This window comes from Nesoenas mayeri, assembly GCF_963082525.1.
Source record: "Nesoenas mayeri genome assembly, chromosome: 18".
NCBI lineage: Eukaryota > Metazoa > Chordata > Aves > Columbiformes > Columbidae > Nesoenas > Nesoenas mayeri.
In genome coordinates this window covers 8,610,115-8,727,225 of record NC_137566.1, presented here as the reverse complement: position 1 = coordinate 8,727,225, position 117,111 = coordinate 8,610,115, and the positions used below count along the sequence as shown (strand labels likewise).

At 48.7% G+C, this 117,111-nt stretch overlaps 6 protein-coding genes and 1 long non-coding RNA gene across 22 annotated transcripts; 2 read left to right on the top strand and 5 right to left on the bottom strand.

The window, feature by feature from the left end:
• Positions 1-246: 246 nt before the first annotated feature.
• On the bottom strand, positions 247-1,913 carry PRRT1B (proline rich transmembrane protein 1B). The gene is made up of 4 exons (XM_080355918.1): positions 1,839-1,913; positions 1,334-1,665; positions 1,030-1,187; positions 247-921 (listed from the first exon to the last, which is right to left on the bottom strand). Exons 2-4 carry the CDS (start codon positions 1,650-1,652, stop codon positions 775-777), a joined length of 624 nt encoding a protein of 207 aa, XP_080212044.1. The 5' UTR covers positions 1,653-1,665; positions 1,839-1,913; the 3' UTR covers positions 247-774.
• A 626-nt stretch (positions 1,914-2,539) lies between these two features.
• Positions 2,540-9,406, top strand: UCK1 (uridine-cytidine kinase 1). Of its 3 annotated transcripts, none has more exons than XM_080356027.1 (7): positions 2,540-2,920; positions 3,050-3,202; positions 4,421-4,517; positions 4,631-4,773; positions 4,865-4,959; positions 6,054-6,102; positions 6,229-9,406. In XM_080356027.1, the coding sequence occupies exons 1-7, from the start codon at positions 2,668-2,670 to the stop codon at positions 6,414-6,416; spliced, it is 978 nt and encodes a 325-aa protein (XP_080212153.1). In that variant the 5' UTR covers positions 2,540-2,667; the 3' UTR covers positions 6,417-9,406. The 3 variants fall into 3 exon arrangements, with proteins under 3 accessions (XP_080212153.1, XP_080212154.1, XP_080212155.1); XM_080356029.1 differs by having other exon boundaries at positions 2,777-2,920; positions 3,043-3,202; positions 6,229-9,398; XM_080356028.1 differs by lacking the exon at positions 3,050-3,202.
• A 10-nt stretch (positions 9,407-9,416) lies between these two features.
• POMT1 (protein O-mannosyltransferase 1) lies at positions 9,417-22,119 on the bottom strand. Of its 2 annotated transcripts, XM_080356021.1 has the most exons (21): positions 22,008-22,119; positions 21,284-21,407; positions 20,486-20,629; positions 20,089-20,195; positions 19,557-19,607; positions 19,063-19,209; positions 17,963-18,074; positions 17,160-17,225; positions 16,501-16,594; positions 15,903-16,058; positions 15,208-15,338; positions 14,892-14,987; positions 13,522-13,614; positions 12,801-12,897; positions 12,617-12,709; positions 12,054-12,174; positions 11,823-11,920; positions 11,190-11,303; positions 10,656-10,782; positions 9,826-10,003; positions 9,417-9,617 (listed from the first exon to the last, which is right to left on the bottom strand). In XM_080356021.1, exons 3-21 carry the CDS (start codon positions 20,605-20,607, stop codon positions 9,443-9,445), a joined length of 2,178 nt encoding a protein of 725 aa, XP_080212147.1. In that variant the 5' UTR covers positions 20,608-20,629; positions 21,284-21,407; positions 22,008-22,119; the 3' UTR covers positions 9,417-9,442. The 2 variants fall into 2 exon arrangements, with proteins under 2 accessions (XP_080212147.1, XP_080212148.1); XM_080356022.1 differs by lacking the exon at positions 13,522-13,614.
• Positions 22,120-22,664: 545 nt separating this feature from the next.
• Positions 22,665-67,603, bottom strand: PRRC2B (proline rich coiled-coil 2B). 13 transcript variants are annotated; one of them, XR_013923002.1, is made up of 33 exons: positions 67,408-67,603; positions 53,944-54,111; positions 52,803-52,980; positions 52,489-52,591; positions 51,427-51,499; positions 49,517-49,660; positions 48,624-48,865; positions 48,101-48,222; positions 47,776-47,918; positions 47,076-47,166; positions 46,482-46,674; positions 45,780-46,095; positions 44,936-45,126; positions 43,241-43,448; positions 42,376-42,595; positions 39,686-41,743; positions 38,611-38,810; positions 38,167-38,312; positions 37,201-37,342; positions 36,511-36,593; positions 35,654-35,842; positions 35,320-35,535; positions 34,812-34,898; positions 33,838-33,942; positions 33,040-33,232; positions 32,193-32,290; positions 31,404-31,531; positions 30,594-30,834; positions 28,989-29,165; positions 28,230-28,321; positions 27,592-27,712; positions 24,146-27,161; positions 22,665-23,172 (listed from the first exon to the last, which is right to left on the bottom strand). XR_013923002.1 is itself a non-coding variant. In XM_080355826.1 (32 exons), exons 2-32 carry the CDS (start codon positions 54,056-54,058, stop codon positions 27,021-27,023), a joined length of 6,738 nt encoding a protein of 2,245 aa, XP_080211952.1. In that variant the 5' UTR covers positions 54,059-54,111; positions 67,408-67,603; the 3' UTR covers positions 22,665-27,020. The 13 variants fall into 13 exon arrangements, 10 of the variants coding, with proteins under 10 accessions (XP_080211952.1, XP_080211956.1, XP_080211947.1 ...); XR_013923003.1 differs by having other exon boundaries at positions 22,665-24,279; positions 24,785-27,161; XM_080355826.1 differs by having other exon boundaries at positions 22,665-27,161; positions 35,320-35,514; positions 35,654-35,845.
• Positions 67,604-74,480: 6,877 nt separating this feature from the next.
• On the bottom strand, positions 74,481-76,782 carry LOC308047554. The gene is made up of 3 exons (XR_013923034.1): positions 76,766-76,782; positions 74,703-74,744; positions 74,481-74,605 (listed from the first exon to the last, which is right to left on the bottom strand). It is a non-coding gene; the product is annotated as an uncharacterized lncRNA (long non-coding RNA).
• A 7,382-nt stretch (positions 76,783-84,164) lies between these two features.
• On the bottom strand, positions 84,165-97,025 carry PLPP7 (phospholipid phosphatase 7 (inactive); the record flags this gene model as incomplete). The annotated part of the gene is given in 5 exon segments (XM_080355956.1): positions 84,165-84,529; positions 95,522-95,993; positions 96,696-96,851; positions 96,854-96,949; positions 96,951-97,025. Coding segments are annotated over 5 exon segments (1,164 nt in total).
• Positions 97,026-102,615: 5,590 nt separating this feature from the next.
• FAM78A (family with sequence similarity 78 member A) lies at positions 102,616-111,840 on the top strand (the record flags this gene model as incomplete). Its single annotated transcript, XM_080355805.1, is given in 3 exon segments — positions 102,616-102,660; positions 102,666-102,946; positions 110,862-111,840. Coding segments are annotated over 3 exon segments (855 nt in total). The 3' UTR covers positions 111,391-111,840.
• Between the last annotated feature and the right edge of the window lie 5,271 nt (positions 111,841-117,111).

Sequence of the window (117,111 nt, the reverse complement as noted above, 5' to 3'; positions counted from 1 at the left end):
GGGGTCTCCACGGGGTGCTGCTTGGGCTGAAGCCTCAGCACCCACCTGCTTTTGGAGGAAACCAATTTGACCGATTGCAGAACTCACCCTGAGTTTCGTGGTGGACAAAAGCCGCGAGGAGGGTTTGGTGCAGGGCACGTCCGTGGTGTGCGCAACAAACAGAAGCTTTGGCTACACCTGTGTTTTATTTCAATCTGGAAGCAGCAAGAAGGTGTTGACACCGCGTGTGTGTGTGTTTGTGTGTGCAGAATTACTGTAGAAGCTAAATACACGGGTTTATATCTTCTCACGTTGTTAATTATTGGTGAGGGCTCCTCGCACACCCAGAGCAGCTGCCGGCGGAGCAGCCGTGCGCCTTGGCCTCTCCATCACATCTTGGCCATTTGCTCCATCTCCAACCCCAATTCCACAAGATGCTCTCTCTGCAGAGTCCCATTTGGCAGCTCCAAGTGACAGCTGATGGTAACAGGGTCCACCATTCCCCACCAGAGCCTGATCCCACTCTGACACAGCTCCTTGTGGGACACGGCACCAGTATCACATCAGGCTGGGTTCATCCTGCTCGCGTTGTGATTCACGGGGCTGAGGGCAGGTGAGCAAAGGTCCATACGGCTCCTCATCCCACCAGGAAGCACAGAGGCTGCGCCTTGGTCCGATAATCCTTTGTGGTCACCCATGGTGATGCCACACGGGGGCTGTGGCCGCTCCACCCAGGCCATGGGGAGCTGCAAGGAGCCCCCGGCACCCACCGTGTCCCTGGGGCTCGGGGCCCCGTCACAGGTACAGGGCCACCAGGACGTAGATGACCCAGCTGATGGAGGCGAACAAACCGAAGAGCAGGCTGAAGAGGACCAGCGACTGGGTCTTTCTGGATGCCACGTTTGCCTGGGCCATGTCCCCGCGGCCGATCGCAGCCCGGGTCTGGCGCGGGGGGAGAAGGGGAGAGGTTAGAAGAGACCCGCAGCGCCGGGACGGGGGATTTGAGGTGCCAAGCAGGTTTGGTGTAAATCAGGACTGTGCTGTCCTTACCTTGTGGGAGTAGACAAGGGCGAGGACGCCGGTGAACAGGCAGCAGAAGACGGTCACCAGCACCGACTCCACCATGTAGTCCTTGGGCGGGCGCTGCCTGTGGCCAGCGGGCGATGGGCTCGTGCTCGGCTGCCCATTGCGACACGGGGGGGTTAGAGCTGCACAGCCCCCCCTCATCCCCCCTCCCCAGGCTGTTGTGCTCGAGCATTGCTTGAGGCACTGCTGGGACCCCATGAGCCTGGGAGGGGGATAAGGGGTGACCCCGCTGTAGAACGGGGCAGAAACCTGTCAGGGTGGGGGATACGTACGGTGGGGTAGGGCAGGGGGGCCGGCGGGATGCCCTGGGGTGGGAAGGGTCCTGGTCCCGGTCCTGGCTGGTAGACGATGGGTGTTTGCTGGGAGAATCCGGCCGGGAGTGGCAGGTAGAGGAGGTGAGCGCTCTTGGGGTCCGGGGGTGAGTAGGGCGGCGGGTCCCCCTCAAAGGCCGTGTTGGTGACCGCCACCATGGGCCCGTCCCCGCAGCCCGTGGGGGGGTCCCAGTGGGGGCCAGAGCTGGGCAGCCCCCCGGCCGCCCCCTGCTCTGCTCCTCGGTCCCAGGGCCTGGCAGACGTGTCACCCTCCATCCCGCAGGGACACCTGCAGGGACAGGGAGGCCATGGGATGCCCTGCTGTCCCCCCACCCCTCAACAGGACAGGCACAGCCCCGGCCCAAACGTCCCCCGTAACTCGGGTCATTTCTGGGGTGGGCGAGTGTCAGAGGGACCCCAACCCCCCCGCCGCCCCCATGTCCCCCCCCCGTCCCCACTCACGGCGGTGCCCGCGGGTCCCCGGTGCGCACACTCGGGTCTGCGCCCGGCGGGCGGTTGCGCGGCGGGGCCGGCGGGTTAATGATCCACCGGCTGTTTGCCCAGCGCGCCGCGGGCGGGGCCGCGCCCGGCTCTGCCACCCCCGGGCGGGGGGGTCACCCGGCGGGACCCGGGGTGCGGACGGGGGTGCTGAGCACAGCCCGGTGTGCGGGTGCACGGGTATGTGTGCTGGTACGGAAACGGGACACGGCTTGGGTGCGCAGCTACATACAGTTAAACCCTTTTTTTATAGGTAAGTGTATGATTTGTCTTTATTTTAAAACGTTATGTTTGTACGTAGAAAGTGCTGCCTATATATTCTGGCCACATCTATTTATATACAAAATGTATGTTAAAATGTACATCCTTAGCTACATCTATTAGTATTTAATGTGCATGTAGATGTATGCACACACACATATATATATATATCCCCCCATACACATTGTGTGTGTGCACTGTATGGATGTATCTTTTACATATCTGCTTTTTTTGTTCTTATATGTTGTGCGTTGATATGTTTCATCACACCCCCACATCTGCGCGTGCACACCGCCCTGCGCGTGCACAAGACGCACAGATTATGTTCTCAGGATCATGTTTAGAGCTGGACTTGGCACCGTTGGGTTAATGGTTGGACTTGATGATCTTAAAGGTCTTTTCCAGCCACAATGATTCTGTGAGACACGTTCACATAAGTGACCGCGTGAGCGCTCCCGTGCCTGCGTAAGGTATAAATGTGTATGTTTGGACCCTGGGAGCAATTTATTCACGTAAAGGGCTGTTGGACTCGATGATTTTCAGGGTCTTTTCCCCCAAATGCACCCGCTCGTTGTGTCCCCGGGGCTCAGACCCCGCCCCCTCCCGAGGCCCCGCCCCCTCCCGAGGCCCCGCCCCCGCCCGTCACGTGACCCGCGGACTCCCTCTCCCGTCGCGCCCCGCGGCGCTCCCAGCCCGCCATGGCGTCCGCCGGCGGCGCGGAGCCCGAGCGGCCGCACCCGAAGCCTTTTCTCATCGGCGTCAGCGGCGGCACCGCCAGCGGCAAGGTGAGACCGGGGCTGCCGGGCGGCCCGCGGGGAGCAGCCCGCGGCGGGGCGGGCACCGAGCAAGGCCCCGCTCGGTGCCGCGGGGGGGGATCCCCGGCCCGCGCTGAGCCCTCCCCGCTCAGTCCACAGTGTGCGAGAAGATCATGGAGCTGCTGGGGCAGAACGCGGTGGAGCGGCGGCAGCGCAAGGTGCAGATCCTGAGCCAGGACAGCTTCTACCGGGTGCTGAGCGCCGAGCAGCAGGCCAAGGCGCTCAAGGGACAGTACAACTTCGACCACCCGGGTGAGGCGGCCGCGGGAGCCCCGGCCCGGAGCCCCCGGCCCGGCCCGAGGGGAGCGGCGGGAGGCTGGGGAGCGCAGGGCCTGCAGGGGCTTGTGGAAAATGGGTGTTGGGTCACAGAAACGCTCTTTCCCCCGCCAAAACATCTGTTTGTCCCGGTGCTGCTGTCAGTGCAATGGAGATGCTGGAGGGAGTGGAGCATCTCCCCAGTGAGGAAAGGCTGAGGGAGCTGGGGCTCTGGAGCTGGACAAGAGAACACTGAGGGGTGGCCTTATTAATATCTATAAATATATAAAGGATGAGTGTCAGGAGGATGGAGCCAGGCTCTTCTCGGTGACAACCAATGGTAGGACAAGGGGCAATGGGTGCAAACTGGGACACAAGAGGTTCCATTTAAATATGAGAAGAAACTTCTTCATGGTGAGGGTGGCAGAGCCTGGCCCAGGCTGCCCAGGGGGGTTGTGGAGTCTCCTTCTCTGCAGACATTCCAACCCGCCTGGACACCTTCCTGTGTAACCTCATCTGGGTGTTCCTGCTCCATGGGGGGATTGCACTGGATGAGCTTTCCAGGGCCCTTCCAACCCCTGACATTCTGGGATTCTGTGATGCTGTGGGTGGTAATGGTACATCTGTGGAGCGATGCTGGGGAGGTGGAGAGCATCCTGCCTCACACGGCGCTGTCTCCTCATCGTCACCTCTCCAGTAAACTGCATCACTCCCCAAATCCTCTCCTGATGTTTCTTGCTCAGGGCAGTGCTGTGGTTTGCAAACAGGACAAGGATCTGCCCTTGGCTGAGGTCTGGTGCCTGCTCTGGGTTCACCAGTGAGGGTAACACTCTTAAAAAGCATTCAAGGTGTCTGAGGTTTTCTAAATTACTCTCAGTTAACAGATTGAGAGTTGCATAAAATTATACAATTACCGAGTGGTTTGGTAAAATTGTACAATTACCAGCTTCACATTTGGGTTCTTAATTTGATTGTGTTGTAGTTGTTTATAAGCAGCAAATTCTCTCTTCCTTATCTCTGGAACCGAGTGTTGCATTTACAGTTTGGGTGGGGAGCGTTGGATTGCTGCTGGTAGGAAAGAATAAGCCATAAGTTCCTTTTTTTTCCTCGTGTAATACTGGACAGAAGATTTTTCTGTTTGGTCTAGAAAATCTGAGCAGAACATTTGCTATAGCAGCATCTGAACATCTTCCTCTTTCAACCTTCCTTTTGCAGATGCTTTTGATAATGATTTGATGCATACAACCCTGAAAAACATTGTTGAGGGGAAGACGGTTGAGGTACCAACGTATGACTTCGTGACCCATTCTAGGTCGGTTTTGGCTTTGTGTGGAGTCTCAGGGGGTGTGTGGATGTCCCCAGCTGTGCTTGGGACGTGTCACTTGACCCCCTTACCAACGCGCTCTGAGTGTTTTCTCCTGGCAGGCTGGCGGAGACAACCGTGGTCTATCCCGCAGACGTTGTCCTCTTTGAGGGGATCCTGGTTTTCTACAATCAAGACATCCGGGACATGTTCCACCTGCGGCTCTTTGTCGACACGGATTCCGACGTCCGGCTGTCCCGCAGAGGTGAGGCTCTGCCCTCCCCGGCAGCGTCGGCCTGTTCTTGTTCCTTATCTGCCATGTGCTAAGACTCATGGGGTTTATCTCCCTGTCCCAGTTCTGCGAGATATGAAACGCGGGAGGGACCTTGAGCAGATCCTCACCCAGTACACCACGTTCGTCAAACCTGCCTTTGAGGAGTTCTGCTTACCGGTACTAAACATTTCACTAATTTGATTTGCATGTTTTCATTTAGGGTGGCAGGGGTGAAGGAGCAGGGCTGTCTTAGGATCAGCTGCACTGTACATACAGCAGTGGTGGCTTTTCATATTTGCATTTCACAAATCCCACGCTCTCACCTCTGCCTCGTCTCTTTAACCATTCCAAGCTACTTATTTAAGGGACTTAAGTGGTTGGTTCTTTCCGCTTGTGAAGCGCCATGGAAATCCCTAGAGACTGCGCACGTTTTCTCACTGCCGTGGCTATTTTAGCACGGGTCTCTTTAACTGAAACACTCCACTCTGCATTTATTCTTAAGAAGGAAGAAAGAAGAGCTTGGTTTCCCACAGACCCTCTCTCCACAGGGAACGCAGGTGAAAACCTGGGGCGGACCATTACAGCGTCTGCTTGCTATACTGTATAATGTGGGGCCAATTTAGGTGCTCACGTAATCAATTAATTTGTAAAAACCCTTTGAGAACAAAATCCTTTATGTGGATTAAATAAGATGGAAAAGGCTAGCTCAAGCTCCTCTTGCTTTAGATCAAAGCAATTCTGGGATTGTAAAAGTACTCATTAGAAATGCTGAATTTCCCAGACTTTTTATAAGAAGGGAGGGGAAAAAAAAACGCCAAGGGCTCTCTGGTGGTAAAAAATCAATAAAATGTCATCAGAGGCAGGGAGGAGTTTCACATGCACGCTGGGTACCGCGGCTCTCTGCAGGGATTTAGCAGTGCCTTGTGAAATGCTGATTAGAAGCAGCTCTTTGCAAACAGAGCTCGGCCCCGGAGCGGGGGACCTGTTGAAGGCAGTGTGCTCTTCAGAGCGCCAAAGTGTTCCATGCTGGACCTGCTGTTCTGCCCAGTCATTCTATGCAAAGGGGCAGTAAGAACAAGCTCTGACCCTAAATCCAGTGTGACTACTCAATTAATTGAGGTGTTACCATGACAGAGAGTTTTGATTTGCAGTCCCAGAGCACATAAACCCCTCCATCTTTGCCTCCAGCTTTCTGGTGTTTGGTGGCTTCTTCCCAGAGCCAAGCCAACCTTTCCCATTAATGGTCTCCACCACTGTTCCTGTTTTTGCAGACAAAAAAGTACGCAGACGTGATCATTCCCCGAGGAGTTGACAACATGGGTAAGAGGGAGCTGGGCTCTCCATCTGATTTCTGTTGGGGTTGGGGAGAGGGCAGGTGGCACTCCGCTGCCTTTGTGCGCGTCTGAAAGCCTGTATGTGTCCTGTATCTCCCGTTCCTCTCTGCAGTTGCCATAAACCTCATAGTGCAGCACATTCAAGACATCCTGAACGGAGACATCTGCAAGTGGCAGCGAGGGGCGATGAATGGACACGGTCGGACCTACAAGCGCCCGTTCCCTGAGCAGACAGAGAGCAGCAGCGTGCTCGCCACTGGCAAACGCTCCCACCTGGAGTCCAGCAGCCGTCCCCACTAACCCAGCGGTGTCAGGAGGATTTGCCTCTGCTCCAGACCAACACTGAAGACAACTTTGGGAAAGGACTTCAACGGAATGGTTGGTGAAGTGCCCTTTGTATCATCCCAGCAGCGGATACCGGTGAGAAACTCCTCGTGAAGTGGAGAAGAAGGAGCTATTATGTTACTTGATAAACTTGATTTATTTTTTATTTTCAAAATGAGGTCTAATGCTGAGATCTCCCCTGAAAATTAAGTGCTACCAGATGATTAGTAAGATACCCCATTTCCCTGATGATCATCTTCCTTAGCAGGAAAATTATCTGCCTGTTTTTTCAAAAGAAAAACAGTTTCTGTATCTAAGACTAGCTCACACCATGTTCCTGTTAACGAGCTGGTGCAGTCCTTGCTCTTCACTTTGTTGGTACCTTGAGTTCTGGCGTTGCTCTCCCACCAGCCAGACTTTTTAGCCAGCAGTAGCATGTGGGGCAGGATTGACCTGTAGAGGAATTGCTGAGATGAAACAGCGGCTGTATGGGACAAAATGGAACTTGCAGTTCATTCTGGGGACAGGCCCAAGAAATTGTGTGATTCTGGTTCCTAATTCATTCCGTTGTAGGCTTCCGAACTGTGTGATTATTTTTGTTACCCAAGTAGTCTCCTTCTCCTGTTATTGCATGTGTGAGCTCCAACTGGATTGAGTTGCTCATGGAAATGGAAACCTGACCTTGTCAGTATTAGTGTGTTTTAGGGCATTTCTGTCCTGCTGGTTGCAGATTCTGCTGGGTGGAATCCGTCCACGTCCAGAGCTGGGTGGGAAGAGCAGCAAGGGGGAAAGCTGGAAACTGCAAGATCCCCCTGCTGATGGCACAAACAGTTCTCTGGACACGCTTCAACCCTCTGACAGGGTCAAAGCGCTTGCCTTGCATTCAGGCAGTTTAAACTCCAGAATGTCTGGTTTTCTAAGAAAAAAAGAGCAGACAAGAGGCTGGAAGTATAAACAGTGACATCTCAGTTTGTGTAGTTTACCCCAAAGTGACACTGCAGCAACATGAAGTTTTTGGGGAGAAAAAAAAGAAATCTGAATTGAAATAGCAGTTGGGCCTTTGAAAAATGTCCTTGTGATATTGAGTCTGGATTTATGGTGTAATTTTGAGAGTGAGGGTGGGGGAAAATGTTATGAAAAGTAACTTTTTCATATTTGCTAGTTTTTCAAAAGCAGGGTCTGGCTGTGTTGGTTGTGGGTGTGTTATTTGGCTAATAAGGAAATGCACAAACAGTGAGCGGAAATCACCATTTTATAGAAAAGGTATTTGTGCTGCTTGCACTACACCAGCACAAAGGTATGGGAGGGAGCCCTTCCGGAGATGCTGTTACACTCAACAGCTCTTTCTCCGTTTAACTCCAGATTGTTTAGTTCTGTAATGGCTGAAGCTTTAGAGGAGAAAAAACAGTATCTTAAGGCAATGCAGTCTGCACTTTCATCCCTTTAGTCTTTGCAACACTGGAGATTGGTAAAGGGTCGTTGTGTGTTCGTGGTCTCCACAGTTCTGTGGTACATGTCTGGAACGCCGAGGAGAAAGCAGCTCATCGCCAAGTTGCTGCTGGTGCTGTTTGGCTCAGGGTGACAGGCTTAGAGTGTGAGCTACTGCACGAAGCATTAGCTCTCGGGGCTGATGAAGCGGAGGCAAAATAGTCACTAAAACCTGCTTTGAATGACTGTGGTGGTTGATCATACCGTCCTCTTGGAGCGTGGGGAGCTCAGAGCAGCCCTGAATAGTGTTTGTTAGAGCTGCAAGGAACTCTAAGGTTAAAAATCCCCTGCTCTGTTTGGGACTGCTGTTCTTGGTCAGCTTTGAGCTGTATTGGAAGATCCCGCTGCTGGAGCCACGTGGAAAAAAGAAATCAAATGTGGCACAGGTACGATAACCTTGTTAAATACCTGTACAGAGCCATTACCAACTTGCACCTTCTCCCGCCCTGTGAATTCCTCTGCTGGTGCCAGCCAGGCATGGGCTGAGCTCCCGACAATGTTTTTACCCTGAACCCCTGTGTACAGGTTAGAACAGGTTTCCTTGGCAGCACCATCAGTTCTGCCTTGCTCAGAGTCCCTCTTCCTATGAGATCTAAGCTGTAACCTGGTGAGTACAACACTGCTCCTGCTAGTAACAGGCTGCTGGCTTTGTGTGAACACAAGGCCGAAGGATTCTGCTGGCTTGGGCTGAGTTCTTGGCCTGCCTGAAGCTTTGTTTTAGCTTGTTTAGCTGTAACAGCAATTTTTGTAATGTCTATTTGTTTTATTTTTGCTTAGCTTCATTAAAATTATGGTTATGCCAAATGATTATAAATAGATAACAGTACCAAGTCATTATTCTAAGCAGAATGAACTATTTATAAACTTAGCTTAATGCTGTAATGTAATGAAAGAGGGATGATAGCAGAGATTGCAAGTGGGGGCAAATAACGCATTGCTGAGGAATATAGTCATGGGATGATGCTGAAGACTGCAGGGCTGATTACTGATAATTAAGGACGTGTAAACTTTGGAGCTGGGAAAACCCAGTTTTTAAGGGTAAGGAAGAAAATGGAAAAGTATCTAATATGTTGGAGACTATCTATTTATAGTAACTTGTTGTAACATGGAATTGCAGACCAAGGTGCTAGGGAACATTTAAAATAGCCCCAAGTGCAACATAGTGCAAGAGGAAGAAACCACCAACATGAGATGCCCAGGGAAGAGGAAGAAGAAACTGGTTCAGTGTCCTCTTCCCAGCAAAGGACCCAGGATGCTGTTGACTGAAGGCAGCAGCCTTAGAGCCTGAGGTGCAGTGGAAGGGTGAACGTAACAGGGGTGGAGACTGGGAGTTGTGCTCGTAACAGCTGTATTACTGTTGAGACCTTTTTTTGTAACAGTATTCTTTTATTTTTCTGTAGCAGATCTGGACTACTCTTATTTGATCGGACTGTTAAGATTGCATTTCTACTAACAATAAATTCTTGGCTTTGCATAAAAGGCGTTTCCTTTTGCCTGTAACAAGATTGTAATTGTTACTGTTTTTGGAGAAGAATGTTCCAGCTGTCTTTCCAGCGCAAGTCCTTGAGTTCAGTAGCAGACAGCGAGGGCTCCCCATAGGTCACAGGACTGAATGTGCGATAGACCAAGTAAACTGAAGAGAACCAGGCTACAATCAAGGCACTGAACATGCTCTTGAGAAGCAGAGATCTGGGGTGAGAGAAGGAAAGAGCAGTCACGTTACGTCAAGGCTGGCCAAACACTTTGTGCAAAAGGAAGACCTAAATCTGGCCCGTCTTTTCTAAAGGCAAATGCCAAAGTGTCGCCACTGCTGGAAAAATCACTGCTTTTTCTGTGATAACCCTGGAGCAAAGAGCTGCACCACTTGTCTAGTTATCCATCTGTGAAAACCAAATACCTGCAGAGATGATCGCCAAGATGCTGCAATACGATGGGAATCAGGAGAATCTGGAATGTGAGGGCGGGCAGGTAGTGGTACAGGAAAAGCGTCTTCTCCATCAGGAAGAAGGGCAGGTAATTCACAGCCCAGCCTCCAACACAGATGCCCCCGGCTGATACCCAGAGCTGCCACACGTCTGCAGGAGACACAAGACACCATCTCAAAGCACTGTCTCTGGAAGCCTAAAAGCTCTAAGAGGTCACTTACTTGCATGGTTTGGTCTTTTTCTGGACCCTCTGCAACTGGTGCTAATATAAAGTTTAACTTCACCACACTCAGCTGAGGTAAATGGTTGCATTTGTCACACTTTTAGGTGCGAAGCAGCTTCACAGCAGGACAATAAAATGTACAGCCAGAAAAATCAGCAAAAAAACATCTGGCCACACAGGAGAGATGGTACCTTGGTTGGAATGAATGCATCTAACATAAACCCCTCCCTCCACAACCAGTACCCTCCTCTTTTAAATCATCACAAAAAGGCTCAGTAGAATCCAAATCTGACGCCTGGAGATTTCTCACACACAGGGAAATGAGTCAAATAAATATTATACTGGCTACTATATTGCATCATAAAGTGATGGTCACATTGCAATGACCATAACCAGTCTCTTCATGGGCTACTTGAAATGCTTGTGTCCCCCTAACAAAAATTTCAGGGTTAGCGGGTAGGAAAAAGTCCTAGTGTAGGCGAGTATATAGGTGCAAAATGTGGCTTTGGGGCCATTAAAGTGTAGCAGAACAAGTGACAACCCCCCACCTCGACACACACGCACACAAAGGAATCAGACCTTTAGGAATGTCGTATATTTTTCTTCGTCGCCGTATCAAGTACCAGAGGGACAGAAAGACATAGACCAGAGCAGCAACGTTCGCTGACGCCCAGGTGACAACATTCCCAAGGAGGTGGATCTGGGCCTGCAGAAGAGAAGATGGTCTAAGCCAGAAGCAGGAACATGCTGCAGCTCTTTTAGATAAATTTAAATATTACCTACATGGATTTGTTAAATTAAACTTTGCTGCTTCAAGACTCTCTTGTAATGTAAAGCATTTAAAAGATGCTGTTGGAGATGAATTCATCTTCTAAATGGAATCAATAATGGAAACTATTAAACTGCAGTTTTCCTTTACAAAATAAAAAGCAACTACTGTCAAAGCTGCATCACATGCCAAAAAAAAACCCCAACCCTCAGGGGAAATATATTAATACAGGAATAGTCTGTTTGGAGCAGCTCCTTGGCCTTGCTCCTGCTCACGGAGCTCACATGGGAACTGAATCTGCCTCCTCCAGCAGGTTCACATCTACTGCTACGTCCCGTACTTACACCAGAGGTCGGGTGCAGCCAGTACGCAATATTTGTGTCCATCGTGATCCAGTCGAGAGCGGAGGAGCTGTACTTATGTTCTGTGTCTTCATTTTTTAATGTGAGGATTTTCCACTAGAAAAAAGGCAAACAAAAGGCTTTCAGAATGGAAACAATGAGCTAAATAGCTCCAGATGTAAGACATTAAGTTCTTAACCTGGGAGGGAAGAAAGATTTTGCGTATCTCATACTGGATACTGATCAATACAATGGTTTTATTTTGTTCTTAGATAATGCACTTTCCTTAATGAATTTCTACAGTGTTAGTGAGGGGGTATCAACACTACCAGCTGCAGATACAACACATTCAGTTCCAAACAGCTTCTATGTGCGCACCTGATCTTTCTCCCTCTTCTTTTTTCTCATAATCACCTGGGTATTTGTTAGTGAATAGCACAGGTCTGAAATGCCCTTCTAAATACATTCAGAAATAGATCTTTTTTTTCAATGAGGACAGCAAACTATCAGCAACAAATAAACCATGAATCCTCAGGCTCAGAGTCTACAGAGTCTGAGCTGAGCTGAGCTGAGCTGAGTCTGAGTCTGCTGCAGTCCTGGTCTGCAGCAGAAATAAAGGACTAACAAGACACTCACCTGCAATTCTGTGAACTTTGCCATGAAGCTGAGGTTTTTACTTATGTCCATCTGTGTGGGAGAGTGGAGTTCTACTTCCCTCTCTTTTTGCTCTTGGCCTGGAAGAAAAAACACATAATAAGTAGAAAGCTAGAGCCTGCAGAACACACAGACACACGATACCACCCTCCCATCAACATGAAGCATTCCCCAGCCACAGAAACCTGTTTTAGGAACACAGCTGAGACGTACTTTTCCCGTATCTGTGCTCTTCTACGTTCCACACCATGCTCTGGTGGTAGCCCTTGGAGAGCTTCTCTCCAACCACCTCCAGCTGCCGGTATCCCCACTCGGGTAAAGATGCTCCACTGAGCTGAAAGAGAGAGGGGACTGTGAACTTCTGGTCCTGGCAACTGGAGTTTCGGGATGGAAGTTTCTAGGCCGTGCCTGAGCAGTGGGTGACAGCAAGGGGCTGCTAGAAAGTATGTGGGGAGTCACTACACGATACTGTCTGAACAAATGCCACAGCCATCAAGTCATTCTGGCAAACTCTGTGAAGAGATCTATAACTATTGCACATATTACAGACTCAGCACTCATTTCTGAGCAAGCTCTGCTTGCTGAAAAGGAATGAAGTATGAGTATGACTACCTGAAACACATGCCGCTCTTTTATCACACTGAGGAAGTTTATCATTTCCTTCTATTTACTTATTGGGTTATTTGTTATAGAGGTTTAGGCATTTTGGAGTAGAGAGATAAGTAGAACTGTGTGGAGCAAAAGATACAGGGGCAAGTAAACAGAAATCCACTTGCCTTTAGCACTGCAGAGGTGTTCACGTGAACAAATCTCACTTCTGACAAAATCGTCTTCCACACGTCTGTGTCAGACTCCCGATTTACAATTTCCTACAACAGAAAGATGTCTTTTGATTGTCATGTTTTCTCAGCTGTTTCCGCTGGAACACGATGAGCCGCTCCCTTCCCTTTGACCACTCACCACTCTCCAGAGGTTCTGCGCCGGCATGGAGATGTTATAATCAATATAGCAAGAAACTTCTTGGGAGTGGGGGCTAAGAGGGGCAGCAACATCATGCCTAGAAGACAAGTAAGAACCTCCAACACCATTTCCCAAATTCACATAAAAAGCAAAGCCATAAAGGTAATGAATTGGCTTAGACCAGATTCAGTAATAAAGCAAAGAGTAACTCATTTATACAGATTGCACTGTTTACTCTGAAAGAGAACACTCTCCACTATCAAGAGCTGCCAGGAACAGGCTCGGAGGAAGCCAATACTTTGCCAGGCTGAAGAACAAGCACTGATTGTAACAAACAGAGACGCTGTTCACTGGGATTTCCAATAATAAACAAATCAGGTTTGGAAGGGACATAGCAAAAACTCAAGCTCAGAACAACCCCCTTCCTAATCTGAGTGATATTCAAGCACACGCAGACGCCCTTCGGGAAGCAGTCCGGGGGCAATTTCATCTGCAGCCTTTGCAAAACAGGCAAGAATCCGTGGCAATCAGCCACAGCACACCGGATTCTCCAGCACATCTTCCCCACTCACAGAGCACATCCTTCGCGCAGGAGGATGCCATCAAAGTCAGCGGAGTTGGTTTTGGGTTAACAGGCACACAAAAGAACTGAATAGTTACTCTGAGAGACAACAAAGCAGAATAAGCCAGCGGGCTCAGCGGAGATGAAAAAAGGACTTACGTGTTGAGGTACCGAGTCGTGATGCCATGGACCAGCTGCACGATGTGTCCGTGCCGCACGGGCCGGGGCGGGTTACTCACCACCAGCTGCTGCCTGGTGGAGCAACACCCAAGAGGAAGCGCTTACATTCTTTAACAGACATTGCAACCTTGAAATGACCAAACTGTTAGGTCAAGAAGCTGCAGGTGGGGACAGACATTCAGGCAGCAAAATAAGAAAGTAAAGCAATCTATAGATTGTACGTGAACGGAAACAAAGCTTATCTAGGCAAAGGTGATTTAAGGGCAGAATGACTCAGAGGATTGGTAATAGGATACCAACACCCCAGGCATTAGGTCAGTGCTCTGAATCCAGGTCAGTCAGGAGCAAGTACAGATTATTCCCACCACGCAGCTGTTCGGTGGCTTCTGTGAAATGAGTAAGGTCTGTCATGTGTTGGTCCTGCAACTCATGTCACTTGTGGCAGAATTACAAGAGATCAATGCCTATCTGCACCACGAAAAGCAAACTCTCATCTTGCTTCTGGGCAGGGCTAAAGCATGCTTTGGCAAGGGCGAACTCTGCAGTTCACATAACTGCTGTATTTTACTCTTCTACAGAAGGACTTCACATCCTCCAGGGCTCATAGGAGTCTTAAATTTGAAGAATTTTACAGAGATCCTGGGTTTCTGTGGTTCTGGTGGAGTCCCTGCTTGAAATGTTTGTGCTATGGACAAACTTTCCCAATATGGATACAATTTATAATGGCACACAGTCCTGGTAGGACTCTACACAGAAACCTACAAAAGCAACTTTTTGATCGATCCGAAATGATATCACACAAGGGCTTTTACTGGCAAAACTACAAGAACAAAAACTCCTGCTCTCCACTGACAGCTACAATGGCAAAACACTTCAGCACAAATGAGGCCTCTCAGATACAGGCGCCCACTTGGAATCCCTTTGGGTGGGACAGATTCCACAGCTCATCCTTCACTTTAAATACAAAGAAATATTCTGCAAAAGTGATTTCCACACTCCTCTGAGACTCATTCAAGTTTGATAAAGCTCATCAAGGCACTCTAATGCCATGGCTCACACACTTCAAAAAGCAGAACTTCCCTTTCATGCAAAGCACCTGAAGAGTTGCCACCAGTCTCATGAGTGTTCGAAGATCCCCTTGTGCACAGCGCAGCCCATGTTCTGGCAGGAGCAGTTCAGACAGAATTTCCAAGTCCTCAGTAATGCTTTTACCATATTGAGGAGGATTGTGCAAAGAGTCACCCTTACCAGCTCTGCAGCTGAAATTACGCGCTGCCCTGTTTAGGTTTTGGAAGCGTCTAGAAGCTATGCTTACAGCAGCTTGGCATTTAAATCTCTGGCATACTCACATTCCAGGATCTTTGACAATCCACCAGTTGTTCACATCCTTGAAGGGATAGCAGGTCACCTGCTGTTGGTGGGAACTGCCTCGGCCATTCTCATACCTGTACAGAAGGTTAAAAAAACCCCACAGGTGTGTAACGGGGCATTTCTGTGCTCAACAAGAGTTACAGCAACATAAACCAGCTCCGTTCCTACAGAGAACCTGCACATCTGCAGTGTGCTCTGAAGGATTAATGAAGAGATAGCCAGGAACCGAACTGACAGGTGAAGAACCAGAACATACTTTCACCCTAATAATACAGACCCAGACAGACTCCTCACCTGATGGGATAAGTATTTGTGTGAGAATGGAGCCAACACTGCATGGGCTTGCCCAACACGTTCCGCAGAGTAATCTGAGAGCCGTAGGCCACCTCTAAGGGCTGACCCTGCGTGATCCGAGCCAGCCCGCCCTGAGAAGAAAAATGATAGGATAAGTGGAAAGAAAAAACAACCTAGAGGCTGTTTAAATTATTTCAAGATTCACCCGTCACTTTAAACATAGCAATAAATTAGCACAATGCCTTCTTATTTGGTTGAATCTACAAAAGTAAAATCTTGCAGCACCATACTCACCAGAAAGTAAATATATCAATGCCTGAAGGTCTTAGGCCTTAGGGAATCTCCCTAAAGCCCTGCTGTTCTAAAAGACAGACTAAGCACTCTTCTACAGAAAATCATACTATCATCCTCTAGTATACAGTGTTATCACTTAGGGGTTCAGTGGAGTTTCCTGTTGGAAGGGACAAACCTTCAGCACAAGAGTGAAGATATTGTTACTGGTTCACTGGGAAAAGCTTTTAATCCATTATCAGGATTTCAGTCATCATTACTTCATCTTAAAGCAATACTATGACAGCAGAGTAGTCAAATGACATAAAAGGAACAAACACGCAAGATCAAAGGAACAAGACCACCCACAACTCTTATAATAGTGATTTCCCCCTCTTCTCTATTAATAAATCAGTTTCCTTTACCTCTAAGCTGGCTTGAAAAGCACTTGTCATAATCTGGTCATGAGGCCCAGAGCGATACAGCAAAGTCAAGTGAACATAGAAGAAGGACAGGTACATTGCCACCGGGATGATGATGAGGGCCAGTCCTCTAGCCAGGAAATGGCACATCAAGGAAACCTAGAACACAGGGAACTCACTGGTTTCATGCTCCAGATATTAAAAATATTAAAAATGCCAATGCACTTGGCTTGGTTTGCTTGTCTTTTTAAAGTTTTCCTGAGCACCCTCATTTAGCTTTCATTTCATGAACAGCTGGATAACTTTGAAGGATTTGGACTGGAGCCAGCAGGAGGTATGTGGAACAGTAAAGGTTTTGAGCTACAAATCAGCAAGACATGGATAAGAGCAGAAAAGCCAGCCACACACACATGCTTATCTTAAATTTAACTCCATCTTCTCCAGCAACTGTGCTGAGAAACTGTTCTATGACACAGTTTGCAGACTAAGAGAAGGAATTTTAGTTCAAAAACAATCTACAGACAGCATCATAATTTATGGACCTGCTGGCTCCTGTACTGAAATGTTACACATAACGTATTCTGCATGTTGTGCTACCTACATTTGACAAGTTCTGGTCTCCTATCATGTGCCAGAAGTGGAGTCCTGCGGTGGCCAAGAGCAGCATATAGGTAAACAGGCCCATATATTTCACTCTGAGAAGAAAGTGCATAAAAATGAACATGGTTAAAAACTATGCAATTATCTAATACAAGACATAAATGTTCAAACTTTCTCTTGAGCAGGATGTGTTAAAGTCCAAGGACTTAGATCCATGACAAGTCTGGTACAACAATATAAATATGCCTCAAGACTTTGACACCAGAAGATATAATTTGTTTGCCAACTACATCAAATAACCGCAGTGACAGGGAACTTTCTTGATAACATGCTGGCAAATCACAAAGCACAGTGTCCCTAAATTCAGACTTTCTGAAGCTTGAGGCAACCAGGAGGGAAGGGTGAAATGTAGATTGTGATTTATAACATAAAGCCATCCCTGAGAAATGAATTTTGTTCTTCCCAGGAAGTTCTCTCTAATCCCTGGCATCACCTACTCTGAGTTGACATCCTCTTATAGAAACAATCTAACCCATCAAGAAATCATGGAGGCGTCTGCTCAGAACAGCACCAAGAATCAGTCTTGAAAATCCGAAGCCCCCCCAATACCTCAGACAGCAGGCGGGAAAGTCAGCTTGCTAAAAAACAGTAATCACTTACCCAACCGCACAAGAACAAGCTACTCCAGTCAGCAGGAGCCAAAACCACCAGCTTCCAGAGAAGGACCTTAAAGAAAATTATAAAGGAAAGAATGCTATGGTGAGATCTGGGCACCTTCTTAGGATCCTGAATTCATGTAATTTAACTTGAAAAAAAACTTGCAGGACTCCACTATTCCTTATTCTACTCAGCGGTATCCCATTCTGAACCTCCCATGCCACCGACTCTGAGCCCTGATCCACAGAGTGTTGTTGAATGTACTTCTCTGCATCCTGAAAAGCAAAACTGAACACTACGTGCCTCCTGATACTACAGATGAAAGAAATGCATTAAATCACTTGCTGGGCTCAGTTTAAAGATAATTTTGCTTTACTAAAGATAACTTTATCCTCTGCAAGGAGCAGAGAACATGTGAAGCCACAAGATGAGAGACAAAGCTCTCTAAATTCAATGCCTCTAAACACTAACAAAGGAACATTAAGTGACCTGTTATGATCAGCGTTTATGTGCACAGAAGGAAACCTTTCAATAAGAATCTGGATGGACAAAGGAGTGCTCCCAAGGGATTTTATTTTTATTGTAAAATAAAAAAGACAACCTTACTACCAGCTAAAACGGTCTTTAACACTGCTCAGAAGAGAAAACTTCTGGGCCAGCCATATGAGAGGTCAAAGCATTGGATTTTACAGATGAAGTGAGATGCAAAACAGTAAAGTGACTTACATAAAAAACCCACATAGCCTGTGACCTAAACAAAGTCACCACAAGAATATCCAAAAGGTTGGGAGACAATCCAGCTTTACCTGTGCCTTTGCAAATTGTAGAACTTCAAGTAGGACAAAACTGCAAGTAGGATAAAAAAAATCAATATTGATTCCAGAAGCATGAACCTTGACTGAGTGATCAAAGAGTTCTCTGTGGGAAAAGAGACAGACATCAAATTAGGGAAACTTATCTACAGGCAAGTTGTACCTCAAACAATCACATCTTTATCCAACAGAAGGACCTGCCCCTTTAAGAACAGCCAATTTGTTTTCAATCTTACTGGCTGTAACAGGGAGGTGTTGGGTTTAAAGGGACAAAAACTTTCCATCAGAGCAAAGTACGTTGCCATAACTGTCTCCAAGGACAAAGAGGTGAGCAAGTCGTAAAGGAGGCAGATAAAGGTGCTGTGCTTCCCTGCAAAGGCAAAGAAAATCACTGCTGGGAAATCCAAAGGTGCTTCTCGAGGCAAAGAGAGTCCAGGCAGTGACCCCAACAGGCAGTCGGCATGATGACAAATCTTCAAGAAAGGGAGCTGCTTCGTGCAGGATTCTCTGAGCCACAATCAGAGCAGCCGATAGCTAGGAGAGGTTTAGCTTTCCCTTATCAGACTACGAAAGGGCTGTTGAGAGGCTCTTTCCCTTTCAGGCAACCGCCAGCAGACCTTCAGAGAATAAAATCAACTAACTTATACACACCAGAGCCACGTCAAATCATGGTGCTAAGGACACAGACTGGTTTGCTGCAGTTTGGAGATGAAGAAGTTTCGTGAGCTGACTGTAAGTAGGGTCACCCTGCTGTTAAAAACGAGTATGTGCTAAATCATGCTGTAAACTTCCGAGGAAGAGAGTACAGGCTTCCCTGGATGCAAGAAAAGTGGTTTTCTGTGAGGTTATTATGGCTTAATAATAAAATGAACTTGTGTAAAGCCTCAGCCTGCTGCAGAGCTGTGAGGAGCAAGGGGAGCAGAGGGGCTCAGCAGAGACTGACACAGGCCAGGGCTGAAAATGGGCTCCAACGTGTTGTGAGAATTCTGTGGGGAGATGCTGCTCCAGCCATTTATGCATCCTGAAAATTTGCAAGGAGGAAAGGGACCACTCTCCCCCTGTATGAACAATGGGGCCCAGGGGAATAATCTTACCTAAGAGAATCAGAAGAGCAGCTCCAAGTGCAGCACAGTGGGAGAACTGCAGCTCTACCAAAATCTGGTATGCTAAAGGCACACAGAGCGCACCAGCCAGGGCTGGCAGGAGCCGCAAGGACCAAACAGGAACATTCATCCCATATTCTGAAACAAGAGACAACAGTGACAGACAAATTTGGAAACTATTAATTGCAAAGATGGATCAATACAGAACTCCTTATGACTACAACAAGTTGTTGAATCTAACTCCTAGTCTTAGTAATTTATTGTCTGTCTTGTACTTCTCCAGCTGCTTTAAGCAATTAAAAAATGGGTGCTGTGGAATCCTTAATGCCTTAAACTTCGGTTAGAGATCTGCAGATTTATTTAAGAGGAGAAATGAAGGTTTCAGACAAAGCGATATTTCCACTAGTCAGGCAAAAGGAACCTGTCAGGCGCTGAAATACTGCTTATTTTCTCAGAAGAATGAGACAGTTAAAATCAGCTCTTACCAGCTCCAATCCTGTTCCATAAGAAGTTTCCATCAAATCCTCCTAAATAACCTACAACAGAAGCAGCAATTCATAATTTAAAATCTAAAGCAAGTATAAAAACTGGTGCTAAAGTGGTCCCAGAACTATTTTCCAAACACATAGATTTTCCACACATGAAAGGTCTCTTTCCCAAAAGGGTTCTCTTTTGTACTGTTTTGCCTGCAGCCACGCTTGATAACGTGCAGAGGCACAAAGAATATAAATTGGGAACCACAGATTCTCAGTAACAAAGTTACACATATATTTAACCTCTCCTTCCCATACAGACACTTCTATGTTGTGCATATCTCAGGCCTGAAAATCTGCTTGTTGCCAACTATTTCTAGTCACCCGCACTTCTCATCCCACCTTTCTCTTTATCTAAAGGACTGGACAACAATGAGGCAATGGATACACAGCTCTATCACCCCCAGTACTCAAGCAACAGCTCCCTAATAATACTAAATAAGGGAGATTCTAATTCTCTTTACATCAGTTCAGGAGACACTACCTCCCAAAGCGAGCAGCATGTGGCCAAGAGGCGGGCCGCTGTCATCCACGAAGAAGATCCTCTTCATGTAGAGAGAAACGAATTGGCCATAATAAACTTCATCGAAACTGAAACACAAGAGGCAGATATGTGTCAAACCTCACTGGAATGATCCTGCAGGCTACAGGGACACAGGGAAGGAAACACGGATCTACTGGCAAAAGGCTCAGAGTACAATGAACTGCAGGGGCTTTGCCCTTGTCCCCCCAGGAGTGTCTCTGAGGGAAACAATATCATCGTATTTACGGAGACTGACATCAGGCAAGCACTGATCTTCTGCTCCTGCGTTCTTACTCACAAATGTTTAGAAAACCAAAAGTCTCTGTCATTCAAGTGGAAAATAAACCATTCTACTCACACGACAGCCCGTGGATAGGAAAGCCCCCACAGACGGCTTATTAATCCCATCACAGTCAACGCCACGAGGTTCATATTTATCTCCACAGTAACCACAACCGGCTTCTTCAGAAATCCCAGCATCCTGTCAAAGGTCTGTCCAAACCTCCAAGAGCCAACAGAGAAGAGCAGCAGTCACCCTTTCACCCCGAGCCAGCTGAAGATCATTTGCAGAGAGCACACACCACTACTTGCTGCTACTAGCAGCTCACAGTAAATGATATAACAAAGTACTCTCACTTCCCTCATTTATGTGTTTTCTGTTGTATGTACAAGAGTAACGCTAAATATGAAGTTACTGAACACACTTGATTTTTATCTGTCTTCCTTCTACATGTGTCTCGTTCTCTCTCATCAATAGTAAGCTAGAAACTCTGCTTATTCTTACACTGGTTCTGCAGAAATGCAATAGCTTTATCCAAGCCTATATTCCACTTTGCACTAAGCAAACTTCCCAGCCCAGAATCCGACGCTAGTGACAGGCAAACCACATGCTCAGGCACTACATTGCTCAGGCAGCATTTTTTTTCTTTTTTAAAAAGTTATTTCCTTTATTTCCTTCTAAACTGATCATATTTTTTTTTGTGGGGGGGAGGGGGGCAGAACCTGCAAACATCCTCTGTCTTAAAACATTGGCTATAGGAGCAGAGTTGTAGGTGCTGTAGGGCTCTAGTGCAGCAAGTGGGACTGAACTCTTTCCTCCTGTGGGCAGAACTGCTAGGTAAGAAAATAGCAAGGAATTGGTGTTGTATCTCCTCACCTCAACACAACAGAAAGTTACCGGAATAAACCCATCTGCACGGCTTTGATCAAGGGGGAACAAAGGGTGATGTGAGCACATCCCCACCAGCAAGTGCGGTGCCACCGTTCTTGTTTCTTGCTACCTACAAAACACAAGCACTGAGTGGAACAGACTGTTTAAGAAGCCCCTTGCAAAGCTGCGGTCTCTACCAGCACTATTGCACCACACCACACCACAGGCCATCACCCGTGCTCTGCCATCTCCTCGCAGGCTCTGGGACCCCCAAGAACCCCCTGATGCAGAGGACCCTGCTCCTCCCTGCAGCGCAGACAGGCCTGGAACTCGGGGCTGGGCTGCAGCACTACCTGTGCCCCAGACCTCACACGCCTCCTCAAGGAACCATTAAGCCCTCTGCCAGGTTTGCATCCCCTTCTTTAGCCTCATGAGGGGGTAGCAGGACCACTAATCCCCCTCCCGGAATTTGTTCCCCCTGCTGAGCTCTATGGGGGCAGCAGGAGCACCGACCCCACAACCAGCCCTCACCCTCGAGCATTACAGGGTCAACAGGACCCATTATCCAGCCTTGAGTGGTTTTTGGGGCAGCACAGGACCCGCCTCCCACCCTCCCCTCAAGGCCTATGGGAGCAGCGGGGCCACCAGCCACCCCCCGCCCGGCCTGGAATCTCTCCCTTGAGCCTCAGGGGTACACAGCGGCGCCACTGCCCCCGCCATGAGGCCTCACCCCCGCCGCCCAGAGCCTTCCGGAGGTGAGGGAGGGAGGGGACCGGACCAGCAGCCCCGCCGAGCCCGGGGGAGGCGGCGGGACTGGGACCCCCGGCCCTGAGGAGATGGCGGCCCCCTCCCGCGTACCCGGGGAGGGGGCGGGACCGCCCAGCTCCAGCCAATGACTCGCGGCGCCGGATGTGGCGTCAAACGCACGCACCGCCATGAGGGCGGGGGCAAGGAAGAAACCCGTTGCGTTGCCATGGCACCGCCAGCGTGGGGCGGCTGGGCCCCGTGAAGGCCCCGCTGTGAGCCCCCCAAAAACCCCAAAAACAAACCAAAACAAACCACTCCTCCCCCCCCCAACAAACTCCAAACCACCCACAAAAAAAACCCCAAACCCAAATAAAACCCTCCCATAACAAGAACAAGAAACCAAGCACTAAAACACAACACCACCCAAACCCACCCCCAAAACAAAAACCTAAAAATAAAAAACCAAACAAATAACCCTCCCTTCCTCCCCTCAAAAAGCATACCCCACCCCCCCCAACAATCAACAGAAACCAAAAACCCCCAAACAAACCAACTCTGCAAAAACCAAAGCAAATTAACAAAGCAAACCACCAAAATACACAAGCCTATAACCAACAAAACCAGAGCAGCGACTCGGGAACTTGAGAAAAGCATAATCTGCTTTATTTTTTTTAATTTTTTTTTTATTTAAATAAGGAGAATTCTTTCATATGGAAAGAGCTAATACAATCACATATTTGAAAGGAGAAACAATAGGTACTGAAACGAGGAAAAAAGGGCGATAAAGAGTGTGCCGCAACTGGCCTGGTGATTCCGTGATTCGAGTTCCGGTCCGAGTAAAAGTTTCCAAAAAATATAAACAGGTTGCACGTTACACAATTATCCATCGTCTGCCCTTTCAAATATCTGGTCTACATGAAAAGACGAAGAGAGGAAAGGCCAAAAAAAAAAAATACAATGTACTATACAGGTGATGAGGGCAAAAGCTTGGAGGAGCATGGTATCCCCTTGAGAAACAAATGCGGTTTATACAGAACGGAGGGAGGATTCCAGGCGAGGACGGCGCCTCGAGACATGCGAAAGGGCGAGCGTCTCCCTGCTGCTTCAATTCCTGGGGACAGGCATCTACGGCCACTGGGAAAATCAGGCTGTTTGGGGATTAAAATAAAGAACAACAACAACAAAAGTAGCTGGACTGTTGTCTCTGCTTCAGCAAAACACACCTTTTTATGTCGATGGGCCACAACTAAGGATCCTGACGCCTGTTAGTTAATTTTTACTCATAAATGCATCTTTCTTTACAAGGAGACTGGGCTGCTGTATGTCAAGAATAACGGGCGTTGCAAGGAATTAATCTGGTGTGTAACCAGCCTGAAGCAAAACAGGTTAACAATGCAACAGAACAAGGTCTCGACATGCAGCGGTGCTTGCTCGAAAGGGAGTATCATAGCTTGGTCAAAAGGTGAGATGTAGCCAAAATGCTAGGCTCATTTTCTAATATATAGGCTCATTTTTTAATATATATCCATAAATACACAGGAACCACAGGGCAGCTTTGCAGCATTCTCTCAAGGAAACAGTTAGAGAGTCTCTGCATGAGCACAACCACGCAGGGGAGTCCAATGGACTGCGAACACATTTTGGAGTTGCTGATGACTGTAGAGCTGCCACAGGCAGAGCCAAGAGCAAAACACGGAAGCTCAACAATAATACTCGTCTGACTGGTGACTGTGCTGCTTCCGCTTATTTAAAAATATACTGGACAGCCTTTTTTTTCCCTTACTTGCACCTTTCCTAGTGGAAGGAACCTGCAATTGGGCAGCTGATTTCCAGTCAAAGCAAAAGCAACTCGCAAAGGAATAAATCATGAGGGCCTGACCCTTCAGCAGGGGAGATAGGAAGCAGAATTATCTCCCTATAAACCACATACACGTTCTATACATCTTCATTCTGCTTTTCCCCAAGCTGAATTCATGTCAGCATCCCAGCACCCTTGGTGTTTCTGCACCTTGAGGATCAGGGGCTTTCCTTTTGACTCAAGAAGGGCACCATGAACTGCACTAACCTTGTACTAGCTTTAAACAAACAAACATAAATATATGCCAGAGAAGGATATTGCACCTTAGAAATTTGGGCTCTAAAACTGCTTTCCATCACACAAAACTCCATTAAGTGAAAGAGTCTTGCCAACTGCAGCTGACGGTCACGCAAAGGTGAGGAATGGAATGAAGCTCACATGCATTTCTTGGCCTTTCCTGCACAGAATAATTCAGACATAATATATAAATAGAGCAGTGAAACAATTACTTTTTCACCTAGACCTACAACATCAAATACGTATAAATAAATTCTAGTGTTTTATTCTGTTGGGGGAAGGAACGGAGGGGTTAAAAGAGAAAGAAGGGTGACCTTTTTCAACTGGAAATATTGTAGTTCTGATGGCATTTACACCAGAGGGACTGCAATAACTTGTATCTAGCAATAACCCAGTTTCTCCAACGCATTTGACCGTTTTAAAGTCATACAGGTGGGAGGAAAGAGGTTAGTGTCATTGTAAAGCTTAAGTAGTGTGTCTAGGGTAGGAAGAAGATAAGAAGGGGGGCTCAGATAAGTCTCTTTAGCCATGACAGTTGGATCCTGGGCTGATATTAGCTAGGGCCAGCTGGGCAGAAGGATAATTAAACAAAAATCAAACCCAGACAATTCTGTTGTTCATGATATTCCAAGGAAAAAAACAGAAAGGGGACTGGGATGACTTACTGCTGGAGCAATCTTTGGAACGTGTTGGGAGCGGGACTAGCAGATGCAGGTCTGGGAGATGTCTGAAGGCTGGGGAAATATTTTTCGCTGAATCTCAAACCCTGTACTTAAGGAGGATGCTAGAGAGATGCTGGCACACTCTGCTCTGAAGTTAAAAATCCATAAAACAAGAGAGAAAAGAAGAGCTTTTAATTTTTCAAAAGTACCATCCTATCCCTTTCCCTTCGGGTTCTCTGCCATTGTCAACGGGGACCAGTGGAGAGGGGACATTACTACATCTAAGTTAGTTTAGGTTTCTAAGCTCTTTAAAGCTACTGTATAAAATTCTTATTTATACCTAGCTTAAAACTTCAAATGCATCCCTAGAAAGTTATGAAGGATCTTTCCTAGAAAGGGGAGAAAAAAAGCAAATGAATAATCAAGAACACCTTTCAGATCCTTTCCCAAATACATTCTTTGTTCAAAATATCTTCTTTGGAACCACCAACGCGTGACTTGCTGCCACCCAGCAGGGGCGGGCGGCACAGCCAGCGAGCAAGCTATCACCTCCTGCAGAAATGAAGTTGTCCTTCCCTCCCTTCAGAGTGACCAGCCTACTTGACACTTTGAAAGAGCTAAACAACACAAACCAAGTTGAAAGTAGTTGAGTTTACTTAAGACTACTGTCAACTGAAGGACTCCAAGCACTTTCTGAAACTTGGAAGTCCATCCTAAAATCTACACACACACGCACACAAACCAAAACCAAAGAATAAAACCCCAACCCCTTCCCAATGGGATCTTCCTTTCATAGATCAAATATTGGTAAGAAAGTGTAAGGTGATGACACTGTATACATACTATATGCAACCGTATTCAAAGTAAAGAACTTTTTGCTGTTCATCTGGGGAAGGAGATTAAAAGGATGATTCCAAACTGCCTCTGTAACCAAGCACTTCCAACGCAAAAAAGAAGGTTCCAAGTGTGCTAAAAAGGCTGCTTTGCAGAGGGGCTCCCTTACAGATACATTTCTATGCACATTTTACAAAAGGCCATGAGTTAAGAGAAAGCAAGACCTGGGGAAAAGGCAGAAGAGCAAAGCTTAGGAGAGCAGCCCCAAGAGATGAACACAATACAGAACAAGTCTCAGGAGACATGAAGAATTAGAGCGGCCAAGGTAGGGAGCGTAAGAGAGCATCACAACTACAAAAAGTAGTCCATACAGACCCGTTGGCTCTAGCCAACTCTTCTGACCCATGTGGATTTTTTCTTAACAGATATTACATTTTGTAAACCTGCTGTTTGCATTTTGTCATGTGTTTGACAGTCACTACAAAAATCCCAAACCCACAAAAACCTAAATCCAGATGAGCTTGCAACAGAAATCCGGTGGTTTTTTTTTTCTTTAAAATGAAATCACATTTTTTTAATGCACAAGGCACCCCAAAGCTGCGATTAAAGTGGTGCAAGTTTCAAGATTAATGCACTGATCTACTATATGCCTTTAGTACACATTTAGTTCTAACGCAAGCACTGCTTCTAGCTTAAAATGAAAACACTGAAAAATTAATGAATGCCATAACTGACCTGTTTGTTTTCCTTTTTTTTTAGGAAAAAAAAAAAACAACAAATAATCCGAAAGGCTAAATTATCTGGGGAAAATCTACCCAAACCAATTCAATTTCGAAGAATCATGATTCTCAACATAGCACAGAACCGTATATAAAACTAAGCAGAGCTTTGTCAGAACATAATTTTAGCTGAAGGGAATTCTCTTCTGGAAGGAATGAGGAAAGCAGAAAGATGGGGGCCGGGAATGAGAGAACATATAAAAGTTCTGCTATAAACAAAGGTATAGCTTTTTTGTAAAAACCTCAGCTGCCTTTAAAATGAAAAACCTCAAACTAACTCCTCTCCCCTAGTTGCCACTCTGCTGAGACAGAAGCAGGGAAGGAGAAGGATGGGCTTTGCCAAGTGAGCGCTCACAGCTGTGGATGGAGCACGGGGGGAAAACATAAAATAAAAAATGGCTCGAGCCACTTAAAAGTCACAAGGTTGGTTTGTTTTAAAGCAAGCAGGTCAATGTCATATCCACTGTTTCAAACTGCTTTGTTGGGAGAGGGGCTTGGGTGATGTCGCTGTAGTCAGTCCATGTGGGGCGGGGAGTCGATCTGGTGAGATTTTCAGGAGATCCAGTGGGGTCCAGTCTAAGCTGCGGTGCCTCTCAGGCAGCAGGACCAGCTGGGCAGAGGTGCTCCTAGGCCTTGCTTTCCTCCACTTTCACTGCCTGAGGTTTGATCGCTCCCGTGCGCACCGGCTTCATCTGGTTTGTGGAGGCCGTTTCTTGCAGCTTTACCGCTCCCAGGTTGGCTTTATTTTCGTCCACCCGTTGCTTTGCCTTTTGATGTACAAAAAAACCAAAGCATTAGCTAGCATAGAGACCTCTATGTAGATATTTAAAAAACCCACGACCATCATTCATGCAAGACATCAAATTTGCTCCAAAAAATCAGATATTCTATTCTGTCGCAGTTTGCTGTCCTGAAACACCTCGCATGTAGGATATCAAAGTGTCTCACCTGTCTGGCAATGCAAATAACCCATAAAAACTCAACATGGACACTGTCAAACAGGCAACCCTCTGATCTCTCCTGACTTTCAAATCACACAGCATTACTCTTGGACTCAAACACCCACCCACTCTCCCTGCAGGGAAAAATAACAGCTCCCACATACAGTTTCAGCTCACAGGCCTTTCCAAGGCACAGGCACAACCGTACAGAAAGAGCAGACGCTTTTGGGTTAAACAAAGCACTGATCTACACTACCTGTTGCACATAGTGTCCTTGCACAGAGCCCATACTAACTGCTGGTCCAGATGGCTTCCCGCTTGGGCTGGCAGAGCTAGGCCTGGAAATCGAAGAGTCGACAATATTCATGGAGTAAATTCTACAATGGAATGAGAACCTTATTCACGTGTGAAAGGAAAAAAAAAAAACCCAAAACCACAGCAGAAAGCAGCAGTAGCCGAGGCACAGGTGTGTGCTGTGCAGACCAGTGAGCTCCCCAGCCCAAAAGACAACACATGGATCCCAAAAGGCTCAATGAGCTAAAGGTTTGGTATATCCAGACATTAGCACCTCTAGCACTGAAAGGACCATGCTGAAAATTAAAATGTTTATTGAGTGACCCCTAAACTTTCCACCTTAACAAGGAACACACAAAAGCACACTCTGTAAACAAATAACTTTATGCATCTCCAACAAGCACAAATGGCCAAGTCAGATACACACCGGCTTACACCCAAACATGATCATGGATTTTGATACAAGTATTTGGACTACAGTAAGCACATTCTACATGCAAATCTAGTACAGGGATGAGGCATGCACCACGTCACAGCAAATGGGGAACACTATTTCTTCCCCATTCTGACTACAGAGGCTAAGTTCTGTAAACATTTTACCTGTACGTATGCGGTGATGGTACAGACCCTCCAGAGGACATATTCTGTTTACCATCGGAGAAATGAAACCCTTTCATTTCCATTTGGGAGGACTACAGAGGAAAAATGAGAGAGAGTATCACCTTTGCATTCACAAATCACCCATTACTTCATATTAACACTTAAGCCAAATCTTTGCCCTTCTACCCGCTGTGCCCATTAAAAGAAGAAACATTTCTCAGGTGAAGAAACCAAGGCTTGTAAGTCAAGTAATCAATCAACAAGCCAGCAGCACAAGCAAATACAGAACCTGGAAGTTAACTGCTGTGCTCTCTCTCCCCTATAATAGACAAACGTATGATACGAATCCATCAAACCAGACATGACATTAATATACCTACTCAAATGGACAAGCTTCACAAGAGTGTGAAATATCTGGGCAGTATTCCAGCTGTGTCTGGAGCTCACCACCCCTCAAGCATTCTGGGGAAACCTGTGTAAACATGTGATAAAACTGGAGTCTCCAAACTGGATCAAGGCGGGATGTGGCTCCCTGGAAACAGAATGATGACCAGCAGCAAAACCTGAAAACTTCCGGCCTGCACTTTGGAGATGGGTGGGGAAAAGGGCCTCTTCAATTTAACACCAACTCCTTGGCTTTGATATTTAAGGATCCCAAACAAGCCAGTCTCCCCTTTGACGAGCAAGATCAAGGAGCAAAACTTCAGTGCAGGAGGGTTTAACGAATGCCAAGGTGAGCACGCAGGAGTTAATCCTTACCTCCCTGCTGGTAGCAAGGACAGAGGGCTGGGATCCAGGAGGGAGGATTCTCCGGGGAGCTCCTACAGGCAGGTTTTGCCCCTGAGGGAGCTGGATGGACTGTGGTAGAATCAGGGGCTGCTGGCCAGAGCCGTAGCGGGGCAGAGGAAGCTGGGAGCCAGGCACAGGCATCGTTAGCTGTGTGATAAGGACACGTAATTACTTAACGGTGGTAACAGTCTTGTATTTGACATGCCGTCACCTGAAAACACAGCACTGCTAAAAGGAAGCTCACAAACAGTGCATTCTGGCACAGAATAAATGCAAAACAGTGGAACAGAGGGACTTACACACTGAAATACAACTTCTGGTAGTGTGGCCAACTCTGGGCTTGTAACATGGCATCGGTTTAACATAACTGCACTCAGACACGGGGCTTTCGTCCTTGCCTAGAACCTTCATCCAGTTCTTCAGTCTTCCTCACGGTTGCTGCATGGGTGTGTTTTCTCCTGATAGGACAGCACTGGCAGCTCAGTGTAAGGTGTTTTGTTTGCAGCTTTGATGCCCAAAACAGAAAGCTGGCTACACTTCCATGCCAAAGCATTTTGGGGACTGGACCTCTAGATGGTGACCTCAGCTCTGTATTCTGCAATGAGCTTCAAAGTGGTGATGGTAATAGTTAAGAGTAATTTAAAAAAATGCAGCTCAGGACTCAAGAGCTTCCTGTTCCCTCTGATTCATCTGGCAGTTCTCACAATTGCTGGTTTGGTAGGTTCTGTGACACTTTGCAATAAATAAAAAAGGTAAATCTAAAGCTGGCAAAAGAGACCAGGTTACTAGCCTATGATGGATAAAGCATTTCTTCAAATATTTAGTTTGCTAGTATACTCTGTATTTTCCCCATCTAAGTTACTTTCAGGATTAACTCTTTACGTTAGAACATAAAAAACCCTCTTTAAACAAAAAAGAAACCTTAACATGTTGCATGAAATAAATGTAAGATGAGTTTAATAAAATTATCAAACTTCTCCAGAGAATCAGAACATATGTCTACAAACATGCTGACAGGAGGATTCAGTGTCTTCATCTGAACCATGCTTGACAAAAACTTTTTCACACAATGAAATTCTTGATAAGATGCCACCAAACAGATCAGCAGAAGTTGTAAATAAGATACGGATAACAAATGCATTGATAAGATAGATAAGCTTTTAATAAAAGGTACTAGTTACTCTGGAATCCGAGCTAAATCTGGAAACAACTGGGGTTTGGCTCTCTGAAGAGGTACTTTTAAGACAATTATTGCATTATGGCCCCCTATGCATGAAGCACTGCAAGGTCTGGTCTGCGTGAAACGTCTATATTGCGGGTGAGGACTTCCAAGTTACAAAATGACATTTCAGCAGGGACAGGCAAGTAATCAGCAAGAATCTCATTAAATGAGGTGCTGTATGTCTGAAACAATGGTTCACAGAACAGAGTCTCTTGGGGAAACCTTTTGCCTCTTTACAAAGAGCTTAGTTCACACAAGTACATGACTCAGCACAAATATTAGTTTTAACTCAGCCTCAGAAACAAGTGGCTGTGAAAAAGCCTGTACAAGGGCTGGCAAGCGCTGCTCCTGACCTGCGTAAGCTGAGAGTCCATCATCTGGGACGCTCCCATACCAGCCGCCTGGTTTATCTGGCCTTCATAAACCAGTGTCTGGCTGCCATTCATGGGCTGGTAGGGGGACCCAGACTGGGTTTTCACCACCTCCAAGGGCTGCATGCCTGGGAAGGCGGAATATGGAGGCTTCAGAGCAGTGCCTCCCGTCAGGACCATGGTGCTGGGCTGAGACAGACTGGGGTGCATATACACCTGAGACCTGGAAAGAAAAACAGGCTCAAGTCATTATGCAGAAAACCTTTGGAGCATATACACACAGCCCCTGCCAAACTCTATCAGGCCTGCAAACAGCAAGTGGTTCTCTCAGACTCTGCTAAACTGACAGCTTAGAAAGGAGCTGTGATACCACTTTCCATTTTAGTTACAGGTTGGCTTTTTTTTTTTTGCTTCCACTTTTAAGCCTTTACAACCGTGACCTTGTGTTGCAGGAATATTCAACAGAACGATATCGTGTCCTATCCAAAGTTTATGTTTCAATATCGTGCACAATAAGCTCTGGAATAGTGGTAAGGGAGGAGTCAGGTTACCAAAAACCTGCAGCAGTTTTGCAAAGCATAAAAGAATCAGCAGTTAAAGATTCAAACAGCTCTAGCAAAAAAAAAAGGGGTTTAAGCCTCAGTGCCCAGGGTTTTTGAGGCCCTTGGGAAGGAAACAACATGTCAGCAAAGGGGAAAGAGAAGACAAGTGTGGAGTATCTGATCAATGTACATAACCATCAGGAACATAAGACATCAAGCCACAAGGAAAACAAAAACTGGAAGCAGTTACCTGAAGGGCTGTATGGAGCTGTACATCTCCTGGGACTGGGAAACAGGCAGACCACCCCTAAGCCCAAGCTGAGCTTGGGCCTGTAAGGATGTGTGGAGGGAAATGGGAATCTGTTGAGCAGCAGCAGCCTGCAGAAGAAATTAAGATGACTGAGAGGTAACAAAAACAGCCAGAAACTCTCCCAGGCTGTTAGAAATCCACCAGTTGCCTCCGTCAGTCAATGTGCCATGACAATGACCTACATTGCACCTTCACCCAGCCCTTGCATCGTTTCACAGAACAGCAGCACACTGGTAGGGGAAGACACTGCACAGGTACCCAAGAGACTGATGCCTGCAAGAGGTATTTGTGGACACGAGGGAACCAATGTGCTCCAGACATGGAACAGGCACTGACAGTCCCAGCTCTCACTTGCCTGCACTCTTACCTCTAAGGGGCTCTCCCCAGCCCTATCAACACCCTGTTTACTAAGGCTAGTGACACTGCTCATCAGTATTGACTGGGGGTGGAATTTACTGAAAGTCACTTTACTTTACACAGACTCCTTTGCATCTGCTTCAGTTAAACCTGGTTCAAACGCACTGGTACAAAACAGGGAAAAACCCCTCAATTCTCTCCCTTCTATTTCACTAACTTGTGACACTCACTGGGAAGCAGCATTCAAGGAACTGAACTGGAGCCACATCTAAGCTCCTTCGGGCTATCAGAGAGATAAATGACTCCCTGACTCTTAAATACCACCCTGAAGACTCATTGGGAAACCACTAGCTAGTTGTATTTCTCCTTTACCTGTTGGTAGCTTTGCTGCTGAGGTATCGTCTGAGGGACCAGGCGGGGCTGACTTGCAAACACATGGCCATCCAGATAGAGGGGTGGAATATGGTTACCTAAACATCAGAGAAGGCAGGCTATAAATTCAAGGTACAAGGGACATACAGGCACAGTACACTGCAAAGATCTGCATCTCTCTTCCAACATCTCAGCAAGTTAACACCAGAGTAACCACGCAGAAGAACCTATAAAGCCCCTAAGTGCACATATCAAAGCCAGCAGCCCACTTAGAGCAGCAGGCTTGCTGAGAATTAATCACACCTTTCTGTAAGAGGCTAAATGTAAACCCAGGTTTCCCACCTCCACAAAAAAAAGCCAGAGACACTAAAAGACCTTCCAGCCTCCTGGAGTTTAGTGAACCATAAGCAAATTGTTATTATGTACAAAGAGCAGAAGCTGCTCAGAACCTGTGACTTCCAACAGCAAAATCAGCAGAAGAACAGTTGATACTGGGACTGTTCAAGTCTCTCAGCCAAGGGTTTCTTCACTTCCCTTCTATTCTATTGAGCACACAGTGAAGGGTAAGCAGGATCTATTGAAAGACATCACAGAGACTTGCCACTACACCAAAAAGTCGTCCTTGGTCTAAGTTTATACCAGCAACACACAGGTAACATTCTCCAGAGTGAGAAGACAGTCCCTCTTTCTGTCTTGCCTGAATCATTAAGAAACTGTTAAATACCAGCCTGCCAGTTACTTTCACATGGAAGCTGTTCTCACCATGCTCTAGTTTACTAAAAATCTGAGGATGATTTCTATATACCAACCAGACAACACAAATACTGCTGCTGCAGTGTGCAGGTACCTGGGATAGACGCAGAAGGTGCTACAGACGCCACAGGCATAGGAGGCATAGAAACTCCACCAAAAGAGCTGTAGCTGACACCATTGGAAGCTCCAACGCTGGAAGGAGGCTGGATGCCAGAGCCTGCACCTCCGGGGGAGTTCTGTTCTGGTAAACTAGGAGAGTTTTCCCAAGCTTTACGAGCAGATTCCATCTATGGAAATGAAGGACAATAACTACAGACAGTTCAAATGGGGATGACAATACTGATGCCTAAAGTTGCTCATCTGGGACCTATTAGTTCAAATTCAATCTAGTCTAGTTAGAGCAGACAGCAGCAGTTCTCAGGTCTAGGAGTTTCACACCAATTCCCCACAGGCAAGCATCCTTTACAAACACTCAGTCCCCCTTGGTATTTGCTTGGGTTTGAGATGGTGGTGTTTTCTGTTTTGGTTAATTTGGGGTTTTGTTGTCATTGCTGCTGTCTGTATATTTGGGGTTTTTTTTGTTGGTGTTTTCCTTCTTTAAACCAGAACCTAGGATCCCCAACCAACCATCTTACTCAGCTACTGAAACAGTGGGAAAGCTCTCTTGCACTTGTCCTAAACATCAGTGAAGACTTCAGCATACAGGACTGTTGAAATACATGCCTTTCCACCCATGCCAAGTAGCATATATATGCACCACTTTTACAGAAGCTAATTAAAGATTTAGCAGTACCTAACAAAACACCCTGGGAAGGATCTCTCCATCCTCATGTTCTGGCCATGGAGACACAATATCCACACCAAAGACAAATACATGTGCCAGCTTGCTTACCTTAAGAGTAAGGTCTGCAGTGGGGAAGGACATGGGGTTCAGGCCAATGCACCGCTGGAGGTGATGATCTCTTCGCAGAATGGGAATGGACTGCGTTAACCCTGCCTGAGGGGAGATTCGTAAAAGGTGAATACTTTACAAACTCTTAGGAGAATGTCATGAGCTACCAAGGCTTGACAGAGCCTCAGCTGGCAGCTCTAGTAACTGCACCTCAAAGGAATCAACCCTCAGTGGTACTAGAGACACTGAGCCATGATCCATTCTGCTGCTGAAATAAATGAAGCTTTGGGGATGTGCAATGACACCCTCTGTGTTGAATTACACCGGCTTCCACCTAAGCAGCAATTTGACCCAGTAATTTCAATTTGCAGAAGAGTTCCCCCTCCTGTCCCATATTTGGAACCTACCTAAATTTCAGACAAAACCTACTTCTGTAAGAGCTCTACTGAAAAGAAACACCCTTTAAGAAAAACCGCCAAAATCAAACAGCCTACAAACTTGAAGACATTTCAAAAGCAGCTTTGCGCATTTCTCACATTGATGTCCAGAGCTGAGCTACAAGCTGGACTTTCAGCATGCTCACTCTTTCACACATAATGATGAAATACCCAGATAGCAGGAATAAGCTAGGAAACCTCTAGAAGGGCCTGACTAACAAGTTACAGTTCTCTGCCTTACTGTGGCCGATGAGACCTTCTAAGTAGAACCATGATCTCTGAGATCTGCAATACCTCTTGCTTTACACAGGTCACTGAATGATAATGGAGCTGCTCCCTATGTCACTTCTGAGCTAGTGATGTTCATTTCATTAAGGCACCTCGAGGGCACAGATTTACATTATGTGATTTAGTCACATGTGCTGCCTATGCATAAAGAGTGAAGTCAACTGCAAATAAATATGCTTGCTTTCTTTGGAAGCATCTGAGGTTTAACTAAGGAGCACCTCAATGCCAAAAGAAGAAAGAAATACTTACATTACTGGCCAAGGCATCCTGCAGTTTGGCAACAGGGTTAGCTGCAGTGCCAGAGGCAGAACCAGGTGGCAAGCTGAAGTCAGAGTCCTGAAAAATCAAGATACACAAAATTCAAATCCAGGGCCAAGGGTCACCCATTTGCTTCCCATGGTTAATGCCTTTAGCCTGAATCATGACACTAGAAACTAAAGATTGTCCTCCAGTAAGCCTTGCTGAAGAGAACAAAAAGACACTTGTCAGCACTCAGCAGCAGGCAACCCCCAGAGGCACACAAAGGCTTAGATGGCCATAGTTTTGTCCCTCACTTCTGCTACCACCCCAGCAGGTCCTTGGGAAAATATTTCCAAAAAGCATATTAAGCATTGAGTACCTGGTTTGTGTCAGTAATGAAATCTAAGGCAAATCTACAGCTGGAAGACTCCTCTAAATAATCTTTCTGCCTCAAATCAGCTTTCATATCTCAACAAGCTCAAATCACCAAGAAGATAAAATTAAATTCAATCCTCACTTTAGGATTTACTCCAAATTCAATGGGTGGCACAGGAAGTACAGAATCCACGTGAATTTCCACCCCGTTAACAGGGGGAATATTCCCTTCCAGCCGTTCCGTTCCCTCCGAACCCTTTCTGTTTTTCAGGGAGCGTTCGTTGCCGATTGGTCCAGGCTTGTGTTCCTTGTTCTGTCCTGAGCCTTGATCTGAATCCTTAACAGGAAAGCAGAGAGGCTGAGACACAAAGACTGAATAACCCAATCTCAAGCCTTAAAAATGCTATCAAGAACAACACAACCACTTCACAAGAACTCTCACTATGTGGTCTGGCTCAGCTGCAAATCCAGATTACCTTTTTATCAGATTGCTTCTGCACTTGCTCCTTCTGGCAGTCAGGCTTTGGGTCCACCAGGCCAGCCCCATTCATCTCCTCTGGTTTGAGGGTGCCATATGGAGAACTGCGCTGAGAGGAGGTAGCGGAGGATTCCCGAGACTCCGCACTCAAGTCAATGCCACTATCCCCCTGGCTGCCTTTAAAACCCTGCTATGCAAAGCACGAAATGTGTTAAAGCCCTGGACTCCGACCCAGCTCCGCAAAGGAGTAAAAAAATCCCAGAAAATAGCAAGATCATGTCCCATTTCAAATCGTATTCTTGTTTAACTGCAAAGGAGTTTGGCCTGACCTGCAGCATCCCTTGGCTGCTGCTTCAGCTCTACACAGCCCTGAGACAATACACCAACCGGATCATGGCTTTAGAATAAGGAAAACATGTCCCACATAGCAACTAGGCTGAGATTGCCAAACGCATTTCACTTGTGACCCAAACCAGATTTAAACTCTGGTGTCCAGAGGTGAAGCATTCAGGAACCTCCCTGCGTTAAGGCTACAGCTACACACCACTCACAGCATGAGGCACACGAACATGAGCTATGGGATTCCACCATCCTCATTCTGCATCCAGTTAGGAACATAATGCTGGAATTGCTCTACCAGACAGTTACTCCAGATTTATATCCACACGTAACACCAACCTCTAGGTCAAGATTTGAGTGGCATCAAGCTCAAATCAGAACCGCAAAGAGACAGTTTAAAACTGCACAAGCAGAGGTGAGAGTTGCTAAGCACAGATGGAGTAATGAGAAGCATAAGCCACTTATGGTAATATTTTATATACGCAATACCTGGATGGCACATTAGGTGCCACTTACCTCAGTGGTGCTAGATTCTGTACCATTAAAGGTATTTACAGGCTTGCTCCAGGAATCACTACCAGGAGACTGAACAGAAAGACCTAGAAGAGAACAGAGGGCAGGTTCAGCTGCTTGCAACACAACTGGGAACACAACTTGTACATCACCCATGTTACACTATTAACTTTCCATTTCTAGACATGAGATGGGATATTTTCACCACATCAGAAAGCCAGTGTTGCCCAATCAGTTGAGACATGATGCAGCACAGAAAATACAAGGAGAATACAGGTAGCGAACAGAGAAGAGATCTCTTCGGGAACATAAAAACAACAGGAGAAAGGGCAGAGACAGAAACAAGGGAGGCACTAGTTATTCAGTGCTGGAGGATGAGAAAACAGAGGAAGGCAAAATAAGAAAACTGCTGAAGTAGATCCAGCCCAACGGACTAGAAAATGCTATATAGCAAGATCTTGACGTTACACATTGACTCAAGAAATAGATAAGGAGACTGATATGGTTAACGACAAGGAGAGTTGGAATAGTACAGCTTTGAACAGATGTTTCTCCAGATGTCCAGCTCCCCTCACAGTTCCAGCATCAGGCAAGAGAAAGCTGCTTCCTCATCAGCACGGACACCCCTCCTGCACACACCGGAGTACTCCCCAGCTCTGGGAAACACGTCGAAACAAACAGACCCAAACTCACCTGGGCTGTTGCTCTCCCAGATCTCTGTGCCCAGGCTGTTTCCAGGAACCGTTACATCACTTTGCTCCAAGCACAGGCTGTTCTGCTTCTTAGCAAACCGAGGAGGAATTCGAGACTGGAGGACACGGGCTTTAGCTGGTGCCTGAGAGAGAAAAAGCACGGGCCATAAGACCTGTCACAGCACTGGGCTAACCCAGTGCTCCTGGCAAGTTCAAACCCCAACGTGAAAAGCTTCCAACTCATGTAAGTGAACCATACAAAGTCATTTTGAACCCCTCCCTCATTATTCTCTCTGCGACTGTAAGACTTTTCCCTACTGCACATTCACATGTTCTCTTCAGCTTAAATTTTAAAAATGCCAAGCAACCAGGCTTTCATAACTTTGCTTGCAAGACTCTGAACCTACCATGAGCCCTTCTGGTCAGGAAGCACTTCCCAATTATGCTTTTTATTTGCATTTAGTCCTTCAGATTTCACTAAGTCTCCTTTAATGTCAAAATATTCTCTCATCTCCCTAGAATTTGCAGTCTTCCAGAATGTGTAGACAAATGCACCCCTCCTAAACGTCACTTAGCTAAGATATCCACACTGCTGTCTTAAATCTTCCCTTGTAAGTCAACTCCATCCTATTATGAACACAAAACTGTCAGAGTTTCTTCCAGTTAGTTTCTTTCTGGTCAGATGCCCAGACACAAACAGGACATCTCCAGCAATGAAGTTACCACATCGTGCTCCAGCAATAACACATGGTTGACACAGCAAGAGTGCAGAGATCCTCCACGGCTCACTGCTGCGCCATATCCCACCAACTCCAGCCACTTCAGAAAACCCTCCTTCACTCACAAGTAACAATTCTGCCAGATTACATGTTTTTCTGCTCATCCAAACACTTTTTGTGGCCCTGTCTTTCTGACTGTAGTCCAAACAATTTATCAGGTTAAGCTTCTTCTGCCTTCCATTCCTCACCTGAGCAGCCTGCTCCTTCTTCCTTCGCTCCTCTTCCAGCAAACGACGCTGCTTTTTAGTAAGAACCTCGATGAAGCCTTCACCTGTCATAGAACCTACTTCATTCTCTTCTGCTGTGTTTGACACTCGATTATCGATGATGGTACCTGAACAGAGCATATACAGGGAAGAAACTGTTCACGTGTGTATGCACATAAAGATTTATATTGGCAATAATTTAAAAGAGTGTCACATCTGGCTGAAAGTTTAAGTTTAAAATATAAAAACATCTTCTTTTTCTTCCATGTTTTTCCTGTTTAAATACACTGAAATTCCTTGTGTGTGTAAACAGACGGAAAGTAATCTAACCTGATATTTAGCATCACACTGGATTGAGTTAACATGGCTTGTAGTCAGCCACAATGTGTTGTGCCTTTAAAGAAACAAATCCACTAAGACACTCACTTCCATAACTCAGCTCAAACTGTGACAGGGCCTCTCCCTTCTCGTTTGCTCTTTGCACAGTGGATTTGGGCTCCTTCTCTGGCTTCTTCCCTGGCCCCTCAGCACCCTCTGAGTTGGTGTGGGAAGCCCTATCCAAGCTGTAAATGGAGTGGCTGCTCCCACCACTGGCGTTGCCCAGGCCCCCTCCTTCTTCTGGAGACCTACAAAGAAAGAAAGGAAAGGAATTAGATTTGTCACTAGAAGATGAGTGAAAGTAGCATGAAGAAAACATATGGGCTGTATTTTCTTTGCCAGGTTTCTAATTGCACCTCAGCCTCCCCCAGCCTTTACTCAACTGAAGCAGACACAAAATTCTGAGTGTACAACCCATTACAAGGATGTTATTGGAAACAGAACAGTTCTTGCACTTAGGAGTCAATCAACCTATTGCCCCTGCAACAAAGCCAATGTTCTCGCTTGTGCCCAGAAGGAGGGCTCTGTGCTTCTGCATAGCACCTCCTGCCCTCCTAGGACACTGTTCTAACAGCTCCTCTAGTCCTCTTCAAAATTACCACATTTGTTTTGGCAAGCACCAGGTGAAGGGAAGGGAGATGGGGAGAAGTTGATACCGTTGAGAAAAAAAATAAAGATAGTATTTCCATTTTGTTTCACACAGATTTTTTGGGGGGCCCTTTGACCACCACCCCACTACATCATTCCCCAGCACTCAACATGCAAAAGAGACAAGTTCAGGAGGGGGAGCTAAAAAGCTTCCCCTTTCCCTTTATTTCCCTTTCTACCTGCATGCATCTTTCCAGACATCAGCTCTCATCTCCCTTATTTCCATATAAAGTACTATTATGTTACTACATCCAGGAACTGGGGGACATGAGTCATAAGAGGAGAGAAAAAAAGAACAAGCTGCCTATTTATCAGTGCTTAAACTCAATATAATGCAGCTGCAACAGTGCTGGAAGTCACCTGCACTAGACAGAAACACAGCCAACAGCTTCTCACCCACAGTCCAGCCTTTCTCCACTCCTCCAGTATCTCCGTATCAGATGACAAATATCTGTACATCAGAACGTTACTTTACCTTTTGCTTTTTATGAGTGTCCCGTTCTGCTGGCTCTCGTATCTGGAGGCTGCTCCTACCCCGGTCCTGACAGACTGCTCTGCAAACCCTGCTGGCTCGGCCTTGCGGCTCTGCCTGTCAACAAGTGGCCTTTGGCTTGAGAAACTCCTCTTCGCCAGCTCCCTCTTCTCTCCCAAGCTCCCGAGCCCACCCTCCAGCTGCCCTTCGCTCTCAGAAACTCCGTCTCTCCTCTCCCGCCGCTCGCTGAAGTCGCTGCTCTCAGATGCCGTCTCCCACTCCTCGTTGGCATGGTCTGAGGAGTTCTGGTAGGACAGCTCAGGAGAGCGTCTGCCTGAGATGCTGCTCTTCTCTGTCGTGGTCAGCTTGGGTCTTCCAGGCCACTGGCCGGGCAGCAGGTTGGGGCCTCCTTCCTCAGGGTTCCACTGGCCAACCGATTCCCGCTCTTGTCGGAGGCGCCGGAACCGTGGAGGCTTGTCCTGGCGAGGGGGACGTCGCCTCCTGAACGGCCTGTTCTCTATGTTCTCCTGATCTGCTGAGTAATCCTCCTGGAAAAAGTGCCTTTTGTCATCCAGATGACTCTCGTCAAAAACCCGGCTGGAGAAGGAATCCATGTGTTTGTAAGAATCCTGAATGTAGTCCCTGTCAGACTGCTGCCTGCTCCCAAAGGCATCCGATGGAGAAGTGTGGTTGTACTCCTGCCACCCCGCTCCTCCGCTCCTGCCCTGCCACTGGGTGGGCTCCTTCCCCATGAAACCCCTTCGCCCGTAGCCAGAGTTGCTCAGTCTTGGCGGCAGCGATCTCCCAAAAGCTCTCGGAGCCCTCATCTTAGGATCCAGACTAGTGTGATCATCTGAATAGATTTTGTTGGACCTCCAAGACTCTTTAAAGTCTCCCTTTTTCAAATCGCTGTCCTCCCTGTCCAGCATAGAGCCTTCATTGCTGTTTTCCGAGCCCCTCTGCCGACGACGTTTGGGGAGCTCCTCGTATTCTGATCCTTCACTGTGCGTTTCGCTTGCGATCCGGCGCCTCGGCTTGCCTCTGGGGAAGTCCTCTGGCTGGTTGAACTCCCGAAGCCCTCGTCCCCGGCTGCTCCGCTGGTTGTTATAGACTCCCCGGCTGCCCACAACAGTGCCTCGGCCTCTGAAAGTGAACTCTCTGAAGCCTCTGCCTCGCCCACGCCCTTGACCTCTCCCACCAAAGGCTTGTTCCTCGTCAATGAAGATCCAGTTGTTTCTTTTCGTGGGAGGTAGATCACCGGACTCTCTGGATATCTTGTTCTCCCAGGTTCTTTCTGGCTTTTCTTCCTCCTCCTCTTCTTCCTCTTCCTCTTGAGATTTCTCAGCCTCTCGGGCAAGGCTGGCTTGGGAAGAACCTTTGTCATCCAGCAGGTAGCGCGTCGAATTCAGTAAGGCTGCAGAATCATCTGACTCATTTTCTACTTTCTGAACAGCCGCCTTCTCCTTCTGTGGGCGCGAGGTGTCCTCTCCTTCCAGTTTAACCTTTTCCATCTCCTTCTCCTTCTCTTCCACCTTCAGGGCTTTCAGGACTGGTTTTTTAATCGGGCCTGATCGCCGCGTCCTCCCCATTTGCTCCTGGTGCTGACCGCTGGTGTTTCGGTTCTCAGGAGCCCACTCTGCTGTCTCTTCAGTGGGCTGTTTGGTATTAGCTCCGTCTTTCTTCCACGGGTCAGCACTGAAGGACTGCTCAGCCCTGGGCACCTCTTCAGCAACCTCCGCTGCAGTCTCTGCAGGTTTCTGATGGTGGCTGATATCCCAACCGTTATATTCAGGCTTCTTCTCCACTTGGATAAAATCAGGCTCCAGGGGTGAACACCTCAAGTTTGCAGGGCGGTTGGCAGAAGAACAGGTTTCCTGCGCAGTCTCCTGATGCTGAAACAAGAGGTCTTGGCCTATCCTCTGAGAAGACAGGCAACTGTCAAAGTCTGCTTGGGCCTTCTTGTCAAAAGCATTCAAGTACTCCTCCCCTCTCTCCTCAAAGAGATCTCTCTGGGTGCTCAGACTCTCCGGTCTTCCAGGAGAAGCAGGGTAACCGTCATTCCTGAGAAGGAAACAAACAACAAACAAAAGAAAGTCAGCTAAGGCAGAGCACAGCACATCTCCAAGGGCCCAGGCTGGGCACAAGAGATGGAAACAAATAAATAAATTTGGGTTTGATATAAATCATGAGGCAATGAGCCTATAAATACCTGAAGCCTGCTCTGGCCCCAGGCTGTACCGCCTGGTTTCTCAAGTCAACGGATGACAAAAGAAAGGAGTTCCTATGACGGGCAGCAAACTTAAGAAACAAAAATGGATATTCAGCCTCCAACATACATGGAGATCTGAAAACAATGAAATGGTTTCAGAAAGCCCCAAATAACTAGGAGACAAACTACAAAGTCTCAGAAAACTGACTCATTGTTTTCTCTACCCACCCTTGTAGGTGACAAGTGCCTCTCTCCTACTGAACAGGCTCCAAGCTGGTCAGCCTGAACTGGCATCATATAGAAAAACCGTGAATAGCTCAGCCTATAAGCACCTCCGTGGCATGAACACTCAACAGTGTATGTGTGCTACCAGGTCAGTACCTTGCCATGTTCAGAGATAGCTTTTGGGTCAAGTTTATACTTGTTTTTCAACAGGAGATGACTTATGGTGGCACCTCCCATCACAGTGGAGCTCTGCGCTCACCTGGCATGCAGCCCCTCCGTGGTCATGTTGTCAGCCTGTTTTTGATGTGACAGGGAGTACCCTTTGCTCTGCAGAGACGTGTAGCTCTCCTGGCCCCACACCGGCATAGGATCCAAGGGAGAAGTTTTCCTTTCCGTCTGCCCTGCCTGACAGTTCTGATCTTCGGACCGACAGCTGCTCCCACCGATGGAGTCCTGCTGCATCATGGGCTTCATAATTCCTGGTCATGACAAAGTTCATACCATTAACACTAGGATCTCACAGCCAAGAAGAATTAACAATCTACAGCTAATGTGACTCCCCTTCCTTCCAGGGCAGCAGGTGACTGCAGCCACAGAAACCTTTCTGATAGATGGGAGACTGTGCTTGAGAAACACACAGCTGGGATATACACCTGGAGTGACAGAGAAGGTGACACAGCTTCAAGAGCCCAGCCTGCACAGAACACTGTGCACCATCACTGCAATCACGTGTGTGTAATAAACAAACCACAAACTCAAGGGAATGATTTCTACATCCTGATGTTTGTATTCACACCACTGAGGATCAGTAACAAGGTGTTAGGAGCATACAACTCAGGAAGAGATTAAGATTTCACGTGATTAGACTATTAAGTGTCTATTAAGATTTCACATGATTAGAGTGACTCCCAAACAGACCCTTCTCCTCCAAGGGGCACAATCTGCTTTTACACCCACTAAGGCTCTAAAACTATTAAGGAAGACCTGCCATGGGATGGATAGGCATCCTACAAATCCAGAAAAACCGCTTCCAAAGTCTTAGGTCTGAGAAACAGCTGCAGTGACTTTCCAGATACAGACCAACACAACAACCACGATAAATGGAAACAACAAAAACACCTTACCTGAAGGGTGAAGGGCTGAAGGGTAGAAATCCACAGGGGTGCGACTCTGGGCCATGCGAGGGTCCATATAGGAGGGCATCATCATCCAGCGAGGATCGAAGCCAAGCATCTGAGGATGTGGCGGGTAGAAGGTCCGTTGGGGATGGGAGTGAGATGGGGGAGGATAGACCTGCTGCTGTTGCCAGTGCTGCATCTTGTACAACTGCTCCTGCAGGGAAGAGGAGAGGCCGCTTGACAAGGATGGTCATGGTGGAGGAATCACAGGAACCAGCCAGACAAAGGGAAACACACTCCATGTATTAAAGGTTCAAAACCAAATCAGATGGGAAGGTAGAGCAGATAAGGGTATGTCACTACTAACTGGGAACATGGCGGTTGTTATTCTCAAAATACCCAGAAAAAACAGAATATGTTGCAGCTTCAAGATGAGAGTTTGCATTTTCTCAACACTTTGTTGAGCTGCAGGACAGCTTCCCATCAAACACAATTTCCTAATTGGAACCAAATACTTTAGAAGATGTTGCTCTTTGGAGGAAATGCAATTGTAAGTTCTTTAGTGTTAGCCAAACAGATTAGATAAGAACACCCTCAACTCAATTAGGAGAGCTATTAATATTTTAAATTATTTCCTGTGCATGCTCCAGAGATGGGCTGACACCTTTGGGTCATTTCCCATCTCCCACATGGCCAGTCCACCTTCCTTTAGCTGAGTACTGTCATGATGTTCATCTGATCTGACATTTAACTTTAGCAAAAGGTCCAAGAACCACCTATATTTGAAGGGAGTTTTGTGTATCAAAGCAAGCTTTCAACGTAAACAGCTCCAACTAACATGAAATAAGGCTATTTACCTGTCAAACTTTCCAGCATCTTTTCTAACTAAGCTTATAAACACAGTATCTGACATTGTTGTAAAAAAAGCGAGTCCTCTGCAGAGCAAGAGAGACACCCTTAAATCTGAACCTGACACATCACTACAGCAAGAGAGAAACTCAGATAAATGCAAAGATTATATCCAAGTTAACTAGTGCTCCACTACCTTGGAGAAAATATTCATTAATGATGTGAACACTATTTTTTATTTCGTTCTTTTCATGGAACCATTGCTACCAAAGCAGCAACACAAGCCAGCCAAAACAAACTGCCTCATACGTACCAACGAAACAGAGGATAAAAGAAAATAAAATTAAAATTTCATGTTATTTCAGTCGGAATGACCTGTGGTATCATCAGCATGACAGCAAAGACATGCAATTATTTTTAGTTTGAGAGCACCTCTTTTAAAGAGTAACATTAGCAGTGTTTGCTGCCATGCATTTGAATCATGAAAATGTCAACTGCCCAGTAACAAGCACAAGGGAACATCCATTAAAGAGCAATTACTGAGCTTCCAAGCAAAAGTCAAATGTGAGCTCTTCACTGAGGTTTGCAGCAGCGTTGATTATATTGCATTTCAAGTGGTTATTCTATGAAAAATGGCAATTAACTTTACATTATCTCAAGCCTGAATATTCTGTCCCTCGGTCTGACTGTGTTGCCCTAAGGAGGCTCACTGTGTCTGGAAGAAGAACTGAATTCCCATTTATTATCTCCCAGCTTAAAGATGTTGGTTAGTTCACACTGACGGTGTTGAGAACCAAGCAAACAGTTCGGTGGGGTCCAAAGGGAGAGGGGTGGGAGTGTCACACCTATTACCTGCTGCTGTTGCTGCTGCTGCCTCTGGAACCGTGGGGGAAGAGATTTCTGGTATTTGTTGAATTCCTGTGCTGAGGACGGAGCTTCTCTGAGCTCCTCCTCACTGCTGCTTTGGGCTGCTGCTGCTGGGGCAGGAGTCTCCTCTTCCAGATAGCCACCAGAGACATCCTGGCTGTGAAACTCAGGGGTCGCTGCAGAGAAGAAAATAGGTCTTGATGAGCCCAGCTCGTGACAGGATTTGTGTGTGCACCATCACACAACACACATGCGTGTGGGCACATCCTGACTGCGTTATGCGGGTGGGTTTTGTTATAATAATATATACCACCTCACACACAATCCCTCTGATTTGACTTGACAGCTCTAGAGAGCTTTGTCTATCTTGTTTTAGTGATAAATTCTGAGATCCTCCTCTGCCATGAGTCTTCTGCTTAAGCACCAGGGAAAAAAGTTCATTTCCCCTGTTACTCCTTAAATCTGCCAGCACTTACTGATAACCCATTTTGCTGATCCATGGCCCATGAGCACTTTCTTAATACCATCATCCAACCATGAGAAGATCAAGAAGCCCATTCAAACAAGGTCTCTACTAGCACAGCTAACTGAGCACTCAGAGGCAACCACAGAGGTTTGCATTTGGTTTAATAGGATTTTTTTTTTTTTACATGAACCTCCACGGCCAATCCAAAATACTGTAGAATACGTGAAGCAGCTGATCTCTCAAGTACAACTGAAGTACCCTCTGAACAATCCCTCCCAGGAACTCCTCCATGCTTCAGGTAAGATATTGGCACAACAATAAAAAAGCAGTTTGCACAAGGTGAGGCGAGCGATGTTTCTGTACCTTTACGGAAAGCATGACCGTTCTCTTGCACGGCATTTTTCTCTGTGCTTGGGGGTCGCAGGTCTTCATTCTCGGTGTGTTTCTGGGTCTCTCCACTCTTCTGAGCCAGTTTGCATTTCTGATCAAGTTGCTTCAGCTTTGCAGCACAGGCAGCCAGACGCTCCTCCCTGGCTCGCCGCTCTTCCTCCTCCCGCCGCTTCCTGGCTCTCTCAACAGCCTCCGAGATCTCAGAATGCACAAACTTCTGTCTCAGCGGTACCTTTTCTTCTTTATCCTCGAGGGACTGTTGTCTGAGAACATTTCCCACTGTGGGCTTCTGCCAAAGGAAAAACGTTCCTCCATAAGTATGGCCCAAACATCTCCTGTACCTTGAGCTTTGTATCCCACACTGATAAAATTTCCTCCTGACTCGTTCCCCTCTATCCTCACACACACAAATCCCCCTTTTGGCAGGGAGTTATTGCTACGTGGTTCAATAGCTTCATTTTCTCATTGCCTGACAACCCCACTGCTCTGGATCAGCTTCAATTTCTTTTCTCTAGTGGGAGTGCTATGCAGATGGATTTCCCTCCAGCTGGATATAAACAAAGAATTGAGAAATTCATCGGCACACTGTTTTCAATAAGATGTCAAACTGGCCACTTGAGGACAGCGATGCGCTGCATCCAGCAGCGCAAGCCCATTCAAGTTAGTTCGACCTACCTGGTGTTCAGACGCAGAGCTCCAGCCATTCAACTTCCTCGGAGGCTGCTGAGAATCCTGCGCTTTTCGGACTGAACGGGATGAGCCAGCTGAGTCTCCCCAGTTCTTTCCTTCCTCCAAGGTGTGTTTGACATCTGCACTGTCTGCAGAGCTCAGGGACAACTGTCGCTGCCTCCTGGGATCCCAGCTGTTCCTGTCATATAAACAGCTTTGCTATTACATTTGCTACTCGCCTCAAAAAGCACTTGCAATCTTATCAAGTATCACAGGCAACTGACTAGCAGAAAAGATAGATAAAACCCACCAAAACAAGCAATAAGCTTTTCCTCCTAAGGTGCACAAGGATTAACACCACTATTGTGCAGCAGGATAAAGGTAGCACACAGAAAGGAGGATAAAAAGCCTGGTATCCTGGCACTCAGCTTCAAGAGCCATGCACATCCTTGAGGCTCAAACTATGACCAGTGGAACCAACAAAGTCACAGTCTGAATCAGGCAGATCAAGCCTCAACATTCAGAACAAGTTTTAAAAATACCATGGTGCTGTTCCCTTTTACTGAAACAACTATAGGTGTGAATACAGCCACTTCTTACCTCTTCTGTCGCCCATCTTTAACAGTTTCTTCCTCTTCCTCATCTTCACTAAACTTTAGTTTCTCAGAGTAATCCACTTCATCATGAATGCCTACAAAAGCAGGATTGGAGAAGAGATGTATGAGAGAAAAGAAACACGTCTCTTGTCCTGATAAAGCTTATGCTCTCTCTGGCACTAAACCTAAAAACGCTCAGGCCTGGTATAAGCTACTTGGAAAGCCGAACGTCCACCACAGGTACTGAAAATGATGTGAGCAGAGTGGACCCAGAGTGCTGAACAGCCGGGCTGGTCACAGAAGAGGAGCGGCAAGCAGTCTGGGAACGGAGGCAGCAAATGAGGAGACACCCACCAAGCTAGACTGTGTTTAAGTGGACACCGAATGCCATGACTGAAAACGTGGGATTAACTCTTCTTCACAGCTATCCTCCTGCTGTTTGGTGTTATCAGCTTTTAGGAGTCTTCAGATCCGGTTCCTTGAGCAGAGTGTGATGGAAGGATCGGAAGGATCCATTGTGTCATCATTTACACCAACAGCAATTTCACAACTACACAGACCACTCTTTGCTTCCCCTTCTCCCTTCCGTGGCACTGAAACAGAGCCATCACTATATCCTGGCTACTTCATGCTTCAGGGTGGAGTAACTACTTTGATTCACCTCTTAATCTGTTGCCTGAAACCAGAGAATAGAAGCACTTTACCTGCCCATCCGTCATCCGCATCTGTGTCTAGTTCATCCAGCCCCTTTAGGTTCTCTGCATTGATAATAGTGGGCCGAGGGACTCTCTCCATTTGCTGCCGAACTGGACGTGTTGGGCGTGACAGGCCGAGCCTGTTGTCTTTGCTACAGGGAAATGCAAAGAAATTATTAGAAACAGCAAACAGCAAAGAGAAGAGTACAGAGCTGAGTTTGTAACAGTCAATGGGCGTGTTGGTCACCCACTCAACTGGATCCTTTGCCCAAATTCTTGCATAGTTTAAGGTTCATGTCACAGCTTTTAAGCAGGACAGTCATGGCAGCCTTACCCGTCCTGGTCATTCATCTGGTATTGTCTGAAGGGTACGCGGGGCTCCAGGCGAAGCTGAGGAAGGGGGAAAGACCCTCGGTCCAGCGATGCAGGGGTCTCAGATGGCTGTTGCGGACACATCTGGAACAAGGCAAAGCAGACTAGTCTTTTTTTCTCCTTGCCACAGGAAGGCTTACCCAGATTAGGTTACAACACAAGCATGGTAGTTGCATCCACACAAATGGAAAACAAACATTTCACGTCTGGCTGCCTAACAGGCCACGCGCTAATGGTTCCCCTCTTCAGCTCTAGAGGGAAAGCAGCAACTTCTCCTTGGGCGGAACAAGGCTGCGCTGCACTATTCTGGCACACAAGTGTAAATGTACAATAGGGGAAACTAAAAATAGATCAAGAGAAGGATCCCTGAGCAAGCCCTGGGAATCAACAAGTCCAGAAAACAGATATCTCAGCTGACTTCTTCAACCCACACGCACATTAAAGAGGCAAGGACATGAAAGAGCTGTGGGGAAAGGACAACTTACAAAAGCAGGCAGCATGTCATGGTATGTAGGTGGTTGGTAGACATTTCCCATGAACTGCGAAGCCCCTTTGCGGACAGGCTGAGCTGGGCGGAGAGACGGCTCCTTCGGATCGCTGGCGCTCGCTGAGGAGGGGGCTCCGTCTCCGGTGCTAGAGGTCTTGCTGCCCAGCTCAGTAGGGGAGGCGGTCAGAGATGTGGCAGAGGTTATGTTCCTCCCACCGCCCTCCCTCCAGCTCGTGACATCTGGAAAGGAGGTAATAATTATGTTAACATTTGAAAATGCAGACGGTCGCTCTGCCAGAAAGTCTCAAAACACTCTGGTCAAGCCCCAACTACACTGAGCATGTAGAAAACCACCAGGGACCAAGGAAAGTTTCCAAATGCATTTATTTTCCTAAGAGAGCAGCAGCATTAGCTATTACTAACTAACTGCCACACCAGCGGAGTCCTTATTTGTCAATAAGCCTAAATTCCAACCCATTCTGCTCCCCATCTCCACAGTCCTTACCCTGCAGAATTAAGGCCAATTGGATCATTTACAAACACTCAAAGAAAAGCCACATTACGCCACCCACTCATTTCACTTGTGACCCTCCCTTAGCCCAGGGGGAAGTGGTCTGCTTTGCAACATCACACAGCAATTTTTATTGAACGATGTAGTAGATGACAGTCCATACTTGGCTGTCTGGACCACAGAACTCAGGCAGTGAACATCAACCAGCACTACATGTGAACCTGTGGTTGTTTGCTAAGCAGTTTGACACACGTGAGCTCAAAAAAAGACAGAAGGAAATGTAGGGATGGAATATCTGATACTAGTGTGAACTGGCATTCCCCTGCCCAAAGCACAGTTATGAGCTGGGACAAGGCAGAAAGACACAATAATTCACTTACTCTGGGGGCGGAGGCTTGGTCCTGGCCCATACGACGGATCTAAGGCGCCCTTTTCTTTGCCAACCTTGTCCTGCTCGCCAGCTGCTTTCAGCGTCGGAAATTCCTCGGGAGAGAAGGATAACAGTCGGCTTGAGGCCCTTGAACCTGTCAGACAAATAAGTGTAGGACTCAGAGAAGATCTCTCCACTCTTTCAATTCCCTCACGAGATCAGCCTGGAAATGTGTTTTCTGGAAGCCTGCGCCTCCATCACATTTAAACCCAAATTACTATCATAGCAGCACCTCAGCTCACATCCAAAACACTGAGACACCGTCACCAACACCACAACACATGTCCTCATCAGCACTCCCACACTCTTAACTTGTAATCTTCATTTAAATTCTCATGTTCAAGGAAGTCAGAGTGAACTTTTTCAGCTTCCGACTATTTTTGTAAAGACTAAGGCAGAGATATAAATTCTGCAAGATCACTTATAGGTGATACCCTGTTATCAAGCATTTGACATTTCTATTCAGACTCCTTCTGCTTACATCTCACTCTCGGGAAGTCTATTGTTAAGATTTCTGACAATATACTCAATGAAAGACCACAGATAATGGCCAAACGCTATATGCTATATAAAACCCACTCTCCTCCCTGCTGCAGCGTTTTTAAGATGCAGATCACTGGCCAGATCAGGCCAGGTTCATTTCTTGTCACTGGCAAATTGTCTTGCCAAGTCATCCACCACCTTAGAATGACAGCTTTCTGTCCCTTCTAAAGATTTGCCAGTGACTAGAAAACAAAACAGCAATTCTCCTGAATGTGCTGGCAAGATAACATTGAACAAAAGGAGATTGTCAGCATTATTGCACTAGTAGACAGTAAAAAATAAATATATATATCTTTGAGAATTCTTTCTTAGTGTTACTTGGCTAATGCTCTTTTTTAAAAAGGCATTTCAGAATTATCATGTCAGAAGGATCAGCAGAGTACTGAAGACCCAACAAAAGAGTCCCATCTATCTTTATTTTTCCTTTCCTGAAGAGTGATGAAGGATTGGCTTCAAGTCATTTTCACTTTCTGGAACTTGCACACTGCACCAGACCTTCCATCAGAAGATTTTCAGGTAAGACACTGCAACCGTCTTCATTCTTTCAAATCTCTGCAATTTCACTCAACATCTGAACGGTTCCAGGTCTGTTCACATTGAAACAGTGGAACTGAGCTGTTCTCACTACAGTTTTAATGGTATTGATAGTACTCAGTGCAGCTGGAAGCCATCCCCTGTGTGGAAATGGATGCATCTGAAGACAACTAAACTCCCAATTTACGTTAACACTGCTCCAGGATCCTCAGTCAAGCAGAAGTCATTAGCAGCACAGTTACTCAGGGAGACTTAACAGAAAGGCCTCAGCCAAGGCGTAAGCAAGTTCATCCTGCAACAGCTCCAATGCCATTTCCACCCACAGCCTCACTTTTGACCACTCAATTCAGTGAAGCTCCCCATGCTACCAGCATGGAGATGCCTATATTTCCAGTCTCTGATGTCCCCTCTTTCACCCTGTTTTCTGCACCTTTATTTCATGCTGCTCTGCAAAGTTTCCTATCTCCTTCAAAACCCTGACTTCCCAGAACTCACAAGTATATGAATTATTCTGGTTTCAGATGGTGATGGGACACATTCTGTTCAAGCTGTCTCTTGCACTGGCAGATCTGAATAGATGCAGTTGCATCATTCCAGACAAAACACTACAAAGATTGAAAAAAAAGACTCATATGGCCTCAGTACACTGTAACCAAGACAGATGTGTCCCATTCCGCACCAGTCTAGACAGGGAGGGCAGGAACAAATGGAGCCCACCACATCTCATGCCTGTCTATGAAAAGCAGGCACATACCCAGCTCCATTTCTGTTCATCATACTCACCACCTTCTTGTCCTGCTGGCTTTCCATTCAGCTGTGCCCATGACTTTGGTCCACCTGGCACTGAATTTGTACTCTGAAAACACAAAAAACATACAACCCCCCGCCCAATGCCCACAGATTAGTGAGGTCTCATGACTACTTATGATTTCCTGGCTGGCACCTTCTATGGTTCAGACCTTGAGATCACCCAGACGTCGCTGGATACCACAGGTCTCCCCAGATTCTTCTTGGGGCTCAAGTCAGCTGTTCCCTACTCCTGTGTACAATAATGCTACAGCAAAAATCCTCCTCTCTGCCATGCCTCTCATCTTTTCAGCTATTTCCTCACATTTCTTGCTTTCCTCTTTCTAATCAAGCTTTCCCTTACTTCTGTTGCATTTTCCCAAATGGTCCCTCTTAATCTTCTAGACTTATTCCACGCTACATCTCAGCTTGAAGGCCACTCTGCTTTCTCATGCATTAACCACTCTTCTCCTCTTCAAAACATCTCCCATCCTGGCTTTCATGAACCTCAACGGCTGGGAATTTTATTTTAAACTAAAAGTACGAAACCTGCAGCACAGAGGGGTCAGGTCCCTGTACTGTCTGGAGAAGCTTTCTTACTTGCTGGCAGCTTTTTCAGGTCCTAACACTGGCTATTTCTCCCACAGGAGAAGATCTCTTGTTATCAAGTCTCATCAGGCTGGGAGCAAGAGCTGGATCTGTTGTCACTAAGCGACACTTGAATAGCTTACAAGTGGTAACCAGCCATCCCACATTCCAGTCATTCTTTCTGGATTGAAGCTACACTTTCTGCACACACTTAAAAGGTACAGAGGTAACACACAAAGAATTATACTCTATATATTCCTGAGACACAGTAACTTGGAGTCACAATTACTGGGGCACAGTAACTTGAAGTCAAGACAGTCAATTCTGCAAGAATTGATTATACAGGAGCTGTTCTGTAAATTGCAGTCTGCTGATACTTGTGCAAGGCAACACAGACAATTAAAGAAAACCCTCAAGCTGTCTGGGGACAGGGGAAGGAGGGTGGCAGTCACAGAGACTGCTTGCGCCTACCTCCTGACTGATTGACTGTGTCGGCTTCTGTAAATTGGAGACAGATTTCTGCAAACCCTGCTGCGGCAGCGACTCCTGCAGCTGTGCAGCCGTCGCACTGGAACTGAAAAGAGACAGCAGGGGTGAGATCAAAGGGGAAGGCAGGCAAGACGAGACAAATAACTCTGGCAATACAGCAGTTGCTAAAGGATCAGGCTAACAGTGCCTTTACAGTGGCACGGACAACAGAGATCACTGTAAGATGCAACACGCAGAGCAGTGTACAAATGCTGCTGCTTGCCCAACACAACTTAGCAAAAAGGAGTTCTGCCTACCTCTTTTGGTCTGGCTGATCCTGCTTGTTTGCCCATCCTGTACCGTCCTTGGGTACTATAATGATGTTGGGGTCGTTTCCTTTGTTCTCAGACTTCAGGCTAGGCAAGTTTGCAGGAGGTGGCATGCGCCGGGCAGCAGCAACTTTCCCGAGACTCTGTAAGCCATGTCTAGGAATAACTAGTGAGAAAGGAACGAGGGCAGGTCACAGAGGGCTGCATCTGCTCGATAAGTAACCTGAATTAGCATCCTGGGGCTGGGTGTAGTCCCAACCCAACTGTACACAAGCAGCACCACTGCAGCTGTGCCAACATACAGGTCATTTCCCAGGGGACCATGGTGAAACAGCGGTCTGTTCTAGCAGCTGACTGCCTCCTGCAACAGCCGGGAGGGAGAGAGAGAAAAGTCTCCTGAACAGAAAATGCCCACAGAGTCTTCTAGCTACCTGTGCAGATACTCCTCTTTCATTTCACCATGGAGAGCCAGCACTGATAGCCCTTTCACAGCTTGGGGAAATGGCCATCCAAGTCCAGCTCTTGGCAGACAGACTGGTAACCTAACCGAGTCCCAAGGTCTAGATTTTCCAAGTCCACCCACCAGCTCACAGTTATTAAGATGGTATTTTAGTTTCTTTGGTTTTCTACTCCCACATCAAACCCAGAAACAGCCCATGCAGTGTGTGTTGTTTTTTTTTTTTGATGCACCATCTACTTTTGGCCACATCTTTCCTGCAAAAACAACTCAGGTTATTCCCCAGAAGCCTTCAGTCCTTGACTCTCACCTCACACATCTGACCAGCTTAAGGCACTTCAAATTAATGGCCCCATATATGTATAGGCTAAGGCCCTGGTTAGGCTTTCACTCAAGTTTGCAACCTGACCACTTCGCAGCAAGGACACAGGCTGAACACAAGGGCCCAGCTGTTTTGTTATAATTCCTCCATGTCTCTACAATAATAGCAGCACACAGAACCGCAGACATTTTCCTTGAAGTCCTAATGAAACACAGGCTTAGACACCAGCACAACAGCTCGGCAACCCAGCTGCTTCCCACTGGGCAGCCTACCCCAGGGCCAACAGCCTCAGTTAGCTCTGCAACACTCATGGAAGACCCCAAAATGAGCTTTCTGAAGGCATTTCTTACCTGTAGTTCTGATAGCTTCTATTGACTTTCCTTTATACTTATCAAACAGGCTGAGAGTCGAGTACTTGCTTTTCCCATCCTTTCCCTTGGTTATTTGCCCCAAACGATCGGACATTGCGATGAAATGTCATCTAGTAAGGAAATTTCTCTGCGCCGCTCCCGATCTGCCTTTTAATGAAAGAGAACCAGGGAAATGCCATCAAATGGATTATTCGGCCACAGACAAGTAAAAAGTAAAACACGCACAACTGCTAGAACTGCAGATATTCAGTGAGCAGACACAGCAAGTTACAAGGTTTTAACTCCCTCCTCTTAAATCCCACAAGCATCTTGTGACTAAAGATTCATAAACTGAATTAAAAGAATGGCAGGAACACACTTCTCACATCAGCATTTGTTTTCTGCCACTTCAGTGCTGAAAGAGGTGAGTTTCTTCAAGTATGAGAATACAAGAGATTGGTCACCAGTCCTTGCTTTAAAAGAATAAGTCTAACAATAAGTATCTATGCACAAGGCTTCCTAAACATAAAGGACAGAAAAACACAGTATCTTACACCACACTGGAGTTTATCATTGGGTTTCCCACCGAAGCACTGGTACCTGGGTTTGTAATGTTTGGAATTGTGGTTCCACACCAGCCACAGTTAATGACTCATACCAGCAATTAATGCTTTGAAAGCATCACCTGAAGGCAACCGAGTTATTTCTTCAAATTCCCTTTTCCCATCTGCTGGCCCTGAGAGAGACTGAAGGAGGCCAAAAAATGCTCAAATGAAACAGGTTCAGAGTCTTGAGCCTGTGGGTTCAGCAGTTCTACTATGAATATTGAAAATGCTTTATCAAAAAAGATTACATTCTGTGTTGCTGGCACCTTCACCACCATTTTTAGCTATAAACATACTTTTCACAATGCATGTGGTTTGTTCATTTGTCATTCTGATCTTTGCTGGCACAATGTGCTGTGATTAACACCCTTCATGCAGGCAGTCTCTACTTTTTGGCTCTTGGAGCCTATGATAAAGCTGAAATATGGGGAACACACACATTGTAGGTCAACTTTTCTCTCAGAAAAGAAACTTTCCTTACTTTCAATAGGCATTTCTTTAATTTTTTTAAAGCATAATTCTCTGTTCTAAATTTTCTCAAATCTGGAAGCTTAACATAACCTTTTCACATGTAATTTAAATTTTCAGATTTCTTGTTGTAAAGTCTCCACTTCAAGCCTAGAACTGCTGGCAGTTTTATTACACCATCTGCTAGGTTGCATCTTCGGGTTTTAACTCTGTTGGAGTAACGAAAGGCCATATATCTCAAACCATTGCACCCTTCACCCTTTCTGAAACTCATCCAGCTGAAAAGCATGTTTCAAACAGTCAGAAATCCCTCCTTCTGAAAGAGCTGCATCTGACCAGAGGCTACAACTTCCACCAGCAACAGCTTATCAAGCATGATGTCCAGGTAAGAGGATTAGTCCATCGCGTATTAGGTATCAAATAAAGCACAGACCACAAACACATGGGACACAGCCAGTTTGAGAACGTACTGCGATCTGCAACTAGTTGAGTAAAATCCATCTAAAGGCCGCTGTCAGGGGGCGAGTTTCTGCCCAACAAACCTTGGCACCATGCAGTGCTCGTTCTTGCATCGCAAGATTTAAATCGAGCCTGGCAGGAGCAAGCAGCGGTGTGTCGGGCAGCAAGCACCGAGGTCAGCGACTGAGGAAGAAAGTATTTTCTACCACTCAGCAAAAGCATCCCCACGATGCTCAGGAAACCACCAGGCCCTGCAACAAGCCCCACGCAGCCACCTTTGCAGGACCACGACATGGGGTTTGCAGCACAAAGGTTTGCAGAGGCAACAGGGCTGGCCAGTGTTCTTGAGGCACCTTTTCCTGCAGAGCAGCAAACAGATCTTTGGCTCCGGTTTGGTTCGATCTTTGCTCAGATGGTCACGGTGCGCCAAAGAAAACAACAGCTCCTCCCTCGCTTGCCCATTTGCAATGTATTTTATTAGTAGGACAGACATTAAAAGAGAAAGGGGAAAAAAAAACCCCACTGATTAGCGCAGACTTGGCAGAAGTAGAAGCTGGATGGAGAACAATGACCTGTTTGAGCTGGCAGAGCTACAGGGAGCCCTGGACCAGAGCAAACAGCCCAGGGTGCTGTACACCAAGCTGCAGCTGTGCTGGCAAGAGCGCGGCCACCTGCTCCTACAGGTACATCGAGCCCCGTGGAGCCGGACCACGGCAATCCCATACCTACCACATGCAATCCCAAGCAATAAAACCCACTTTGAGGTTTAGAAAACTCAGACAAAATTAGTAGGCATTAAGGAAGAAAACAAACAAAAACCCCCACAACTACCACATGGGGTTGAGGAGTCAGTTGGTTAACAGAAAATCCCGAGTCCTGAAAGTCAGCATGCAAACAGCACGCAGGGTGATGCTGCCAAAGAGAAACCCTGACAACCAGTTATGTAACCGGGTCTCAGCTGCCTCTTGATTACATCTCCTATCATTAAAAGGATGCGGGAGGAATAAACAACCACTTGAGAGCAGAGGAGGAGCTGGGGACAGGCTGGGATAAAGCCCCTTGTCAAACTTTCTGGGGCAGCCACAACCACTGTGTGGAGAAGTGAGATTTACTTCGAACCCTCTCAATGCTTTGAAGTTGAAAAGGTAAAACACAGCTTTGTTTGTGCATTACGTGTGTACTCCAAAGAGGAAAACAAGCCCATGGAGAGGCAAGGCACTTTCCACATGACCTCTGTGCACAGAGGCTGCAGAGGCGCTGAGCCCCAACGGACTAATTTCCCATCACACCATCAAGCAAAGAATCCATGCAGGGATCATCAAGGCCCTCCAATCTTGCAGAGCAAAGCCATTTCTGATAAAAAATCGAGTTCACAAAGAACCGACCTGCTAGCCTGCATGCTCATTAAGAAAGCTAGAATGAGAAGGCACATACTGATGCTGACAACTGAAAACCAGCAGCCTTGGCAAAGCCTCTGACCTGTGCTCAGGGTCCCCATGTCTGACAGCTGACCCTGAAAAAAGCATCATCCCATGTTACAGAGAAATGAAAAACGTCAATCACCAGCGTTTCTGCAAGGTTTCTCTCAGGGTTTATAAAGGTCTTTGGGTGAAGGTTCACTACCAGCTTTACCACAGAGCTTACGTCTTCCCATTCCCAGCACCAGCAAGGTCTCCTGTAATATCTAAGGGCAGCACCAGAGTGAAAAATATCAGTAATCAGAAAATACCACAGTATGACCAGTTACATTACAGATTCCAGGGTACAAATAGCTGCACCAGAATTACTTCTTGGGCAGAGCTCTGCTACCCTGGAGTCTTCATGTCCACATCTTGCCACCCTGGACTTCACATGTATTGACCCCATCTAGCTGCCTTTTAGAGGGGTAGATTCCAATCCAGAGAGCAAGAGTGACACTTTGTGCCAGAGTACGCAAGTCTTGGAGATACAGGAGGGATATACCAAGCACAGGGAGTCTGTCCGGCAAAGAGAGCCATGTGAAAACCTTGAGTAACTGGCACTGGTAACAACTGGAAACCCCCGAGCTCAAAATACAGCCAAAGGGAGAGACTCCTGACAAACGGGATTGTCTGCAAAGCTCTCTGTAAATCTATGTACGAAGGAGGTTGGGCTGCTGGTATTTTATTCACAAGACTTCAATGGAGCTTGAATACCTGGAAGTTAGCCAGCCTTAACTGAGCAGGGCAAACACATTTATGAAAGGTAACACACACACACACGAAGGAATCACTTCAGCTACTCACGCCTCGAGTACAATCACTCGGACAAAGGACCCGAGACCACTGCAGACCTGCACTCCCTGCTCAAGTCACAGCAGCATCACAAGCACAAAACAAAGCATCAGGATGGAGATGAACAGTGAAAAGGCTTTTCTCCAGAGGTAGGAAGATTTTTGACCTGAAATTGTATACAAATTGCTCAGAAACTCACAGGCTGCAAAAGCTGAACTGTATTTTCAGAAAAGTATTTGGAGTTGATGTTAAACTGAAATCTATTATAGTTTCTAATGTTACTGGTAATGTGAAACCTTTAAAAAAAACAAACCAAAACAAAACATAGTATAGTTTTACACAAGATTAATGATGTTCATTCTTCCTTAAATACACACAGTCAATTTCGCTGCTACTTCTCATAGCTACATATTTATCTGTCAACAGAGAGACAGATAACATGGAACATGTTCCACCAAGAATCACCTATTTGAGAAATGTTGGCCACCTGCCTCAGTGATGAAAGACCCCACAGGCTGCCCTTGGAAGGGCTTTGGTGAAACAGCGTGACCAGCTGCCCGAGGGGCTTGGTGTCAGATGCACGTATATCATGTAGAAGCCTTGCTGGGAAGGGATCAGATGAGGATTTAGATCCTAGGAGAGACTGCTTCGTAAGGAGGGGAGCAGCAGGAGAATGCCAGTATCCACGTACAGAGTCAACAGGATCAAGGTAGAGCCACACCAAGCCTCTTGCTGTTGTTCTTTTGCATTGTTTCCAGAGGGAGTTGCTGAGATTTCTTGGTACAGCTGAAAAACGGACTGCTGAGATCCTGAATGTGGCATCAAATCCTGCCAGATGATGAGAAGCAAGTCAGCAGTCTGCAGTGCAGAGAAAAAGGCAGGCAGCCCATAGCAAAGACAGCTCTTGATTCACACCGGGGACCCACCTTGCTTAGCTAACAAGTATATTTGGCACTACCAATGCTTTAAATTCTGCATTATCCCAGCTTCTCTCTGCATTTTCCATGAATCCCATCTCCTTGTAAAAACAGGGAATGGGAGATCAGGATCACCTCTCCTGTGATTTACTGCAGAGGGACACTGCTAGCTGAGTAATGCTGCTGGAGGCCGGCTGCCAGGACCTGCCCGCTGGCCAGCCCCATCAGCAGGCCGAGTCAAGCCAAGCCAAGCCACACTGGATTTGAGACGCAGCAGGACCACAAAGAGGAGAGGCAGAGTCTTCTGGGCAGCATATCTATCACTAACTCTGTGGCATGGAGCTGTACAGGCAGAGACAAAATATGACAAGAGGGGAGCAGAAAGGGCATTTCCTAAAAGGTGACCTGACCTCTCATTTTCTCAGCTTTGTCTTCAGCAAGCTCACCTGCTGCCTCGTATTCTCATTCCAAACTTGTTGGTGTATTTGAAGTACTGTTACTGAACCAGAGTGTAGTTCTAGAGAAACAGAGATCCATAATCTCAGGTTTGGCCTGTGAAATCCAGAAGCCTCACCTCTGTGTTAAACAGCTTTCCCAGCACTGGCAGGGCAGGCAGCACAGAGAGGTGGCCAGACAGGCTGCATTTCTAACTTACTGTAAAACAGATAAAGCAGACTGGACTCTGGAGAAAAGCTCAACTGTATTTACACAAAAACATTCACGAGTTCTGTGATCCATTCTGTAAGGGCTGGACAGATGATGCAACACCCTGAAATGAGCCCTGATCTCCGGTAATTGAGGACACAGACAAAGATAAGAAATACTTCATCCTGAGGATGCAAGACTATGGCATGGAGAAAAAATATTAAAAAAGCCAATCAGAAAACTGGTCCATAGCCCAAAGAAAGTGCTTCCAAGATCCTGTGCTCATGAAACTCCCCTTCCTTTTCAAGCAGCAGAAAACCCAAGGTGTGCAGTAAAATCTTTTCTTGAAAGGAATGTCTGTCTACAACGGCTCTCCAGAGAAATGCTGTTTTCTGCCCACCTGCCCCATAAAGAAGGAACTGACCTGCTGGTCCCAGCTTGTCAGGAAGGAATAACTGTATCTCTAACCAAAAGGAAGCACTGCAGGGCTTTCCTACCTCTCAGAATCAGGAATCGATTTCTGCAGGGAGGCAGCAAGGTATCTATGAAGCACTAACTACCAACCCTCCTTGCCCTCTCATCCAGGCCATAAAGGTGTTAAATGAGACAATCCCAGAAACCAATGGACTCTGATGCCCCATCTATAAACCTGGCCAGGCTCAGAAGCAATGACCTCCTGTAGGCACTTCTGCAGCAAGACACGATAGAAATAAAGGAGCATATTCCTTTGCTGTTTCACATTCCAGAGGCAAAGCCCACAGAGGACACAGCAGTTCAATTCAACAAGAACAAGCTGTGGATTCAACAAACCCAGACCCCAACCGCTCTAGTACAAGAGGAAAGGGAAATGAGCTTGTGATGACCAAGAACTGCCCACACAAAGAAGGGCTCACATTCAAACACAAATCTTTAGCTTTAGAGTTGTACTTATGCTCTGGCTTCTCCACAACCAAGGCCCAGAGCTGACACATGCTACCTACAGCCTCCATAATGATTCTGCCTTCGATTTCTCCCTGTTCAGGTTCCTCCGAGATCTGAATGTCCAGGGAGAATATACAGATATATCTTGTTCCCTCAACACCAAAGCAAGAAGGCTGATCACGAGCAAGCAATTTAAATCCAAATACAAAAGAAATCCCTGTTGGCACAACCTGTTCAGAAAGCTCCTGGCAATGTACAGCTGAACTGTAAGGTAAATGGAGCACTCAGGTATCTGAGCAACAATAACAGACTGCAAATAGCTGGTAGGGATCTCCTGGTGGCTAACAGGGCCAGTACTATCAGTTCTATTTTACAGACTGGGTAACCAATGCGGAGAAAACAGTTCGCTCAAGTAACAGCGACAGAGGTCCCAGGGCTCAGGTTTCTGCCCCCAGTCACCCAAACCTGCACTGCCAAGACTCTCAAAAGAAATGCACCTCTTGACAGTGAAACAGTTGTAAAAAGGAGTCAGAGTGAATGCACTGCAGCAGCATCTGCCAGGCATAGAACAACCTCTTCCAGTGGAAGAGACTGTCTGTCCAGCAGTACACAAAAAAACATTGCAGTGATGATATCCATATAACTGCAGTGAGATAGAGCAAGTGTGGCAGAGGTGAAACACCTATGTTGCCAGCTCCAGAACCCAGATGCAAGCCTTCGATTCATTAGGGATAGCTCACCTTGGAGAGCCCTACACAGCCAGGGCAAGGACCTGTAGAAGGATGGAGGTCAACTACTGTCAGAGAACAGATGAGTTTTGAGGAGTGACCACAGAAATTCTTCCAATGAAGTAAAACATTTCACAAATCCTTCATCTGGTCCCAAGCTCAGCAACTTACTCCATCTCTCAGTAGTGAACATAGGTTTTATAGGAAACAAGTAGAAAGGAAATCAGAGATGTCACAGCTCTAAGAGATGAAACCAGAGCAAAGCTGGCAGTATTTAGGGTTAACAGTTATTTTTTTTCGGGAACAGACACAGCTCCTTCCACGCAAATGCCATCAGCTGTTGACTAAGCAGCTCTGCAGTCTCAGGAAGGATCACACTGGAATGGGGAGGTGGGTGTTTACCTTGTGCCAACCAGCCTCACTCTACCAGATCTGGGCTTTGGTAACACCTCTCTGCACTCTCAGGCTGTCTGCTGGCTTCAGGGCCTCAGCAACCACTCAGGTTATGCACATAAGGTTATTTTTATGAAGAGAAAGACTAGAGATAAAACCCGATGCCATCAATCGGCAGGCCATAAATGCTGATCTCTGCTTGCACACACAAGGGAGAGGCTCCTGTACCCCCTGTGGAACAGATCGCTCAGGTCCTGTTCCTCCCCAAGGCATCAACAGGATCTCCTTATGCAGACACCTTCATAGCCAGGCCAGCATCACCACACACACTGCAGGGGACAACGCTGCCCTGGCAAGAGCTGAATAGATCTTTCTCCATCATATCTCTCCAGTTTTCCCACAGCCAAAGACTGATGCAGCCGATTCAAACCATTAATAAGATTACAAGCAGTTCAGACGAGCCTGCAGTTCATAAACGCTGCAGATGCTGAAGCTTCCAAGGAAGTATTCCTCCAGGTTCCCCAATTTTAACAACACTAGAGCACTGCAGTATTTCACAGCAACCTTTCTTAGTGAAAAATCTATTCACAGGAGCCATTTGCACTGCAAATGAATGTCACGGATGCTAACAGGAATCTGATGAGAAAAGGACACAGGTACAAAGTGGTAAGAAACGACAACACTACATGTGTCACGGTTCAGCACTCTAATGAAAGGAGTTTCAGATTTCTTTAGGTAGCTTTAGCTTTTCTGGAGAGCTAAGCACGTTAGACTATGCACAAGACATCTGGACTATGCCAAGCCGGACAGAACTGAAAACATTTCACAGATGCTTTAATTTACATAGATATTTGCAGTGCATAACTGACAAGGTGTGTAAGCGCCATCGCTTCTGTTTTCCAGATAGGAAAATGACACCGCATAACTCTGCGGCTACACTGGGCTGCAGAGCAGCAAACAGCCCCTGCATCTCCTGCTTTCTGGGGCTGGAAACCACCCTCTGGATCATGGTGTTTCGCTAATGCTGTGAGGTCAGGAGCAGCATGAAGCCCTGTTCCCAAGGAGTTCTGGAGGAGTCCGTGTGCTAGGATGGGCAACGCTGCAAATGCTTCCAAAATGAACCACCCCATGCATTGCTTTCACCACAATAGGATCACAAGGCATCACTAGAGGCAACATTTTGCTCAGATGCACAACACTAACACTGTAATAATGTAAGATCCCATCAATCCGCTCTTAAATGACAGTTTGTGAAGATTCAATTGCTAGGTGGAAGCTTGATTCTTTGGTTATTAAAAAAATATATATAAAAATATAAAATCATATACTACTCCAGCCATGAAGAAGCCATTTCTTGAACATGTCCCTGCTGCCCTGCCTGCTTCACAGCCCACTCCAAACTCTGAACAAGAGCACTCGAGGCTTTTGTATGGGCTCCCAGCCCACATACAGGTAGGAACAGCTGAAGAACCTACCCCACAGCAGAACTCTTCCAAAAAAACCCCACTGTATTCCCACACAAGTAGTGCCTGGGGGTGGCAAGCTCTTCAAACCTGTCTCCATTTGCTTCTTGCAGCACCATCACTACAACTCCTGTCAATGCCTCAATGGCTACCCAGGAAGGATTCCTCCACCAAATCTCTTCCAACAGGGTGATAACTCTGCAAATACTACAGTTTACCCCTCTTAAGTGCTACTCACCTTAAATTCAAGCATTGAGGATGCTCCCAACAGCTAATCAAAGCCCTGTGGACATCTGAAGCATTACAGTCCAATTGAATAGTTCTCTTGGCCAGGTCCTAGGGTGCTGTTAGCACATCCTCACTTTCTTCCTGTGTTAAGCCTGACTCACCTCCACCTCCTCTTTCCCTTTTGCATGTTCCAAATCTGCCCATTACCTCTTCCTTTTCACTCAAGGCACGATTGTTTTCACTAGTTCTCCAAAAATCACTGCCCATAGTCTCTTAAAGATGTAAGGGTGACTTCTCTAGTCCCTTTCAGTTTACCAGCACTTTCCTGATGATTTAAGTGCTCAGAACCAAAATATAGATACTTTATTTTGTCTGTAAGTACAATGACTGCCTGCAGAACTGCACATACACCTTTTAACACCTCCAAACCACGCTCTGTCCTCATAGACCCCACAGCACTGCAAGTTAAACAGCATTATAACCAACCAACGCCACAGGTAAACATGTAACAATCCAGGGCTACTAGACCAGCTTCTAATCCACTTCAATTATGGTCCCAATGCTACCCCTCCAAAAAAAGAGATGAGGATTTACAACTATAGACATCCAAACAGCTTTCCTCCGAAATAAACAACTCAGAAGCTCAAACTTCTCAGTTATTTCTACACAGGAAGCACATGCACACACACACAGAGAACATCCTGAATACAAGTTACTTAACTAAAAATGAGCCCAAGCTACATTTCAGTGAGGCTTAACATTTAATACAATCTCCCGGTTTAGCCCCATTTTTACCTCTTCTGGGAAAGAACAACTCTAAAAAAAACATATAGCTGTGTTGTGTTTATCTGCAAAACCCCCTCCAGAAGGTGCTTTCCAGGAGCAGCTGTCATGGCCTTTGGTAACAAAGCCACTTAATTTCAGCCATTAGAAAAAGATGTTCTGCAAAGGAGAGAGCTGCACCTCCCCAGCCTTCACCTGCTCACTGTGCTTTCACCCCATTGTCTGGTACCTGACAGTTGTATTTCTTCTGTTGCAATGACAAACTGGTGATAAGGAGCTGCGAAATTATCGACCTATTAGGAGAATGAGTCAGTGCCACATGAAAAACAAAACCCACTTACAAGGCACGATCAGCTGAAGAGCAAGGCCTGATACTGAGACAACACAGGCACTGCCAAGTTGCAGAATAAATGAGGAATCTAGTAAAGAGGAGCAGGGACGACCACAGGAGAGGTTCAGTCCTCCTGTAAAGTTACTGCCCTGTATTCAGTAAGTGTGTCCTGTTCATATTGTCTCCATGCCTCATTACAAGTCGAAATGCCACTATAGCAACATCTCTTTGTACAGACTATCATCATAAACGAAAAAAAAAATCAAATGGCTTACTATTATTTTCAATGCAGCAGCACCTAAAGCTAACCTGCCTCACCCTTCAATACTTCTGATTACTCAGGTAAGTACAGCGAAGGCCTTGAGCAACCAACACTTGTGAATCTGAAACAGGCAGGTAATTCTCTAATGGACAATCTAACAGGCTCTGTACCGTAGAGCTCAGGCAGGAGGAACCATCAGACACACCAAAACCACGGTCCTGATTTTTCCCAGTTGCACTCCAAGAGGCAATACCCAGCAGGGTGAGGAGAATGTGGGGAGGGAATTGGGTGTCGTGCAAAAGCATCAGTGCCACACACACGAGAACTGAGGCTTGTCTGCCTTTACACCATCACTCAGATCCCACAACACGCTGCGTCAGGCGTAGGACAAACACACACTCTAATGCCACCCCTACCTTTAGAAGGAGGTTGCTCGAGTAAATTAGCCTTTGAAGTTAGGTTTTACCAAAGTTTTAATAAAAGGCTTTATTAAAATGTTGCTATGAAGTTAAACCATTTTAATAGAAGCTCTTTATGAACATTACTTGTACTTATTAAAGCTAACATACTTTGAAACCCTGCACCTCCTTTCCAGCATTTGTATGGACTATTTGCTCACTTTTACAGCTTCTGCCAGCTGGCTGAGTTTTATTTTTAAGCTCTCATGCATATAGACAAAAAGCAAAAAAAGCCCACAGTTCGTCAAAAAATGCACTGTAAGACCAAATATAAAAGTGCTCCTAATTTAGAAAAAACAACGTACCAAGGCACTACGTAATGACATAATGAAACCTGTATCAAACTCGTGTTTTACTACTACTTTTTTATTTTTTAAAAAAAAGGAAAGGGATCTGCCCAAGTCATGTGGAAATATATTTTCTTATCAGTGAAGACTGTTGAAGGCATCCTAAAATATGAGACATCTAGCCTACTCAAGCTGTGCAGAGAAGACCAGACCAAAAAAAGAATTAAAAAACTCAACTTATATCCAATGTACATACCATATTAAACATCAAATCAAAATGCAGACAGCAACAGATGTACTCGTGCTAGCTTGAAGAAAAACATAATTTAAAAACAAAAAACACCAGCGATCTCAAACAGTATTTGTGACTTGTCTGAGTATGATTTTTCATCTGAACTTTTCGACTGTAACAAGAAAAATAGTAGAACGTTTCAAGAAGGTCATATGGGAGAAGTCTTGTTTATCATACCCCAAAAATAGACCTGCTAACAAGGAAGAACCTCTTAGGCCACAGTCCTGAAAGAAGGAGCTTCACCCATGATGAACTCACAAAGATCTCGGATGCGCTGACAAAACCCAGGTCCATTTACAATATTGCATTTGAAGTGAAAGATGCAGGTAGATAAGTCAACTTTTCAGACAGAAATCATCCCCAAAACATAACTTTGCATCCTCTCTTTAAATTCCACTTTCACAATATGGTCTCAAGCTCCCTTCTCCCCACCTCTTCCAGGTGACTCCATTCCCTGGCCCAGAGCAGCACTTTCAGGACACTGGGGTTTAACTCCCCCAAAGCCAACTGAATGTGCAAAGGGTGTGGAAAAGGCAGGTCCACAAGCCACATCCTCGTCGGTTTATATGTGAGAAATCTACTCATGGGGAGTCGATTCTCCAAACCTGGGCTCTCCAAGGCAGGGACCAGCTATTTATCCATCGTGAAAGGGTCCATTCCAGTGAACACCCCCATGCGCATCTGCAAGACAAGACTTAACACAACCAAAACTTCCACTATAAACCTGGATTCATTCCTGGAAGGGGTGGGAAGCCTTTCTCGTGAGGAGACTATGTAGACACTGCAATGTGCTTATACTAAATACCTGCTCCTGGAATGAAACAAAATTACTAAACTCCCAAACACTTCTATTTCTTATATAAATAAACATCAAACACCAGCAACATCAATATACAAATATTCGATGAGCTGATACTCTAAACACCCTTTGCACGTTCAGAAGACAAAACCAAACCAAAACAACTTTCCTAACAAAACCCACAACTCCCAGCTCATCCAAACACCTTTCGCCAGCTTTGAATTATGGGGATCAGCAGGTTTTCAGAACCACCTTAATGAAAAAAACCCTCCTAGTTCACACCCAACACTACCAAACCGACCACCCCCCGGTGAAGATGCACAGTACAGGTCCTAGGAGCTGCATTAGGGTTTCCCCAGCTTGCAGCACATCTGCTCCCACGCAGACATGAAAATCTCCATCCTAAACAAACAAAAAATTATTTTCAGACCTACCTAACAAGCTCGCCCAGCACCAAGCGCACAAACTCCGTCCTTGTTTCCCCCCCCCCCGCATTTCATCTTTGGGCCCCAACAGCCCTTTTGCAGGTTCCACACAATAACAAACCCACCGAGCCTTCTGGATGCCACCCCCCGCCTTGTTTTGCTGAGACACACACGGCGCGACAAAAATATCTTTGTGTCACACTCCAGACGACGAAGGAAAACAAGCCGTCTTTGCAGCGGGGAGCCCCCCGCACCCCACGTTCCCTCTCCCCTGCTGCACCCCGCCGCGGAGCGGGGCGGCGGGGGGGCTCCGGACACCCGCCCCGCAAAACCACCCCCGGACCGGGGACAGGAGCCCGGACAACGGGCCCCAAACCCAGGCGGCCCCCGCCAGCTCCCCCGGGCCTCACCGCGGCCCTCAGCGGGGATGGGGCCGGCCCGGCCAGGCCCTGCGGCCGCCCCTGGCGCCTCCATCCCCGCGGCGGGGGGTCGCACAATAAACACCGGCGGCTACAACAGCCCGACATGGCGGGGTCGCCCCCAAGGCCGCTCTGGTCCCCCACAGCCAGGGCCTCGGGCCGGGAGACCCGCCAGGGCTGCGCCACCTCCTCCCCTGCGCCGGGCCGAGCCGGGAGGCCGCGGGGTGCCGCAGCCGCAAGCAGCCGCTGGCTCCGGCTCCATTTTAGGGCTGCCTCGTCCCACCTTCCCTCTCCCTCCCCTTCCTCCTCCCCCCCCCGGCCCCACTCACCGCCCCAAATATCCGCGGCCGCCGCCGGCCCCCGATACCCACCTGTGGTGGTGGCGGGGAGCCGGGACTGCCTGGGAAGCCGGGTGCGGAGGGGCGATGGGCTCAGGGAGCGGCGGATGGCGGCGGATTGCGCGGCGGCGGCGGGATGCGGGGCGATCCGGGCTCCGGCTGCCGCTCCCTCCTCCTCCTCCCCCGGCCCGGCCTGTCAATCCCGCGCGGGAGGGCGCCGCGCCGCCGCTGCCTCCACCCTCCGCACAGCACCGCCTACAGGGCTCCGCCGGCACCGCAGGGGCGGCCCAAGATGGCGGGCGCAGGCGCAGAGCGGCGGCAATGGCGGCGGCGCAGGGCCTCAGCGCCTTTCGGCGCCACACACGCCCGCGGGCTGAGCAACAGTAACTCCCAAGTGTCAGAGAATAATTAACGTTCAAACTTTTTTTCGCATGGACCAAAAGACGTGCCGTATTCAAACGCAAAGCCCCTTACTGTCAACAACTGTGACCAATTTAGAGTGAAACAGCTCATCGTGTGCTGAAGCGACATTGTTGGTCAATAAACCACTTTCTAGCACAGTGCTATTTGTAGTTACTTTTGGTTTCTCTGCGAGACTGCAAATAAAAAGATGTAGACATTGACACTTGGTGAATACATTTAACTTTCCATTTAGCTATAGCTTTATTCACCATGACTGTAGGTAAGGCAGCAGCAAACAATCATTGACGTTTAAAGAACATTTTAAAAATAAATACCAGTGAAGGCTGACTGGTGCTTCTCACTGGTTTAATGGGCAGCAGGTTCAAAGGCAACCCAGAGGAACTGCCCCTTGGAATGATTTCAGAAATAGTAATACTTTTAAATTTGTTCTCTCCTTGATGGTGATGAATGCAGTGGAGCAAGGCGAACACTCCTGTCCCAAAAAACCCTACCAAGCTGTAACATACAAGTAGCTTCATGAGGCAAACATGGTCCTTGCTTGGGTCAAAAAGAGCTTCAGGTCAGCATGAAGCAGTGTTCTTGGCCAGAACCTGGCACTGAAGATCTGGTTGTAGAGTTGCTATAACATGCAGTTCCTCTGCCCAGGGGTTTTCATAGCTAAGACGTGGTCTCCTTGCGTACAAGGACAGACCAGTCTCCCTTTAATTCTCCTTCCTGTAACAAACTCACAGGGGTGCCTGTTAGTGGTGACATATTTTGCAGTGGAAGGCCACACTGCAGGTATTTATGCATTATTTCTTAGTGACTGTCCAGCAGTTTGCAAGAATGGCATAATATATATGTGGCACAAGCACCTGGGCCAGCCATGTGCTGTCACCCTGCTTGTCCTTGCCCATGAAGGGGAGGCGGCTTTGGAGGGATTTTGCAGCACGTTTCCCTGGGGCTGGCAGTGCCTCAGTAGAAAGAGTCCTCACCTCTTCCCAGGTTACAGGAACAGTGTCAGACCTGGATCGCTGCTCAAGAGACACGTTTGATCTCAAACAGTCACCAGGAGTAATGGAGGGGGAGGAAATGCATGAACAGCTTTCTGGACCATATGTGATGTTCCTACAGTTGATCTGCGCTGCTATCGAAGTTGCCAGGCACTGAGCTACCAAGATACGCACCAGCACTGCTGACAACCGTGACCTGGTTGTCAGATCCCCTACTTTTCTGGATATCGAAGTATTACACTCTCCTCCTGCCCCTTTGGTGTTTCATCTCCTCTTTCCCACAGTGTGTTTTTTCTGCCTAGAGACATCAGGCCAATGCTGTCCATTTTTCTCCTTATGCCCACCCTCCTTCCTGACATGAGCAAACTCCCACTCACACCGATTCCCCGGGCAGCCGGGGCATCAATCAGGGGTGTTTAGTTTTTATTTCTCCATCAGTCAGACAAGTACACACATACAAATAGCTCTTCTGACTTGCTGCTTGCCTGTACAAACCTCACTATCACTGTCCTCCACAAGAGAAACTGCAGGTCACTCAGATTTGGGCTGCTGCTTTTCACATTCAGTGAATTTCACTCTGCAACACTGTGCTGTTTCACACCCTATGTCAGGTGAGGAGGAAGAGGAGAGTGAACCTTCTTGTACTCTATGCTGTTGATGCACAATAACAACAAACACCCAAAGGCATTAATATTGCCCTTCAGGAGACTGGGCGGTGTGGGATCCCCTCGCTTTCACTGACTCATGCAGCCACCAACAACCCAAACCATCCGCAGGTGACTCATGCGGGCTCGGCCAGGTCAGCGTTGTGCACAGATGCTGCTGTCGTAAGCAGTTCTCCCAAGGTCTCTTCTGCATCTCCGAGGCAACAATCCAAGGCCAAGGGAATAGATGCACCAATTAAAGAACAAACTAATGCAACCTGTTGTGGAGATCAAAAGGCCGAAGTAAGCAAACAAAAGATGATTCTACGTTCATTACCAGGTGTGTACACTGCAACCCCCACAAACTCATGGCTTTTCCACCGTGCCTAGTGGCATGCCGAGGCCAGCTCTACAGAGCTTTGCTAGTCTCGTGGCTCAGGACTGCTTTGGGGCTGGGCTGTTCTTCTCTGTTTAAAGCTGGGCATGATACAAATAGTGAAAGGACATAGTCTGCCCCCACCAAAGGGAAAAGCATGGCTCCACTTTGTCCTGGTCCATGGGGACACCATCAGACCTCAGCATAAGGTGATTAATTCCTGTACTGCTCTTCAAAAGACCTTACCACCTGAGTATAAACCAAAACAACTGGTATGAGATGAGAGCTGGTGCGATTAGACCCACAACCAACTGAGAGGGAGGAGTGTTGACGGCAAGAAGAGATTTGGGCAAGGACTGATGAACAGGTTTCACTTGGATGAAGTTCAATGCACAGAATCTGTTCTGGAAGGACTGATCACCCACTCTGCTTGTTGACCTATTCCAGAGAGCTGAGCAAATTATCCCCTGGACTAGAAAGTCAACCTCTCCTGAGCAGGAAGAGTCCTGCTTCCTCTTCCCAGGGCTAATTACAAGTGAGAGCAGAAACCTTGCTGTGTGCTTCATCCTTCCACTAATGAAGAATCCTGTCAAACAGAAAATAACCATTGCAGAGGGCTTACAGCTCTAGTATAGAATTCACATCTACAGAAATGTCTTGTGGTCTAAAGCTTCCTAGAAATAATATAATTACTATTACATTCTACAGCTTCCACAAAAATTTGCTCTGAATCTATAAATCCCTGACCATGGCTTGCACCATGCAGAGTGATTTACAGCGGAGCGAACTGAACGCTAAGTGCTCTTATGCCATTTCGGTACCACTTTGCTCAGCTGTAAATGGCAGCCTGAAGTGCAAGACAGGGCCTTACTGCCCCCACAGTCCTTCACAGAACTCCACGATCCCTTTGGAAAAAGCAAAGCGATCCTGCTCTGTTCCTCATCCAGAGGCCATTCAGCACACATAAAATATGCATTCACCTTACCAGGTCAGGTCAAGGTAGTTTCTGTCTATTTCAGACCACAGCCAAGGTCAGCTGCTGCAGAAGAAACACAGTGGACAGTGGTGGAGCAACCTGTCCACGGGATAATATGCTTTCTAGTCCCATCAGGTCTTTCTAGTCCCACATGTAGGAGCTGGTTTGTGCCCTGAAGCGTGAAAATCCATTTCAAATGCAGTTGTGTCTGAATCAAGAACGCCTCATGCCTGTGCTCACTTCATTAGCTCATCCGAGAAAGCTACAGGGAAATTCAAGCCTGCAACTAAGTGAACAGGGCCTTAGGACCCAAAACTCAGTCAGCAAGAACAGCGATAGAGTCGAGCTGTCATCTATGAGAGGTGGGAGAGGAGATTTGAGTAGCTCTGGCAGTTCTCTGTAATCCCATGTATGATGGTGTTATCCAAATAAAAGGAAATGCTTTGAAAGCTTAACCTCAAACAGAACAAAGGGACATTGGGTCTCAAATATAAAAGGTTTGTTTGTTTCCTCCTCTTATTTAACACCTAATATCAATAGAGATGTTTTTATAAAGTTGTTTTTAAGAAGAACAAAGAGACGTTCTGATGTGAGAGGAAGCTAGAGCCTCTCACCTCTCTAAGCTGAAATACTCTCTAAGTATGAAATACTGTGAATGGGAAAAGAGTATGAAAACCCAGGAATCTTGGTCTTTGCCCCAAACTGGGTTAAATGTGATCAGCAAGAGCAAAGACTGCAACACTACGCTCATGCTAACTCACACTAACTCATGGTGTGGTCCCCTCTGTGCATCTGCTTTACATGTCTGGTGTCATGCAGTGCAATTCTGCTCACTCTGCTTGCGGACTGAGGTTGCAGAGTTTCTTAGGGTATTTTTTTTTCTTCCGCTGTATTTGTGGAATATCTGGCGAGTTTACAGAGCGCCAAATCCACCTCTGGCCTTGAGATTGCTAAACTGTTATGTGTACAAAGATTTACTTTACAGGTGAATGTGAAAGAAAGTGCTTTAGTTAAGATGATCCCCTTCTAACTCTCCACCATAAATCTCACCATCGAGGCAGGACAAAGCTACCAACTCCAGTTCCTTCCTACTGCAGAGGAGCCTGGGTGCCCCAGCTGCAGTCTTATTTGCTATTTCCACCCCCACTCTTTATTTTTCCCCCTAATTTCCCAGATGAGAGCTAATTCAAGTAGTTAGTTATTGCTCCTTGTAGCTGCTGGATCAGGTAGAGGCTGTTCTTTTTCTTTATTCCTTTGTGGCCCATGGGGAGTCAGGCTCCATATAAAATTGAGATGCCATTGAAGCGTTTCTGTTTGCCAGACTATTGTTTGTCCTTTTAAAGGCTGCAGACCCATGCCATTCTTCGTGAGCAAATGCTGGCTGCCTAAAGGACAAACCAAAATGACTATTTAAGGCACTAAAAAAGGAAATAATTTAAAACAGAGCTGATTAAAAGGAAGAAGCTATTCTTCCAATGAGAAGTGAATTGCTTTCAGCTGGCTTTAGCACTGAGCTTTGCTTGCAATGAGAACCAAATACCAGTTGCCTGATACTGCAAGTATTTTGGAGGCACTTCATCAGCCGTGACTTCAGTTTTTCCCTGTAACTGCAAAACAACACTAGTTCTGCTCAGTGATTTTTCCTTTGGCCATGCTGTCCAGAAGCTAACAAGGCTGCTCTTAAAACAGCTTTTAAAGCCCAAACTCTGTCTTTGAACAGCCACTTGCAAGCCCTCGCACAGCCTTGGTTGCCTAAATAGCAAGAGGTTCAAGAAAAATTCAAGCAACGCCGCGCATCTTTTTCCCAACGTGACAGTTTGTGTTCTTCAAAACACTCCAAAGATTGTTGGTGACATGCTGGGTTTTCAGCACACTCAGAGAAGAGGAGAAAATGTGGAAATGGAGGTGCAAGTACTAAAGTTTTGCCAGGTGAAGACCTGTTTTCTCAATTCAAGGCTCACTCCCCAAACACACAGAAAAATGCTGCTAGGAGCATCTGCTTTTCTAGTAGTTTGCTCTGTCAAAGCCCTCCTTTTCAGAGGAAAAAAAATCAACAGTTATTTGACATAGGGTGCTAGACGGTGTATCTCAAAACGCAAGGAATAGTTCTGAGAAAAGGACTGTGTTAGATCAACCTATCTGACTTCAGTGACCATTCATAGGCAGATCACTGAATTACACTAATATCTTCAGTCTTATTTCACCCTGACTCTGAAGATCAGCAATTGTCCTGAACAACACTAGAGCCAAACCTCTGCAGAGCTGATCCAGATATTTTAGTAATAAACCCTACTCTCTTTTGAAAATGACATTTCGTTCACTCCGGTCTGTCCAGTCATGAAAACCTCAGCCTGCTTTGGGTTCAAACTCAGCCAAATATTTGAGGCTGTTATTAACCACAAGACCTACACTAGCAAAGAGGGGGAAACCTCCCCAACATGGAAAACAAGGATAGACGAATCCACACTTTCCCCAGATTTACTGAAGGAGTTTTAAGGTACTTTAAAGTAATTGATTTTGCAATGCCTAATATTCAGTTCAGATTTAAACTGGCCCATAATTTTGCTTCCCAACTTGAAACCCTCTTAAAAACCACAGATGTGGCAGGAATGTAAGTTCATGGACACATTTAGGCTCATGGTTCCAACCTTCAATCACAACCATCTGATTCCTCTGCTCCATGTGTTACGAGACGGCTGTTGTTTCACAGTTCAAAAATATCTCACTTCGCCTCACCAAAGGGAACTATCAGCTGCTCCTGGATGCAATGAAGCTGATAAGAATAAGTGATTCTGGTAGAACTGCAACCCCTGGTGTAAGCAAGCAGACTCTCGCTGTCCCTGACAAACATGGCTTTGATCTGCGATGGGATGATCACAGCCTGGCCAGCATGTGAACCCTGCACACATGCAGAGACAAAAATGGTAATTTGGGATAAACAGGGGCTGCGGGATTCACTCTCAGAGTCCCGAGGCAAAGGACATTTTTTGGAACATCTCCAGAGTTGCAGTATTCCCTTTTTCTTGGAGAATTTATGAAATAATGCCACACTTTAGGGAGCAGTTTTTCTCATTACTAGATTTGTCCCATCTGTCTCATGAGATCACACAAAGTCCCTTTCGAGTTCAGTCTCTTCTTTAATTATTAACATAATTCCTAAATATTTCAGTGGGCGCTAAATATCTCCGCTCAGCAAAACGCAGCCTCAGCCCTGAGAAGATCCAGCCAGGAATGGCCCTCGGTCCCCATGCGCTGCTGGGGAGTCCTGCGGGAAGAGCTCAAGGGTGTAACTTCCCACGAGGTGTAACCTCCCACGGGGCTTTCACCTGGCGTGGGGCATCACGCACAGGGCACAGCTCCCCACGGGGATAACACGGGTGTAACCAGGTCCGGACATCCCTGTTCGAAGGGCAGCGTTCCTGCGGCTCCCGGGGCCGCCCCCCCGGGGCCGGGATCCCGGGTGGCGGCGGCGACATCCTCCGGTGTCCCCACTAGAGGGAGCGACACATCCAGCCTGGGAGCCGGCGGCGGGCGGGCTCCGTTCCGTGTCCCCCCGGCCCCGGGCGGCCAGGTTGGTGGGTCCCCCCGGGAGCTGCATCCCGCGGGCAGGGGGATGCCAGCCCCATCCCCTGCATCTCTCCCCGGGAGAAAAGGGCCCGAGTTGGGGGGTGAACAGCTCAGCTTACCTGCTGCATGGTGGTCCTGAACACACCACTCAGAGAGGAGGTCAAGGCGTCGAGAAGGTGAGAAACGGTTTTTGCCTGAAACACTTCACCTGCTGCAAGGCCAAGATGTGGGGGATATGGAGAGGGAGAGGAGGTGGTGGGAAATGAGGGTGAGAATATGCCGTTCTTTCTCTTAGGTCTCACATGTACCTGGAGGGTCTTCAAGGGACCTGTGGCTTCACCCTCGCAATCCTGGGAAGAAGAGTGTGAGCAAAGGCTGTGACCAAAGAAGAGGTTCACCAGAGACAGATGGAAAGCCAGTGGCTGGCAGACCCCATCCTGGCCAAACAGATGTGGGGACCAAACACCACCAGGGGCTGCACCAGCCTGGGGACACCCAGTGTGTCCCAGCCTGGGGAAGGGGCAGGTAGCAGTCACTGATGCTACAGTCCAGAAAGCCCAACTCACCGGCCCTGCAGCCTGGACCAGGGCTGGGTTTGGGTACAAGAAAACAGGTGACCTGGGACAAGGGTGCAATGAGGCTCACATCAGCAGCATGAGGAGCCTCTCCAGTGCTGGCGAGAGGTGCAGGGGTCTTGGGGTCTCTCCAGGCCCCTCCACGAGCCTCATACCATGTCTGCTCAGCCCTGTGGGTGGGGATGGGACAAGGGGGTCAGCAGGAAGGAGCCCCTGACCTTGCCTGGGGTGTGTGTCTCGCCCGGCTGCAGAGGAGAGACCAGCGATGCCAGGGCTGGCAGGCGCTGCAGCAGGAGCGCGGCCAGGGGGTTATTAATAACCTGCTGAGTCAGGGGGGGCTCTTGGGTTTCAGGATCACAAGACACAGACGCTGAGCAGCTCAGATGGTTCCCCTCCCATTCCTACTTCTTACATTGACAGGGACAACTGCTAAATTGGAAGGGGGCTGCAGCTGGAGCTGGGCACCTTTGAGACTCGCTCTATCTGCAGGACAGCCCGGCCCCATCCTGATGGTCACAGTGCCCAGCAGGGATGCAGGGCAACGGCTGGAGCTGTGACATCCCCAAAATATGAGAGCTGCCCTAAAGGAATTGAGGAAGGAGGGCTGAGGGAGACAAACAGCATTGATCAGCTATGTCAGCATGTAGCGGCTATACCAGCCCTATTTGCAATCAGCATAATCAAATCACATCATGGGGAGAATAATGAGTGCCATGGGTTTCACTGTCAGTCCTGCTTCCCTGCAGGGTCCTCTCTGCAACCCCCAAAAAGGCTGTGACTGGGGATGGAGCCTGGTGCTACCCAACGGGATGGAGCCAAGGACCTTGTAAGATGTAAAGAGAATTTAGAGGGCCTTGCAGACATGCACATTAGACAGTGTCTAATTGTAAGAGTTTTGCAAGGAATAAAAAGCCTCAGAGGACGGGCCAGCTCAAGCTCCAGCGAGACTGGATCGCACCTCCCAGAAATCATGTTGTCCCATCCTGGCTGCCACAGGGTCACCTGCATTGCCGTTGAAGCACTTGTCATTGTCACACAGGTGAGCTGAGGTCTGCTCTGGGACAGCAATTCCTTATGCATCACCATGGAAAAGCAGTTGGTGATGTGAAACAGATTAACTCTCAGCTGCAGCAGCCCATGGTAGCAGCGTGTGCTGCCACCGTACAGTTTCTCTGGCAACTACTGTGCGAGAGCAGCTGGACCAGCAAGAGCCATCCCGAGTCTAAGCCTGGCCCTGGGTGCTGGGGTCAGGGCAAGGGGGTGCAGGGACCCCTCGTGAGCTCCCATCGCTCACTGGTCGGGGCGCTGGGATCTGGACACTCACACCTAGAGCTCACTGGTATGGGGTTGTTCCCCTGTAGTTTTGCCGGCCCTGCTCCCTTCTCCTCCATTCTACCTCCCAGGTGCACTGGGACACAGTTATTTATGGAGAGGGGGAGCACCCCTGGTTTGCTGGCAGCGTGCTCTGTCCAGGCTGGCACCCAGCACCACCGTCTATTTTTCTACCCAGGACAGGACCAAAATAAGCCTGTCTCAGCCCTCCTCAGCAGCTGTTATGGACATCACACCGGCCACGCCGGTTGTCCCTGGCCCCTCTGCTGTCCCAGTGCTCAAACCCCGGCGTCTGCAATTGCTATTGCTGTAGCTGCCACTTGCAGTGGCTGAAATAAGTGAAGTGCTGAAGCTCTGCTCAACTTCGGTGTCCCCAGAGAGGTCTCATTTCATTGTATCATGCTGTCTGAGCAGCCGAGCCCCATTCATTTCAATTAGCCCGATAGCTCTCAAATCCTATTTACCTTTATGGATGTGTTAGCATCTTACGGCTTCCTGCACCAGTACAGATTTAAGGGTGAGCGAGGAACACTTGCCATGCGATATCACATGCTGTTAACCCTCACTGCACCCCTTGCGAGGCCAACCCACAGCAGTATATTTGCTGCAAAGAGCAAACTGAGGCACAGATAAAGCCGTATCGAAGGGACATGGTTGACCTCGCAGAGGTGGGAGCAGCCTGCAGCATTAACCCACAGATTATCGAGAAACCTGACCCATGCCTTTTGGTTTTAAAACGAACATTTTACACTTTAGGCAATGCATCTTTTGGCAGATAAAAACCAGAAAATCCCGGAAAGGCTGTAGTCCCATGAGTGTCCTTTTTGACTAGGTGCTCCCTCCCAGCAGGACCTGTCCTTAGGTCCATGTACCCCACTTGGATTCTAACAATCATTTACCATCGCAACACATTCCAGCACTTAAATAAGCTCCTTGAGAGGGAGAGATAAGGTATCAGCTTTCCGGTTCATCTTGCCAGTCTGTCTGCAGCAGATAAGCATGTTGGGCAGCAGGAAAAAGGTTATCTAGAAAGGAAGCGGAGCAACGGTTGCTGTTATTGCAGGAGGCTTTGAAAAAAAGTAACCCCACCAGGAATCCCGCAACCCATAGAAGCCCTTCCTGGCAGGACATGATTGATGGTTAGTGCCCAGCTGTGCCTTCCTCCGGGGGTGGGAGGAATCTGCCTGTATGGAGAGATGTTGAGACGGTCGTGCTTTCCCAAGGAAAGTCACGATTGGAGGCAGGTGCCCAAAAACCTGTTGCTTTCCCCCTCTTGCTCATCTCTTCTGCCTGTGCTCCGAGGAGCTGCAAAGGGAAGGGTTTGGTTTAGTGTCCCTGCTGCCCCTTCAGTACATTTTGAGTGGTTTTGGGCTGAGGAGTCTGCAAGAGGGAGCTTTTCTGCCCAAAACTCAGGCCCTGCTGTTCTGAGTGGTGTGTGTGGTCCCTGGAAACCAGCACCGATCTCCCAGAGATCACCAATGAGGAGAAGGAGTTTCTGACAATCCCCAGCCTTTCTTAACCCAAGCATCACCTCGCTTTATGAGACGGGAGAGGGGAAACAAGCCACCTTGGGGGTTTCATTTATAACCTAGTGAAAAAAGCGCCTTTCATTTGGATGGCTGCTTGTTGCTTTATCTTCCAGCCTGTTGTTTGCAGGTGCAAAAGTGATGTATGTAATAAAACAAAAAACAAACAAAAACCAACAAAACCCAAAACCAAACCAAAGAACAAATAAAAAACCAACAGCCATTTCCAGTCAAATTCACAGACCCCCTTTCTGCTTTCTGGTGATCACCCAGGGGCCAAAGACGTGACATGGCAGCAATGCTGGCTCAGGAAATGTCCTGAATCGGGGACTGCAGAACAATAACGGGGGCAAATCCTGCCAGGAAGCACTCTGGATGTGCTCAGCCACCTTCCCTCCCCTCTGGAGCTGCCAGCTCCCTCCTGCCTCCCCTCCCAAGGCATCCTCACCGCATCCCTCCCCGTGCTCCTCTCTTTTGCTGATTCCCATTAATCTGTGTTTTATATAACCCCTGGCTTGGACACAAAGGCTATGCATTACCATGGTATTAATACACGACTTTAGGTTTTGGATTTAAAGCGAATGAAAAACCCCCTTGCAGCCAGGGGAAGGAAACCATGACAAACCAGCACTGCCAGCTCCGAGGTGCAAATCCCAGCGGGAAATGGGCATCAGCGCTGGGTGCATCACAGCTCCTCGCAATGGACCTGCACCCAGATGTCAGAGTCTGATTCCTTAATCACCATCACATCAAGTGTGTTTAACTATTGCATGACTCCTTGGCTGGAAGCAAATGCCACCGAATGCCCAGAGCGCTTCAGTCTCTGAGCAAGTGTTTTGTCACCATCCATCACTGTAGCTCTCAGCTTTTTTTTCCCCATTGCTCTTATTTTAATTAATTTCTGCAGGTCTGACTTTCTGTCACTGATGATCTTGCACAAGGCTGCTGGTCCTGGGAGAAGTGAGAAAGTCAGAGGGGGTCCCATGAGCAAGGGTGTATCACAGGGATGAGGACTCTGCAAGGACAGGGCAGTTTTGGGGAGAGGACACCAGCTCCACCCGTTAGAAATTAGTTCGAAATACTTAATCTGGGAGAGATCCCTGTGCAGTGCCCAGGTCCCCAGAGTAACCACACTGGAAAGGGAAGAGCGTCAGCATTTCAAGTGGCCCTGAGCCCACGATGCCAAGATGTGTCCCCCTCCCCAAGCGCCCCGGAGTCATCTGGACACTTGAGCCAATTTGTTGCAACACTGCAATTAGCAGTTCACCATGGCCAAGCTGTGAACAAAGCCGCTGTAGTATCACCGAGCCGGGAGAGGACTCCCCTGCTAAGAACCAGGGATTTTCCGAGAAAACCCCGCTTTGGGGGGACTGGGGAAACCACTGTACACCCCTCAAGCCATGCAGCATCTCCCCACTCTGCTCAGCCTCACTCGGGCTACAAGAGGTTAACGGTTTTCAAGCGACTCCTGCGATTAACTTTTCCTAAATCTCCAATTCTTCCCTGCCTTCTATTTTTATAAGAAGGGGTGGGGGGAGGTGGTATTTACAAGGGATTTCGCTCAAATAATGAAATAAATGTGATCAGTCGAGAGACCCTTAATCCGCTTTGACTCTTGTGTCCTGGGGAACGAACGCAGAGACCTTTGATGCCTCTGAGCCCCAGCGAGGTGGGGAGCGAAGCAACCCCATCCCTGCCTGCCTGGGGGGCAGAGCACTCAGCACCACCTTAAATCAGGTGCTATATTCAGATATAAGTGCCTCAGCCAGGGATTCTTGGATGACACCAGAGAAAAACTCCTCTCTGGTCACCTGTTCCCACCCTGCAGCGGAGACCGGCCACGTCGCTATTTCAGATGGCCAAACACATAAACGGCATCATCTGCGCTCACGTATCTTCCATCTGCAGCATCACCTGCTCTGACAGCACACACATCTGAAGGGGAGGAAACCATCCTATTTCTTCAGGCTTTGCCCAATACATTAAACTTTTAGCCTGCAAATGACCTGGTTAATTATTGCTTTAATACAAAAACCTAACCAAAAATCACATAGATGATTCTAACTGGGGAGAAACCTTGGAGCACCAGAAAGGAGTTTGTGGCTGCCGGGGCTGTCCTGCACGATTTGGTGCCGCGGGGAGCGGTGCCGGGAGCTGGGGCTGCTGCACCGAGCTGCTGTGAGCTGTGTAAACCCATGGGCCATCTGAAACACCCCCAGTGAATAAAGGAGTGTGTTTGCCCAAGAAAACCCAGCACGGGTTGAACTAGAGCCACACCTGTGCTACCGCAGGGAGAGCTTGTGTAACAGCCTTCCTAATTCCTCCTGAGCCCTCAGATCTGCCAGCCAGTGCCTGCGCTTCCCTCCCCATCACCTGCCTCGTCCCCAGGGTGACACGGGGCCCAAGTCACCCCTTCCTAGGGGGCAGGAGAGAGGATCCTGCTCAGCAGCCCCATGGCAGGGAGGGCCCCACAGCCCCAGTGTGGGAAGGATTTGTCCCACCTTCATTTCAGCACAGTCCCAGCCACAAACACACAAAACTGCTTGTTGGAATAGAACAACAGCTTAGGTTGGGGGGTGGGGGAACTAAACACCCCAGCTGTGATTCCCACATATGCCCAAAGGTATAATCCAGATTTGCTACTTGCAATGGCACCCTTTTTTATTTTTTTTTAATAAATTAAAATATCTTTTTTTGCTGCTGAGCATAATCAGCATTAGGGCGAGGGGAGGAGGGGCCTGTCACTGTACGCACCAGAATCACAAACGAAATCACCGCCAGCGCAGCCTGGGACTCTCCCGGTTGCACAGACCCATGCAGCAGCCCCGGAACCATGCGCTGCACTTGCCTCCTCCAGGACATTTTCTTACCTCACCTGTCGGACAAAGTGGAAATCAGAAGATGGCCAGAGCTGCCTGGCTGCAGACAGGGCTTGTTCTGGGATGGAGATGTGTCCTGGCTTGGGAAGGACCACTCCTCCCTGAGCCTCACACTGAGCCCTGCATGGCTTAATTTGTGGATCTGAAGATTCAGGGAAAGCACTCACATCCCTGGGAAATCCTGGAGGAGTTTTAACCATTTGGCTTTTTGCTGCCCCACAGCCACATGACAACATCTGAGCGGGGAGAAAACCCTCTGGTTGCAGGGCTTTGGGGACAGGCGTGCTGCACCCACGCTCCTCCCCACGAGCAGAGTCAAGGGCTGGAAGGCAGACGGCATCTGTGCAGATTGAAAGAGAGATTGTCCGTTCCCTCCTGCTGCTGTGCCCTCCTTGCTGCTGAGCCACACCACTCAGATCCAGCCCTGGAGTGCAGCATAGGGGGCTGAACCCCCCAATCTGCCTCCTGGCCCCCAGCACAGCCCGCAGTGGGACAGATGGGGCAGGGTTACTTGGGCTGAAAGCTGGGGACAGGATCAGGCAGGGACATGGGACACGGGCCAGGCACCCCCATGGTGGGTACCACCATGTCTCGCTGTTGCTATAGAGACAGAAGCTGGTTTTCATCGCAGCGGTGCTGGTTGTTTCTGAGCGGTACCTCTGGCACGGCAGCAGCCAGGAGAGAGGGACGAGGGATGCTGCACGGTGCCATGCCACAAGGGCCAGGCATGGATGAGACAAGGCTCTGCTGGGCTTTCCATGGTGCCTCTGTACCCAGATCTGCACCCACCTTGGGGATTCTCCCCAAACCTTCCCTGCAGTGAGCACGCAAGTGCTGGGGTTCCCCTGCTCTGGGGGAGCAAAGGGGTGCAGGCTTTGGGGGTGCCAAGGAGGAAGGCTCCCAGGAGAAACCCTATGTGGGAGCCCCATCCTGTGAGCCCCAATTCACCCCGGTGCGTCACCCCAACTCACCTCTCCCTGCCCTCCTGCCTCGCTTTGCAACCACGTGCTGGGATGAGACCAGCCCAGCTGAAGTCACCCATCACAGCAGCTTCTCCAGGCCATGCTCTCCTGATTACAGCAGCAAAGACCAGGAGTAACTCCTCCAAAGCCATCCTGGATACACCAGAAGACGACACATCTGCAAGGGGACCTGGACCCAGGGACATGGCTGTAGATGCATCCAGCCTATTTGCCTATTTTTATTAAAACCTCAAGCTACAGAGTGAGAGCTTCCCACAAAGCAATCAGGGCAAAGTCTTCCCCTGCTCCCTGCCGCTTCAGGCGCTGTCTCCAGGTACACGTAGGTACCATCAGAGCTGCAGTAACCTGCCTCCATCCTTCCTCAGGCTGAGGATAAACTCTGCCAAGTGTCTTAACCCCTAGAAGAAAGCACCATAGCTCACTTCTTCACATTTGCAGGAGAAGGAGGCTGGCAAAGAACCCCCCTGATGGAGGCCAGGTGCAGCAGCATCTCTCTGCTCCCCACATTTGAACAGAGAGCAGCAGGGGTGGGGGCAGCACCGACCCCCCTGCCGCTCTGCCTGCTGCTGCACCAGCCCGCAGGGACAACCGGCAAGACCCAGAGCTCTCCCCTTTCCTGAACACACACCGTGACAACCCTTCCCGGGGGACCCTTGCCCAGCACAGCCCTGGCAGCTCGGCGGGAGGCTCCTCTCCAAAGGCCATGGCAGTTCTCCTCACCACGCTGCTCCAGCCTCCCAGCTGGGAAAGTCAGTGCCTCCGAGGGCTCTGCGCTGACATCCCAGCTGGAGACGCCTGCTAGGGAGAGATTTGTCTGTTGAGCTTCTTTTCCTATTAATTATCAAAGAGCAACAAATGTTAGCAGCTTGCAACAGTCATTATCTGAATGTCTTCTCCTTCTCACCAGCAGCCCTGGAAGGAAGAGGCTCCCCAACATGCAGGGATAGATGAGAGCACAAGCCGCAGCTGATCGCTCCCTGGCCTTGCAAGCCAGGTGCATTTTGTTCACTTGGGATAGACATGAAGACAGGAATGACGGGATCCCTTCATTCTGCAGGATGCATCCAACCAGGGAAGGTGCTGGGTCTGGTAGTGTCCATCACCTGCCAAAGATCAAACTCTCTTCTAAAGACACAGAAACCACGCAGAAATAGAAGGTTCTGTGAAAAAGACAGGTTTTTCTTAGACAGTTAATGAGGGGTGACCCATTTCAGAGACACCACATTGAGCGTGGCCATCACCTGCGTAAGGATCAGCCAGGTTTCAAGGTGGCCACTTGTCAGTAGTGGAAAGGAACGGCACCATGTCTGGGCATCAAAGTCTATATTCAGTAACCTCAGACCGGTTCACAGGTATCAATTAGCTCAGCTTTGCAATCAAGGAAGGTCAGGAGTGCTCTCCTCATTTCACACAGGGTGAGACACACAAACAGTAGGTATTTCCCTCTCTAGGGAGGTTCCAACCACGCGAGCAGAGGCCGGGCATGGGCATTCCTGCCTCCTGCCCTGTGCTCATTGACATTGTGGGGTCCACCAGAAAGCAGCCAGTGCTCTAAGAGGCTTACCTGGGAAATTACCATCTGCAGCATCATTTGGCATAATTATAAAATCATGGCCAAGAAGACTCTTTGCTCTGTGTTTAGACCTTCTTTGCAAACTCACCATGACCCAGCACAATGCCTGTTACGTTACTCCCTGCTAGGATGAAAACGAGCAGCTTGTATTTGTCCTTCACCAGACCAAAACCACCACAGCACCCTCACAGACCAGATTTTTGAGCAGCAGACGAAAGGCCAGCTTCAACATGCCACCCTCAGTGTCCTGAGCACCCACCCAGGTCCACCCCATTCAAAATAAACCATTTCAGTGGTCGCTTGCATCTCCTCAGTGAGCAAAACTGCAAGACCTGCTCCAAGTCGAACACGTATCTCAAAGCCACACTGAGCTGGCTTTTGTCCCTTCCCTCATGATAAGAACCAAACAGGGCAGGATTTTTATGATTATTTATTATCTTTGAAGCGCCGGCAGTGTCCTGACCCTGTACAAGACACAACTGCTGGGCTTACAAAAAGAAAAAGCGCTGTGGCCAAAATCATTTAGCCTCAAAAAAGTTAACGAACATGTTGTTGGGAAGCTCTCAGGCGCTGCCCATCCTGAAGACATTAAAGGTGCCGATGTGAACCACCCAAACTAAGCAGACATGTAGCTCATTTCTCTCACCCGTAAAGCTTAATTAGGTTGCTGTCCAAACACAGTATGAAGATATGGCCAAAACACAGGTATGGCCATTGGCTGCTAAAACCCAATCCATTGCAAGAAATATATATATTTTTTTTTCAGGTGGGGAAGCAACATTAAAAAACGCCACTACTCATGGAAGCTACAACCGCTTCCAACAAACAACATGTAGAAAACACTGGGAGGGAGACAAAGTATCTGCTAGTTTCCAAGTGGAAAGGCGACAAGTCCCCCATGTTCACCAGATGGATATCAACATCTGACACGTGTTGGAGGACATCCATATCAACTCCACCAGCCTGAACTGCAAGTAGCCAAAAACAAAGCCAGACAGGACATCTGTGATGTGGTGCCGTCCGATCATGACGCGGGAAAAGCCCACGCAGAGGGCCCAGAGGACCAGCAGGATCCGGAGGGGGATGGCCAGGACCAGGTGGTTGAGGAAGAACTTGGAGAGCATGGCCGCTCGGCTGGCGTGCCCCGCTGGGAACGCGTAGGTGTCCATGGTCAGGTAGTCCAACAAGCCGGGGGTGATGTCATACGGGCCCTTCCGCTTGGCCAGCTTCTGCAAACCGGCCACAATCATGATGTCCAGGAGCAGGGCTACAAAAGGACAGATGAGGAGGGAAAGGTCAGAGACAGAAGCAAAGTCAAGGGCAATTTTCATGGCAGAACGTTCAATGATTGTCGGTGTCTTTAAATAAAAGTTTGGGTTCAGTTCCAGCCAGATGTTCATAGTTCACCTGCATGCAACCTCAGGTCACCACCCAAATGTTAATTAATCCTCCCAGTTCACACATAGAGAAGGCAAATGCCATTATCGCTGTCTCACAGAGGAGAAACCCAAACCACAGAGGCAAGTAACCCACCTGGGCAGGAAGAGAACAACTGGTAAAGCTAAAATTGAAACTCTTTTGGCCCTCAAACCACCAGAGAAAAGGTGTCCCACAGCACTTTCTGGTGCCATCCCTCGTCCTCTCCTAAACCCACCTTGTCCCTCCTGCCCTGAGCCAGCCAGCAGGACCACACTACATAGGCAGATTTCACTAACATGAGTGTTAAGAGACAGTGAGCCAAGGGGAAAGCCATACAATTAAGAAAAAGAGCTTTTGCTGCAGGTATCAACACCAAATCACCTTTCTTCCCTAACTGCTTTGGGAATGAAACCCATCAGCACTTGTCTTCATCATCCTCCTCTTCATCCCATCCCCTTTGCTCCAGCCATTAGGAACTGTCATTTCACTTTCCTAGCACTGATTTTGTTTTGCTTTCATCTCCTCATCTGCTTTTCCCCAGCCCTCCTAATTAGTCAGAGTGCTGATTTCAGCTCCTCGCAAGCAATGACAAGGAAACACAGACCATCACCAGCACAGGAACACGAGTTGCCTGGGCTCTGATAAAGATCTTTCCTTGAGAGCTGACGAGGTTTCAGGAGGATGGATGGGAAACGAAATGGGGTGTGATTGCAGGAACCCAGACTCACGCATTCATTTGCTACACCAGCGCTGCCAAGAGAAGACTCTGGCCCAAGCTGCTCCTGCTGAAATCAGCAGCTTATTGCATTGCCGAGGAGCCCAGCCAGGAGCCAGGAACCAGCCTGGACACCCCAAAAGATCCTCGGTGTCCCCCCACATGGTGTTCAATACACCCACCACAGATCATTGCCCACCAAATCCACCCACAGGTCAGTAGCACAAGCATCATGTGCTTTAGCAACACATGGTGTTCACCATTGCCCGTCAGTATTTTGTTCTTACAAATCTATTTCAGGGCAACTCGAGGGATGCAGGCTTGTGTGCATGGAGAACAAACCAAAGAGCTGTTTTAGTAATCCTTTCATTCAGAAGATTAATAAAATGGGCCTTCAGTACTGCTAGGTTTGATTTTTGTCAGATGATGCACAGAAAGCAGAAAGCCTCGTTTGCCCACATTTCAAGATCTGAAGGCATGACAGCATTAAAACCGCGGGTTAATTTGCCGTTAAAAGAGAAAAAAAAAACAACCCAAGATCACTTTGTCTGGTGCTTTTTTCTGACATTTCCCCCTGCACTTTCTGTTCCCTCCATGGAGCAACTTCCCTATGAAACAGCCCCCACAGCCTGCCCTGCCCTGACCCTTGAGGCACTGGGGGGTGCCCCGGCCCTTGCCCAGCTCCAGGTCTCAGCAAAGCCCCTGCAAATCCCCAGGGGGGCCGCACTGCGCCCCTGCCCTCTCCTCCTGCTGCTGCTGCCGCTGCTGCCGCCGGCGGGCAGGCGCTGCCAGAGTGAATCAGCAGGCAGCATCACTGCCGCCAGCGCTGCCGCCAGCCCAGCCTGCAGAAGCAGCTACAGACGCTGCCGTCGCCCAGCAGCCCCAGCCCTGGCCCTGTTTCTTTGCGATTCCTTGATCTACATCCCCGCTTGGACTTGGGCTCACCTGCCTTTTCCCCTCAACGCAAACCAAATCCTCCCTCCTCAGGTGGGCACATCCAGGTTGTAAGCAGGAGGTTGGAGCGTGGAGGGTCTTGGTCTCTTGCCCCAAGTAACAAGCGATAGGACAAAAGGAAACAGCCTCAAGTTGTGCCAGGAGAGGTTCGCATTGGATATTAGGAAAAATTTCTTGCCAGAAAGGGCTGTGGGGCATTGGAACAGGCTGCCCAGGGCAGTGCTGGAGTCACCATCCCTGGAGGGGTCGAACAGACGCACAGATGAGGTTCTCAGGGACATGGGGTAGTGCCAGGGGTGGGGGAACAGTTGGACTTGATGAGCTTGAGGGTCTTGTCCAACCAAAATGATTCTGTGATTGTACACCAGCATTCGGCAGCTAAGGGGTTAACTTCCTTCTAGGCACCCTTGGTGGGTCCAGCTGCAGGGGGTGTCTCTGCCTGGGAAATGCACCTGCTGGCTACCCATGCATCCCACACCCCTCAGCTCTGCACCTGCCGGCACAGCCACAGCCACCTGCAAACCAGCATCGTCACCTTCAGTCTGCCCTTCCCCTAACACAGAGATGTGCAAAACCTTTCAGACTGAAGGCTGGAGGAAATACAGCCCTGTAAAAGACCACCGAAGGGAGCCTGCAGAGATGGCAGAGAGATGCCTGACCAAGGGGTGAGATGCAAGGAGCAAGAAATGTTAATTTTAAGCATTTTTTTCACCGTGCTCTTCCCCAGATCCAGGTAACACTGGATTTAATACACAAACAGTGTTGGATTTAATATCCAGGTAGCACTGGATTTAAAAGAGTAAAGGAAGGATTAGCTCTTGCCCACTGCTCCTATCACATTTTTCTCATAAATATCCAGGATTTCCCCTTTGACCTGGCTGTTAAGGGAAACAATCCTTCAGATTTCAACTGCAAAACCATCTGATCGCAAAAAAGCTCCATTACCATTAAAACTTCCTTAAAGCGCAAACCCAAAGAGCAAGTCTTGTCTGCCTGTGACAATTTTAGCATCAGAGATCACCTTGGTATTGTAAATAGCCAACATCTGGCATCAGATGCACAGTAAATGAGCTGCAAGTGAGCCCCCTGGGCAGACATTTTATATCTATTAATACAAAAAGGAAAACAAATATCTGCCTTGCTGCTGCCACCAAATGTTAGGAGCCCATTAGGAGTGGAGGCGAGGGGAGAGGCGAGCCCTGTGTGCAAGGACGAACCCAAAGCATCGCCGCAGCAGAACCAAGCCAAACCCCAAAAGCTCTTATTTAAGGGATGTCAAAACAGTTGGACATCCTCTGTCACTGTAAGGTCCTTTCTGTCCCAGTGCCCAAGGTGCCATCTCTGCTGCCATCCCTTCTGGAGCTGGGGCTGAAAGAGGCTGAGCATCCTAGGGGGCACTGGAGCCAGGCAGCATCTCCAGGGCTGGAGGCAGATTCCCACTGAGATGTTTATATAAACATGTTATCAAAACCGCAGCTGAAAAACAACCTGGGTACAGTGCTGGGGGCAAGGGGAGGGAGGGAAAAAGGAGAAAGCCAAAAAAGCCCTTGGCCTCATCTGCTCCTGCAGCCACGATTCACATGACTTCACACTCATGGGGCTGCTGGGATGAGACACGGCCCTCCAGAGCCCAGCCTGGGAGATCGGGATCAGAAACAGAGCCATAAGCTGGACTTGGCTTCCCAGTGCCATGGAGGCAGCAAAACGGGGTGGTAAATGCCCAGGAACGAAGCGCGAGCCCATCCCGTGGGCTCAGGAGGCACCCAAGCGTGGGAGCAGATGTGCATCAAACAACCCCGCTCTGCCAAACCCCAGCACAATGTTAAAGCAGCGACAAGCTGGCAATAACTCAGTGCCTGGGTTTCAGAGCCTGCAGCCTGCTCTGACCTGGTGTCACCGTGCTGGAGGCCACACCGGCCCCGCTGAGATGGCCCATGCTCTCCATCACAGCTCCCGAGGCCACGGTTATGGCCATGGCTGGCTCTGAACGTCCTCTATGTCCCAGCTTAGCCAGCCTTGCTCAGGAGTGAACCTTGGACGAACATCACCGTTCCCAGGAAACAGTTTCTTCATAATTAGAATTCAAATTTGTTTTCTTTTTTTTTCTTCTTACTTACGTGCCCCCTCCTATTGCTTCTGAACTGCCCAAATCTCCCACAGGCATTGGGCTCCCTGACCTGCAAAATGAGCCATTTGCAGCCTCAACTAGTTGACATTAATGAAAGATGCAGGTTTCAAAAGCATCTTCACTCTCCGGTGGAGTTGGTGGCAGCTAGAAGAGCTCCATTCCTCTGGAAGCACACTCCTCTACTCCATTTTCTTCCCCAAATGTGGTACTATTAGGTGTAAGAGCTGACAAAAGGCACAGATGGCACGACACACTGAAGAACCAATTAATCAGACACTGCAGTGTTTTGGGGGGAGGTTATTTTTTGGCTGAACAAGCAGCGGAGTGGGGTAAGTGACCATGGGGAGGTGAAAAAATGGTGGAAAGCAGCATTGTGCAATTAATTAAACCAACAAAACACCCAGCTAAAAATAGACCAGCTACATCCTAGATGACTAGAAACAGCCCTGAATGCAAACACAGGCTGCCTGGAGTTCTCCCCTTGGAAATACTGTGCCCTTGGGAGCTGGGCAATTTGTATCTCAGCATCATTGACTATGTGGGGCTGTGTGGCTGGGGGACGAGATGCAGATGAGAGGGTGAGCACAGGGAGAAGAGCTTGTGCTGATGGAGGAAAGGAGCTGAGCCCCAGGATGGCTCAGCTGCCTCCCAGAAGGGCTCCAACAGGTTGCAAAGCCCCTGTCTGCTATGGCAGAGCACAGGTAACATCAGCACATCCCCGAACCATGCGCAGCAACACACACAAGGACAATGGCACCGTATGGGATGAGCTGGAGGAACAAAACTGCCTTGGGCTGATGAGCAACAGCATCTCCCAGCCCACAGACGCTGGGCTCCTCGCTCAGACTCAGGGCTGCTTAGGCTGGTGTTAACACTCTACTGCATTCAATAAGGTAAATCGGATTCTGCGGTGTTCAGAGAGCCTCCATCACAACTCATGGTGCGTTAGACCCAGCTCAGTTAGGTCTGGCAGCATCCCTGGATAGACAGAAATGGAGAGCGAGACCAGAACTGCATTCCAGGTGAAAACAAGGAGCTTTCTTCCAAGGGGAGGGAATACAGAAAGTTCATCTGATTCCCATCCCCATCCTCCACCCAGCCTGGAGGTAGCGGGACACCCCATGGGCTCTGCTCCTTCCCCTGACTCACCTCGCTGCCCGACGCTTCTCCACCTTCCTCTTCCCAACCACTGCTCCTGTCAAAGCGCATTAGCTGCAAACACGCTCATCCATTTCTCGGGATTTCCCTTCGGGCCAGAGCCTGGCTCAGCTTCCCCAGTAGCACTGGCTCTGCCCCAGTGAAACAGCCACTGTCCCCTTTGGGCTGCAGGCAGGGGCACTAGGAAGCGGTTCCTGGCGTGACAGACAGAAGGATGACTCATTTCCCATGTTTATTCCCCCCTCTTCCCATTCAACAAGCCTGGCGCTTCTTTTCTCTTTCACTCTGCATTCAGGCAGTGGAACATTTCACTCAGATTTCAGCTGACTGCAGTTCCCCCAAGGGCTGCACGCTGATGGCTGCAGGGTTTGCAGCATCCTCCGCACCAAACAGCCGGCCAGAACCTCAGCTCCTCGCTGCTGACCGGTACCAAGGGGCTGAGCAGACCATGGATCTGATATGGGTCCCTGGAAATACCCCCTGCCAGCTCCAGCCACAGCCAAATGGTCCCAGCTTATCACTGACTGTCCTTTATCTGAAGGGACACTGCAGATTTGCCAGCCTGCCCTGCAGTGAGCAGTATATATATATTTATATATATATTTGCTATAGAGGAAGCAGGCGAGGAAGGGAAGGGGGGAGGGAAGCTGGGAGAGCCAGGCATCACTGGCTGTTCAGAGATGCCCGATCTCATCAGCTGTGAGGGGATGAAGGCTGAGGACAGCACCCACCAAAGGACCAGGGACTTTAACTGCTGTATCTGGGCAGAACAAGAGGCAGATTAGCAGCCTGATATGATGAAGGGGAATATTTAATGCCAGGCTGGCCCTGTGTTGAGATGCTGGATGCAGGGAGCGGGTCTCTGTGTTGTTCCCTCTGCCTGGCACCCACCGAGGGTCAGTCATGTTGGGTTACTTGACATTTAAACATTTCCACCTCGCTGGGCAGAGGTGCTGCAAACTTGCTGGGATCCCAGTGGGCACTGGGCGGGCTGGGATGGAAGCAGGACAGGGGCTGAACCTCCTCCATGTGCCAGGTTTTACAAGGAGGGGATGGTTCTCACAGGGTGCCAGCTCCCGAGATGCTCTCCCCTCCCCTGCCAAATCATCACCTCAGAAACACCTGGCTCAGAAAACCCCTAGCCTCACAGTGAGGAAATGAAAGGGGGGAAAAAATAAGCACATCTGGCCCCAAACCATCTCTGGGGGTCTTGGCTTAGCAAGTTCTGATGCATCTGTCATGCAGCTCCCTGGCTGCTCTGCCAGGTCTGGGCTGCTGAGCCCTAGGGCTCGACAGGACCAGCTTGTCTGTGCTGCCTGGACATCTCATCTACTCACTGACCTTTACCAGCAACGGGCTGTACTATCTGGATTTGCACCACACGACTCCAAAGAAAGGCATGACAACACCTGAAACATCTCCACGGTGCAGGGTCAGCAGGTCTTGAGGGGTCTGGCAAAGGCATTTCTCACTCTCCTTCCTAACCCACCACTTCCCTGCCAATTTAGTCTTGCTTGGAAGCTGCTGGGGCAAGACTGCAGACTCCTGGCTTATAAATGTATTTATAAATACATATCTATGTATTTAAATAAATATATATATGGCTCAGGATAAAGTCACAGGTCTGCAGGGGACTATGCCTCAGAATATCATGGCTTCATTCCCAGTTAGACTAAAGTCAGGTCAGTACTCAGGGAGAAGGCTGGAGAGAGCAGGAGCCACCTTCTTGCTGACCCTCGGAGTGGAGAAGTGACCCTGGGGTCCCCTCCTTGGGTGACAAGCCACCTATCCCAAGTTCACAACACTGCTCACAACGATGCGTCCACACCCCACGGCACCATTTTACGTGATGGTAATAAATGCTTAGTGACAGCGCCAAAAAGCAAACCCAGCCCTCAGAAGCGGGATGTGGATGCAGCTGGAGATGGATGAGGGCTGGAACCTGTGTCACCAAGACAGGACTGCGGCTGCCAAAGAGAAGACCAGGGGCACCTTCTCTTCTCCTAGTCTGAACACCTATTTCAGAAAGCCATGACCAAAGCACAACCAGTTAATGGCTGGTATTCCAAACTGAGCACAAAGAGGTATTTTATGTGCAAGGGTTAACCAAGCAGACATCCTCTGACAGCAAAGGCTGGACTGCAGCAAATTAAACAAGGTTCACCGCATTGGGTAGAGATTTGGCTCTAAACACAATAGGTGGACTTCAGAGTGACCACTTTGGGTAGATGACCACGTTCCATCCCCATCTCACTGAGAAGGTGCCTGGACCTGGAAACACCATCAGCCTAATGAGATCAGTCTGTTTAGCTTAATAAATAGGAGGTGAAGAAATGGCTTGAGCGCTATCCAAAATATTGAAAGGCAGAAGAGATGTGGGCTAAAAGAGCTATTCAGCTGAAGAGACCAGGGGATGCAGACACAATGGAGGGAAGAGGAGAGTCAAACTAAAAGCAAGGTGCTTGTGAGAATACCTGCAACTGCAGTAATATAGAAATGGTTCTGACAAGTTCACCCTCACTTGTAATTGTACATCAGATTGTTTGGTTTTTTCCCCTTAACAAATTGAACAGGAATAAATTAAGGGATGTGCTACAGCCTGTATTTTGCCGTGGGTTAGATCAATGATCCAAATGTTCTTTGCTGGCTTTGCAGTCAATGAATCACTAAATTTGGATCCACATCCGCAGCAGATGGATCAGAACCAGAAACCGAGGTGCTGCTTCCCCCAGGGTTTAATGGAGTTTCTGTCTGGTTCTGGAGCAGATCTGGGAATTTTAGGAAAGGTTTTATGTCTGTGTTCCCAATGACAGCCTGACTGCAAGGTTCAAATGATTCTCTAAGCACCTCAGTTTTCATTAAATCCTTATGATTGAAAAGAAAAGCTTGAACAGTACTAAAACTTCCAACAGCAGTAGATTAATAAAATTATCTCTAAAATTTGGGGGTTTCCTGAGTTATGATTTTCTCAATTTGGCCATGGGGTGCAAACTTTCTTCCTGACTCTCCAGTAGTTGACGATGCTGCGATAGTCTTCCTGAAAGCACATTCTGGCACAGGGATTTTTCCAATGGGCACAGATTTCTGATTTCTGCCATCTTTTCAGTAACAGGCTGCGAGTGCGCTTCTCTGGCTGTTTGGCATCTGCCGGAAAAGATCACCATGAGGAGAATCGATAAATTCCATCACAGATGACAAACACGGAGGGGAAAACATTGCTTGGGGTTGCTAATCAACAACTGCAGTCAGGATGGATGGAGCATCCTAGGGTCAGACGCCCTCACCCTAAATGCTCCCGCGTGTGTTGGCCAAGAGCTCCTCGGGCACAAGGGCCCCCCCTCCATCTGCAGTGGTGCTTCTGCCAGGTTCCCGGTCCCGTTTCAGTCGTCTCCTGTCTCCTCGCCTTGAAAGCCTGATAGCAAATCCTAAACAAGCGCTCTGCGATGGGCTGGCTCCCTGCCCAGAGACTGCATCAGAAATTCTGCTTGATGTGTCAAACCCTCAGCAAGCAGAGGGGGAAGGGAGGACAGCCAGGGAAGGTAAGTTAGGGGTACCGTAGTGAACCCCAAATTCCCTGTTTCCCTCTCCAGGAGACCAGGGAAGCACCAGGAGGTTCCATTCCCTTTGACCTGGCCCTACCCAGGAGGGCTTTACACCACATCCTGAAGGATTTGAACCATGGGAAACCAGCAGTGAGAGGGACCAAGGATGCCAGGTGCAGCGGTCATGCCATACCCTTCCTACTCGCTCTTGAGACCCCACTTCTCATGGGATCTGTTGAGGTCCACCAGCCCCTGCTCCCCAGGAGTCTTTCCTCCATCAGCAATGCAGGTATTGCAGCAGCAGCTACTCAAATATTCGGAGATCCTGACTGCAATCTTAAATATCAAACCAAGGCCACGCTCACAGCAGACGTCTGCTCTTGGGCTGGCACAACTCCTCCTGAGGAAGGTCTGAACACAGAGGCTCAGGGCACCTTGGCCAGTCCCACCAGTTGTCTATTTAGGTGACAAAACTGAGCACTTAGGAGGCCACCAGACCTACAGGGCTGTCAAGTCACCTTGTGAACTACTCCTTCACAAAATTTAACTATTTGTTTGGGGTTTTTTTTGGCAGGTGGAGGAAAGGGACGTGACTAGTGTGTCTAAGTAAGGAAGCAAGACTTCGGAAACCCCCTGTGTCGTCTCCAGGCACCACATTTGAGTTCAGGAGACCTGGAGATGCAGGTAGTGGTGCATGGCTGAGCTCTCCCAGAGACCACCTGATACTCAAAGTTTCAATGCAACCCAGAGATGGCTTTGCATTTGGCCTCCTCACATGTCAACAGAAGGGTGAGAAAACCTTTCTTGTTTTTAAGCCAAAAGCGGCATTAGCTCTTTATAAGGATCTCAAGTAATTTGGAGTCAAAGAGGTCAGTTTTCAGGCTCCAAAACCATCAAAGGCTCTCGGGTCAAGAGATATCTGGAAACTGTGCTGGCTGATGTTAGTCACCTACTATTTCATCCTCGTGCCTTTTCAAATGGAAGCTGCTTTTCTCAGCGAGAGGTTGACCCCGCGCAGCGAGGAGCCCCTGGAAGAACTGCTGACGTTGGCGGGCTCTGCATCACGCCGATGCTATTCTGGCTTCCTCCCCGCAATGGCCTCCCTTCATTAGATGTCACAGCACGAGGATGGTCTCTTTCAAAGGCAGAGGGGAGAAAAGGCAGCTACCGCTGTGCTTTTCAACCCAGTTTGGTGCAATCTTCCCCCTCTCTGAAGGATGAACTTCTGGAAAAACACCTGGGACCACGACGCAGAAACCGCATCACATCACAGTCAGCCCGTGTGGACAGGACATCCCTTTCCTGAGATGCCTCTGAAATAATATGTCCCTATGTCCCCCCAAAAGTCTCCCTGAGAAGCAAAGGCCTAAAACCAATGTTTTCAGTTTATCTCACCAACCAGAAGAAGTAGCGCTGATCACTGTTTTTCTGGGGAGGGTGAAACACGAGGGTGGATGACAGCCAGATGAGACAGTAATTAGTCACAAGGAACAACATGATAACCAGGCCCCATGCCAAAGGCAGAAGAGAAAAAGCAAGGTCCTCAGGTATCAGGATCTAAGGCAAGTCACGCCTGAGGCTCAGCCTGGTCACTGGTGGAACATCAGTGCCCTTGGTTGGGATGGGACCTGCTCAACTGAGAAGGCACCTCCTTTAACACATCCCAACCTTCAGAAACAAGAACCACCGCACAGGAAAGGAGAACTAGAGAGATCCCAGATCTGCATGGACTCCAGGTCAAATTAGCACATGGAAATGGGGACAGCAGCAAGAAATGGCCTCAGGGGAAGGAGGATGCAAGATCAAACCACAGCAGGGAAGGAGACAGGACTCCATCACGCGGCAGCTGAAATGTGGAGCCAGGGTCTGCGCAAGCCGGTGGCGAAGGGATGGAAATCTTTTTTTCTCAAGGATATCCTCAGGCTCCGATCCACAGATCAAAGATTAAAATCTTTATGTTTCCCTCACCTATTAAACCACCAACGCAGGTGACCAGCGATTAAATAAAAGACATGGCTGTTGGTATCCACCTGCACATCACAGACACTTCCTTGGGCTGACTGGACAACCCTGCCCCATGCAAGACCAGGGACCTGCCCTTGCTTTGTGAGTGTCACCACCTACCAGGATCACTCCACCCCTCTTAGACAACTTCATGCTACACCCATCACCCACGGTACCCAGGACCAAGACGACCGATAAGTGCAGCATCCACCCTAAAGGTCACTCCCTGCTTCCCAACCGCGCCGGTGCCTGGGAGCGCTCAGAGGAGGAGTCCCGGTAACGCTGTCCCTTGTGACCAGGGCTGGGCTTTCTGGGCAGGGAGGGAGGTTTGCCACTCACCTAGCAGCAGGTTCATGAGGACCTCCTGGCCTGCCAGCGTGCTGCTCTTCACCAGGCAGATGAGGGTCCCCGCGATCCAGGGGATCCCGTGCCCCGTTATCCCCAGGAGGTTAATCATGGAGCGGGCACCACCCCAGGAGGAGGCTCTGTTGGCGCACACTCCCAGCCTCTTGGACATGCAGATATCGATGGCCAGCAAGGAGTTGAAGGCGATTCCCTTGAAGGAGGGGTTGAGCTGCATGCAGTCCTCTTCGGGCAGCTGCTGCGACTGCCTGCGCTCCTTGGCGTTGCTGTTCTGGGCACCGGCTGCCCCGGCTTGGCTGCTCTGCTTTCTGCCGGAGCTCCTGCTCTCCTGGTTCCCCTTCAAGGGCTGGTTCAGGGAGAGGAACTCAGCCCTGTTGAGGACATTGTTCCTGTCTCTTGCCCTGGACCGCGGCTGGGATGCTGGCATTGCAGTCTCTAACGCAACCTGCTTTGCAAATACCGGCGAAGGAGAGAAATCCTTCTTCTCCCTGCAGAAAGCTTCCCCCAACTCCCACCCTCACGAGCCGGGAATCTGGGAAGCTACAAAGGTTCCCCTCTGTTGCAGTTGCCCCCAGCACAGCCTGCTGCTGTTAAATATAGAGTAAGGAATGCACATGGCTGTTTACTTCATGGGCCTTGCAAGCTTGGAAGGAAAATTAATGCCAGGCTTGGCAGCCACTCCAGTGCCAGGGAAAAAGGTTAAACAGCCAATAGATTGGAAGAAGAGGAGGGAAAAGCTTCGTGCCAAAGGTTGGTTGCTTCTGGCCTGGTCTATTTAAATCTTCCAATTGCTTATTCCCCTGGGCTGCAAGGGAAACTGGGAAATGTAGTTTTTTGGCATTACAATTCACATTTCAATATCAGACAGTCAGAGCTGGAGGAGATCACGGCATCCCCTTCTCCCCACGGCAGCAGGTACTGCTGTGCCGCCTGGCTTTGCATGCTCCAATGCTGGGCTTTGCTCAGGGGCTTCCCCACAAGGGGCTTTCCCTGGTTATCTTCCCAATTTGTCTGTTCTGCAACATCTCACCCCTGCTAGGACACCCTAAATAGCACCCACCTATCCCTGGTGTGGGTATCTTTCAAGCATCACCAGCCCCATGCTCCCTCCTTCTCAGAGTCCATCCCTGCAGCAACTTCCATCACTCACCCCATCCCTGGACCAGAGGAGAAGCAGCACCTGCCTCCTGATTAAAAGAGACACGGCACCGCTAATGAATTCCCATCCCCCTGCACCCAGCACCGAGCGTGGCCTCAATTCCACACATTTCTGCCCTGTCATCCAGCATCGCAGATCCCGCGCTGACAGCAGGTGACAGGCGATGCCAGTGTCCCTGAGCCGCGGGGCTGATCAGCAGCACAGGTACCAGCGCTGGGGAGCGGGCATGGTGGGATAGGGGGAACAAGGCTCATGCCAGGCCCTGGGGAGTCCTCCTGCAGAGGACAGGGAAGAATTGCCCTTCCTCCTGCCATGGCACATTGTGCTCCATCGCTTCGCCTGTGCACAGCCTGCCAGTCTCCCTGCTCCCCACTGCAGCGGGGTGAACCCTCCGAGACATCTCCCACCCACCAATGAGCCCTTGAGAACATCCCATCTGTGCTCACAGCTCCGGTTTACAGGTCTGCATGATCTCTCTATAGCCCCCGAACTGCAGCCGTGTGGATCTAAGCTTCAAGCACCGCTCGGAGACACCGTTCGTCTCAGCTCCTCTGGCATGAAGGAGCATCCCGCTGCGGCAACCACCCGAGCCAGACCCACCCCGGCTGCCATCGCCGAGTTACCTTCCAAGCGCAATGGGCTGTCGCGGCTCCACACCACCCACACGCTCAAGAAACAGGATTATTCCTGTGCAAATAGGCTGGAAATCCCCTGTGGACAGAGAAGTGGAGAAGATTAATATTGCACCAAGAAGCAGAACAGGCACGTCTCTTGGTGCCAGTGACATTTGCCTGTGCAAACATAGATCAGCATTTGTACAGGTAACCCTGGGAGTCAGGCGCCCAGGTATCTTTAAAAGTCTCATCCAAAATGCACAGGAGAGCTTATGTGCTAAATGAAAGGTGGTTATTTGCTTTCTAAGATAATAAGAAAAATTCTGCACTTTCTTCACACTTTCTATCCACAGTTCTCAAAATCCTCTAGATGAACTCTGCATCCAGCCTGTGCCCATCTGACAGGCTGGCCAGGGATGAGGACAACGCTTGGTCAAGCAAGTGCCAGAAGTCCCAAGGAGCCTTTGCTCATAATCTCCCTGTTATGGATCACAGGAATATAATACATGTCAATTTATTTCTGAATCACACCCTCCAGGAACCTACCCCTCGTCTGCAACGATGCTCCTAGCTGGAAGAAGAGCTCGTCCCCTCCTCAGGCACCCTGACCCTGCCCATAAACCACAACCCCATGGCTCAGGTATCATTTGGGGCTGCAGCAGCCCGGAGAAAGTGCACAGATGTTTCCGCATCACCGACACCCACCAGCTCCCGTCCGATCGCCGGCTGCGTGGCCGCATTCTCACGCTATCACAGAACTCAGCACCCCGTCCCTATCTGCCTGCCCTCATCCCGCTGCCCGGCTCCGAGGCATGTGGAAAATCTCAGCCCACCTGCCATCAGCCGGCCAGATAACCCTTGTCACTGCTTCAGCTTGGCTATAGCCATCACCTCCCCGCTCCACAGCCTCCCCGCTTCTCCTGCTCCACGCAGGGCTGCTGAAAACATCTGTGAGCAGAGGGTTAAAGCGCTGGTGGCTGGGAGCCTGCAGAAATAGGGAGACTCAATCTCTCCCTCCTATCCAGTCCTGTGCTGGGGATGCCGAGCTATTGCTGAGCATATTCCTCAGGTGTTGTCACCTGGGAAAAAAAGAATACCTTGAAAGCCCTAGGAGGGAGTTAATTTAATCTGGTGCCTGTCTCTTCTGCTGACACTGATACGGGGGAATTTCTCTGCCTCACACACAGAGCTCCCTCAGCCTCCCTATGGGAACCCAGCCCTGCATCCCAGAGGGAAGAGGATGGAGGAGGAAGGGCGGCATGGGACAGATGTAGGGCTGGGAAGCCCCTGTCTAAACTGCAGCAGGAGAGGAAAGAGATTTGGTCTCTCCTGAAGTCAGGTGCGCTGTCACTGCTGGTCCCAGAGGTTAAACCGAGCTCGGGAGGGAAATGTCACCAATTCCTGCACTGTGACCATGCTGAGCACCGTCTCACCATGCACACAGAGCTCAGAGGAGACACGCTATGCTCTCGGAACAGCCACAAAACCAGGCGTTTATAAATATCCCTGCTAAACCTGTAGACAGACTCCCTGCTCCAGCAGGGCTATTCCAGGCCTGACACATGATCCACACGGGTCATCGAGCACTTCGGAAAACACCCAGACAGACAAATGCAGACGGACAAACCCGGCACGCTCCATGTACCATGTCCGCCCAGCCCCGGCTGCACTCCCTATGCAGTGCTGCAGCCCCTGGGGCTGGGGGCTGCTGACCACAATTCCCCTGGTAGCCACAGCCATGCACGCAGTTGGCTGCTGGCATGGCCACGCAGACCATGCTGGAGATGCGGGTGGGACCAAGGGGACAGCAATGTCCCCTTTCGCTGCAATTCACCGGCAGCTCTGGTGCACCCCAGCCCCCAGCAGCCACTAGCCAAGAAGCAGCGCTTGCAGCCAAAGTGCTTGCGAGCAAACCTGCAGCATTCCTGGGTGGGATTCTTCCAGCGGTGAAAGAAAAAGCCCGTCCAAAATAAATTATAATCTGCAGTGTTTACGGCACACACAGCAACGCCATTCAGGCCCATTAGCACAGCGTAGCCTCTGGTGGGCTGCTTTTATTTGCTACCGCTCAGATGGTAAAGGGGAGACCCTGCCTTTCGGTAGACCTGGAAAACAGGCTGGAGGCACAGTGCTGGCCATGATATGGGGGGAGCAATAGCAGGAATGGGGCAATGAGACACAGACAGGTACATCAAACGAGCAGCAGAAGGAAACACAACTCACAGCATCGCCAGACACTCCTAATTCTTACTTATCACAGCTTGGCCTCGCATCTCCAGCAATTCCATCAGCAAGCACAGGAACCGTTCTGCTCACAGCTTAATGCAGCCGCTCTGGGGTGGATTGTGCTAATGCCTTAATCACTCACAGTAGCGCAAAGGGGACGGGCATGACCAAAACCTAAAGAAAACTCCAGCTGAAGATGAAAAGCTGATTTAATTAGATGAGATAATGCAATTTCCTAGTTGACCAGAACACCAGAGAGAGCCAAGTTGAAGCAAGACCTGGCTGAAGCTTCAGTGAAATGGGAGTCGCAGAATATGCAGTTTCACCAGATTCATAAGGCTCTGAGAAACTGTGACAAGCTTGTTTGAAAAGTGTGAAAGAGCCTTGCAAATGTCAAAGTATTTCAGCACCTTCTGGAGGCTGCTGAAGCAACTGGATATTTCATTCAGAGATGCTAATTTCACTCTTTCTTCTACTACATGATAGTAAATCGCTTGTTACTTGAGTGTGTTCTTAATTTTTATATCTGTTGCAGGGCTAGTGACTATAATTGTGCCCTTCACAGAGGTTGTGAAATTTAAAAGAAATATTTAGCCAATGCTTTGAGAAATGTGCAGAAGGAACCCGTAACAATATACTGTGCTTTTTCGACCTCCTGTGGGTGGAACGGAGCAAATCCGCCTCCCCTTGTGCCATAGCATTCGCTTGTCAGGATCACCCAGTAGCTCCAGTCTCTTCTACCTGCCCGAGGGCAGACAGCAAGTGCACAGTGTCAAAAACCACCAGGAACTACATGAACTAATCAAGCCTGCTGAGAGTGCAGTGCGGGAAGGACTAAAAGACATTTACTTAGCGCTGTGCTGCTGGGCCATACCGCAAGTGGCACCGGCAAAGCAATTTTTACTTCTCAGTGCCCCTGGTTTCCATTTAGAAACAAGTCATGGAGGACACGCACACCAAGAGCCCTGCGTAACGCCTGACACACAGCCGCTATTACAGAAAACCTGGACATACACTCCTCAACTAGTGCTCAGCTCTTGAAATTCAGATCCTCAGCTGGCTGATGGTCAGCAGGACCAGCCAGCAACATTACTCCTAAAACTGCCAATAACAGAAGTTTCCAACTTTCCCACAGGCCACTGATGACTCAAACACTTCTTACTGTTCCAGCTACTGCTTGGTCCCTGTGCTGTCATGGCGAGAGCTCTGGGTTTCCAGTTGCTTGAATTGTTTCCAGTTGCCCATCCAGCCCAGGGCTATAGGTTTTGCAAATAAGAAGACTATCTATTTATCAAATATATCACCCAAGCTCCAGCTGGGAGAGGAAAATCTTAATCTGAAAAATCAAGAGAAAATACAATGCTTTTTTTTTTTTTTTTAAGGAACACAGTTTCTAAAAAAAACTACATTACCCACAATTCACGGACATGTGGGAGGAAATGCTGCATGTGCAAAGGAGGTTTAGCTTCAACAGCTGCAGTTTAAAAGCGAAATACAGGGGGAGGGATGGGACTGGGCGAAGGAGGGAGGACAGGGAGGCAGGGAGAGGGGGGGAAGCTGAGACCCGCTGCTGATCCGGCCGCCGGAGCCGCTGTCATGCGGCGGCCCCTGCCCGGGCAGCCAGCGGGAGCTGCCGGGCACGCCCGGGGCTACGGAAAGGCTACGAGCGAGTTTCTGCAAAGTTTGACCCGGTTGCCTTTTTGATGCTGCAGCAGCCACCGGAGCGGGAACCCCCCCCGGCACCCCCTTTGCTCCACCGGAGAGGCTGAGACCCGGGGGCCGGCGCCGTCCCCGTGTGCATGAATGTATTGCGAGAGAGGAAGCTTGCGGCAGCCGGGAGGCGGAGGCACCGACCCTGCTCCTCTCACCTCCTCGGGCATCTAGCAAAGAGGAGAAGGAGGAAAAAAAAAGGCGAGAGAAGGAGCCTCCCCCTCGCACCCCCCCCGCCGCACCTCGCCCCCGCGCAGCGCAGGGAGCCCGGCGCGGTGCGCGGCGGCGCGGCCGGTGCTCGGCGCTGCTCCCGCCGCCGCGGGATGCTGCTGTGACCCCCCGCGGGGCCCACGCGTGTGCGGAGCAGCCCCGCACACCGCCCATGAGCCCCGCGGGTTGAGCCACAGCCGGCTCGCCCGGGAGCGGCGGCAGCAGCGGCAGCGAGAGGAGGAGGAGGAGGAGGAGGAGGAGGAGGAAGGTCGGACACCCCTGCGGAGACCCGCTCGCCGAGGAGGAGGAAGGGGAGCCGCGGGGCCGGCGCCCCCCGGGCCGGTGCGTGGCGGCGGGATGGCACGGGCGGCGGTTCCGCGGCGCTGAGCGGGCGCGGAGCGGCGCGGCCCCGGGCGGCAGCGGGGGAGGTTCGTCGCCGCCGCCTCCTGCCCCGCTGCGCAGCCCCCGGAGCCCGCCTGCGCGAACAGGACCGCCGGGTTATTCTTTATGGTTTCGGCTATTTCTAAGGAAAAAGAAAGAAAGAAAAAAAAATCAACTCCCAAAGCTGTGACACCGCCGGCGGAGGAGCCTCTATAATCCGAGAATTGGCTACTTTTTGCATTTTCCACCCGTCGTTTCTTTCTGTTATTATTGTAATTTTTGTGCGAAAGGAAGTTATGAACAACTGCAAGTCAGGAAGTGGAAATCCACACCGGTTGTGACAAGCTGGGGCTAAAAACTATTTCATTATTTATATAGATGTGTCTATCAACATTCTGCTTTTCATCCAAAGAATAAAGGGAAATACCGGCTGGTCCTATGTTTGACGGTGAATGACAGACTGCATCTGAGGAAAGGAAGGACTAAATATATCAGCTAAGAACACCACCGTTATTTATTGAACTCAAGAGACATTTTTTTTAACCCAAAGACTGTTTGAGGGAGAGAGTTAATGGGTCATTAAAAGGGGAAAAAAAACATTTAAAGGCCCCTTTGCTTCTGAAGTGCAGCTAACCTCAAAATAGGAGCAGTACTTGTAAGACAGATACTCAAATTAAGGCTTTACGTGATAAATTTTCTATCCTATGGATATCGGTTTTGAGATTACAAACTAAGAAGATCTGTAATTGATCTAGCACTAGATAATTTCAATGCCTAATATTCCCCAGGATTGCTGGAGTACCCTCGGAGCTGCGTCGGACTGTACTCGGGTTATGCCATGGGCTGTATTCAGAGCATTAGCTGCAAATCCAAAGTTTTCCGGGAAAGTATTTCAGTGATTGAAGTCAAAGCCTCCATCGATCCCATTCCCACCAGCATCGACGAGTCCTCCAGCGTGGTCCTGCGCTACCGGACCCCTCACTTCCGAGCCTCTGCACAAGTCCTGGTGCCCCCTATTCCCAAGAAGGAGACCTGGATCGTGGGCTGGATCCAGGCTTGCAGCCACATGGAATTTTACAATCACTACGGGGAACAGGGAATGTAAGTATTTCCAAAAGCGCGTGCGGGTGCGTTTCTCCAGCGGGGAGAAACAGCGGGAGGATCACGGCCTGGCTGGGAAATACTGGATTAATCCAAAAATTAAAATCCAGTAGGTTTGATCCTAAAACCCAGCTCTTCTGAAACTTAACAGGACTTTCTGATATGTTTAAAATACAGGAGAGCTTGTCTCTGCCCCTCTAAAGGAGTGCGTGCCCTTCTCTTCTAAAGGGAATATGCCCAAGCCCCAACCAAAACCTACTTGTTCTGTTAGGAACCCAAAAGCAACACTATATTTCATAACAGCTTTTGAGGAGCACTGGAGATCCTGAAATCACTATCGTTGATGCGCCTTTTACCCGAGGGGTTCCCCTGATGGCCGGCTTCTCCCTTTGGCATTGATCCCCATCCCCGACGGGGTAAAAACGCACATTAACGAGCCCCGGGGAAACTCAAGGGCTGACACTTGTGGCTCGGTGCCGACCCCAGCGTGCGGTGCTGCTGCTGCAGTGGGCCATGGCGTGAGCTCCGCAGCCCACCAGCTCTAGGAACAGACTTTTAACGTCACAGGAGAAATCCTGCATGCTTTGCCCATGGTAGCAGGCAGCCAACAGGGAAAGAACAAGGTGGATTTAACCCACTGATAATGAAACCCTTTGCATCACCTTGGAGCAGGGTGAAAATTTCACTTTACCATCATTTTAAACAATGTAAGGGTGGGAATGTGTAGGTATCTGTAGTCAGGTAGGGGGAATTTAGGGGCTGTTTGCACACTAAAACCCCAGTGTTACAGGTCAGACAGTCATAGTGAGACAGCAGTGAGTCAAATTAAAATGTCACCTCCCTACTGTGAAAAGTCATCTCTCCCCAGTGCCCCACCAGTCACCAAACGCTGGTGCAAGCTTTGGCCTGCAATTAAACCAGCAACAGCACCTGATCTCCGGATGCCTGCACAGAGCAGCAATTCTGCAACTCACGGTGCTGGGCAGCACCGGGTGCAGCCTCCTGGTGCAGCAGAAATCTGTCTGTCCAGCCACAGGGACAAAACTCGACCGCAGAGCTGGCAGATGGTTTGGTGGCTGGAGGTGCCGACGCTGTCTTTGGGGGCAAGGGAGAAAGGACGGGTTCTCAGATGTAAAGCTAATACACGTTGTAAGATGTGGACCAGAGGGAAGGGCACGCCGAGGAGCAGCCCTAAGTGACAGACTGTCCCCTCCTTCTGTCCCCGTGTCCCCTCTCTGCTCAAGCAGAAAGTGCCTTGAGAAGCAAACTAGCACCTGGCAAACCCCAGCAGCGAGGCTCAGCAAAGGACAAGACCAGCTTATCTTGATTTTAAAAGTACTTACAACAGGCCCGAAATCTGTAGGTCTTTTGGCTCCATCACCATCTTCAGCAAGGACAATTTGTTGCTCAGATGTTCCCAATTCCAGGCCTTCGGGATTTGTATGTGTAATTCTCAGGCTCATTTAGAAATCCTGTCTTTAACAGCCAGCTGCAAAGGAAAAAAAAGAGAAGTCCACTGTGTATAAATACAGCTCACATGCACCGAATGAAGAGGACCGGGCAGAAAGCTATTCTGCTAGTGCTGCAAACCTCAACACATCCTTTTAATTCTCTGCACCTGAGTTCCCCTGTGTTTAAAAGGATGATTTGGTACAGTCTTCCCTTGCTGGAATGCTTTGAGGCAAAAAAAGTTGTCTCTACAAGCTAAGTGCTGTAAACAGGTAGTCAGATTTAAATATTGCAGCTGTGTAGAAGAGATATTAGCCAGAAAATCATGGAAACAAAGATTTATTATTTTTCCCTATGAGGTTCACTGACATTTAATTGATATAAAAAAGAGTTACCCAAACATAAGGAGGAATCGGTCTGTGCCGCCACTCTCTTTCTGTAGACCATCGCCATCTCAAAGCTATAAATAAAGGTGTTTGGGGGCAAAGGCTTCTTTTTAATGCCATTGAAACATGCTCTTGGAAGACCTTTAAGTAGAGAGAGACCTGTCTGAAAGGATGGGCCAAGCCTTTAGCTGGTGTAACTCGACATAATCCCACTGACCTCCATAGAGCTACGCTGATTTATGCCAACAGAGTGTTTGTCCCAACTTTCCATGATGAAGAGACTACTGCAACACACATATTTTTAATTACTGGCGTGACAGGCAAACAGAAAACTCCAAATAATAATAATAATAAAAAAAACCCAGTCGGTCAACCAGAGCATTAATAGTTACAGCAGGCTTTGGATTAATTTTTCACTTTTATGCTCGAAGTTGTTAGCTGTGCATAAGCTGGCCATTATGTTGAGGACAGAAACAGCTGAGAAATACTGGAGCAGATGGAGCTGTGCATAACGCTCCTATAGGGATGTTAGCTACAGAAGGGATAATTTAGACACACACGTTTAAAGTGGCACTGACAATTTTGGGGGCTAAATGCAGTATTTTTAAAGGAAAATAAAGCTCGGATAACATGTCAATGCTGGAATAATTTTACATGCAAGTCAGTGGGTGCTGCTGGGAACATGAAACCCCCAGTGTGAGGATGCAGACGTGCTCTCTGACCCCCCGCTCTGTGCAGAACTGGGGCAAACTCCCCTTTATCCCCATGGCTGGTGTCACTGCTCCCCCCGAGCAGGGTTTCACCCCAAACCCTCAAGGGAAGGATGCTGCTGTGCAGCGGGAGGCAGCAGGATCAGGCCTCAGAGCTCTGACCTGTGCGGTGGGACCAGTTCCCCACTGGGATTTCCTGGGCTGGGTGCTGGTTTCTGCCCCGGGTTGTGCAGCAGCTGCTGGGACCCGTGTCAGCAGCCAGGCGATGTGGGAATGGCATCACCCAGCCTTGTTTCTGCATCTCCATGGAGATGTGCGAGAAGTGATGCAGATGGAGATATGCAAAACGGAGAGATAAATAAATCAGAGTTTGAATATGATCAGCCAAGGATTTGGAGAAGTTTCAGGTATATATTTCTGCCCAGAAGGACCCGATGGGGCAGCTGGGCAGCATTACATCATCGCTTTACCTTACCAGGCATCTCGCTCTGGTGAGATTAAATCTTCCATGCCCTGCAGCAGAGACACAATGAACTCGAGAAATCGACTTGTCAAGAGAATAAACCCCGGTCCTCGGGAGGGAAAACACGATCAAAACCAGATTCACCAAAGGAAAAAAGGTTTTGCTTTCGATGGGAAGCGAAGGGAGATCAGTTTGCCATGGGAATTCACTGAGATACCCCACAGGGGTTTAGAGGAAAAGGCTTTGCTGCCCTTGTATGTCCCCTGGCCCTTACCTGCACTGTGAGCTCTCATCTTAGCCCAGTTAAATGGGATCTCCAGTCTGACTTGAGCCTGCTCAGCTAAACCAGCAGAAAATCATCACTTTTCCTTAGTTGCAGTTTTCTCCTAGTTTTACCCCCTGAACCAACATGCACCAAACATCACTGCCGGTTTGAGAACAGAGGCAGGAATGTGCAGCTGGAGGATGGGGGAAGAGGGACCACAGCAGCGCGGCTGCGACAGCGGGGGAACAACAGCTTAAATTTCCTTCCTGTTCTTCGCCGTGACCCTGGCTTGAATTGCTTGATGTGCCGGAGTAGGTGAGAGGGGCGCTGTGAAGGACAATTTAAAATTAAACAGCTTTGAATATCAGGTTTTCTTTCTTTCAGCCGGTCGCAGGCACAGGGGGGCAGGTAGGAGCAGGGATGTGAAATACCTGGAACAGCTTTTCACTGCGCCCACACATCGCGCTGGTACCTGCACAGAGTCTGCGTGGGGCTTCTCTGAATCAGGGAGCTGGTGGAAAGGTTGGGTGTTGGGAAGCACAAGGTTACGCAAATCCAGCTGGCCTGTGACTGGCTTTAAGGAGCTGGGGCTGAGGATGCACTAGTGCCCATGCCTGTCTGAAGAGGTTAAATGAATATACACGCGTCTGCGCTGGATGCAGCGGGTTGGATTTGCTGTCGCTGCCCAGGCTGCTGCAGCCATTGCTTTGGCTTTTGTGGTGGGGCAGCACCTGGAGGGCTGGGGAGAAGCTGGAGACTTCATTTTGAGTGGCAGAATAGGAAGAAATGCATCCAAATGAGAATTAGGAGGATAAAACTAAAGCTGCTTGGCTGTCAGCAGCAGGGCTACGGTTGTGCCACAAGGAATAGTTCAAAGTTCCTTCTCCTGGTAGCAAGGAGACATTTGTTAAGAGAGGTTTGTTGGCAACTCCAGTCTCTGGTGGTGCCAATACAGACTCTGAAGGTTTCTGAAGCAGCAGAAGCAGGCTTGTCAGTATTACAAGCCAGAATCTACTGATTTTGGAGCCGATCAGCTCTAGTGAATCCATGAAACCAGATAGGTTGGTTTCTATTCACGCCTCTTCCCTGCTATTGTCAGCAAAGTGTTTACTGGGCACTTTCTGATCTTTCCTTGGCTCGACACCACCGCAGAAAGATGCTGATGCAGCCAAAGATCATTCCACAGCATTCTTTCCAAAAATCATCCAGAAGAGCAGTTGTTGGCCTGTTATTTAACATGGACAGGCTGTGCAAACAAGGGCTGCTCACCTGGCTGGCATGCAGGTGTTGCTGTAGCAGCGGGCGAAGAGCAACCACAGCAGCACCAACCGTCGGGCAGCCTGTGCTTTTGCTCCAGTCATGGGACCATCATAAGGCCTCATTTTTCTTCTCATTTCTAAGCTGCACAGACACAGCGTGACGGTTTTGAAACCCCGGGGTTAACCACACTCGCTAGAATGAGGCACCACAGAGAAACACAGGCCAGTTTCTTCTTCCCCATTGCTGCCCACGCCTTCCCTGCAGCAGGATGCTCTGCTGAGCCGCCCCGGTGCAGCCGCGCTCAGCTTCGTGGTGGGGTTTCCCAGGCTCTGCAGACAGCACCCTGCCTTCAGCAACCATTATAACTCCACCATTTTGCTCTCGTTTAAACCCTGGGCAAATCCTGAGGAAGTCCTGTAATTCTGTACTGGTCTGGGGTCAGATACATCTACTGGGAATGAAGATGGGGACAAGCCGCTCTGAGTTGCCCTGCAGTTTCTGAGCAGCCTGTACCTGATTCTTCTGCCATTCACCCACCTGAATAGGCTGGAGGAGCCTTGGGGGGGTTATCAGCCTCTTGTAGCATCTCAGGTCCCGGTTTGGCGCCTCCACACGCGCAGAGATGCTGTGGCTGCACCTTAGCACCATGCATGTCACAGAGCAAACCTCCAGCAAACTGTCACATCTCATCCCGGGGTGACAGCCAAGCTGAGTAGCAGCCACTGTCTGAATGGAAAGTAATCCTGAACCATCTGCTGAAAGGGAGAGAAAGAGCCCCCAGATGGTGTTTCAGATGCAGGGAGGTGGGGGCTGCAGAGCACGACCTCCGCTCATCTGCCCACCGAGGGCTGAGCTCATCCAGCATCCCCGGAGCTTTTCCTTTCTCAGCTCGTGCTGAAGAGCTTGGGGGACCATGAGCCAGGATGACACTGATTTAGAGAGCAGAGCATATAAACATCTCTCCGTGGCCGGGGGTCCTGGCAGGACTGCTCAGGGATCTCCTTTTGGCTGCCTTTGCTAAAAATTTTTCTTCCAGGGAAAGGACTCCCTCTGCCTGCTGGCTATGAGCTCAAGGAGAGGATTGCTGCAGCTGCGGTGCCGTAGCTGACAGCAGCCCATAAATCTGCGCAGGGAGATGTCACGCTTGCATAACCCCCGGCTGCTGCTAACCCCTGGTCCTACTGTTCAGAGCATCCCTGCATCCTGCAGAGCATCCCTGCATCCCACAGAGCATCCCTGCCTCCCCTGGAGCATCCCTGCATCCCGCAGAGCATCCCCGCATCCCTGTCACACTTAACCTCCCAGGTTCTTCCCAGGATGCCCAACCTGCAAACCAGCTGCCTCCTGCCCTTCACCCAACGCCTTTGTGGCACAGGGGAGATTTTTGCGAGGAGCCCTGCTCGCATGAAAAAAGATAAATGAGATCTTTAACCCCCCCACGGTATCTTCTAGCGACAGCCAGACATTTACAGCCAACTGCTGAACAATCCAGTGGTTACAAACATGGAGGCACTTCACGGTCATTAACTAATTAACAATCAGAACAGCCTTGTGAGACGATCACATTAGTCCTGGCCAGCAGAGAGAAGCAGCTTGTCCCAAACCTATGTCAGAGCCAGCTGGGCCTGATTCGTGCCCCCCCCCTTCACCCAGCTGCAGCCCCCACTTCAGCCAAGGGGCTATTTTAAGCCACAGCACAGACTTATTAAAAGCTTGGACTGTTCCCCTGACGAGCCCAAGCGCGTCCCCTCTGTCTCCCTCCCAAGATAACCCGTGTCGCAGCAGGAGCCGCGGCGCTGGGGGGGCTGGTGCTCAGCCCCACGGTGGGGTCAAGTGCAAATGCCAGGCTGGGAGCCGCCACACAGCCTCTCCTGCCACCTCGGTGTCAGGGACACCCTCTCCGAGCAGCAGGGAGGGCTGGTTGGTAAGCAAGAGGCAGAAGGTACATTAGAGCCACCTCTGCCAGCCTGTTTTTTAAAAGAATGTCCTTAAAATACCTGCCGTGCGCTGAGCACATGGTGTGTGGTTATGCCATCCTGGCGCCTTTGCTCTGCAAATATCTAACCTTTTTTTCTGAGACGTTTGCAGCAGTCTGCTTCTATTGGCACATCTAATCTTAAGAATTAAATTGGAAGTTAATAAAAATATATATATATATATATCCCAGTTGTGCATCAAGCATTACAAGGTGCCAGAGGACCATTTCCACTTGTTTTCTTGCTAGAAAGACTGACCTTTCTGTCAGTCCCGCAAGCGCAGCGCGCAGACGCCCGGCTCAGGCAGTTTTACAGGCTGGCTGACCTCGGTTCCTCTGATCACTGTAACACCATCCGCAGCCCCGAGCCGCGTGTGCAGCCTTTGAACAGGGTCCCTGCTCGGGCTGCAGGAGGATGAGTTACACGGCACACAGGGGGAGGGAAAGGGGCTTATCCAGAGAGCAAATGAGTGTTTGCAGGTAGGGAGTGAAAAGAAAGAACGGAGTGGGGCAGTGGGAAGCTTTATGGTCTGGTTGAGTTACAGAATCGTAGAATAATTTTGGTAGGAAGAGACCCTCAAGATCATTGAGTCCAACCGTTCCCCCAGCCCTGGTACTGCCCAATGTCCTGAGAACCTCATCTCTGTCTGTCCAGCCCTCCAGGGATGGTGACTCCAGCACTGCCCTGGGCATCCTGTTCCAATGCCCGACAGCCCTTTGGGGAAGAAATTATTCCCAAGATCCAATCTAAATCTCCTCTGGTGCAACTTGAGTCTGTTTCCTCTCATCCTATCACTTGTTACTTGGGAGAAGTCCTTGATTTTACTTCCACCCCTGAGGTCTTCTGCCACCTCACCCCCAGGGCCAGCTCTGAGCTTGTCCATTTTTCTGCTGACACGGGTGATTTTGGGCTTTTGAGAGGGAGAAACTGAGCCCTGAGCCCCATTCTCACCAGCACAAGAGTCAGGGGATCCTGACCACAGCGCTGGAGCGAGTCCCTCTGCTCAGACAGCAAGAAGGTCCCTGCAGCGCTGGATTTGCTCCAACGCCGGAGCTGTCCTGAGCACCCACCCTTTGCAGCCTCATGTAAACACCGACATATTTTAAACCACTCCAGGTGGCCACCGATCCCCGCAAGGACAAGTCTGGTGGTGGTTCTTTGGTGGTGTTTAACAGCAGGACAGATTTTCCTGATCAGTCCTGGAAGTTTGCAGACACAGATTTAAAGGCAGGGATGAGCTCCTTCAGCAGGATGGCACGAAAGGCACAAATTCCAGTAAAAGCAAAAGGGGGAATGCACTAAAAACTCCTTCCTGTCTTTCCATCATCTGTCTTTCCTTGAAGTCCAGCATTTTTCTAAACAAATTAATTAATGCATTATCCATAATTTGTTGTCGATTGTGGCAGGTCAAGTTGGGAGCTTCCAGATCTACTGGACGGTAAAATCCAGGCCATCAGTGACTCAGACGGAGTGAACTACCCCTGGTATGGAAACACGACAGAAACCTACACCATCGTGGGGCCCACCAAGAAGGAGTCCAAGTTCAACATCAGCATGAACGACAACTTCTACCCCAGCGTGACGTGGGCGGTGCCCGTCAGCGAGAGCAACGTGGCCAAACTGACGAGCATCCACCGGGATCAAAGCTTCACCACCTGGCTGGTGGCCACCAACACGGCCACCAACGAAATGGTGACCTTGCAGACTATCAAATGGCGCATGAGGCTGGGCATCGAGGTGAATCCCAGCAGACCCTTGGGGCAGCGTGCCAAGCTGCAGGAACCCTCTGCTCAAGAGCAGCCCCAGGTCCTTAGCAAGAATGAGCCAATACCACCTAGTGCCCTTGTCAAACCCAATGCCAATGATGCTCAGGTACTCATGTGGAGGCCAAAGGATGGACCACCACTTGTGGTGATACCTCCGAAACACCGATAATACAAACCTGACGTCCCGGCACCAAAACGGAGGGGAAAAAAGAAAAAAAAAAAGGCAAAACAATCACTTAAGTATTAGAACACACATGTATAATGAGCAAAATAAAAATGCACTTTTTATTCATTCAACAAATGCAACCATTCTACCTTCTCCCATTGGGACGGATTTCACTGTGCTAAAGCTAAAGAGGAGACCTGTGACGGGGTCTGTCTCATCACTGGATTCCTAAGGGAAGAATCTGACACTGATGTCTACCCGTATAGCTTTTTATTTTTCTTCCCTATCTTAGTTACTGTTTGAACTCAGTCTCATTAGCTTGTCCAGACTGCCCAGAACAATAAGAACATTTTATTTGGGATTTTAAGGTTATTTTTTTTTTCTTTTCGATTGAGAACAAAAGTTCCCGGAGCAAGAAGTTGACTATTTAAGATAAGGATTTTTTTTTTTAAGCTGTAAGGTTCTGAGTTGCAAATCCAAGTCATGCGGCCTTATGTAGACTTTGCTTTGCATTGCCAAACTTTTGCCTTAAAGCTATGTTTGAAAAACAACAAAACCACCACCAGGCAGAATGGCCTTTCTACAGAATTTTTTGGGAGAAAGTTTTGGAACAAGGAGTAGATTTCCGATGTGCCACAGGCTGATGGATGGAAAGGGCATGAGATTGGAAGAAGCGTGATAAAAAGAGAAAGCAAATCTTCCCAGTTTTAAAACCTGGAACAAGGAAGCATGGAAATAATCTGAGTTTCAAAGCAATGCAAATAACCAACCTGCTGTGGGGTGTCTCTGGAGTGGGAGCTACGAGGCTTCTCCCCACTTTGCAGAAGGGGCAGCAGGGACGTGGGTATCCGCCTCCTGATAGCATCACAATTTGGGATCATCTCACAGCTGGAATTGTGGCCCCGGGAGTCAACATAAATCGAGAAGGGGGGATGTCCCACTGTGTTTGTCTTTAGGACGCAGATGTTTTTGCCCAGCTAGTTCACGGTCTCACCTTCTCATGGCGTAAAAGCCAACGGCTCATGTATCAGCTGTTGTTGGGTGAAGACCTGTTGTCCTGTTTTCCCATAATATCCAAATGACGGTGCTGTAAGAAAAGAGCAGGATATAAAAAAGGATCCTTCTGAAGTCATTGGAGATGCATGGGTGTAAGCAAGGGCAGATCTTATCTACCAAGTCTACCCAGCAATATCCATAATTCAGGAACAGCCACGTCTGGAAATAACAGGCAGCCCTTCCTAGCAAACGGCGGGAGCAAAAGCTACGGAAAACTCTTCTTCCCATGATAACAAATCACATTGGGGTTAGTCAATAACTTTCTTCCAAATGACCTCACGATCTACACGACTGTCAGGAGCGGGGCACACACAGGACCTCGCATTGCCATGCACAGGGAAGGCACGAGCAGGGAGCACCCGAGCCGGGGTGTAGATCCTTGGGTAAATAAGGTGCATTTGGAGCAGGAGGTGGAACCTGTACGTTTTCATAAAGACCAGACGGCTTCAGAGACAAGCAGATGCACTTCTGCAGGGGAAGGGGGCTTGAAGGAGCCGGGTTTGCAGGCAGAGGAGGTTCTGCAGAGGTGGCATCTGGAGCACAGGGTACTGGACAGAGGATCTGCTCTCTTGCTCCAGCACACGGCCTGGGGCAGATCGCTTCCCTCTCTCCTTCCCCTAGAAAATATTTCTTCCTCTTATTAACAATTTGCCTCGAGAGCTGGGACTGAGGAGAGCTCAGCGTGCCAGATACAAGCCTGGCCCTGCTGAGCTGGTCTGAACAGGTCTCACAACCCCACACACGCTGCTCTAAAGGCTCTCCCCTCGGAGAGGCACCACTTCGCTGCTATTGTCACCTTCAACTTCCACACAGGACGTTACCAGCGAGAAATTCTCCCTCCTCCTCTCTCCAAAGCCACACGCACCATCTACTTCGGCAACAGGTTGAACATCACCACCTGGCTGGGGAAAGCACGCCCAGAAGATATGTCCCCCACCGTGATGATCTCAAACCAGCAAAAGAGGATCCTGTGTCCCTGCAGACCCCGTGTCAGGGGAGCTGCCCTCCTCACGCACCGGTTTTCGGAGATGCTCGGCCACAGAGCTGCTCTCTCCAGCGGGCAGGTGTCCGAGGTAGGAAGCCCAGCATTACAAGCAGCTTGCAAACAAATGGACTGGATCAAACCCAAATCCACAAGCCAAAGGTTGCCTAAATCTAGGCTTTGGGACTACAAAGGATGAAGCTAGGGAGACTTTGACTTACACAGTCACTCTGTATTACACTCCATTTTCTTACATGGATTCAAATCCTAACTATAGCTCTACTGGCACAGCCATTTGGGACTTGTCTGTATTTTCTCCTAGGCAATACATGCAAAAGAGGACAAAATGTGAGCTGTGGGTGAATAGCTGATAACGTTTGGATGCATCTTGGCTGCCGCTTAGATGCACTTCTGAGTGGTGCTGTGGATGGGAGCAGAAGGGGTGTGTATGTCTGGTATTCACTTTGTCTCCAGGTGCTGAGTACTTACAGTTCTCACTGATGTCAGCATGGGTCGAAGAAATCGGACCCAGTTGTCTTAATTAGCTGCACGAAGGAATTCCAAGGCAAGATTTCTTCTCAGTCACCAAAAACCACATTCAGGGAACACCTACGTCCTTTTCCACTTAGCTTTGTGTTGGACTTAGTCTCCCCGTACATTAAGTAAATCTGGTTCCTCCTACTCCCTCTACCTGGTGGACTGGATGCATCCATGCAATTTGATAGTAACCTCCTGGCTAATTTGTCCTGTTGCACTGAATAGACCCAGCTGAGCAGTAAATTCAAATTTCACATTGGGGTCGGCTTTGCATGGACTTCTCCCTTCCCAAAGAATGCCTTTCTCCCGTGCCTAGGTTGAAACGTGTCCCTCCACCTCCATTCGCATCACCAGACACAGCATAGGAAAGTGATGCTGCCTCTTTGGAGATCTCATGCGTTGTGATTAAAAGTGATGTTTGTTTTTCTTTCCAATGCTGCTTTGCTACAAAACTGACGGGGACAGATTGAATATAAAAGGGACAGGTGCTATAGACATTGCTGGTTAAGAGCCATGTGGTTAGAATGGGGATTGACAGGGTCCCAAACGGGGCTTAAATGTCTGGGGCCCTGGGGCATCCTGCACTGAGTAAGGTGGTCAATGAGCAGAGGTAAATAAAAAGCATTTTGCAGAACCAGGAGTGCACAAAGGATACGCTGGGAAGGTGATGGGGCACCAACACAGGATCCTGTGAGCTTGTCTCTGCCTCACCTCTCCCGTCAGTGATGCTTTATGGCCCCAAATCACCCCAGGAGCTGAGAGCGTAGCCTGAGCATCCCTGTCCAAATCCCGTAGTGGTCCAGGGCTCATTTCCTACCCTTGACACCGGGATGAGTGTGGCAGGAGAGTGATGGTCCCGCATAGAGTCAACGGAGATCTCGAGCAGCGTTGGGAGGGGTGGACCCGTGGAGAACAAGGCTGGGTTTGGGCAGGGGGGTCGGGCAGGGGCTGCCGAGCCTCGGTGCTGCTGTCCGTCCTGCCCCGGCTCCTGGTGCAGCAATAAGAATTGTCCTTGCAGAGATACTGTGAAAACAAACCCAAGATGTATTGAGTCTGGACACTTACAGAGATGTAAAAAACCCAAACCCCTGCTTTTATAACAGACAGAGAAATAAAGTGAAGTTTTCAAACAGGTCTGCCTGGAGTCGTTTGGGCGGTGGCTGTTTTTAAACAAACGGTTCCACCACCTCTGCACTCACGTTTCAAGGTGACGATAAACACTCTGTTTACCATGAGTGCCTTTTCTCCCCATTTCAGCTCTTATGCCGCATCCAAGCGTGGAGGTTTCTGGTTAAAAATACCAGCCGGCATCCTGCATTTTTCACTGCCAGGCTGCTGTGCATCTTGTGAGTGCAGGATGGAGCTGAGCCGGTTGGCGCGGGCAGCAGCCGAACTTCTGCAAGTTCAGTCTCCTTCTGTTTGCTTATTTAGCACAAGCCTGGTCAGATGTGAGCTGTAAATGCTGCATCTGGAGAGACACAGCAGTTTGGCCAGGCTGCGGTACTCCGGGCAGCAGAGAGCGGCTCTGCCCTTTCCAGCCTGGGCAAACAAGAGGTTAAAAGCTGCAGCAGCATACAACTGGTTTGCAAATACCACGCTGTATTAATTTCGTTATTTCCCCCCTCATTTTTCATATTTAGGTTCAGTAAAGAAAACTGTCGACATCATTTTCAGAGGGCAGGGGGTGCCTGGCCAAGCAGCAGCACAGCTCCCGTGCCATCCCGTTCATCCGCGGGTCCCAACCCCGACACCATCCAGGTCTGTTCTCCAGCTCCTCCTGCCGCGGGCTGGTCCCACCACCAGCTCCCTTCCCACCTGCTGTGCCCCAGGGCAGACACAGGTTGCTCTTTTTTGTTGTTCTGTCAGTAGTTTTGCTGCTCTGATCCACCCTACGAAAAAGCATCAAGGCTTCTCCAAAAAGCAGCAGAACAAAGTTCTGCTGCAAGACGATGCTGCTGCATCCACCAGCTCCCACCCACCACCCCAGGACCCTCCTGCTCAGCTGGGGCTTTCCTGGTGTGTGCCCTGAACACAGGGCTGGAGTGGGGCACCCCCCGACAAGATGCACCTCACATCCGTGTGCCCCATTCACTGCGTCTCCTCGGAGCAAAGAAGAGCCTGTTACAAGCCCATTGTGCCCCTTGAAGGTTGTAGCCAACCTTTGCAGCTCCAGAGCCTTTTGCGCGGTGCTGCCGGGCAATGGGAAGACCTGGTACCATCATCCACAAAGCACAGAGGTGTGTGCCCACATCAGCCACCACATGGTTTGGGAAGCTCCAGCAGCACATCGCAGGGACACAAACCCAAACGCTGCAGGGGAAGGGGAGGAATGAAACGTATGGGAGGTCACGGCTTGAGGAATGTGCACGGATGGAGCCTGAGCGGACGACGGGTTCTGGGTGGGATTCCTTTCCGTGGTGGAAACTCTCCAGCCTCATCTGTTGGTCGCAGGTTAAATTTAGATGTCCTAGTTTGGGAGGGAGGAGTGGGGAGGGGACACCAGCCAACTCACAGCTGTTTTGGGTGACACCCTGAAAGAGCCAAAAGTGCCCGGTCACTTATTGTCTGCACAGGGACCTTCAAAAGCCACCGCAGAAGGGTCAGGAGGACGGTGAGAAGGACATGGGCTGCTGAACCCAGCAGAGCCCAGTTCTGGTGCTTCGGGTAACACCAACCTCCATCCTTCACGGCAGCGCTGAGGCTGCAAATCAAACTTCACCTTTCCTGAGGTTTTGTCGCTTGGCTTCGTGATTTTCCAACCTCGGTTTTAAGCAAACTGAGGCAAGTTCCTTCCTTTGAAGAAATACCCTCTGGTCTCCATGGTCCCCGCTCAAAACTTTTTGCAGGGACTTCCCTCTGCTGATGCAAATCTAGTTTTGTTTCCTATTTCTTCTATCTCCCATCTCGGTGAGCTGTTCATGTGCTGCAGCTGCAAACACTCTTTGTATTCCTTCATGTTTTCAAGTTTCAAAGCAAAATATTTTTAGCAATGCACTGAAGAGCCTTGAAGCATCTATTAAAGAATAAAACACCATGTGTTGCACGCACGTAGTTACAACAAATAAGCAAATAAGGCGGATTTTTTGTGGGTCCCCACAAAGGTGCAGGAACAGTGTCACAGCAACACCCCCACCGTAGTGTTTGAGTTT

Excerpts from the sequence above, each read along its gene's own strand:
- PRRT1B (XM_080355918.1), bottom strand. The coding sequence starts at position 1,652 with ATGGAGGGTGACACGTCTGCCAGGCCCTGGGACCGAGGAGCAGAGCAG. Across the intron at positions 1,188-1,333 it reads CCTGCCCTACCCCACCGTAC|CTCTAACCCCCCCGTGTCGC; the intron begins GTATCCCCCACC and ends GGGGCTGTGCAG. Across the intron at positions 922-1,029 it reads CCCTTGTCTACTCCCACAAG|ACCCGGGCTGCGATCGGCCG; the intron begins GTAAGGACAGCA and ends CCCCCGCGCCAG.
- UCK1 (XM_080356027.1), top strand. The coding sequence starts at position 2,668 with ATGATTTTCAGGGTCTTTTCCCCCAAATGCACCCGCTCGTTGTGTCCC. Across the intron at positions 2,921-3,049 it reads GCGGCACCGCCAGCGGCAAG|TGTGCGAGAAGATCATGGAG; the intron begins GTGAGACCGGGG and ends CTCAGTCCACAG. Across the intron at positions 4,774-4,864 it reads CGTCCGGCTGTCCCGCAGAG|TTCTGCGAGATATGAAACGC; the intron begins GTGAGGCTCTGC and ends TCCCTGTCCCAG.
- POMT1 (XM_080356021.1), bottom strand. The coding sequence starts at position 20,607 with ATGCTGGGATTTCTGAAGAAGCCGGTTGTGGTTACTGTGGAGATAAAT. Across the intron at positions 16,595-17,159 it reads GCTTGTTCTTGTGCGGTTGG|AGTGAAATATATGGGCCTGT; the intron begins GTAAGTGATTAC and ends CTTTCTTCTCAG. Across the intron at positions 16,059-16,500 it reads GAGACCAGAACTTGTCAAAT|GTTTCCTTGATGTGCCATTT; the intron begins GTAGGTAGCACA and ends CCTGTGTTCTAG.
- PRRC2B (XM_080355821.1), bottom strand. The coding sequence starts at position 54,058 with ATGTCCGATCGTTTGGGGCAAATAACCAAGGGAAAGGATGGGAAAAGC. Across the intron at positions 34,899-35,319 it reads AATTTGGAGTAAATCCTAAA|GACTCTGACTTCAGCTTGCC; the intron begins GTGAGGATTGAA and ends TTGATTTTTCAG. Across the intron at positions 33,943-34,811 it reads AGGATGCCTTGGCCAGTAAT|GCAGGGTTAACGCAGTCCAT; the intron begins GTAAGTATTTCT and ends ATCTCCCCTCAG.